General features: G+C 32.6%; 1 protein-coding gene across 3 annotated transcripts; it reads left to right on the top strand.

Annotated features, from left to right (window-relative positions):
• Window positions 1-51,866: 51,866 nt before the first annotated feature.
• On the top strand, window positions 51,867-140,510 carry LOC132713198 (calcitonin gene-related peptide type 1 receptor-like; the record flags this gene model as incomplete). Of its 3 annotated transcripts, none has more annotated exon segments than XM_060695682.1 (4): window positions 51,867-52,545; window positions 123,698-123,811; window positions 135,869-135,969; window positions 140,413-140,510. In XM_060695682.1, coding segments are annotated over 4 exon segments (545 nt in total), but the record flags the coding sequence as incomplete, so codon positions are not given.
• Window positions 140,511-144,179: the final 3,669 nt, after the last annotated feature.

Raw genomic sequence — 144,179 nt, 5'->3', positions numbered from 1 at the left:
AATGTGCCATAGATGCATCTGGAAAACCTAAATGATTGTGTTCTCAATTATTCTCAATGCAATACAAGCCCAGCTGAAATATTTTAACAGTTGGAGAAACATGGATAAAATCATAATTTTGTATTAGAAATTTGACACTTTCTTCTATTCTAAAAAAATATAGAGCAGCATAAATTATAAATCCTGTATAGATGTCTTGTTACGCAAAACAAATAGGCCATATTCCACCGTTGCCTCAAAATTCTTTATAAATTATTTTGTGACCTACAGGTCAGACCACCTAATGCTTTGTTATACGGTCAGTATGTCTTAAATCATCATCAACAAACTCCGGATTGTTCATTAAATGGCATCTTGTTTTATTACCAAAAACAACCCCTCTATTTAAACACATTAAAATAGAGAAAACCAGAATCCCTAATACGTTGTATAGAATCTCTATTGTTTTACCTATTGAAAATCGGATACAGTAGGGACAAACTCCAGTATACATTAAGAAAAAGCTACAGAAGAATGTACACAAAACTAAAACTTAAAAGTCTCAAATTAATTATACAATATAAGTAATTCTGATATGTAAATAATATGAGTTTTGTTACCGCGGTCTCACTACGTTCTTTAGAAATATGTGACTATTTAAGAAGATTGCGGCCTGTTTCATAATATTATTATAAATCACGTTGAAAAGAATTTAAGAGTATGTTTATATGCAAATAGTTTTACATAGTCATATCTAGATTTGTATAATTGTTGAAATTTCATTTAATGTCGAGTATTCTTTTTGAATGTTTATAACTATGATTTTAATGCATTTGAACATGTTATATATATCAGAAAGGCACTTAATAAATTTGGTGTAATGATAGATTTTGCTTTTGTTTCCGACCGCTTTTTACCAGTTATAAGAAAAATATGTGTTTGTAAAACTTTGGGAGCGATTTTTGTTCCACTCACACAAAAAAGTATGCAAATTGTAGTCACCTAGTAATAAGCTATAACTGATATACAGGTAAGCATTCAAATAAAATCTCAAAGACATTGGTAATCATATCAACTGTTACAGTTTCGTAATTTTCTCATCATCAATAAATATCAATAAATCATGTGGAATAACCCGCGACTGAACGTATCCAAAATTCATATAAGCTTTCTGTTTTAAATAAGTCATTATAAAAGTGCAGTCTTAAAACCATAGTTTCAATGTTATTGGAGATGAGGAAAAACAGCATTTCTCAAATTGTGCGGTAGCATGTAATACACATGAACACTAGTGTGTTCCAAGTTAAGATTAATTTCAGGACGTATTTGACTTTGGAATCAAGATGAACTATGACTTTGATATCTTTATTTTACAAACAATTTTACTGCTTTCTTTATTTGAATAAGCCAAATTTCACTTTCTTATAGACTTTGTAATTCTGATTTGCCTTTAAAGATGACCAGAAGGTGTCAATATTATGAAATAATGCACGGAGGGAAACATATTAAGGTCTTCCTCAGTAAAGCAGGAAAGTCGCCACAAAGCCTTTTAAAGTGTTGATGTGACGTAAAAATAAGCTATATTGTATAAAATTTAACAGAAATTTTGTTTTGTTGTTGTTTTTTGCACAAATCGGATTATTGTATATCTTAGTCACAGAAGTTTAAAATAGAACTGACAATGCGTAATGTTTTCAAATATTCCTAGAAATAAATAAAAAAGATCTTGAGCTTTTATATGTATGGCTTTTTCAGACGGGACTAAACCAACATTGTTAATCGCCTTCCGCGTAGCGGAAAGAGGATTATAGGAATGGACTCCGTCTGTCAGTCCGTCCGTCCGTAACATTTTCGTGTCCGCTCCATAACTTTTGAACCCCGAAATTTTTTTAAATTACTTGGCATAAATGATCACCATAATGAGACAATATGCAGAGCGCAATTATTGGGTTGCTACCTACAAGGTCAATGTCACACTTTAAGATCAAATGTTAAAAGTCTTCATTTAATAATAAAAAGTCTACATTTCGTGTCCGCTCCATAACTTTTTTAACGCTGTAAAGTTTTGAAATAACTTGGCACAACGGATCACCATTATGGCACGACGTGCAGTGCGCAATAATTGGGTTGCTACACAAAAGGTCAAGGTCACACTTTAAGGTCAAATGTTAAAAAGTCTATATTTGGTGTCCGCTCCAACATTTTAACCGCTGAAATTAAAAAAAAAATATCTTGGCAATTTTTTTAAAAAATTAACTTTGCACAATTGATAACCAGTACAATGTATAAGAACATGTGCAGAACGCAAACATTGGGTTGCTTCACCAAAGGTCAAGGTCAAATGTATAAAAACCTACATTTCGTGTCCCCTCCATAACTTTTAAACCTATGAAATTTTGTTTAAATAGCTTGGCACAATTGATCACCATTATGAGACGATGTGCAGATCGCAATAATTGAATTGCTACCCCAAAGGTCAGGGTCACACTTACAGTTCATATGTTAGAAAGTCTACATTTCGCGTCTGTCTCTACTTTTTAAACCTCTGAAATGTTTTAAAGATAAATTGGCAGAAATGATCAACATTATGACACCATTGGCAGAGCACAATAAGCAAGTTACAACCCTGAATGTCAGGGTCACACTCAGTGGTCCAATGTAAAAACATTTTTTTTCATGTCCGCTCTATAACTTATTGACAATTCAAAGGTTTTAAAAATACTTAGCACAAATGATCCCCACCACGACACAATCTACAGACCTCAACATCCATGTCGCTGCGACCAAGGTCAAGGTTATATGTTCTCCATAACTTTTTGACTTTATGGAAGATTTTAAATAACTTGGCGCAAATAATCGCCATCGTGAGACTATGTGCTTATGATATGCATGACACAACATCAAGGTCATGGTTGGTAAAAGGTCAAGAAGTACACATTCATGTTTCTTGCGAAGCCCCGGAGTAAACTTTCTTTACACAGTGTAAATATAGGAAAAACATGAAAATATTCTTCTCCATAACTGAAGGACCTAGTATAGAATACTATTAAATTTGCTTAAATCACGACCTTGTGGTCAAATTCATTTATGCCAGGGGTCACTTCAATTTACATATAGGAAAAGCTAAAAAACATAACTTCCCTATAGCTAATTATTTCTTGCATATCAGACTGGCGCTTTCGTTAGTTTTACCCATGCCGGAAATTTCCTTTCCTTTCCCAATGTTCAATTGATTTACAAAGTCTAACTTATATATAAAATTCTTTATAAAATCATTCCTTTAACCCCATTGTTTAGAGCATGTGAAACAACTTCTATACGACTTTTACCATGTTTCTTCAAATCATGAAAGGGTCGGGTCTGGGTTATATGCCAATTTCAACACTTCTTTGTTGATAGCTTGAAGGTTGGTTAAACTATCTGACTTTCATGGATAAATAACCAGAAGAGTAATGACCAATTTCTACTAAGCTACAGTACTAACTTTTTTGACAGACAAATGACCGTAAAACTCAATGTCCGAGATCAATTGTTGTCTGTGGAACAAGAGACGCATGGACTTCACATCCGACACTCCCCGTAAAGTGCTAAGTTTGCAGGCATCAAATAATGATCATGAGTCTGGATTAAAACAAGAGCCGGTTGAACCAGGTGATGCTCCCCGACTAGGTTTTGGACACACGACCGGCGACTATATGCTCCCCCATAATTTTTCGGGAAGCATAAAAATGGCCCTGCCTAGATGTCGCTTTTTATATAAAAAACTCTTTATGTCAGAAACCACAATGCAAGACCATTTGGTTCGAAGAAGTGTCTTGTGTTCCTCTTTGATTGTTTAAATCATGGCCCCACTGGTATAAGGTGACCTATAATTTAAGACCTCGTGACTTACTTTCTTGTTTTTGAAGCTAAAGAAATTTGGATAACAGACACAATATGACATGCCTGCTGACCTTAATCTGTTCTAGTGATCTCTTTGTATTTTGATTGTAAAATTTCAGATACAGTATTATACACTGAGATCAGTTGACCTACAATTTTATCTAATGCAAGTTAGAATTTCATAATACAAGCTACAACCAAAAAGTTTGAACTCACCAATAAATTCGATTGTCATTAAAATTTGATATTGGTTGACCTAGAATTTTTACCAGTGACCTATTTATTTCTCGTTTTAGCTGCAAAGTCTTAAATGTTTACCATATGTACAGTTTCAAACATTTGATAATGTTTATATACATTTCTACCTTAAGACTGCCTTTTACTAATATTATTATCACCATTAATTATCCTTTCCAAACATAACAACATTCACATTTGACATGACCTTTTTCTATGTATAGTAGTTTGAAAAAAGCAAATGCATAATGCAAATTCTTGAAATAAATTTATTCATCTAATTTCAAAATATCGGCTGTTGTCTGTGTTGATAATTTGCTAGAATTAAATGTGACTTCTTTTAATGTTACATTTTTTTTCAATTTGTTACCATGGCATTGTGCACAGATTATTTATCTATAAGTATGTGTCATTCTTTACAACATGCTTAAAATGCTAAAAACTGAAAGTGTCATACGTTTCAGGTGTATCTTTCATTTTAATTCTCCGTTGCCATGGCAACAGAACATGTTGAATATTGATAAACAAAATATCAGTCTAAGTTTCTTAATTATTTATAACTTTGGGTACATGCCAAAGTGCAATACATGTTGACTATTCATAGTTTTAATTATCATAACAAACCAGTTAACAAAATACTAAGACTTAGCTTTCGTTACCCCACCCACTTTAAGAATATCAGAATCCACATTCTTTTAGAATAAAGATAAAAAATAAGGGTGATATTAGTATGATCTTGTTCAAGTCTTTGTAGTATATGGTAAAAATATTCATTTACACCGCTTTAGCTTAGCTGGTAGGAAAAAATGTCAGCCCAATATCAATTTTTGATAATATTTTCATGCATTTTTTAGCAAATTTATCTATGAAATTCAGAGAATATGAAAAAATAATGGAAATGCCTCCATTTTCATATTGTTCCAATAAGATGTGAAGTTTTAACATCACCTGTACCAAAAAAAATACAAAAAAGAACTAATTTTATCATATAAATTGGGTATTAGCCATTTTTCAATAATTTGGCGGCCATCTTGGCGGCCATCTTGGATTTCTCAAAACGTACCATGATTTGACATGTCTACCCAAAATTTTTGTTAACTTCAAACATTTAGCTTTACATTGGTATATCATTTATCTATGGACCTTTTTTGCACACAAAAGGTCCTCAGGGACTGTACTAAGGAAAATATCAGTAAGATTTTAAAATGATTTTTGAAGAAAAAAAGACCATAAATGGCTACATTACTATGGTTTTTATCATGTATTTATCTTGTTGTAATATGCGTTAAACCGTTCTGTACTGTGTTGTCCGTATTTCTGTACTGTGTTGGTCCGCACTCATGCTGCCTGTTTGTTTGTCCGTACAAGTGTTCTGTGTTGTCAGTACTTTTGTAACTTGCTTGTCGTACTTCTGTGTTGTGTTGTCCGTACTCTGTGTTGTGTTGGTCCGTACTCTGTTATTTTGCGTTTGCCCTACTCTAATGTCTGTGTTGTCCAAAACTCTTGTGCTGGTGTTGTCCGTAATTTTTACTGTGTCTTATCCATACTCCTGTGCTAATGTCTGTCAGTAACGTTGTAGCTGTGTTATTCGAAACTCTTCCGCTGTGTTGTCCATACTCTGTGTCTGCGTTGTCCCGTACTCTGTGTGTTGTTTTTGTCCGTACCTCTGTTGCAGTGCTTGTCGCATTACTCTGTGCTGTGTTTGTCCGTACTCTGTTTACAGTGTGTCCGAAAACTGGTGCTGTGTTGTCCGTACTATGTACTGTGTGTTGTTACTACTCTGTATTGTGTGTCTGTACCTGTACTGTGTTTAATAACTCTGTGCTGTGTTGTTCGCATTATCTAGCTGCCCGAATTATGTGCTGTATTGCATTGTGCTGTCATCAGATGCATGCAACGTTTGGGTATTGAATTTTAGAAGAGCTTATTGTTTAAAACACGTTTAAAATCTTACATAATAAAACAGGGTCATGCGTGTTACATTAAATTCATCATTAATATTGTATAAAATAGTGTATAATAATTCATGAATATATAAAATATTTTTGTATCCTTGTACACTTATCTGAATATTTTGTACCTGGTAAATATATTGTAAAGTGAATATTGTATATATTTAATATGTAAATATCATGAATATTTTATATCTATGTAAAATTATCATGAATACATTATTAAAAAATATCATGAACGTTTTTAATGTACACAAGTCATAAATATATGTACGTAAAACTGTCACGAATACTTATGAAAAGTTATCATAAATATCTAGAAAACCTTATATTCATGTAAAGTTATAGTCATAAATATGAAGAATATCTTATATGAATTTAAAGTCATCATAGATATGTAGAATATCTTATATTTATGTAAATTATAAGAATATTTAATGGAATCTGACTTGAAATGGAAAAAATGATTTATCATTAGTGGGTGGGGTACCAGTCTGAATGATTATGTATTAATTATGCAGTGTTGCGAATTTTTGAAAGTAATGAACTTTTGTTAAAGTGTTTTAGATTAAATAATTTTGTGTATTAATGTCTTACTTTGTTAATGACGAATATTTGCGTAGAGTAACAAGGGTTTTTAATTTCACAGATTTTTCTTATAGAAAATTCATATGATTTTAATACATGACATTTTTAGCATTTTATACTTCGCATTTTTTGAGGACTTTTTTCCTGTAGCAGCACATATATACATGTAGTAGATAAAAAATATGCAAATATCTTTTCTGAAGGAATTTGTTTGAGGTTGGGTCTTATTTTTGGCTCAAATGCCTAGCCTACATCAAACACTCTGTAACAATCATAAAATGTCATCAACAGTTTAGCTATAGCCGGTGGCCCTAAGTAATGTACCTGAAAACTCCAGAATTCAATGCAGGTAAATTGGGATCACCTTTAGGGATGATAACTATAAAACTACATGGAATAGACATTGTGACTTAGCAAGACAGTGACATAAATAATTAACAAGTAAAAAATTGCTGGGAAATGCAGCAATGTGATTGTCACGGCGAAAAAAAGAAAAAATACCAAAAAAAAAAACAGTTATAAGTAAAATGTTAAGGTATTCCAAATAAACATCGAGTTTTAAATTTACAGGTTAAATTGTTAAAAAGGTTTTTGTATTTTCTGATCGTATGATCAGTAAATAAAATAGCTAACCCCCATAAGGGTTTCTAAGACGGTTCTAACTTCCTACGAAAAAGAAGTTTCTAAAAAAACGGGTTTAAAAAACCTAAAAGAAAGAAAAATTTTTTAATGTCCATAACAATTACGCAAAGGTTAGTTTTTTTTTCACATCAAATTTAAAAAATGTTCGGCTTTTTCCCGCTTATCCAAAACCAAAAAACTGACAATTTAAAAGAAAGAATGTTGGGGGAATTTTTCGTTTAAATTTAGGCCTGTAACATCTACTAGTCAAAAACTCTTTGAATTTACAGTGCAATTAAAAGTTCCTTTAAATGTTTAAAGGGAAATTTCTTTTTGTATAGAAAAGGCGATTCCCGCCACAAAGCCATTTCTGAGTTTAAAATTTTAAAAAAGCTCACAAAATTTCTGGGTTCTTACTTCAATTTTATTCACTTTTGTGAATTACTGAACTCCGTTTTCCTTTAATAAATATACGTACTTTTAAATTTTACACGAGAAAATTCCCGGGTTAAAAAAACACGTTTATGTGAAAAAAATACCCCCGAAATTAAAAAGGATTACAAACACGAAAGGAAAATTCTCTTTTTAGTTTTAAACAAAATGTTTTTCTTTTTTATTCAAGGTTATATGAAATTAACTTGGGGCCGGGGGGGTTGAAGAGGTAAGGGGTTTCTCGTTGAGGGTGTGGGGGCCCAAATGGTTAAAATTTTTTAGCGAGGAAATTTTTTTTTCAGGGGGAAAAAAATTCCTATGTAAATCTCAAACTGTTTTAGAAAAAAATCAAAACCCCTGTGCGGTAGATAAAATAATGTATAAAAAACAAAAACTTATACAGGAAAACTTTACAGATAGTAAAGGAAATGTTTTTAGATTGCAAAGATCAGAAAATACCTTTTAGAGCTGCAGCCCTTTTTTAAAGGGTATTGTAATGTAACTTGTTTAAAAAGAGCCATGCATTTTGGGGTTTAAGCAGAATAATTTTTTTCTTGTGTAGTGCATCCCTCTTGAGTGAGATTACCCAAATTTTTTCATGTTGTTTATCTCAAAGGTTTTTTAAAGGTTTATCTCGGGAACAAAAATTTAAGTATGAAAGTAAAAAAAGGGCAATCCCCTGAAAATAAGGGCAGGGTAGGTTGTCCCCGACTCGTCCTCAAATTTGAGATTTATCTTAGACTTATGAAATTTTCCCATGTTACTACCTCAAAACACTGTTTGAGATAAGCTCCGGAAAAAATTTTTGAAAAAAAACCCAATTATCAAGTTTTTGCAAGCAATCCATAAGCCCCTAGGGGTTTTGAACCCCAAAGCATTCTGGGGGAAATTTGGGCCCTTTTCACTAATGTTTAAGAAAATTTGGGTTGGGAAATTTTCCCTTTAAAAGTGATCACGGGAAAAAAGGGTTTTTATAAAACGGGACGGGACAGACGGACTAAAGGGAACACTCAAAATTTTAAAATATTTGAAACATCCCGGGGGTTTTTAACCAAAAAATTTAAATAAAAAAAAATTTTAAAAAAAAAAATTTCCCTTAAAGAGGAGATAACTTGGAATTAAAAAATGCAATTTCCCAAAAAATTTTCAAGCTTTTTTTTGACTAATCCCCCAAATATTGTTATTTTTTCCCCTTTTTTTAACCCCTATTTGGGGGGAAAAGGGAAACCAATATTTTTTTCAAAATAGGAAAAACAGAAAAGGACATGCAAAAATCTCAAGAGGGCCTTTCTACCCAATGTCAAGTTTCAAAAAACTTTTTTCCAGTACTTTTTGGTTATAAACGGGATTAAAAGTTTATGTGTAAAATTTGATATTTTCATATATGTGTTGCCAAAAGCAACCAAAATTTTAAACACAGGAAAAAAAGAAAAAGAGGGTGTATAATCTCCAAAAACTGCCATCTCACGTAATTACAATTTTTCATAAAAATATTTCAAATTACTTTTTGCTTTAAAACACTGGTTTCCAGTTTTTTGTGAAAAATTCCCATATTTTAAAGTCTATTTGTTTCCCATAGCAACCAGAATTTTCAATTAGGAAGAAAAAAAAAAGACGTGCATTCCCCCATACGGGGCCCCATCTTTTCCATATATTAATTTTTTCCAAAAAAATATTTTCCGGGTATTTTCTTCCCTTTATCATGGGTCCAGTTTATGTGAAAAATTTGCCATATTTTCAGCCTATTTGTTCCCAAATAGAAACCAAATATTCAACATAAAAAAAAAAGGAAAAAGACGGGGCTTTAATCTCCATACTGCCTTTTCTATCCATATTAAAATTTTTCATAAAAATATTTTCATTTATTTTTTAAAAGTTATCGCGGGTTTTTCCAGTTTTGGGGGCCCGGAAACGGGGACGGACGGACAGACAGACGGAAAACGGACGGACTGAGGGGACGGGGGGAAAACCCTAAAGTCCCCCCCGGTTTAAACCGGTGGGGGACAAATTTAACAAAGGGAAATAATAAAAAATAATAAAGGGAAATTCATTCTTGCGCAAAACATTCTTCCTAAATTTAAGGGATCAATCCAAAATGAATTTTTCATTTTGCCCATTCAAAGACCTTTTGAGTTTATGCTCTCTAAAGGTGAAAATTTAAGGGGTAGGGAAAAAAGGGTAAAAAAGGGGAAATTAAAATCAAAAATTTGAAGGATAAAAGTCATACTCTTTGCACTGAACACCTCCTGAGTGAATCTAGGGTCCCTTTTATGAAGTTTCAATGTTATATTTCAAATGGCTTTTGTATTTTAAAAGTTGAAAACCCCTCTAAAAATTTTTTGAAAAAAACCCTTCCGGGACAAAAATTTTAATGAAAAATAAAAGGGGGTTTAAATTAACTAAAAAAATTAAAGGGGTTAAGTTATCTTTGGAGGGCTATAATCAAAATTATAAGGGGTTTAAAAGTTATTTTTTTTGTCCCCAAAAACCATTCCCCCCTTAAAAAAGATTTACCCAAACCTATGAAGTTTTATTTTTTGAATTTAAACCAAGCTTTTTAAAAAAATGCTCCACTCAGGTAAAAAATTTGGGAAATGAAAAATAAAAAAAGGGCCCAATTAACTCAAAAATTGAAGGGTAAAAGTTATCACCCCCCTGAGAAAGATCTATCCCCCTTTATAAAAGGGTTCATTTTTAAAATTTTAAAAGGCCCTTTTGGGTGGGTTATTTTCCGGGGGAAAAAAATTAAGAAATGAAAAATAAAAAAAAGGGGCAAAACTGAAAAACAATGCACGGTAGGTTATCATTTTTTTGCGGGGGCGGGAAACCCTTTCCTAAATTGAGATCTACCCACCTATGAATTTTCAATTATTCCTTTACACTCCGGAAAAAAAGTTTTAAAAAATAAAAAAATGTAAATAACTCAAAAATTTTTAAAAGGTAGAGTTAACATTTTTGTGCACAACATTCCTCCTTAATAAAATATATCCACCAAAGGAAGTTTCATTTTGAATTTTAAAAAAGCTTTTTTAGAGATATGCCCCACTCAGTTTAAAAAAATTTTATGAAAAAAAAAAGGGCAATAAATAAAAAAATTATGAAGGGTAGTTTTTTATCCCCCTTTAAATGCATTTGAACACCTCCTGAGTTGGAAATTAAATCTATTTTTATGAATTTTCATTTTTGATATCTAAAAGGGCCTTTTGTGTTATACTCGGGGGAAAAAAATTTTTGGGAAAATGGAAATAACAAAGGGAATTTAACTAAAAAATTTTGCCGCTGGGGTTTATCACTCTTGTGGGGCGGGCATCCTCCTCAATGAGGACAACCCACCTATGAATTTTAAAGGTTTTACCTCAACCCCCCTTTTTAGATATCCCTCGTTTCAGGGGGGAAAAATTTATTTAAAAAAAAAATAAAAAGGGCAAAAACTCAAATAATACATGTATAAAGGGTAGAGTTATAACCCCCTGGTAAGATCTCCCTTTCAAAACCACTTTTTGAGAAGGGCTCCGGAAAAAAGTATGAAAAAAAATTTTCAAAACTAAAAAATTATAATCAGTACAGTTATCATTTTTTTGGGGCCCAAAAACATTCCTCCTCAAAAAGGGCCCAAATCCACCAAATTAAAGTTCATTTTGGGACATCTCAAAGTTTTTTTTTTAAAGTTAAATGCCCCACTCAGGTGGAAAAAAAAGAAAGGGAAAAAATTAAAAGGGGGCATTACTAAAAAAACTATAAAGGGGGTTTAGAGTTATCACTTTTTTGCACTGCACACCCCCGAGTGAAAATCGTATCTATTTTTTAAAAGGGGTTTTTTGGGAGTTATGCTTTTGGACAAAAATTGATTTTTGGGAAAAAAAAACAAAGGGCAATAATAAAAAATTTTTGTAGGGTAAAATCATCATTGTTTTGCACTGCACTTTTCCTAAATATGATTTATCCCCTAGGGGAAATTTCAATTTTAAAACCCCAAATTAAATTTTTAAGATATGGTTCCGGCCCAAAAAGAGGACGGGAAAGGGCGACTGGAAAAGGGAAGGGCAGGGGGACGGGCGGAGAAATAATTTTAATCCCCCAAAGCGCCTTTTCGGCGGGGATAATTAAAAAATTTTCCAGCTTATAGCTAAAAGGGAACTAGAATTTTTCTTTTCCCCAATAATAGACATGAATTCTGAATGAAGTTTTAGAAGACTTTTTTGTAAAAGATGAATTTTACGGGCCAAAAATTTAAATTTTTTGTACAACCTGGGATGGTAAAATGTTATGTGAAAAGCTATGGAACCCAAGGGGGCTCATTTTTTGGGAAAAAAGTTTTTTTTGCGCAAAAATGAAATTTTTCAAAAAAAAACAACCCAAAAAAGCATTTTATGCAAAACATCAAAAGGGCGACGCCCAAAAGAATTTTACCTAAATATTAACAAAAAATGTGTACTTTTTTTAGCTGTACCATTTTATTTTGACCCGGAGGCTTTGGGCCCGGGTTTAAAGGGAAAATTAAACCCAAAAAATAGGAAACCCCTTTTTCTTCCAAGATACAAAGACAATTTATAGTCAATTAAACCCAAACTTTAAAATTTATTTACCAAAATAAAGGTACCTGAAATCATCTTATATTTAAACCCCATTTCACGAAATATTTGAACCTTTTTCGGGAAAAAAATCTTATTAATATTTTTTCCCCAGGCTGGGTACTTGTTAAACCCGTGCATATTTAAAAAAGCTTAGTATTGGGTTTTGGGTTGCCCGGGCATGTTTGACATTTTTTTTAGACTAAAAGAGGACCCAAAAAAGAACATCAGGGGGCCCCCATAAGGGACTTTAGGCAGAAGTAGAAAGGGGTACCAGCCACATCCCAAACCCGCTGCTAAACAGAATAAAAAATTGAACCATGTAAAAATGTCATTAATAGATGCCCTTGGGGAAATTCCAATTTAAAAAGAAGGGAAAAAAACTTTTTTCGTGCCCGTAAAAAGTGTTTATCAACTGTTTAAAAGCTTTTTGTAGATTTAACCCGTATCATGCAATACTGCCCTTTTTCCATTTCAAATTTAAAAGCACTTTATTTTTAAAAGAATAAAACATTTGCCAGTTTGCAAACCCGAAATGAAAAATCCCGACCAAAGACTCGAAAACCCTGACTTTCAGAAGAACCAAATGAGCTAAACTGGCCCGGGTACACATTTTCTCTTAAATAAAAGAAACAGTTCTAAACCCCCAAACCCTATTTCTCAAATATAATTTTTTTGAATTTTGATGTTAACGGCATAGTGAAATTAAAATCATGGTTTTTATGCAGTCACAGGGGTTTTATTAAAAAACTTTTTAGCTTCCCCCATAATCAACCTGTGACCCACAGAATAATGTTACTGAGCCCATCTGGCCACTTACACATTTTCTTCCCCTAAAAAAGTGAACAGTTTTAAACCTGACAGATATTTAGATTTTTTAAAATTAACAGATAAAAAAAATTTTTAAATTTTTTAAATTATAAAGGAAAAAAAAACCAAAATTTCTCATATAGTTTTTAATTAAGATTAAAAAAATTTATATACCCTTGTAAAAATTATTTTAAATAAAAAGGGCTTTAAAACAGTTATTGGTTTGTGGGCCCTTATTTTAAAAGGGTTTAATTTAAAAGTGGAACATAACTGTGTTAAATTTTGTAAATATCTATTTTTTTTTTACTGATAAAAAAACCCAAAACCTTTTTTTTTATGATAAAAAAATTTTTTGAAGACTGAAATTTTTATTTTTGCCCTCATTTAGGGCACCCGGGGGAAAAAATGAAAATTATGCAACCCAAACCACTTCGTTTGGTTTGATTTTTATTTTTATGTTTTATCTGGCGGCTGGGTTTCTTTTTTTTACTTTGTTGGTTTTTTATTTTGGCCATTTAAATCACCCAAATAATTAAATTTTGGGGTACAAAAATTTTTCAAGGGCAAGTAACAATTATTTTATGAAAAATATGTTGTCAGGGGTTTATCAGGAGACCTGGAGGGTTGAAGACCGGTGTCCCCTTCCCTTACAAAAAGATAAGGGAGAAGCTGTCCATTTCAAACTATGAAAAGTTGGAAAAAAAAATAGAATTTTAACTTTTTCCGAATATGATTTGTTTTTTAGAAAAATTTATCAAAATTTTATTGCTGGATCCAAGATTCAGGACATTTTTTAAACAATGCCCTGTATTTCATGGATAATTTAAATGAAAGTCTTCCCCCCTTTAAAAAATAATGAATAACCCGTAAAATTTTTTTAAAATTTAGAAATATTATTTAAAACTCATCAAAATCAATAAAAAATTTATGATGTTGACCAAAACATTTATTTTAAAAATTCCAGTTTTTTTTAAAAAAAATATTTAAATCCCAACATAAAAATTTGGGGACTAATGGGAAAAGGAATTCAAAAAATTTGTAGAAAAAAAACATAATATATAAACTCTGTTTAGATTTCTATTATTAGCCAGCTAAAACTGGGTATAAAAAATCTTTTACCTGGGAAAACTGAAACATTTATTATCATTTTTAAATTTAAATGCAAATTTTATCCATTTATAAACTGTAAGTCTTTAAAAACAGAAAAACCCCATTATCCCCTATACTTATGGGTACACTTTTATGAACATTACATAAAAATTTTCAGGTTTTTCCAAATTTAAAAAAAATATAAACAGCCCAAATTTAAAATTGGTGTTTGGGGTGGAAAATTTATTTAACTTTGTGAAAGAAAACTAAAATGTACAGATATTGGTTTTGTATAAAAGTTAAAAAAAAAACTCAATAAAAATTATATTAAAAGATTAAAAATTGGGGTTTAGTTTCTTTTAAAATTAAAAGCATATCTCTTACCAAAATAACAAATACTGTCCCCCATTAGACTTTTTCTATAAAAAATAACTGTAATAATCAAGTGTTTTAAAAAAGACACCCATATGTATAGCCCAAAAATTCTAACCTTTTTATTTTTACCAAAGGTTATTTTATGAAACAATTTTAAAAAAAACCCCAAGAAATAATTTAATTTTTAACTATTGATTAGAAAATTCCTCTAGCAAAAATACCTATACTGTAGTATATGTGCTAAATGAACAAACTGAAAAATCGGGGTTTTAAAGGGATTTTAAAAGCCAGTAAAAAAAAAAATAAAATCAAAATTCCCCCTCATATGGCCCCCTATGCTTTTTTTTAAAAACCCTTTCAAATGGTAAATTTATGTTAAAATTTTGAAACAAAAATAGTAAGTAAAAACCCAACTTCAACCTAAGATAGACAGAAAAGAAACAGATATTTAGTAAAACATGAGTTACTTCCCCTTTTAAAAAAGAGAAAAACCCGAAAAACCCAAAAGAAACCCCAAAAATCCAAAAAATTTAAAAAATTTTTGCAAAGGGTTCAGTTTTAAATTAAAACCATGCAAAATTTATGGTAAAGGAATCATAAAAAAAAAATGGCCATGTTTTCAAGGGAGTTTTTTTTCAGAAAATCCGGGGGGAGGGTTTCCCAACCCTCCGGGGTTTCTGGGGCAACCTTGTTTTAAAAAAAACCTTTTGTGCAACAGGGTAACTAATATATTTAAAAATTTAATAGGATAAAACCCTTTATAACAGTCCAAATTTCCCATCCTTATAAAAGTACTAATTTGGAGGTTAAAATTTTTTTGTAGGGGAAAAATTTTTTAAAAAAATTTTAAAAGATAACGAAAAGGATACATGTAGGCCCCAAAAAGTGACCACAACGATATTCGAAAAACCGGGTTTTAGTATTCAAAATTTCAAAATGGGGTCGAAAAGGATTTTTCGAAAATTTTTGTAAATATATTACGCTGATATTTGGGGTGTTTTATAGAAATACTGTAATGTATATGATTTGAAAGGAAAAATTTTTTATGTAACTTTTTACGGAAATGGGCTTTACAATGATTGCGTAAAAAAAACCCAATAAAATGTCGGCTGTAGAAATCGAGAAAGGAAATTTGTGTCACCGTGACTTTTGCCCCCCTTGCTACCGGGAAAACGTACCCATACACATATCACGGGTGCGTTGGACGCCGTGAAATAAATCAGTAAGAATAGATTAATCGTTATACGGTTTACCGAGTGAAAATGCATGTCCGTTAAACACTGGGTATAATGATTACCTTAAGAATAATGTCCCCAATATTTTTGGAAAAAGTCAGACCAGGTAATCTTGTAATATGAGCCGGGTTTATTAAATGTATACCAGGCGGCATGCTTAGAAAAGTGTCCAGGACATTTGTTTGAAAGAGTTTTATCTTCCCAGCTTAGTAAACCCTTGTATCAAGAACACACCTTGTGTATTCTTATTTCTCATTTTGAGTTATACGGTTTGTTCTACTTGGGTATTTACTCACTACAAAAACCACAATAAACCTTTACTGGTTTGTCAGAAATCTTGCTAAATTTGTTTTAAAAATTTGAATTAATTATAAAAAAAATAAATAATATTGTTAAAAGTGATTTAAAAAATAAAACAACAACAACAACAATGGATCTTAGTGGCATTCACCACCAGTAATGAACTGGCAAAGCCTTCAAATTTTTAATTGAACAGTGGCAAAAATTTAAAAATTGAACCCGTGGAAATTATATTTTCTGGACCAATTAAATCTAAATCAGAGGAAAAGGGAAAAAGTTTCATACTTATTGCTATGGGATTTGGTGGAACGAAGGCAGAGAATGTACGAACATGGGACCTTAATCAGAAGGGACGCAAAAAGCTTAACACATATTATGTAAAAGTTAAAAGAATCACGTGCAACAAACTTAATCCAAAATTTTGGCAAGATATCAGTTTTCATGAACGAGATTTCCAAGGAAGTGACTGCAATTGACGCTAAGAAACAACAGCCACAGATTGCCACAATTCACGGACAAAAAAATAAAACATCCGAGACAGAATTGTATTTGGATGTAATAGTTCCCCAAAGTACGTGAAAAAAGAAAAAAAAAAAAAAAAAACTAAAAATGAAGGCGAAAAATAACATTAAAGACAAGGCAATAAATTGCACAAAAATTACGAATATTCCAAAAACAGATGGCAACCATGGGGGCAGCCGCGCAACAAACCAATTGACGCTGTTAAGACGCAAAGTGCATTATAGAAGGGAAAACAATCAGCAAACTGGACCCACTAAGAGGGAAGGGGATGGCAAGGGACATGGATCACAAAATGTTTGTGGGCGTTGTGGGCACGCGACCATGCCAGAGAACAAACTGTCCGGCAAAAGGGGCTTACATGCTATAAAGTGATAACAAACTGAATCACTTTTCAAACCGTTGCAAATCACAGAAAAACGCTATAAGTGTTCAATAAAATAGGTGGACAAATGTGACATTGGGAAGAAAACTTGGGGCAATGCAGTTGATGGATATCTTCTATTTAATACGGGTGCGTTTACTAGCTTACATTTCCCAGCTGTGTTAAAACCGGAAATTTGTCTTGGCCCCAAACAAATGCCCAAATCAATTTAAAATTTGACACTGGCATGCTGCAAACATTGCTGCCCAAAGCAACAATTTCAAAAACTGAATTTGAGGTACCCAACTTGGGGGCCCCTGATTGCCAATTTTAATCTCATTATACAATCGTGAAGCACTTTCATCCTGGAAACAGTCATGTTGACTTGTTATTTAGAAATCAGTCAATGATTGCAAAGTTTTTCTGTGTATTAGATAGAAACGCATCCCCTCTCTTAGGCTTGCAAACTTCATTAAACCTTGGCCTGATTAAGCTCACATTTTCTGTGGAACACCTCCCTCCTGGGACAAGAATAAAACATTTCTGACCAGAGAAATAGTCATAAAGAATTACAGCGACCTATTTTCTGGTGTTGGAACTATTGGATGGTTCAGTGCCGTTTGCATTTTAAAGGAAAATGCAGTACCGACTATTAACCCCGACCACATAGATATACCCGACGCCTTAAGAGCACGTGTAAAATCAGAGCTTGACAGAAATGATTAAAGACAAAATAATCACAAAAAAGTCAATGAGCCTACTGATTGGGGTTAATTTCCCTTGTCGTTGTAGAAAAGCCCAAAAACTGGGGCATTTACGAGATATGCCTTGACCCTAAAGCATTAAATGAAGGCAATTCGTAAGACCGGGCATTTTCCCATGCCTACTTTAGAAAATATTACAGCAAAACCTAAAACGGCGCATGCAATTTTCAGTTTATTCTCTTGATATTAACGCATTGCATATTGGAGTCTTTACAGGCTTGACAAACGTTCGTCAATGCTAACTACGTTTAACACGGCCGTTCGGAAGGTATAGATGGCTTGACTTCCGTTTGGTATATTGGCTTCGGTGACTTATTTATGCAAAAATAAGCGAAATTCTTCGATAGGACTATCGGGCGTTAATGCAATAGTCCGACCGATTTATTCTTGTATACGTCGCACAACAGGGCAAGAACACGATAAAAATCTAAAGCACTGTGCTTGAGCGCACACGAGAAAAAGGGTTGTCAAATTATACCCAGATAACATGCAAAAATTGGTGTACAAGAAGTACCATTTTTCCCGTCATGTAATTAAGGAAGCAAGGATGCGTCTTAAACCAGACCTGTCCCAAGGTCAAAGCTTAAGCGAAATAGGTCTTCCAAATACAAGGCCAAAGTTAGAAACATTTTAGGGTATGGTTAATTACCTTGCAAAATTTGCGCCAAATCTCGCGGATGCGACAGCTCCCCTCAGAGCCTCTTGAGAAAGATGTCGAATTCTGCTGGGAGAGCAACATGATAGAGCCTTTTAAAAGGTTAAACACATGATATCTGAAGCACCTGTGTTTAGGTTATTATGACCCGAAAGCACCACTTACATTAGAGTCTGACAGCTCGAAGGACGGAATAGGCACGAGTCTCATACAAAATGGCAGACGATTGCATATGCGTCGAAAAGTTTAAACCGAAACTGAAAAGGGTTATGCTCAAATAGAGAAAGAGTTATTAGCCATATTGTATGGTTGTACTCGTTTTCATCAGTACACATACGGCAGACATGTGACTGTACACTCAGATCACAAACAATCGCTGTTATAATCAAAAAAACCATTGTCAGCCGCACCCACCTAGACTGCAGAGAATGTTATTACAATTGCAAAAGTACAACATTAAAGTTATTTATGTTCCAGGCATACAACCATCCCGGTCAGTGATTGCTTATCTCGACAATGTATATCAGATTCGCAGTCAGAAGTAGTTCAAGGACTTGACACCACATGTGCACACTGTTTATGTAAACAACTCCACTTCACTGATCAAAGATTGCAAAATATCTCAGAAATAACAAGCAGTGATAAACAAATGGTCATTTTAAATCAAACAATCATTGAAGGTTTCCCAGAGGAGAGATCAATGTGCCCATCAGATATACTTGAGTTCTGGAACCATAGGGATTAACTAAGTTATGAAAATGGTCTTATATTTCGAGGTCAAAGAATTGTTATCCCAAAAATCACTCAGCTCTGAAATTATAGGTCAGATACACACGGGCATTTTGTGTAAACAAAACGGTTGAGCGTGGGAAAGAAAATTTCTTTTTGGCCCGGCATGATTAAACAAATCACAGAATTTGTTTTACAGTGTAGTACTTGTCTCTCGCATCGTAATTCAAATGCAAATGAACCGCTTATAAGTCATGAGTTTCCTGATAGACCGTGGCAGAAAATTGGCACAAATATTTTTACTTCATGATGGTAAGAATTACTTAATAACAATTTGACTATTATAGTCGATTCTTTGAAATTGACTATTTTTGCCAAGATACTCGATCAATACCGTAATACAAAAACTTCGTGCACATATGTCTCGATATGGAATTTGTAGATATTTGCATGAGTGATAACGGACCGCAATTTTCGTCAGCAGAATTTGCCGAGTTCGCGAAATCATGGGGATTTACTCACATTAAGTCATCACCATATCATAGTAGGTCAAATGGAATGGCTGAAAAGGGTGTGTCGATTGCTAAGAAAACTAAGGCAAAAGAATCTAGGCAAGACCCATATGTATGTATTTTAGAATACAGAAACACACCTTTAGAATGTGGTAACACCCCAAATCAGTTGTTAATGGGACGAAGGACAAAGTCTGTAGTTCCAATTTCTGAAAAAAGGCTTCAGCTCCAGACAGTTAGTCCATCAGTGGTTAAGTCAAAAATGCAGAAATCAAGTCAAAACAAAAATATTATTTTGATAAAAACTCAAAAAGTCTAAGTCCACTTCATGCAAAGGACTCAGTTCGTATTCAATTTGGTAAAAATGGGTACCAGGAAAGGTTACTTCAAAGAATGGAGAAAGGTCATACAATGTAAAGACACAAAATGGCACAATTTACTGCCGCAATAGGAAATCTCTAATCAAAACCAAAGAAAACATGCTAAAGCATCAAGTCGCCGGGATAGAAAATGACTGTATTATCATAAATATAAAAAAAATCAGTTTAATTAATGTTCAGGTATAAAGAAAAGAGGAGTAACTGTTATTCACAATAAAAACATCAAATATGAAGCAAACTTGCTTAGCAATATTGTTAAGGAACTGCTATGATTATTAAGCAAGTATTTCGTACGTTAGTTTACGTAACTTATTATGATTTATGCTAAAGATTTTATTGATAGTATAGATCTCGATATTAAATTAATTATTATGTGGTAAGTATAGGACGAAGTTGTGACCTAGTAGGCCAAATTCGAATCTTTGAAAATCCCTTTTGCAGTTTTCATAAAACTATTTTTGCGCTATCGAAAAAAATAAGCTATTTAGTTGAAATCAATATTCCTGTCGTTACATACGATATAGTTAACGTTTAATTGCCTTTCAGTTCGATAAAATATTAACAAAAAGATATTTTATTAGTTTTCATTATTATGTGTCGTACCGTTTTGGTAACCTGCGCGACGGAAATCGACGGAATATAACGAAGACGACGATTGCCACTATTTATTTCAATAAATGTGCCTCTTTAGCATAAATCTATTTTGTGATGTTCAACCTAAACTAAACTATTGAACATTGACAGAAAGGGCAAAATTTAACTCTTTACCAAGATAAAATGAAAAGGTTTTGAAAATTTATTTAATTCTTTAATGTACTAATCCTTTCTAATGATATAAAATATGAAACTGATTAATGAAAGATAAATTTGTAATTATTTATACATTTGCATCTAATTAGCCCCCCATACCGTTTTCCAACTAGTATGTCTTATCAGCAATCTGTTACTATTAATAGATTCTATACACTAACAATACAACGTGTAGTCACGTGATTCTTACAATAGAACAGGGAGAATCTGTTTATAATTAGATAAAATAATGAAATATAATAGGTGTCATAAGATATAAAACAACCAGATAACTTAAATGTGTCATTTAAATATCATTCATGATTTATCAATCATAAAATAGCAACGCTTGACACTTAGAAAAAAGTAAAAGTATCCCTAAATTCAATGACTGGTCCATAGGGATACGTTATTAATTCATTTTATGAAAATTGTAATGTTGCTTTTTAAGATGTCAATATTTGTATATTTCATTTCATTTAGCAACGTTAATTTATTTTTGAATTTTTAAGATTCTGAAAAATAATTGTGGTCCTTAATTGTTCAGTAATTGATTTGCTTTTATTTTCAGATTTTAAGGCCTTCTCCTACCATAGATATAATATTAAACTGTTACAGATATAGTCGCCGGTAGATTTTGATAAAAACTCAAAAAGTCTAAGTCCACTTCAAGCAAATGACTCAGTTCGTATTCAATTTGGTAAAAATGGGTACCAGGAAAGGTTACTTCAAAGAATGGAGAAAGGTCATACAATGTAAAGACACAAAATGGCACAATTTACTGCCGCAATAGGAAATTTCTAATCAAAACCAAAGAAAACATGCTAAAGCATCAAGTCGCCGGATAGAAAATGACTGTATTATCATAAATATAAAAAAATCAGTTTAATTAATGGTTCAGGTATAAAGAAAAGAGGAGTAACTGTTTATTCACAATAAAACATCAAATATGAAGCAAACTTGCTTAGCAATATTGTTAAGGAACTGCTATGATTATTAAGCAAGTATTTCGTACGTTAGTTTACGTAACTTATTATGATTTATGCTAAAGATTTTATTGATAGTATAGATCTCGATATTAAATTAATTATTATGTGGTAAGTATAGGACGAAGTTGTGACCTAGTAGGCCAAATTCGAATCTTTGAAAATCCCTTTTGCAGTTTTCATAAAACTATTTTTTGCGCTATCGAAAAAAATAAGCTATTTAGTTGAAATCAATATTCCTGTCGTTACATACGATATAGGTAACGTTTAATTGCCTTTCAGTTCGATAAAATATTAACAAAAAGATATTTTATTAGTTTTCATTATTATGTATAATGATTGCTTTTAATTATACTTATATATGACATAGCTAGAATAATTTCTAAAACAGATTCAATAATATTATCAATGTTTAAACTTTTAAAACATATTTTTAATATTGAATGTCTGTTTGTTATGATATACAATCAAATGCTTTTATTAAAAGAAGAGCGATGTAATATGAGACTGTTTATATAAATGTATACATGCGCATGCTTAGAAAGTAGTCCAACATATCTTGTTAAGAGTTTATCTTCAGTATTAAACTTGTAGTCATAGAACACACTTGTATATCTTATTTCTCATTTGAGTTATACGTTTGTCTACTTGTGATATACTCACATACAAAACCACATAACATTACAATCGTCAATCAAGAAGTTGAGAAATTACTTAAGAAAAGGCAGTTTTATAAGAAAGAAAATGAGCAACCCGCTATTGTAAGTCTGGAAAGTAGTTTTGGATTGTCGTTCAATCTTTATGTAGCTTTCCGATTCTGAAGATCAGTCCATTACTATGAATGTTTATCTAAGGGATTTGCTTTTTATTCGCATTTGATGTCCGTTCGTCTTATCATCATATAAAACACAGACACTTTTTAGCTCCATTATTTCCTGTGGAATAATACTACGTGTTGACATTTCAACTGCAGGATTCAATTTCACAAAGTTATGCATGTCTTGGTATAAACAATGGCGGTCGTTATGTTATAAATTAAAAGTATTTCTAGATAACCGTCTATACGGTGCCGAAACATGCAGAGGCCAACGTGCGTCAAATTTTATTCATACTTATTTGCAAATTTTGGATTTTTGGCAGATGATGATAAATGAGAGTGGAAGCCTTGTCAGGACATCAAATGGCTAGGCCTTTTTACAATACGATTTTTCCATAGCAACCAATGTTGCATTTCGCGCATGCGCATTCTGCGTAGGGCAAAAGCGCAAAAACGATAGACTACATTTAGCGTACTTAAAGGCTATAAAAGACGTGATTATAAGTTATGTCACCAAGAAAACAGAATTTTTGTTATGAATTAAAGCGGAAAGTACTTCAAACGTGAATTGATATTTATAACAGATATACAAACTTAGCGGGACTAATAATTCAATGACCAAAAGTCCTGTCCAAGGTATTACACAATGACTTTTTCATCAGTAATTTAAATTGAAACAGCAGGGTGTTAAAGATACAACATTATTCCCCATGTATTACATACTATTACACAATTGGTATTCCTTTTAAAGTGGATTGGCAAGGCGGTAAGTGTCAAACGGATTGACACGTGATCGAGTGCGCTTAATTGTTGTTTGCCAACTATAGAACCGGGACGTTTTAGTACCATGACATATTTAATCACATAAAAATATGAAATTATCGTAATTTAAGTTACTTTTTAAGTTTATACCATCAATGTTTATTAATTTTGTGAAGTGACAATTAAATAGTGTACGTGGCGTGCATTTTAATGTTTTACGAGAAACCGGATATATAGGGTGTTATTTCATAACCCATCTTAACCTATCAAGAGTTTGAAACATTATTTAAGTATATCTAAGTGTCTAAAAAAGTTTCTGCTTGGCATCACAGTCAAGTCGGATAAAGGATAATATTAGATAAGCTGAAAACTAAAAATACATTAATTATCATGTGTTCCGACTTATTTTCAGAAGAATAATAATACGACTTATTTTCAGAATAATAATACACCTCTATTTTAAATGTTACAACATTTCTTTAGTTTTTATAAGAACAATTTTAACAATCATTAAATTGACTTCTTTATTTGAAAAAATATATATATATCGACATTTTTTTTACAACAATTATCTCATTGTCATGTCCGTGATCGTAAGGGGCAATTCTTAAACAATCGTCTTTTCCATGCCTTTTTTGGCAATTTCGCCACAAAGCTATAAAAGTATCTTTCATGCTTGCGTAAAAAGCTATTTTATATGATTTCCTAATTTTTACCTTAAACTAATTGGAACTATCAATGAACTTCTATTACATTTCTATTGTTGGGCAACGCTTTTTTGCCCTACGCAGATTGCGCATGCGCGAGAAAATACTGCTTCCGGTCAATTTTTTCATAGCAACGGACCGCGTCGTAAAAAGGTCTATACCTGAAAGCAGTTTGGGTAATATTGCAGTTACTGACGAACGCGTTAGAAACACGCTTTCATTACATAAATATTTGATTTTTTCGCGTGACACGATTGCACAGTCATGTGGAAGGTCAGATTATTAGGCACATTTGTTAGGTTAAGGTGAAGGTCATGGTTTCCGTAGAGCGTGCTTAGACGAAATGGTTAGTTCTAAAGCTCTACATGAATTGATGTTTAGTAGTGAATATTGTAAGCGCAGGATTTGGTGGTAGAGAAAACGCTGAATTGCACCGATGTTGTAGGGTGTTTGTCTCAGACCGCAAATGCTCTGAGTATTGTATAGTCATTCAGATTGTCTTGAAGGACACAATTATAAGATTAAGATTGATAATAAAAAAAAAAGGTTGCACTCACTTGAAAAGTTGGTAGTTGAAAATCTTATTTGTAAGATTATCTTTACAAGGTGATGGACATATAGGTTAATTCTCAACTTGGCAAGATACATGTCTAACAAATGATGATCTTTTCAGAAGATGTACAGACAGTGACATGTACATTATGTAGTTCAGCGTATGTAAAAAAAGATTATATTTAAAGTGTTTGACAGGAAATGCTTCGTATTCTTTTCTAGATAAACACCAAGAATTTGAGAGACCACTTTATTAAGAGACCACTTTTTAGCAGTCCCTTGAGTGGTCTCTTAATATATGTACTGTTATTGATGTTTACGCCACATCGTTCTCTTTTGAATCTTCCAAAAAGCTGAACAGGTCAGAAAAAAAATGTATTAGTTATAAGTTATTTTATTTTCAATTCTTAGAGAAAAATAGCTTGATATTGATTAAAAAGGTATTCTGTAATTACTCAATAATTATTAAACTATTTTATGCGTAAATTTTATATTGACATAGATCTAGGCTATTTCTGCTAGAAAATAGCGTTGTCAATTAGTCCTCATGGCTGCTGTCGCGAATTTTATGTTATTTTTCGGTTTCATCGTTTCATAAAAGTTTTGCTATAGAATTTCTCTAGATATGTACTGTATAGACATCAACGGTATTCAGTAATATTTATTAAATTTTCAATTACATCTATTTATCGACTTTATAAGATGTGCTACATTTATTTATAATTAACATGAAATTATATTATATAACATACAATATACTAATTAGATAAACATACTCACAGTCTATTTAATCTAATTATGTTTTAATAATTTATTAAGCTACATATTTAAAATTCTGGAAAATGCCGAGGAGGCATCAACTCGCGACCAGTGGTCGTCGTAGCCATAGAACTATAGCTGGCTTGGTTGAATCTAAGAGGTCAAAAAGGACACACGTATATTGCATATTCTGACCTATTTTTTGTAACTTCCGTAGATTTTATGTGCCGTTTGCAATGTTTAAATTACTTTCTTTGTTCACTTTCTTTGTTGGCAATATTGAATTTTAAAACATTTAAAAAATTACATGAAAATTGAATCTGAATGTATGCTGCTTTAAAACAAAAATAAATTACGTTAATTCTAGCATGTATTTATTTAACATATAAGACAATCTCACAATAACAAAGAACATTTATGTAATACTGTAAGAAACTCATTTTGAAGACGGTTAATTTCGTCTTTTGACGCTAGAACAAAAATGTGACTAGGTTGAGAATAATGAAATAACAGCATGCAATTTGTTCGAATTCTACTTGCTACTGATAAGTTTCCAACAATTTGACTCGTTGGTATAACAAAAGTAACAAAGCATATGTGTTGAACCAATAAATTTAAAGTCTCTTATTTAACTATTAAGAAACATTGAAACTCTTCTAAACAGGAGAGTCTCTGTCTATAAAATACATACTTTTTGTATCAAACTATATGCATTCTTTACAAACATTCAACAAAATCATTGAACATTTGTTAACTTTCTATAAACGGCATTCTATTTGTAATGCTTCACAAAGTTTATCAATAAATGTGCATCCTTTACAGACATATAACGCATTTATAAATTGCTTCGGATATATGTGGACAACATTAAAATTAAATTTGTCTGGTAAATAATCCCCCTTCGCGAAAATAAAGTTTAATTGGAGGACAATTTCGAGCAAACACATATCTAGGGAATTTATATTTTGTCTCTAAGTAAATGAACAATCAAATAAACTAGGTCAGATTTAAAACAATGCTTGAAAACCTTTCGCTGTCTTTATGTCTGATTATATCAAATTGTATCAAATAAAGTATTTTACATTATCTTAGAGACCACATGCATTCATATTATGATCTTAAATTACACCCAGGTATATACTTTTCGAACAAGAAAAGAGGAAAGCCGTTATGAGGTCTATTGCACGTTCACAGGCTCTTGTCAGACAGCCATGCGCATGTAAAAGACGTGAAAATATAGACTATATGCAATAAGTGTGATAAAAAAGGAAGAAGAAAAATGAACACAAAACGTTAAACTGATTTTCATAATATTCCTCTTATGACAATCTGGAGACAATAGTTAAGTGAGGTTGGATTTTACATTTTAGATTCATTTAATCGTATCAGGTAAAGGTAGCTTTATATTGATAAGCCAAAGGGTCCACAAATAGGGAAACCCATTTATTCTAAAACCATACAAACATAATTAAATAAAAAAACATACACTTACAATAAATAGCTGGAACCTGAAACTGGTAGTCTCTACTGAAGAACTCAACCAGAGCAGGACCTGGGACATAGAAGCTCTAAAACGATCTTCATGCGATAACACGCGCCGAAGGCGGTGCCTGATGCATTCCCGAGCCACGACCCCCAATGGTGGTCGCGAGTCAGGATTACCCCCAAGTTCATGATGAGCCCTAAATACAGGTGGTCCCATCATCTTAATATTATACACTAAAGTCTACGTATTCAGATGCAGTTCATAAATTTTGTTGTTTAAATAGAAAAAAAAATCTATACGTATATATTATTGTTATAATGTTATTAGAAATTTATCTTTTCTAATTAATGGTTAAATCTTTTCAAAAAAAATTGCTTAATTTTAGAAACTTATTTTTATTTGAGTTCATTTTTGTGAACACAATTTTTACATATAATAAATGAATTAAACATATTTGATATTTTAGCTGGTTTCTTCTCACTTGAAACTTGTAAAATAGAGATTCCCAAAACGCCTTTTGTTTTTGCTTTTAAATTCTCGCCTTTTCCTTTAATTGTCTTGAATTACGAGACAAATAGTTTCCGCGTATATCTAAAGCAATTCAAATGAATGCATTTAATGTCTACACAGGAAGTAAAAGACAAATAAATTTTATTTAAATGTGAAACTACATATGCAATGATACCATTAGTCAAACAAATGCTGTTTTGAAGAAAAACAGGATTTATTAAGTTCCAGCCTCTAGTATGTAGAGGGTATTTTTATGTTTGGAGATTTGTTGAATAGAATCATATTACTCAAGCCTCTGACGAGCATGTTATTGTTGTTGTTGTTGTTTGTTTTGAAACACGCTTCTCGCTATTCCCGTATCAAACGAATAAGGCAGTCAAGTACATTTTTACACGATATAAATTTGCAAGCACGGATTGTACTCAAACACGAATGGCACAAATCAGCCACGATACAAAATAGACAAATATCGTTGTTTTTATCGCCGATTCTTGCATTTTTAATATAAATCGGTTTGTTGCGATGATTTCGACGTTTTAATGTCCATTCTGTTGGGTGAAAAGGCAAGATTTTAGAATTTAATTATTCAAGCGCCTTGTCCGGCATCAACTGGAATACGATATTTAGTGTAGTGATAGTCAAACTCTTTTGCACAGCATAAAAAAGGAATGCTAACATGCCTGACATATGACGTCAGATATGACGCCAAAAAACCACATGACATAATAATTACTTCTGTGCTTCATGTAGGTCAAGATGGCTTTATCAAGTATTTTTTATAAGCATGTTAGACTGGAAATTACGGTGGCACAAAGGTGACATGTGTGTGTTTTTATTTATCTCATGCTCACGAGATACTATGTCATGGCCACGAGTTACTAAATCGTGGCCATGAGATAGGTTAGTCGTGGCCACAAGATACTATGTCGTGGCCACGAGTTACTAAGTAGTGGCCACGAGATAGCTAAGTCGTGGTCACGAGATACTATGTCGTGACCACGAGTTACTAAGTCGTGGCCACGAGATAGCTAAGTCGTGGCCACGAGTTACTAAGTCATGGCCACAAGATAAATAATAATCAGATTACACCATTTATATGAATTTCCCTTATTTACACGTGTACTAGACATGTGCTATAGTACAAGTGCCCCTGCTTCAGCAGCCGGTAAAAGTGCCATTTATACAACTTATTGACTGGTCAATAATTATACATTTAGCGTCACTGTGACCCTGATTTTTGACCAAATGACCTCAAAATTATTAGATGTCATCTACTGATCAGGTGCAATGATCTTTCTGGGTTATATAAACCATGGCTTATCCCATCTAAATTATTCATCAGACAAGGATTTTACCTTATAGGCTACCTACTGTCAATTGGCAATGTCCCTTCCAAATAAAACAAACCAGGACTTATTCTTTCTCATGTTTTCGTATAACCAAGGTAAACAGGCCGTAGTACGTACAAACTGACCAATTCGATCACAAAATTGTCCAACCAAAGAGCTATAGTCAAAATTGATGTCTGATGGGCCTTAAAAGGTGACTTTCTAATATGATCCTAAAGACAAGTTCAAAGTGAATATCTTCAGTATTTTCAAAGATTGATGTTGCATGAAAAAGTAAGTTGTTAATTTAAAAAAAAAATCATAAGATATATAGTGTTTTCTGATTGGTTAAACATCTCGTGGCCACGACTTAGCTAACTCGTGGCCACGACATAGTATCTCGTGGCCACGACTTAGTTACTCGTGGCCACGACAAAGTATCTCGTGGCCACGACTTAGCTATCTCGTGGCCACGACTTAGTAAGTAGTGGCCACGACATAGTATCTCGTGGCCACGGATTAGCTATCTCGTGGCCACGACTTAGTAAGTCGTGGCCACGACTTAGCTATCTCGTGGTCACGACTAAGTATCTCGTGGCCACGTCATAGTATCTCAAGGCCACGACTTAGCTATCTCATGGCCACGACTTAGTAACTAAATAAATAAAAATACACACATGTCACCTTTATGCCACCGTAGGTTACAGAGGTATTTTTCTAAATTGAAACATTGAAACATTCTATTTGATTAAACGCCTATTTCAATAACAATTTTCAATGGGCAATGTCCCTTCCAAATAAAATTAACCAGGACTTATTCCTTCTCATATTTTCGTATAACCAAGGTAAACAGGCCGTAGTATGTACAAACTGACCAATTCGATCACAAAAAATGTCCCAACAAAAAGCTTTAGTCAAAATTGATGTCTGATGGGCCTTGGAAGGTGACTTTCTAATATGATCCCAAAGACAAGTTCAAAGTGAATATCTTCAGTATTTTCAAAGATTAATGTTGCATGTAAAAGTAAGTTGTTAAGTTAAAAAAATCATAAGATATATAGTGTATTCTGATTGGTTAATTATCTCATGGCCATGACTTAGCTATCTCGTGGCCACGACTTAGTAACTCGTGGCCAAGACATAGTATCTCGTGGCCACGACTTAGCTATCTCGTGGCCACAACTTAGTATCTCGTGGCCACGACTTAGCTATCTCGTGGCCACGACTAAGTATCTCGTGGCCACGTCATAGAATCTCAAGGCCACGACTTAGCTATCTCATGGCCACGACTTAGTAACTAAATAAATAAAAATACACACATGTCACCTTTGTGCCACCGTAGGAAACAGATGTATTTTTTCTAAATTGAAACATTGAAACATTTTATTTGATTAAACGCCTATTTCAATAACAATTTTCAATGGGCAATGTCCCTTCCAAATAAAATTAACCAGGACTTATTCCTTCTCATGTTTTCGTATAACCAAGGTAAACAGGCCGTAGTATGTACAAACTGACCAATTCTATCACAAATATTGTCCCAACAAAGAGCTATAGTCACAATTGATGTCTGGTGGGCCTTGGAAGGTGACTTTCTAATATGATCCTAAAGACAAGTTCAAAATGAATATCTTCGGTATTTTCAAAGATTTATGTTGCATGTAAAAGTAAGTTGTTAAGTTAAAAAAAAGATATATAGTGTATTCTGATTGGTTAATTATCTCGTGGCCATGACTTAGCTATCTCGTGGCCACGACTTAGTAACTCGTAGCTACGACATAGTATCTCGTGGCCACGACTTAGTTACTCGTAGTATAGTGATGTTGATCATTATTCCTGTAAAGTTGGTTGATTCTAACTCAAGCACTCAAGGAGCAGATAACAACATAATGAAACAGTTTTTACTAAGTCAAGGGCAATTACTCTACAAATACTGGATAAATCCACAAGCGAAACCCCAGGTGCAAAACTAAATATGCTAAGAAACCTTCCCGTAAGGTTTAATTACTCTATGTCAAATCCTTTTTGAGTTACATGCGACACAAGTTGAAAATTGTAAAATTTTACTAAGTCAAGGGCAATAACTCTATAAAAATACTAAATAAATTCAGACGAAAATACCCAGGTGCACAACTACACATGCTGATCAACATTCCTGTAAAGTTTCATGACTCTAGGTCAAATAGTTTTTGAGTTACGTGCGACACAAAAGAGAACGGACGGACGGACAAGGGTAAATCTAAATGCCCGCCACTAAAGTGGGGGCACAATAATTGTGGAATCCATTCAAACAATAAAAATAACATTTAGAAAGCTAACATACAAAGAATTCCTCCCTCAAAGAGCAAAACACACGCCAGTCTTCTATGCTTTGTGTCTACATTAGTCTTCACCGCAAGAGTATGCAAACTGGGCTGATCCAACCAATATAGACACACACACGCACGCACACACCCAAGTTTAAAATATGTAAAATATTTAGAAGCTGTACGAATCTGTACGAATACTTTTTTTATTATTTAAAGGAATTTAAAAAATATAAGTCATTAACACATTTGTACTTTATCAGATCACTTTTCTATCAGAAAAAAACAGAAGTACATGTATATGAATATCCAAACTAGAATAAAGAGAAATAGTCTCTGAAGTACCATGTTTTCAGTTTTCTTTTGAAAATGTCTACAGATATAAATCTAAATCTTGCATTATAGCATAATAAACTGTCGTTTCAAATGTGGATGCTATTACATTCAAAACATCAAAATGACTTTAATTTTAGCTTTAATAGCCGAAGTTCACTTTTGCTTAACGCTCTCGTCCATAAACCGATCAAACAATGACTGCAGTATTTTTAAGTATGCCCATTTTGGCTGGCAATGTTCACCTATGTCTTTAGTTTGTGAATAAATCAGTCAAGGCACGGCTAAATTGTTTTGACGTTCTAAGTTTTGGATTAATTTTATCAGAAAGGCCATTGCATTGTTTAGCCGCTGTACAGGGATATTGCATTCTTAATTTCACGAATATCTTGGTAGCATATTCGTAAGAAAAGCCAATACATGTACATACATTTTAGCATTTAATTTGCATTTACATATATTTTTTTCCTTATTACATCAAGATGGAAAACCACGTGATTTATTTTGATCTGTTATTAGCCGTCTCTATACTTTACCAAATAAAACCATGAAAACAATGAACTGTTATTATGGAACGCCATAGCTGCCTCATGGGGTTACATCTCATTTTATTTTTCCATAAAAGCGTCGGAAGTGTTGGCTTGCCAACGTTTTATGAGAACCTGTCTTAACGAACTATTGCTATTTGGACATAACAACGTTTAGGTTTATAATTATAAGACAGTCAAGGCTTTCCATATATTTGACCTAATAAGACTTCGTTAAGACAGGTTCTCATAAAACGTTGGCAAGCCAACACTTTTGACGCTTTTATGGAAAAATAGAACGAGATGTAACCCCATGAGGCAGCTATGGTGTTCCATATGTTATACCGTATTTTGTATTGGTTTTCTCAGCAAATCTAAATTATGACGTGTCTTTAAGAAAAAGCTTTCACGAGATATCAAGCTTAATGAAGTTTTAATACTTTGATTACTCCAAAAAGAAGGAAACTAACAGAAACTTCTTCCTGAATTATGTTTCCGTTCTGTAAAGTAATGTCTTTTATAAGTATGTCGGTTTCCGGTAACGGTGGCAATGAATTACAATTCTATGGCTGCACAATATTGCCTTATTTGATTATTTATGAACGATTAGAATTCATAATGATCAAAAGAATCTTTAACGGGAACTCAGCCATGTTGTTAATATTTTATTCAATTACTATCGAAATAAGAAAAAATACGATGAACACTTTTTTCATTACTGTGCGTATAATCAAAACTATTGCATTCCTTGGCGATCAACTTGTTTAAACATGCAATATTTGAACATAAGTCTTACATTGACGGATGCCATATATGGTGTAAATGTTGACGTAACAAGACTGACAAAAATGTGGTTTACCCATTGTAAATAATTTAGACAAAAAATGAAGTTTGAGCAGATCTGGTACGAAATAATTTGCGAATCAAGCGAAGCGTTGCTACTTCAACATTTTAAATATAAAAAACACAGGAGGAAAGATTATAAATTCTGATATCAGAATGTATACAGTTTATATAACAAAGATATTCCAGCAATTTAGTTTTTAGCTGTAAAGCAGCCGAGACTTACACAATTTTGAATATGACATATAATATTTACAGCGAAATGACACGATTGATTTTGCGAGTCCTAAATACAAATACAGGTTCATAAAACAGATATCTAAGTACATGTACATCAGCTTAACACTTTTTAGATCATTTTTTTATGCGTTTATTTTAGGTCGCCGGCAAGCCCATATGGGCGACCGTACACTCAAGTCGGGCCATCCTAGAGCGTCCCGCCGAGATTTTTCGTCGATTCTTTTCCAGCTTTATTGGTGGAGGAAGACTCCAGGTGCATTATTTCAGGCACGAGCGGGCACATGGGTAGAACTACCCCCATTCCGTAAGCCAGCTGGATGGCTTCCTCACATGAAAGATTTCGACCCGAGTGAGGATCGAACTTACAGTGGTGAGGTACCTGTGATCTCAAGTCAACGACTTTAACCACTCGGCCACGGAGGCCCCCTTAGATCAAAATAATTGTTGCAGCAGACTATATGAAGATCGAACTTACAGTGGTGAGGTACCTGTGATCTCAAGTCAACGACTTTAACCACTCGGCCACGGAGGCCCCCTTAATTCAAAATAATTGTTGCAGCAGATTATATAACGGACTATGACTACATATTGAATTTGAAAACAACAGACAATGTAGATGGTGTCCACCAAATAACACCCAAATAAATAGTACAAGATTAAATCATATACATCATACACATTATGCTGGAATATGTTGAAAGCGTTCATGTTTCAGTTTAATTACAAGTAAAGTAAGTAAGCCATCTGAATGATAAATTAAACGAATGAATATCATATATACGACTTAATAAACATCGTAATAATTGCTAAATTTACACTACACGGCTTTACGGCTTTTATTGAATCAAAACCGTGAGCAAATCATGTAATATTTCTAGATATAGAGCAATCATACAAGCAAAACATAGGAAATAACATTTATGTAAAAAAATACTTAAATACTCGATTTTTGATGATTAAAAATATTATAAAATAACATTTTTCAGCGCAGAAATACTTACATCAATGGCCTTAAAATACTGTGAAGTTTGTGATATAGTTTATCGATGATCAGGCAAAACAATCTAAACTCTAAACTCCATCTATATTTGAAATATGATTGTAATGTGAAAAAGTGTGAATACGATAACGTATGTGTCAAAGCATTCTCGTGCAAAACAGGCTGATTTATTTATAACAAAGGCTTACAAGTTACGAGTTTGGAACTAAAATTCGCTTGAACAAAATATTTTTGTGTATTGAAACTTGTTTGAAACATACAAATTAAAACATCTACACAGCATTGACAGAAACATCTTATTTTTCATTTATTTTATTTTTTGTTTGGTGACTTTCATAACTTAAAGATGTGAGTAAAGACCAGAATGGTCACCTGTCAAATCGCAAAATATGTACATGGCCAGTTTATATTTTCAACAACTTCTAGGTTGCTGAAACCTAAAACCGAATGTGTCATAAACATTGCTTCAAGGAATGGGCATGTTATTTTAATCAAAATAACCTACAAACCCACTTACCTGAAGTGTTGTAAATATTCATGACTCGGTAACCATTTTAGCTATAACTAAGTCTGCAACCTCTTCACGTCCTGTCCCTTGATTTTTACTCAGCTATTCGAAAAACAGTTGAAGTTATCTTACTCCTCTTGATCCTTTGTGAACTTGGAAAAGGTTTGGTTAAGGGTTAGCATGTAACACCAATTTTCAGAAAAAGTGAAGGCAATAATTTGAATCTTATATTCGGGATCATAATTGGAGCTCGCAAATTAAATGGCCCTTTGTGAAGTAAGCAAATTTTTTTGTAAAGTTTTGCAAACAAAATCATTTTTAAGAACAACTGTACTGGTACGTAAAATATCAACTTAAAAATAAATGAATATTTAAAAAAATAATAATAAAAAGACTCCAGGTATACCAAGGCCCATGAATTTTGGCATAGGAATTAACTGAATAAGGAACCTTTTTTGAACTTTGAAATTTTTTGGTGCAACATAAGTTTTCAAGACACGTCTTCGTGACCATATTTAGAGGTTATATTCCTCAACTTTTACCTTTCACATGTATATTTACTGATTTTTTGCCGTTTGCGACAGCATTCAAGCAACCCCAACAACACTTTGATTTATTTACATTTTTTTTCGAAGACAATGTTTTTTCTTATCTCCGTATATAAGTTATGGACTGAACTTATTGGTTCTTAATACAAGGTGCAAAAATTTCAACCATGAAACAATGAAAACATTGTACGGTTATACATGTATAACTGTACTGTTATATATCAATACAGTTTTTGAATTTTTAATCTTAATTGAAAGTGTACTAATAAAATGTGTAAGTAGAACAAAGAAAAAGTTCCAAACCATGCGATAACATAACATAGCATAACACATGAAGTTTGTTCGTCTAACCATACTGGGAGTCCTGCATAATTATTTGCAATCACAATTTTTGTAATACAGATGCATAATAATAAATTCATAAATAAATACATTAAACTATGACAGCAGAAACCAGGGATGACTTGATTTGGGGCATTTCAAAATGTTTCAAAATGAACTATTTTCAAAACATCAACCAGACAAAAAACAACAATAACAGCACCTTGTTATATTTTTAACCAGGTTTTCAACGAAAACGGGTTATTGTAATGCCGAAGTCGCTGTTACTAAAAATAGAAATTCAGTTTCCGCTCAATAACTTGAGTTTTCTTTGGCCTATTCACACCAAACTTGGTGTATGGATAGGTTATATTGAGAGACAGCTTGGGATTGCTACCAGGTCTCTGTGATATAGGTCAAGGTCACTGTTACTAAAAATAGAAATTATATTTCCGCTCAATAACTTGAGTTTGCTTTGGCTTATTCACACTAAACTTGGTGTATGGATAGCTTATATCAAGAGGCAGCTTGGGATTGCTACCCAGCTGTCTCTGATCAAGGTCAAGGTCACTGTTACTAAAGATGGAAATTCAGTTTCTGCTCAATAACTTGAGTTTGCTTTGGCCTATTGATACCAAACTTGATGAATGGGTAGCTTATATCAAGAGGCAGCTTGGGATTGCTGCCCAGGTGTCTGTGATCAAGGTTAATGTATTCAGTTTTCATGCTATAACTTGAGTTTGCTTTGACATTTTGACACCAAACTTGTTGAGTGGCAGCTTTGGATTGCCACTTAGATATCTGGGATCAAGTTCAAGGTCATTTACTTACAATAGAATTTTCAGCTTCTACTCAATAACTTCAGTGCACTTTGACCTATTGATTGCTGTCACATAAAAACTTGGTTGTTGAAAACCTGGTTTTCGTCGCATTGCGGCGCTTCTTGTTTTTATTGAAGTCTTATATAAAAGACAAAAATAAAAAGGACAATAAAAAGATTGTAAAGCCATTTATTAAAAAAAAATAAGAAACTGTTTTTGTTTTTGTTTTTTTTGTTGTTGTGTTTCATTGTCTTGTCTTGTTTTTCTTATGTCAACAAAATGCGCCGATGAAATCGATAAACATAAACATCATTCATTCTCAAGAGTTCTTACAATTAATTTACATCACTATTCAAGACACGAGCTGATATTAGCCTGCACGGAAAGAAAGATTTTCCTTTTGCAAATACCAGTACTTACATTCATTATGGCGAACGATTTGGCCTAGGTTTAAAACCCTAGGTTTAAAACCCTAGGTTTAAAACTGGGAGGATTGAATCATTTGTCGGAAATGTCGTGGCAAAGAATGGATTAAATAAGACCGGATCACTGTTTCCGACTTTTATATAATTTTTTTTAGATCTTATCTTGAAGTAAAATCCCCCCTCAAATTTTATTCCTTTCTTGTATTTTTATTGATCACATGCCGTTTCAATATAATCTTGTACACGTTTATTTTCCCTGTAAATTAATCTGTAAAGCGACGACAGGCAGAATTGAACTTAATGTTGCTTCAAAACTAATCACAGCTGAATTATTTATTATTTTCCTGGATGTTACCATATTTTCCTCTCTTTATGTGAAAAGAGTAAGTTTATTTTTGCTTCAGGTTTATTGGTTATTTATAATTGATTTCTTAAAAACATTAAACAAATATCTGGTTCTAGGTCGTTATACCTCAAACTAAATAGACTGAATACAACCAAACGTCTTGCGACCAGAGTACATCTTAATCAGGTAGTACATTTTTTTATCATAATGTACATTGTCATTTTATCAGTTCTTATTCCGATATTTCTTAATCTTAAATTGATAAATGACTGTCCATTTTGAACAAAATGATATTGGTGATATTTAGCCTGGTAATGGTAATAAATGAATATGTCACAGGGTGAGAAAAATGTGCAGCCTGACCGGGACTCTAACCCGGGACCCTCGGAATACCGTACCGCGGCTCTACCGACTGAGCTATCCGGCAGCTTACACATCTTGTCCCCTAAATAGTGAACAGTTCTGAACCGTGACATACTCCCCTGCTATATTGAAATTCGTCCCCGAATTTCAGTCCTCGAATTTCACAGAGTTACAGAGCAATGTAAATTAAACTCTGAGCTGTATCAGTCACGGCCCCACGTTGGGCGCCAAATGTCACAGGGTGAGATAAATGTGCAGCCTGACCGGGACTCGAACCAGGGACCTTCGAAATACCGTTCTGCGGCTCTACCGACTGAGCTGTCCGGCCGCTTACATATTTTCTCCCCTATTAAGTGAACAGTTCTGCACCGTGACAAATACGCATAAGAATTATTTTGCAATTAAAAAATCGATGACCAATAGAAAATGCTGTACCGAAATTCAAAACGTTCGTTTATTCAGATTGAGAATCTGTGCATTTTATTGATATATACTTTAGTTCAGAAATATTTTTAATGTGATAAAATGTGCTTTTCAAGAGGTAGTCTATTACAAAACCATTAATCACTTGTTATTAGCAGAAGGTATAACTTTATAAGCTGACCCATGTAAATAGCAATATGACTTAAATGAAATATCTATATTCGCATATAACATGATGTGATTTAATTTTGTAATTTAATTTAAGAAAAGGTGAATTGTGCAAAATTGTGCGTTATCCATTCGAAGAAACGCCGTTCCTGTTAAATGTTTAAAGTTTACTTCATTTTAGCTATAATTTGCTATAACGTTTATTTATGAATAGAGTGTTTTCATTATTGGATACAACAATCATATGGACAAGACCTTCATGTAGACAAAACTATTTATGACTCTCACTTATTAATGACCGTCAAATTGTTGAATTTTGAGTAACAAAAATATAAAATAAGTAGCTGCCGTATACAGCGCAATATTGTCAATACATTTGATGTAAATCTTTCGAAATTGTAATTTTTAGCTGGATTTTTCCGGAAAAAAAACGAGCTATTAACACCACCACCAGAAAATTATGTCAAATATTTCTACCATAAATTTGAAAGAAAATCATGCAAATTAAACGGATGTTCGCACGTGGTCTAGACGTGTTTGTTTTAAAGAAGGTTGTGTTGTTACTATTTTGAAGTTATTTATTTCTTGTAAATAAATTATGTGATTATCTAGAGAGAATCCTTTGTAGAGAATACAATATAGTGACATATTGTAAGTTATCATTGCAAAGTTAGTCACTCACCTCTATAATAAACTACTTTAGAAAATGTTTATTTGCGATCTGTGTTTCAGTTACTGAATGCAACATTATTTTTTTAAACTTATACATTAGTATATATAAAAAAGGAATAATGAAAAAGAAGAAGACAAAGAAATGTAATTATCAATAACTAACTTGATAAACCTGTTTTAATTTTTAATGTTTAGCAGTTTGGAAAATTTAATGGTATTTGCATTCTTGTAATAATATTGTTTTATAAAATGTTTTCTATACTCTTTAAAATAATGGCAGAACAGTAAATAATGGAATTCATCACTAATTTCATAAGGTTCACATAAATAACCTTTCCTTTCATTTATTGGTACACCAGGTCCTGTCCATCTATCTATTTCCACTGGTTATCTCTAAAAGCTTTAATAATTTTACAAATGTAATTTGGTGGTATGTAAAAGTATTTATTCGTGCCAAAATTGTCCTTAAATAATCTGAAATTAAGACTTCAAGTATATTTGCTTGCTAGATCATTCCATTCTTGCAAATACTGGTAATTTAATTTCTGATTGAAAGCAAGAGGAAACAAGTTTCTGATAATTTCTGTTTGTGTATTCTGTATAAATCCAAATCCATTTTGCATTATCAAGTTTTTGATATACATTAAGATTTTAGTTTTCTTTGTTCTTGTAGTCCATATAATATAACATATTATTGGATAGTTTATTGCTTGTAAGGTTAATACGTTTATTAATATCAATTTGCAATGGCTTCAACCCTAATTCTCCATATATCTTGTATGATATTAGATTGAGTATCATTTTGAGAAATTTCAGTTGTACTATTTCTATATCTTGATTATAGGCAAAGCCCCATTAATAATACGTTAAACAGAGGAATTTTGTATTCTATTTGAATCATTGGATAGTTAGTCGCGCATATTTCTTTATAAATACACATAAATAACAGATGTATTATGCTCAAATATATATATCTGTTTTAATATTAAATTACTAACAGTTTTAAGTCATGCCAAATCACGCTAATTAAAGCTTTTAAGTATGAAAATTGAAAGAGAATATCCCCATCGATTTCGCATTCACGACTTTCAATTAGCAAACCTTCGTACACCTTAGTGACCTTATCCGAGTATTTTTAAAATAAAATTTATATCAAAGTGACGTATTTCAGCACACATACATGCAATCAAAGGTTTGTATACAAATGTTCTTGAAATACTCTGAAGGTGTTTAAGTTAATTACTTAAATCCCTCATTGCATCGGTTATTTATCAAACAAATGCTTATTCATTTATATTACATCAAAGTGTTTATAAAGTTGCTATTAAGGTAGACAACACCTTATACATAAGCTCAATTTTAAAGAGTATTCAAATATGCTAGAATCGCGGTCAACTGCATTGAAACTGAGGGCCATAAGTTCAAACCCCCGAAGAGGCAATTTTCTTTCTTTCTTTCTTTTTTCTGTTTAACATTATTTATGTACCTCTCAGATCCCTTATGGAAGGAAAAAAATATTTGATCTTAATTATTTAATGTTTTTATTTGATAAATAATGTTAAATCAAATAGCAAATATGATGTCAGATATTTTCAAAGTTAACATATGTATTATGCTCAAATTTTATAGTTGAAAACACTGATAATTACTATTCAGTCTCTTTTAAAATGAAAAATAAACATCTTTTAAATACACACACAGAAAATTATGTTACGTTTTAAACTCTGTAAACGCCAGGTTATCACAGTATGAGTTGGTAGTGTCATTAAAAAAACTGGCAGTTTTTATAAGAATAGACCAAATTAATTTGACTAGTAATAGCGAATGAACCTTTCCAAACATAGTTTATACTTATTAAACATATTCAGTAAGATTTTCCTAGATTTTATTAAATTTCTGCAAAAAAAGTATTTTACCCAAAGATGGGCATAGTATACCTTTAATAAAATAACAAGAGCAAGTTACGAATTCCCCCGAAAAGGTTTCTTAAGCATGCAGGTATTGTGAAAAGAAAAGAGATTGCTTAATATTGCTCTAATATCTAATTGTCATATCGTGAACCCTCAATAAATAAATGTGACTTTGACCTTTGAAGAAGGGTCATTGTTCCTGGACGCGACAGAATGTTGTCATTAAATAGACATTTGTTCCAAATTATTTCAAAATCCCTCAATGCATGACAGTTACAGTCTTGTCATGATTGTTGTGTAACTGGGGACACGCGGACGGACAGACAGACAGACGGACATGAGCCCTAGCCAGGACACATCGTCTTAATATGGTAGACATTTGGGCCAAGTTATTTTAAAAACCTTCCATGCATGACAAAGTAACAGTCCGGACATGAATGTGTATCTTCAAACTCTTCTCGAGAGAATGAATACCTTCAAACTATAAGTGTGACCTTGACCTTGAAGTTGCACAGGTCTTAGTCGCGACACATCGTCTTGATATGGTAGACATTTATGCAAAGTTATTCTAAAATCCTGCTTTGCATGACAAAGTTACAATCCGGACACAAATGTTTGTACCTTTAAACTCTTATTGTGATAAAGTGAAGGTTCAAATTGTTAGTGTGACCTTGACCTTTGAAGTAGGGATGTGATAATTGGACGCGACACATCGTCTCTTTGTTGTAGACATTTATGCAAAGTTAAATCCTTCGATGCATGACAAAGTTACAGCCCGGACAAGATTCTATGTACCTGTTAATTCTAATAGTGATAATGTGAAACTTCAAAATGTAAGTGTGACATTGCCCTTTGAGTTATGGACGTAATTCTTGGACGCGACACAGCGACTTGATGTGGTTGACATTTATGTCTAGTTATTCTTAAATCATTCGATGCATGACAAAGTTACAGTCCGGACACGAATGTGTGTACCCATTTACTCTAATTATGATAATGTGAAACTTCAAAATGATAGCGTGACCTTGATCACGAGGTTCTTGGACGTGACACATCGTCTTGATGTGGTAGACATTTGTGCCAAGTAATTTCAAAATCCCTCAATGTATGACAAAATTACAGTCCGGACACGAATGAAGTGGGGACGCACAGACGGACAGACGGACAGACAGACAGACGGTGCGATTTTAATATGCCAGCCTTCGGGGACATAAAAATACACGGTAAAATAATTTTTATTTTGCATTATCGAACAAATTGAATATACTTCTTAAAAAAAAGGCAAAAAACCTCTCATTGTGGTTAATTTAGAGATATTTTAAATTAGGGCTTTTTACATAGGGGAATGGTCAAATAAATACTTAAAGTAGGTGGGGTAGGGTTGTATTTTTATACATATTGTGGGGCCCACAATGTCACCACAAGGACGGGAAGTGATGAATCTTTGATCAACTATCTTATACAGTCCGAATCCAGCCCTATCCGAAAATATGGCATATACTTATGCAAGCTGTCAGTCACAGAAATTTTATCTTAATTACTTGGTCCTTCATTAAAATACAGGTTTTATACAATAAATTACCGGTCACTGAAGATACAGTGGGTGTAATTGTATGATGTCAACACTTCTGTTTTAACTGTTTAATTTATATTCATTGCTCTTCGTATAAGATTTGCGGGTGTCTTGATTGAAATTGTCGGAGTTTACGACATTTCGATCATAAAATACCCCTCTCGGGAATCGGAAAAAACTTATCATGCAGGCTTAAAATATCGTTTATACTTTGTCTATCGTTAGTTTTACTATAAATATGGAGGAATATTTATTTTAGATACAGCGATAATATATAAAGTTTGCTCATACTAATTTGATTGGACTCGTTTAAGCTTAAATGCCCCAAATCATGGCATTTCTTCAAATTATAGTTTAAAGCTATTCTATGCTCAATGAAAGAATTGACAATGGATAATTTCCAACACTGAACACTTGTGAGCTACTCAGGGCCACATGGTCCTCTTGTTTATAATATTGCTACAAAGTCTCTTTCAATGTATATATCATGTAGATATTGACTTGACACAAAGCAGATGTGTCACGTTTAAAGTTTATTTACACGATTTGTGGTCACACTATTAATATATAGTGTCATTCAAAAACTAGCAGTTTTTTAAAGAAAGGACCAACTTTACCTTTCCTGTAATAGGGAACGCAGCTTCTCATACAAAGTTATTTTATTCTGTTGTTCAAATAAAACATACTAGTATTCAATAAAAATTTCATTGGTTTCAATAAATTTCTGGGATTAAAATATTTTACTCAAGGATGACCTTAGTACATCTTTAAATTTCAGATACTTAAGTTCTGTTTAACCATGCCTTCTCCTACACATTATAAGTTCTATATTGCCATGTATCCTACAGATTATTTAACGCTGTTTTAACGATCGAGTTATAGATTTTGTCAAACATTAGTGAAAACCACCTCTTTCAAATTCGTCCACTTTCCCGTTTACTCACGCGCATGAAAATAGCGAAAAGCACACAAGAAAACGAACTTATCTGGTATTATCAGTTATATACAAAGTTTATAATTTTCATGTATTTTACATATTTATGAAGAATTTATTTAACCGCTAACGATTGAATGGCTTGTTTATATAAAAAGGGCTCTCTTTCGGTTCTTTTTTCGGATTTAATGATTCTTTCGTTATTTCCAAAGGTGTTGCAAATCTGTTTATTCGGGTATACGTTGCCATTTATAAACTTTCAATTAAAACTTTGATTGGAACAAACTTCAATAACTGAAATGTTTTTCTTTGAGCTAAAACAACAATAAAGTTTACAACAATTTAAACTTACAGTACTTGTCGGATTGGATTTCATTGTGTTTACATGAGTGCTCATATGTAAAAATAAGCATATAGAATCTACATCTCATTCGTGTGACATTCACATATACAGCCAAAGTTTAATTGGTGCAATTACTTATACAAGTAAACCATGTGATGTAAAAACATTGCTAACCCATTTATCTTTGATTTTTAGATAAAAGTTTTTAGTTTCCGATCAAGCTACGAAGTAGGACTATCCTTAATATGTGATTTTTAATTTGTTATTTTAGGATATACAGACCCTTTGAAACAAGTGATCATCTGAAGAACACTTTGGATAAGTGATAACTATGAAAAAAGAAGCTATTGCAATTTAAAATCAGTCTTTACAAAATTGCAAATAAAAGTTATATAGTGTTAAAGATACAGCAGATACGACTTTGGAAAGTAAACGTATGAATTTTACTGTCAACGTGTGGAACTGACAACATTTACTAAAAATTAATATCAGCGTAGTCGAACATCAGTCTGTATTAACTTACACTTTATGAGACGGAAATTTAACTTCTACGGTTTCCTTTTCCCAAAAGATGATTGCTCCTGTTTCTTCATCACTACAGATAAGAAGTCGTTATATTTTATCGAATTATAAATATAAATATCAGCTTATACATTTCATCAACTAAAGTATACATAATTATGTGTTTATGTTCCTCATTTACAATGTACATAATATAACACATATTTATTGTGTAGCGCAGACATGTCTGTATGATCAATGGTATACATCGGCAAATGAGACAAATGATATGTCCCGTAGAAAAACATGAATAATCAAATGACTATTCATCTTGCTTAGAACCGTCACACACGTCCATAAGTCTGTATTATCTACAATCTGTCTTTACAGCCTTTGGCCATATAGGAGATAATTATAGCATGGATATTAGCAAGTTTCGACACAAAGCTTTTATCCTTAATATCATTACAATTTTTGGATTAAGAAGAAACAATATATCTGATATTTATATACAACCTTAATTCTTACTATCATAATTGTTGTCATTTACTTACTTGTATCATAGTTTGGGGACCTTTCTGTTGAAAATGTGAAATCGTATACATATACATGCACATTGCGTTAACTGGAATACAGGTATAAATTACCCGCACTCCAGAGCATGCCCATTGATTGGTTCATTTTGTCCGGGGTTTACATATTGTGACGACAGAGAAAGGGATAGCGAAGGAAATGTCATATTCAGATGCTCGTTCATTGGTTACATTTTGTGGAGTTTCATATTGCGGTATCAGGGAACGTGTTTTTATGTTTGACTATGATACAAAAACGAAAGAACATCAAAACACTCTGCAATCTGATTTAAACTCGGGGGCTATGCCCCATCGTACAAATCAGATAGCCTCGTGTTTCGATGCTCTTTCTATTACTTACAAATACATTGTCCTAAAATATTGTAAAAGTAAACAGAAAATTCTTTAAAATATTGACTCACCCAATGTTTCCATAGTTAATCACTTCGGATCAAAATGGGGTATTATTTTAATGCAATTTTGTCTCATCTTATTTTAATATGAAATGAAAGGACGCAGGAATACAATTTCATTTTTTATATATTTGTTAATGATTCAGGAGTTAGCAGGCATTTAAAAAAAAGGTCAAATATTTTTCTGAAAGTGAATTTGACCTTCTGGTAAGTCAAGTCCAATTAGTAACAACGGAAATATGTTCTGTAATAAGATACGTAGCCTTTATATGTGTGACATAATTTACTGAAACTGTCAGCTGCAAATGGTGTCTACATGTAGTGATCAAATGGAAACGATGTCTAACGAATGTAACTGAAAAAGTCATTCTTTCTCCCGTAATGTAAGCGGTGTCTAATGGTTACTTGTGGAAAAATGCTTTTACGTTAAAATAAGTTTAGGTGAATGGTCTTTTAGTTTGGAATTAATCCAACAAATGAATTAAATACATGTACATGCATCTTGAAATACACATTCATTAACAATCTTAATTACTATTCACAGGTAAAGCATTCTGTATTCTTTATCTTAATACGTCTATTATACCCGAAAACACAAACATGTCAAAATATCTTTAAAACAGAAGCGGTGACATGGTTCATCCCGGGTTCGAACTCTAATCCGGTTATTAGGTCACAACCATGCTTTAGCGTTTGTAAGATCAAAGTGCTATAAGTTGCCAGAAATTTGTTTAACAACCAAACTTAAATTACTGGTTCTAATAAAATAATTGTGAAATTCAGCAGACGATTCGAAAAGAAGACAAAATGAAACATGTAACTATTCCTTTCTCATAGTAATACACCTTAAGCTGGGTATTACACCCGATCGTGTGATTAGCAACCTAGGGATTATTTTCCTTGACATTACATTCTCAAGATATCTTATTCAATGGTTTATGATTTCCTGTCGATTGAGGGCAAATGCATCAAAAAGATAACATGTACGTCTTCCTTTTTCTTCCTTTTATGAACGAGTTAGTCCATGTTAACATAACATAACATATTGTCCATGCTAGTGAATATATATTAGAATTCTGGAAAAATGTTGGTTTTTTCATTTGATCATTGCATTAATATTTCACTTTCATTTTGAATAATACATAAAAATGAATAATACTGCATAGAACAGCAGAAAAACAAATGTGTTAAAACATGTTTAGACCCATCGTCGGATGCCCACGGCCGAACCATTACTATTTATCATGTTATGTAAAATGTTAATCAACCGTACGTATCCGACGATGGTATAGACCGTTTTACTATTTTTTTACTTTTTTACTATTTACATAGAATCGGAAGTAGCATTTCGTGCATGCACTTTCTGCATAGGGCAAGATAGTAATAACAAAAGATTATAATTTTTTTATCAGTTTTTAAGGTAGACCACCACTACTAGATGCTATAAAGAACTGTAAAAATGACAACATAGGACAGTTATATGTCTTAAAGGTACCTTGTCAGCAAAATTAAAACAAAATTTACCGTATGGTTTATGACTTATGGACATTTTTCTGAACTTAAACTTTGTTACGAGTATTAGAAGTGCTCTTGGTCATAAATGAGGAAACTCTAAATAATCTATAATATCGTCATAATGAAAAATGTTTTCCTATTGCTCATTGTTAAGAAACAAATGACAATATTCAGGTAACAAATTACACAAGCAAAATGACTGTTTCTAAACAAAATGTTTTTGGTATTGTCAGGGTCTAGTGGGGCCGGCACTAAGAAATAACTTTAAATATGGTTCGAAATCCTAGTCCATGCAAGGCGTCTTAAGCAATGAAGCTTAAGGAGCCAGACCCCAATACCCTAATAACCTAAATATGATAAATGAGAGACATGAGGGATGAAGTAAAAGCCATATCATGTTATGTTTCACCAATATGATTGAACAATATCTTTTAAAAAAATGTGTACATATAAATTCATAAATCATTTATATCTGTGTATGTAATATCTGACTTCTTATAAACATCAGCTTCATATACGTTGGTCAAGATCTAGGTCATCATTATACTGGATAAAATATATATAAGCAAATATTTAAGCATAACTCATCTAAACTGCGCAGACATGAGAGTGTGATGAGTAAAATACTCATATATCACTGCTCAATCATAAGCACAATGTCATACAAAGGAGAGACAGATGAGATATATAAACTCATATACCACTGCTCTTAAACTAAAAGCCATGCAGAGACATACACAGTGAGATAAGTGAGACACTTATATACCACTACAGAAACATTGATAGCAACTTTCAAGCAGTAACACAAGCATAAATCTCTTCGTGATTTCAGTTCCAAATATAACATTCTACGAGTAGACTTGTAAATTACAGGAAGGACTGACACATTGGCATAACTAATGAAAGATTTCCATTACAAAAACCCTATTATATATTTAGATGAAATTTATCTCTTCCATTACAGCTGATGAAGTTGTATCAAATCTTCAGCATGAACATCAACTGAACTGTCAAACTGTAAAAATATTAATTTTCTTAACTAAAATGGCTTCTTGTCCAAGTTGGTCCTTTCTGCATGTACATTCTTCTCTCTATCTCCATAAAAAATATAACACGTGCAAAATGTAAACAATAACAAACATCGCCCTGGATTCTGGTTGGTTGCATCACACAAAGAAAAAAGTCCCTAATTGACATTAAAACTGTAAGAAAATATCTTTAGCGGACGTCAGCATCTTCTTCAATAAACAAGAAACAACTTAACTGAAACATGGAACTTCCAAATGGAGAATCCAAATATCGAACGCCGTCCTTACTTTCAGTTTAGTCTGCTTCCGGTTAACCATCAAAATAAGTCTTGAATTTCTAAATACAAATAACGTGGTTTAACCTTACCCATTTTTAAGCGTGCAAGAGGTCGATCAAGGGCGCCCTCGAGCTTTTATATCATACGATGCTGGAATTGCAAGAAAGCTCTGCAGGAATCGTTGGAAACAGGAAGGTCGCTTTTCCGCCATTCCTCAATAAAATTATTAATGAGCCATATTTAAATTAAACTTGTCTGTTGCAAGACCAAGTCGCTGTATCTAAAATAAATCTTCCTACATGTTTATAGCAAAACTAACGATAGACAAAGTATAAATGATATTAAAAGCCTGAATGATAAGTTTTTTTCCGATTCCCGAGAGGAGTATTTTATGATCGAAATGTCGTCAACTCCGACAATTTCAACCAAGACACCCGTAAATCTTACGAAGAGCACACAGTTATAACAGAACTTCTAAGTGTTGTCAGCATACAATTACATCCATTGTGTCTCTTCAGTGACCGGTAATTGATTGTATTAATGAAGAACCAAGTAATTGATATAAGATTTCTGTGACTGACCGCTTGCATATTATGATAAACAATTCACTTATAAAGGATATGTAACTTGGACAAACCAAACTGAAAGTATTGAGCGTTGTAAAGCTATCGTGTCATATAATATGTTTCTATAATAATGTTTACATATCACTTTAAGATTCCACAAGTTATAGTTATAGCGACAGACTGTTATGTGGCATGTCATGGCCGGATGCGACATCGAAGGTTTTACTTAACAGAATTAAGCCGAGAATATTGTCTGTAAGGAAAATCAGAGATGCCACCCCAGGTCATGATATTTTTAAATAATAGTCCAGTTCGATATATTATAACTGTTTTTAGTATGATAAATAGAAATGAGAATTTAAAAAAACCCATAAAATTTCATTTAAATTATGATTGGATTTTCTTCATAAATTAAACTCCCCACTCGGAACCTCGGTTACTTTTTATGTAACGTGTCAATGACCGATATTGCAAACCCAACACCATATAAGCCAATCAGAAGTATGTTGAGTGTTCCTGATGGGTTGGATGACCAAAGACACAGTAAAATATTGCTGTAAATAATTTAGACGCGGTAGTATTACGCTAACCGCCGTTTCATCAGCTTTTAAATGGCAAAAAAGGAGATGTTAGCGCCGACGACTTCCTCTTTTCACGATACACGAAGTTTTATTCTTGACAGTTTTAAACCTTTCTTTTTTTGTACCTAGAAAACGACCCATTTTCCTGAAAAGAAACAAAAGAAAAGAAACGAATTACGAAAGTGCTTTATAATTTACAGTTCCCACTGAAATAATAGTTATAAAGCGAAAAATAAGTTTAGTGATCGTTTTGCGTACATGAACATTTTCATGAAACAATCTATGTGCATTATGAGTTATGAATGTCCGCTCAATGCAGTTAAGATTTGTTAAAGTTTCTTTAAAATAATTCAAAGAGTTACAGAGCAGGCATAAAATAAGTCAAATAGGCATTGACCAATAATTGCGACTATAGGTATGGAGTGAACCATGTAAATATCATGCAAAGACGTTCTTTGATGTGGACAATAAATATGCAAAATACCTTCGATCTTTTCCAAATAGTTTATCACTAACTTTCTTCCAGCGTCATAACACATTCAAACCCGCTTTGCATAACTCCTCTATTAAGCAGGCAGTGCAGTCGAGTGAATAGTTAGATAATCAATTAATGCATGACAGCATAAAAAGAGAATTATTGCAGTCAAGATGACGTCAATAAATCGAAATAAGCAAGGCCTTCCAGCATATCTACTTATTTACAAAACCTTTGGTATGCAGAATGTCTTTTATCTCTTTCTATATGGATACTATGTTATTCAAGCTCGTCTCGTGAAAATGTGTCTATTTCGGATAATAGTCTTTATTAAGAAATGATACACAAAAGAATAAATTATAGATTGCTTTATGAAAGTGATGCGTAATTATGTTGCTGATTTTTTTTACATGATGCACATATGGATCTCTTCAGCACATATGGAGCTCAAATGCAATTTTGAGCAGCGATTCCCTTCGTGGCTAAGTCTCCATAAATGTTTAAATCAGGATTTGTCTGAATGTAAGCATCGGTCTGTAGTGAGATTTTGTAAAATCTTTGTTTTTGAGTCCGTTAAGTGACATTTTCTTCATTCACATTGCATGTTTTGGACACACCCACGACGGAGAGAATATCTCGATGAAGACTGCATAGAAATCCAAAACAAAAATGAGTAATATTGAGGAGAGTCAGGGGGGTAGAATCACATTTCAATTTTACATTTACAATTTTAAAGGATGGAATTTTATATAAATGTTTAAAAAGATGAAAACTTAAAGTGCGATTGACCTTTTTTTACAGTCACATCTGGTGTCATGCTTCACATGTGGTGCAGCGGAAATTCACATATAATTTTTACCGATACTCATTTTTGAGATACATATGAGGTTCCACCCCTCGTGATTTAGCGTAGAAGTAATTTTCCTGCCGTAATTTGGTTTGATATCATAAATGACGTCATATGGCGTGTAAGCTGTGCATACATTGTACATCATGTAATAATAGAATTGATAGCCCTATCTTTTTGATAAGGGAATAGTGTACGGTGTTCTGTTTGGACAATGTGGCGCCGTTATATGTCGTTAACTATCGCACTTGCCGCTAAATGTCGCACCATTGCCGCTAAATGTCGCAACCGCCGCTAATTGTCGCAAAATCATTTGCCGTTAAATGTCGCAATGTTAACGTTAAATGTCACACGAATTTCCCTTACAGTTTAATGTTGCAACACTACTGTTAAATGTCGCAATATGTAATTTTACGTTGAACATAAGTTTTATTGTTACGTCATATTAATTAAATCTTAGACGAATTTTGTCTATTTGAAAGCGAGTGATTTAATTATATATGGAACTGCGCTACAATTAAGACGACGATAGTACTCATCTTGTAAATAAATGTAAAATGTTTTGCGTTCGTTTTTCAATTGATCCTAATTGATCTTACATATTGATAATTATACATTTGTCTACTATTTGTATGAAACTGTAACATTGGCATTGTTTTGTAAATAGTTTTGTACAATCATGTCTGTAAAATTGGCTTGCTTCCTGAGGTGGCAGTCTGATGGCTTAGTTGACTGAGTAGGCAAATTGTCTCGCAGTCGGAAGAGGAAGCTTAAATTACTGACGACCTGGGTCTAAGGAGTTTGCCTAACGTAAAGAAGCCTAACGTCGACAGCCTAGCATCCTAAGGAGGTCACCTAACATCTTAACAGCCTATTGATATCAGCTGTGCAGCCTATTAATAAAATACAGAAGCATCACTATGAAAGGTCATGCAAAATCATTATGCGTAATGTCGTACTGTCACTATCGTACTTTCGAAAAGTCACCATCGTACTGTCATGTTTCGCGCCCAAACGGAGCACCGTTAAGCAACATGTTTTTTTTTTTGATTTTTACACAATGGTGAGTAAGTTTATTTAACGGACGGGTAAAATTAACAGAGTTTTGAGTAACACATCGTGAAGGTTATTGTTCAAAACATTGTAATGAAATCAATTTATTTAGGTTACTGTAAACGAGTCCCTGTGACATCATGTGCTTTTACTGTTATTAAACGTCGATTCGTATTTCGTTTATTTCCCCTATATGCCATCTATTAAAGTATAAGTTGCATAATTAACTAACAAATGATTACAAAATATGTAGCAATGAAACGGTTAACAAAATCTGAAGATTTCTTGTTTACTAGCAAATCAAATTAGGTTACATTTATTGTTCCTTTGCAAACTCCTAGCACAGGAAGACATTTTGTCGATAGTGTATTTTTCTCTTAGTAACCAATTACAATTCTTCTAAATAGCATATATTCCACTACGTTTTCCCATACTAAACACTCTGGAGTGCCAGATATAACTAAAAGTGGATTTTAGAAATCTTCCTGGTGTATGTTTGATTTCTTTAAGAACGGTTTTATTCTTTTATTAGTGTTAGTTTAAGCTCAAAAAGGCATCATTGAAAATTAAAACAGTATTTCTTCTGAGTTATTAGTGAGAACAGTCTTGAAATTAAATGTGGACATTTTATGAGAAACATAGATAATGAATTATATGACAAATATATCATTTTATATCTATATATTTAGTCAATTATTTTTAAATTTTATTCAAAAGAAAAATAAATACATAGATATAAAATTCAATGACCAACGTAATATTTTATCTGTATGTAGTGGTTAAACACAAGGAATTTAATTGCAAACGGTAGCGAATATTATCTCAAATGTTTATTATGACTTTATCGTTTGAGTTTTATTATAGCTTTAACGTTATCAGTGCAATCTCGTTTATCAGGACGGCTATTAAAGAATTCAACACTCTCGTAGAAACGTGTCAACTATGTGTGCTTCTATTAGTAGTGATCTGAGTGCAATTTATGACATCATTTTATCTAAAGAAAGGAAGGAAATAACAGTTTGTTTTTTTCTTAAAAATATTATTGAGTAATTGTGTTGAAGGATTACTACTTAACAATTTATTTTATCTGGTTTACCATTTTTTTTCCTTTCAAAAAGTTAAATGATGTTATCTATAAAATCAAACTAATTACTTTAAAACTTGGATATTCTCAAAAGACGGATGACATAATGACTTTGACAGGAATTTCTCGAGAAGGGAACAAAACATTAAATTCTATTATATTGAGAGATAATATTTTAGAAAATACCGTCAATATAACTCCAAGTGGCATCGATCAAGTTTCCACCGCGGTACCGAGGAGGAGTTCGCTAAGATTCCCTCCTAGATTAATACAGTTATTAATTTCATTAAGGAGAGAATGTTTCAATAAAATGAGCGACCAACCTACGTTTGACAAAGGTAAAGTTATACATGCATTACATATTCTGATTAATTTATCTTAGAGAAATATCATAAATTTATCTAGCTGATGCAATAACTCTGTAATTCCCAATTAATTTTATTTTATAGATGTTTTTGGTTTAATTTTAATTACAATGTTTTTAGTTTATTTTGTGTCTTAAACAGAATAAATATTTTATCTTTGTACATTTATACCACAAGTAGCAGTATCGTAGATAAAATAGACCAGAAAATAATAAATATCAAATTTATGCTATTTATTTATATAACAACGCAATTGATAACACTGAAATTATCATGATTAGTTATTGTACAAATTCTATATTCGAAATAATCGTTCATATGTGGAAGCTATCCAGCTAGCTTGCGGGACGTCGGTGGTACTACTCGGGTGCCTCATCGAGCCTGAAACCGGAAACAATGAATGGACGGAAACCTCTGGAAAATCGCCAAATGACCTGTACTGTGTTAGTGCGACGTAACTCCCATCCCCCCAGGAAATAATTATGATAATTAAAAAAAAAACAAGATTGCATTTGTGAAAAATGCTATGCCACCGCATTAATACAACACTTAATAGTAATGTAGGAACATATTTTTTTGTTTCTATACAATTGAAGATTGTCATAATGCATAGATCACTGACATATATAATATTCTTATTATTAGATTAGTGGTTAAATCTATTTTATTCAAATAAAACTCAGAGTAGGAATCTATCAATGCAGTTTAGTCTAATGAATTTGGTGGTGAAGGTCATATTTCACATGGCCAAAAATGACTGTACATCAAAGGACAACATAGTAAGACACTTTGTCAAAATCTAGGCCAGCTGATATCAAAGTTCACTTTAAATCTTAATCTGTGCACATGGTTCTAATTTCATAGCTGCACATTAAAGGATAAAAAAGTAGCTCACATCCTCAAAATCTAAATCACCTGCTATTAAAGTTCCATTTTACAAAAAAAATGTGCACATAGTCCAAATTTCATGGCTGTACATCAAAAGACAAGAAAGTAGGTCACTGTCCCCTTGGGCAAGGCAAAATTTTGACCCAAGGGTTTAATTCAAACAATCTTGATACAGGTCCACCAAACATTTCATGTCAAATATCTAAGCTGTAGCTATCTTCAATTCAGAAAACATTTGTTTAAGTTTCTGTTTTTAATATCTGTACATAATGAAAATCAATGCCCCGAGCAGGGCCAATTTTGACAACACAAAATTGGAACAACTTTGGAAGAGGACATATGCATGATATTATAAAGCTAACATCAAAGCTCTCAGTCTTGCACCTTCAGACAATAAGTCTTAATTTTTTTACTATATGTACATAGTGAAAAATCAATGCCCCCCGGGGAAGGGGCCAGTTTTGAGCCAAGGGCTAAAATTTGAACAATTTTGGTAGAGGTACACTTCACAAAGTCTCATGCCAAATATCTAACCTCTAGTCTTTGTCGATTCAGAGAAGAAGAGTTTTCAAGTTTTTTTTACAATATACATATAAGGTAAACTATCGCCTCTTAGGCAGGGCAATTTTAAAACTAGAGACATAATTTAAACAGCTTCGGTAGAGGTAGATGATATTATAAACAAAATATCAAAGCTCTAAGCCTTGTACCTTCAGGCAAAAAGATTTTAAAATTTTAGTATATGTTCATTGTTAATGACTGAAAATCAATGACCCCTGGGGCGGGGCCAATTTTGACCCAAGGGCTATAATTTGAACAGTCATGCGAGAGGTTTACTACACAGTGTACCATGCAAAATATCTCACCTCTAGCCTTTGTGAATTAAGAAGAGATGATTTTTTTAAAGTTTTTACTATATACATAAAAGAAGACCTATGACCCTCGAAGCGGGGCGGGACTAATTTTGACACTAGAGACAAAATTTGAACAACTTTGGTAGAGTGCCTATAGATGATATCATATACCAAATATCAAAGCTCTTAGCCTTGTACCTTTGAACAGACAATAAGATTATTAAGATTTTTTTTTACTATTATGTAGATAGACAAAATCAATATTTTAAACCCCAGGGCTTTAATTTGTACAATCTTGGTAAAGGTTCATTACACAATGTTCCATGCAAAATATCTAACCTCTAGCCTTTGTCTATTTTGAGAAGATGATTTTTTTAAGTTTTTACTATATATATACTCAACATCACTAATTACGCGTCATCACTTATTTCACGGTAATGGCATATTTTCATGTGACCAGTGTTAAAATTGGTCAGAATTGACATATTATATCTATACACATATGCAACAAAGTGTCTGTACAAAATATTTTAAATCTCTAGATTTTTACGTAAAACAGAACAACATTTTACAAATTTCTGCAAAAAAGCAATAATAGTCCATTAAATTTGTGCATATGTCTGAAACAATCATCATTTACTTAATGTTCTTGATTCTTGAAGAAATAAATTTTTAGTTCCAAAGTAAGGGTAATTTAAATATTTATTTAATCAAGCAAAATAACATGTAGGAATTTTAACTTAAGCATGAAAAAACTTAAATGTAACACAATTACCGCGATTTCAATGATGACGCATTGTTTTCAAAATGGCCGACATATGGTCTATGTTTGGTCCATTAAAATTGACTTTGACTGAATATATTGCTGTTTCCTTGTGCCATACAGCAGGAAATACCTATATGTAATAGCTAATGACAATTTTTGTACCAGAAGTTTCATTTGTTGTTTTCTTTCTGGTTTCAAAGCGCTAAGTACTGTGAACTAAGAGGAGCACTGTATACATAAAAGGAAAAGGCTAATTTTGACACAAGAGGCAAAATTTAAACAATTTTGGTGGAGTACCTATAGATGATATCATATACCAAATATCAAAGCTCTAAGCCTTGTACCATCAGACAATAAGGTATTTTAGTTTTTACTATACATGTATTTACATATAGTGAAAATCAGTGACCCCCGAGACGGGGCCAAATTTGACCCCAGGGCTATAATTTGAACATTCTTGGTAGAGGCCTACCAGACAATGCCTTATGCAAAATATCTATACTCTAGGTCCTGTGGGTCTTTACAATAAGATGTTTTGAATTTATTCTTAGAATTCCTTTTGGAAATGAAATTCTTTGAACAACTTTGGAAGCCCTTTACCCAAGGATCTATCCTGCCAAGTTTGGTTGGAATTGGACTAGTGGTTTTTCACAAGAAGATTTTTTAAGTTCACTATATAATCTATATAACACACAGGTGAATCGCTATATGCCACCGCATCGCAACTGCGGTGGCATAAAAAATAATAAAGAAGATACATTGACCGTGTAGCCGCTATAAATGAGGGTTAGGTATTCTACATGAATTTAAATTATAATACTTGTAATGTTATGATATATAGAGGATATTTGTTTGTTTGTGTGTTAGATGAAATTTTATTTCATCGAGCTAGCTTTAAAAACAGTATTTTCACGAGTACCGTAGCCACGAGGGAGAATACTGTTTTTTGCAGTTCACGAGATCCCACAAAATTTTGACGACAGTACGATGGTGACAGTACGATATGTCACCAACGTTCTGTCTTGTTTTGTGCTTTTCGTTAACCTGTCATACTTGTGTTCGATCTATATTCTAGATAAAAACTATCCGTAACCAAGACTAAGATATAACTCAAATTGAACATTTTAATAGAGAAACAAAATTGAATAGACCATTAAACTGAAGACACCACCACGACACCCTGGCCCCATTTTTTCTCTCTATCAATAAAGGCATATTGAGAGAAAAGTAATATGAAAAAGGCAAAGCCTCAAAGCGAGCTCGATGTACCTTTTACGTGAAATAGTATGAAATAATCGCTTATTTTAATTTCAAATGCAGTAACGAGTGCGTGTGACGTCACACGTACTGTGTTTAATATGGTTCCGCCCCTGTCGTGAAATGAATAACGAGTTTTGAAAACGTTGATAAAACTTTGTTTATTTTATTTCACTCTATAATTTTTCAAGCGAAATAAAGATTATTTAAAGTGAAATAAATGTAAAACTTAATACGTTTGCGACATTAAAAAAGCGTACTTGATTTGTTTGTTTTGCACGTGCTGTTTGGCGCTACATTGTGACGTCACGTAAACAATACTTTAAACGTCTGTACAGCGTTAACGACTGAATAAAAGATATTGGTGTTCGGATTCATTTTCTTAGTTAGACCATTTTCTTTCATTCTAGATAGTTTTCACAACAAAATTCGACAAAAAATTGTTTTTATTTATCAGATTTCAAACAAAATGGCGCCTTCGATTTTCATTTTTTATACACAGCTTTCGCTATTCTGGTTCCCTGTCCAATTATGGTTCCCATAAACGTGCGCGGGTGACCAGTCTACACATCCGTTTTTAGTCAGAATTCCTCAGTTTTTATCGTTATCTTTAAATTCGAAAGGTTGCGATGTGTCCAATTTGGTACTTTGGACGAAAGTTTTCAAAACCATCACTTAGCAGGTACTCGCGTTACCGTAAAGCTCGCTTTGCGAGCAGGCCCTTCGGGCCAGCTCGTCGAGCTCGCTATTAGATAAATCTAAGTCCTTGTTTATTGGAACCTGGACCCCAGCTGAGCTTCACGTCATAAAATTATTTCAGTTCAATGTGTCGACATAATGACTTAGACTATACATACATGCAGGCACTGCCTACATGTTGGGCCGACCTTGTGTCGTCTATTTAAATGATTTTCTCCCCCTTAACAAATCTTGACCTTTTTTATAGTCTGCATAATATGTGTGCACTGTTCAACCACATTTATTAAATGTCCCTGATTCTAGAGAAAAATAATATGAAATTAGGCAAAGCCTATGAACGGGGAAGTCGTTAAAAATTCCTTTCATTCTTTCCGTTTTAAAGGTGTCATTCGGTATTACATGCACCGCTTCCGTTTTCACTCGGAACACTCGACGATTATTATATATCCGAAAAGTTGAGATTTGTTCCGTTATCGGAATACCCCGCCTATTATCATTGAGTTACATTGTAAATGGCGGCGCCCGACTAGTACTGACACTGAAAATTTCGTTGATAGGTATAGAATTCAATATATTTTTAAATTGTTTTTTATTTGATTTCCTTTTAAATATACACGTGTAGTCTATAGCCGGGCAAGCCAAAGCCCGGACCCGCTTCGCGGGCCCGGGCTTTGACTTCCCCGTATTATGTTTTACTAAAATAACTTATGTGTGACCGAAATTTGAACAAATAAAACTTAGAGTATTGCCAGGTTTCGTGTCACTTGTATAAAAAAGACTTGAGATACAAAGCCAATAACTCTAGCATAGTTTTTGACAGAATTATGGACCATTTTGAACCAGATTAATCATGCTTTATTCTTCTCATGTAATATAATCATTGAATACTAAAGGTATTCATTTGAAACTAAATACATGTCTTCGGGATCATCATTTGATGTCACTTTTTAAAACAAAATTTATCCAAAACCTCACGGGTTTTACTGATTTATGCCCTTTGTAAACTTGCTGAAGGTATTTACTTTGATCTTAATGCATGTTTTTGTGACCATAAATAGAGGTGACTATCCAAGCACCATTACTCTGACATTGAATTTGACTGATCATTAGCCATCTGTAAGCACGTAAAATTCTTGGTCAATGGGACTCCACTGAGGTCCAAAAGCCTAAAAACAATTTGAATTTCTTCCACAACAAAAATAATTATTGGGAAAGTGTGCATACAAGTTATTGAGCTAGACCTTCATCTCAAAAAATCATTTCCAGTCTTGTTATGCCATATTACCTCGGTGGAGTCCTTAAAGGTTTAGTATGTAACATCAATTTTAAGAACTGTATGCATTTATTTTAAACCAAATACAAATGTATATGTTTGCGGGATCAGAAATGGAGGTTACTCTGTGAACATAGATTTAACAGAGTAATAGCCTTTTTGAAGTTTGAAAAATATTGGTTAAAGCTTTGTAAGCAAACCAATCTTTAGAACGCTTAGTATATACTGGTGGTATTCATTTAAAACTGAAACATTTAACATCAGTTTTCGAAAGAAACCAGAAAATTTTCACATGAAACCTTATACATGTGTTGGGATCATAAATGGATGTCTCTATTTAAGCCCCATAAACTCGAGCATAAAAATTTAAATGCCCTCTGTAGATGATCTTTTTTGACAGCATTTATGCAATTCCATTTTCATATCCGTCGCATCCAGTAAGTTCAGTACTTTGATTTAACATTTCTAACACTATACTAATTGATGATCTATACCAATAACTTATGAACAAAAATTTTAATCCATTTCATCTTTCCGTTTTTTTCAGAGTAATTAATTTTATTGCCCAAAATGTCTTCAAAAATTAAAAGGGTTTAAACGGGCAAAAAATCGCTATAAATATTGATATTTAATCTAATTTTAAGGACATTACTTTATAATTTTTAGTTTAGTTTAGTTTAAACATATTTTATTGTATATATATATACATACAAACATAAATTTTCACAATTATACATAAAAACATTAATGTAAATATACAAAAGGGTTGGGCCAAAAGTTATAACAACATTATCGGGGGCCCTCCCCTGAAATACTGACTGCAATGTTATTTAAAAATAGATGTGAAAAAGACATAATTATGTAAAGTATGATTAATTAAGTTGAAATCTAAGAAAAAATAATCAGAAAAAAGAAATTGTAAATAAATATATTTTATGATATATGAAAAAAAGACAAAAAAAACAACAACAAAAAAACACGTCGCCTACCCCCTACAAAAGTTTTACTATGAATTTTGACAGCTGACAATAGTCTAACAATTTGTTTAGAACCATAAAAACAAAGTATAAAAGAAGATCAAATGTTGTTAAACTATATAAACCTTTTCGTTTCTTTAATAAACCGATGAACATGATGAAATAAAAGCATGTTTTGAGAATATGTAAAAGTATTTATACCAAAAAGTAACTTTTGCGTACTGAGAGGATGAAATTCTCTTGTATTTCTAAAAAGTTCTATCCTCTGATAATTAAATTTTTTGCATTGAAATAAAAAATGTTCAGCGTATTATAATTTTTCATATGCTTACGTTTTAAGTACCTAATTTGATCTAGTATGTTAGATTATAGATTTAATAGTTTTAGGTTTTTTTGACATCCGTATATAACCATTAGATACTGATTACATATGAATGTGATAAAATAACCCTTTTTGTTACATTCGTTAGACGGCGCTTCCACTCAATCACTATAGAAACATTTGCGAATGACATTTTCAAGAAAATTATGTCGCAAGAGTAAAGGTTTTGTAATAAACCATTATCTGTTTGTTTTTTTCGCATAAATTGATTCCTTGCCAGAAGGGCTAGTTTACTGTAAGATAAATATTTTACCTATTTCTAAAAATAAATAGATCTACAAAGAACACATATGTGTCATAAGTATTTCAAATATTGATAAAAACAATAGAAAAAATATCCTTTGGACATTCTTATAAAATGTTGCTTGATTACAATATGTTGATAAAAGTTCTATGTGATTATGCATCGAATCTATGCATCGATAATGTAGGCGCAGTTTATTTACAAGTAAAAAATGTTAGTGTTTTTTCATATCAAATTAAACCACACACACGTTGACAGTGCATTTAATTAATTGATCAATTAATTAATTAATTAGTTAATAGATTTTTGTTATACCTAAATATGAAATAAATTAACATATCCAAACTACTTAATGCAGACCACGGGTAATGCATTACCTCCACTTTGAAGAGTATTCAAATAGGCATAAATCGCTTGCAAACTACATTGAAAATGAGGGGTGTGGGTTCAAACCCCTGAAGAGGCAACTTTTTTTTCTTCTCTTTTTAACATTATTTATGTATCTCTCTGATCATTTATGGAAGAAAGAAAGGTTTGATTTAAATTATATAATTATTGTAGGTATTAATTTGCTAAATAATGCCAAACTTAATAGTACTTTTGATATCAGATATTTTCAAAGATTAATAAAATAAAAAACTACACGGTAAAAGTATTTTTATATGTCGCATGATCAACCAATATACCTTTAAGAAAATTTAGGCATACTTTGAAAACAGCCCTTCATTATGGTAAATTTTAGGAATATTTTGAATAAGGCATTTTAGAAAGGGAAAAGGTAAAATTAGTGTTTAAAGTTGGTGGGGTAGGGTAACATTTTTATACATGTTAAGAACATTTTGTTTAGAAACAAACATTTTGCATGTGTGATTTGTTACCTGAATGTTATTATTGGTTTCTTAACAATGGGGAATAGAAAAACATTGTTATAATGACGATATTACAGATTATCTAGAGTTTCCTCATTTCTGAAAATAAGCCCATCTAATGGCAAAGTCTTAGTTCAGAAATATATCCATAACTCATAAACCACACCGTAAATTTTATTTAGATTTTGCATACAGGTGACTTTGAAGACATATAACTGTCCTATGTTGTCAATTTTACAGTCCGTCATGGTTTCCATTACCCATGGTCTACCTTAATATTGTACATTTTACACACGGTCACAAATTTTAATAGGCTGCTAATGCCAATGCTTTTCAAAAGAGAATATATTTAAGTTTATAAAACAATCAGATATCAAGAGTGACCGTTATTATAATGATTATAATGAAGTTACAAACTATTAGGCTCAGAAACAAAGCAAACTTAGTGAAAATCGTTTTTGATATCTACAAAGTTAACAGCTCACGTAGATACTATCGTTACTGTAACGTAATAACCCAAAATATCATCATGCGAGGTTAGGAAAATATTGCACCAATTTAACTGTACTCTTTGTGAGGACTTCTTACAAGGGATATATCTTTGTTAGTTTTTCAACGTTCTCGTAAATGTAATGCCTATGGTGATAGCATTTGTGTGTCACCATGCTTCGTGACTTTAATGTATGTTTTATCAGTAATTACGTATCAAGTCAACAGTGTCTCGTCAAATTGGCAAATGCCAATTATAATTTAAGGGGAAAAGCTACATTTGTATTTGGTTATTGTCGGTATGTTTTTCATTTTATTGTTTCTATTATATTTAATTATATTGAAAAATGCCTGCATGTACAAGAGTATGTAAGAGATGTTGCTTTTCCCATTGTTCCTAAGTAGACTCAATCAAGGAGAGTCTTATGTTTCCTTTGCTCTTGATGGATATTAACAACACGAACGTTCCTTTAAAGATATTAAAATGCTCTTATTTCACTTCAAGGTAAACTGAACATTCTCAACATAATACTTAATTTGGTAGCAGGTGTTAATTGTATGAAAATATCTTATTCTAGAACAAATTGTCCATTATTTTGTGAATATCGCGTGTTTTTATATAAACGATCACATACAATCATCGAATATCAGAAGTACAATTTTATCTTTTTATTCCATTGTATTAGTATCATCTTCATCAGGTGTAACATTTGCTGTTATTCTGTTTCTTGTGTTTTATCAAACAATGTGGGTTAAAGTTATGAATTGACAATATCATTCATTTGATTATAGATGCATTGTTTTATATAAATAGGTAAATCATCACCTATTGCAATTCAATTTCTTAATGACATTTAACACTTAAGTATATAAGACGCTCGCCGATTCTTTTTTAAAGCCTCAGAAGGGCGTCATATTAACATCGTACCGGCCGTCTGTCTGTCTGTCCGTCTGTACATCAAGACGATGTGTCTCTAGTCTCTCTACCACAAAGGTCACACTTATATTTGAAGTTTCACATAATAGGTACGCACATTCGTGTTCGGACTGTTATTTGGCATCAATGTCTACCGCATCAAGATGATTTGTCACGGCTTAGGCTCATGTCCGTTTGTCCATCCATGCGTCCCCACTTACACAACTGTCGTTTCCAGACTGTAACTTTGTCATGTATCGAATGATTTTAAAGTAACTTGGCACAAATGTCCACCACATCACTACGTTGTATCACATTCAAGAACCACATCCCTTCTTCAAAGGTCAAGCTCACACTTATATTTTGAAGATTCATGCCATCACAATTAGAGATTTTAGGTACAAACATTTGTGTCCGGACTGTGACTTTGCCTTGCATTAAATGATTTTAAAATAACTTGGCATAAATGTCTACTACATCAAGACGACGTGTCGAGTCCAAATCTGATGTCCCTTCCTCCAAGGTCAAGGTCACACTTATGAATTAAAGGATAAACACATTCCTGTCAGGACTGTTACTTTGTTGTTCATGAAGGATTTTAAATAACTTGCACAAGTGTCTACCTAATCTTGACAATGTGTCGCGGCTACTATCACTACCTAAAAGTCCAAACTGTAGCTTTGTCATGCATGGAAGGATTTTAAAATTATTTGGCACAAAAGAAAAACATATCATGGTGATGAGTTTCATTTTAGACCAATGTCCGTTTGTCAAATGTCAATGTCACACTTTCGCATTCTCACAAATAGACTTTAAAGGAACACACATTTGTGTCTGAACTATATCTTTTTTTTCGCACGGATGGATTTTTAAATAACATAGCATATATGTCTACTACCCCCACAAGAAGACGACATGTTCAAGACCTATGCTCCTACCTCCAAGGTCAGTCTTACAATTAGAAGGTACTCATTTTCTCAAGAAGTGTTTGAAGATACACATTCGTATCCAGATTGTAACTTTGTCATGCATTGAAAAGTTTTAAAATAACTTGGCGTAAATGTCTACCACTTCCGGACGACGTGTTGTAAGACCAATGTTCCTACCTCCAAGGCCAAGGTCACTTTAATAGTTTGAAGGTACTTATGTTCATACGAGTTTGAAGGTACACATTAGTTTGCAAACTGTAACATTGCCATGCATTGAAGGATTTAAAATAACTTGGCATATATATGTCTACCACATCAAGATGATGTGTCGCATCCAAGCCCCATGCCCCACGGTGGTTAGTTTAATTAAAATAGCAACATTACACTAACACAATATTCAGCATTAACTTTCTTTCATTTCCTTTTCTTTTCATAATACCTTTTTGCAATGCTGAAGAAATCTTTTCGGGGCATTCGTCACTTTTTTTGCGTAACATATCTTGTTTTGTTTTGTTTTGTTTTTTTTGGCACATGATGCCTAAGAAACGAATATAGTTTTATTTTTATGAGTTTTATAGCATTTAAATAATGATTTTAAGCATGATAGATGCTTATGTAGCACTGCATGTAATAAAATAGCAAAAGGAAAATAATGTAGTATTTTTTACTTTCATACAAAATAATACATTAGCTTAAAAACAAAAATAGAAAATGATGGTACAGGTCCTTGGTCAAGTACTTTATCACCATGATTTAATTATGTGACATAAGTATATACATGTAATTCATATAGCTGATTTGGCTCTACCTTAAGAAAGCAATGGATGAGTCTTTTGTGACGCAAGATAATATTTCATAGATGATAGAAGCATCCCTATACAAGAACTGCAATACTTATCCAAAGTCAATTCTTAATCAAAATCAAATAATACGAAAACCAATTATTTCATTTATTAATTTTGGGGATATTGAAATATGATATTCTTTTTAGAGTACAAACATTTTTGAAGCATTCTTTTGATCAGCAATGAATCACATTGCTTCTAAGGTAAATAATTACATATATAAAGGTAAAGTGTATCAAGTGTAGCGTTGCTTAAATTTTTCATCCCAAGATCGTAAAGGATATACATGAATTCAAACCTTATTTTATGCTACAATACAAATGATCATTCTTCTTTTCCTGCCTCTAGATTGTCATGATTAATAAAGGCAACTTTCCGCAAGGAAAGAAAGCAACCTTATCAATTGTTTGCGTCACCTGCTATAGGGTAGCAGGGTAGCGGCGACATATAGGAATCACTTCTCCGTCGTCTGTAAGACCGTCCGTTTGTCCATCTGTCTGCTGTCACAAAACTTGTCCGGACTACTCCTCAAAAACTACCGATGTAATTTCATCCACACCTTATAAAAAAAAGCACAGAAGGCGCTGAATTTGTTTGGGTCTCAGAATGTAAGAAAGGTACAGGTTGTGAGATTATATGTATAGTGCCACCAATGCTTTCCAGCGTTTTAATTGTAGTAAATTGTCTATAAGACTAATTGCAACACTGATATTCAATCCAATATTTATTTTACTTAAACAATTTGAAAAAAATGAGTTGCCTTTACCGGGATTTGAACTCCAGACCTCTCGCTTCCTAAGCGAGCGCGGAAACCCTTCAGCCACGGTGAATTTATATGTGAACGGCCTGAAGAAAACCGTATTATTCTAAATTAGGGTTTGTAACGACTTTAACTGTTGTTTAATACAGATGTAAATAATCCTGGAGCTTACTATAAGCATGTATATTTATAAAGAATAAAAGGGCTGTAAGTTCTCTGTTATTTTCTAATCTTTGCAATGTAATTCGTACTGTATATCTGTATGTATTTTCCTGTTTAAGTTTATTTTTATGTATTATAATTCATTTTGCAAGGCACCAAGAGACGGAATTCTGCATAACTAGAGTTGCATCAAAATATCATTTATGTTCATTTTTTACGACAGCTACACTTTATCCTTGCATATCATGGCTACTTCCTTAACAAACACACTTAAAAAAGAATTTTTAAAAAAAGTTTCCTCTTTTGGGATTTGAACTCCAGACCTCTCGCTCACTAAACGAGCGCGTTACCCGCACCACGGAGAAGTTATACAATCAATGTCTGAATAACATCAAGTCATTCTAAATTTAGAACTTCCATTGCATTTCGGGTGTGTAATCCTTATCAATTTCGAGGTATTTTGTTCAGGATAAGCCTGTTGTTTAAAATTGAAGTAAATAATTTAGAGAAAATCTTCTCGCCCAAACAGTCCGACATGTAGAATCTATATATTCCACTACTCGGTTTAATCGACATCGCTAAAAATAGTATTTTCATTGATAAAATCATATTCATCCGCGTAATTTGTGATTGTGCATTTATTGACAATTATATAAGCCAACGCTATTTTTAAACTTTGAATGCGTTGTAATTTGTTGGATACTTGTAACAAAATAAAAATATTTCTTTCTTTTAAATCGCTAGTTTTAAGCTGTTTTGAGAACTACTTGGTAAACTTCTGTGTCAGAGATTGAACGTCCGCTTTGTATTTACTTATTTTCGATCAGATAATACAATAAAACAATATTAGAAATCTTCGACCATTCGGGAATTATTTTGCTTGAAAATTAATGTGCCTGTCTTTGACCATCTTTACGCAGTGATCTCCCCTGATTTTTTTGTCGTTAGTGTACATATAAAGGGAGGTAACCGCTTCAAAAAAAGTGGACTACTTTCGGCATTTGCAATTAATAGCATCAGACTCTGAAATTTCGCTACCATTATTTGTTTGGTCTGACGACCCAAACAAATAATGATAAGTACCAAGTCTAGTTGTGCTTATCGTCCCCATTTTCAAGTATCAGAGTTATTGCCCTTTTTATTTCTATAAAAGTATCCGGACTACTTTTGTCATACGAATAATGCAATTTGAATGCAACTTTGCAGGATTAATCGCTAGCTCAAGTACTTGGGCACATCATAAGGGTTTTTCGGTTGAATGAGATATGGCCCTTGTATAAAAAGGCCTCTAAGTATTTTAAAGATTGTGTCAACTGCTACATAGTAATCGAGAGTTATAACGACCACTTCTTTGCCGTCTGTCTGTCTGTCTATCTATCTAACCGTCACAAAATTTGTCCGGACTACTGCTGAATTTTCAAATCTTTACATGAGTGTTTAATACTAAAGCCCCATTTACACAGTCCCGGTTTGGCATCCCGGTTTGCACCGGTTTAGTCCGACGGGATCAACCGCGGTTAATCAGCGTAGGGTTGTAGCGATTCTTTAAAGTACCGGGACAAAACTTGGTGAACCAGGACAAACTGGGAGATCGCGACGGTTGTATTAAAATGTTTACATCGACACTCACCGAACCGTGTTCTATCGGCTTGGCACCTGGAATCGCCGAGGAACAACCGTATCTATACCTCATCCATACCGTGACAAACCGTAGTAAACTGGGATGCGTGTAAATCAATGTCAAAACACGGCAAAGCCCCGGTGATGACACGATGTCGCCACGGTAAAATTCAGGCAGAGCTACGGTAGAGCCAATGTAAATTACGGTTATTGGCGATAACGCTCCAGTGGGACCCGTTAATGTCCCGGATATTGCCGGCAAGTCCCGGTTATACAACGGTGATAGACGTTGTCGTCACGACCTCATGTCGATAACAGGCAATTTTTAGAACAGGTATATATACTATTGAAGTGTTACTTTGGATAATTTTGTTAAGTGAAGACGAAGAAGGGCGATTCTCTGCTTTTTCTTCTGAGGCGAGCTTTCTTTACTGTCCGGCTGGTTCGACCCTTCCCTGAGTCATTTCTAAAGTAACCTCAACCTCTGTAGACGTTGTAAACTTTGTTTCCCTTTCCTTTTGGTGGCATCTCTGTTGTCTTTTTACCAAATGACTGATGTCAACGTGGTCAAGCAGTTTTATGCTCATAAACATGAACCGGGAAGCATCGGCACATTACCGGGGCGTAAACGGGACAGTACCGGCATCACCTGTAGCTTAATCATGGCGAAATCGGCGATGGTCGGGATGGACCGTGATGAAACCGTGTCTAGTCGGGTCTCAACCGGGAATACACCGGGTTAGCATCGGCACTTACCGTTTATATTCGGTGCTACCTCGGGTACTACAACTGCTTAATTTGCTTTATTTAGGCGACATATGTGATCAATTAAAAGTGCTGTTGTATTGTTACATACAAGACACTTTTTTTTGTAACAAGAAAGTCATCTATCATGGTTACCTGCTGGTTTTTGTACAATTGTAATTGCAATAGTTTTTGATTGCTTTTCTGTAAAATAGTTTGGGTTTTAATGTTAGGTTATTTATTAAGAGATTAATGACAAGTTTTAAATCTTAACTTGTTATTATCATTGCATTGACTTAAACTGTAAAAGTTGAATTAGATTTCATTATTAAGATGTGGTATGATATACATATATATAATTATGTTTATAATATATACACACACACGCACGCACGCACGCACGTACACACACACACATAGATTTCTTAGAAGAACAAAATAACAGATGATAAGTATTTCATTTGATATCTTCATCAATAGGTCTTGAAAAAGGTAGATAAGAGAGCTATATTTATGTTATGCTAGTCTGTTCCATCTAATATTTACAGTATGCATAAAAGATCGATTGATAACTTTGATTGATTGATTGATTTACATTAAGTTTCTGATTTATTTATCATCTTAGGCCGGGTTTATGCTATGATTACCTACTGTTTATAGGTATCCTATATACTACTTCAAAGCTATTGATACGTGAACCTAATTACAGATGATTCATACATTATGATCGTGGCGGTTGTTACTGATAAATATATACTAGACCGGTTAATATAAATATTTGGGTTACAAGATTAAATTTTACAAATAATATTTTACTCACGTCTAAAGTATTTCAGTTATTATTGTTGCTGTTCTGGTGAACATAAAATTAATTCAACATACATGTAATTGCATACTTAATGTATGATAGCATAAGACCATAATATATCATTCGAAGATCTGAGCTTCAATTTTATTTTATTTTTGTGAATTGCTTAATGTTCTTATTGTTTTTGATGTTCTTGTTTCGAAACATTTTAATGACCGGAACATTGAGCCCCTCCACTACCCTACCTCTTTGATGATACAATGTATAGTATTTGCAGATTTTATCAAAACCTGAATTTTAAGTCCAATGTCGTAAATACAGTACATGTATATACATTCTTTAGTGTTCTTTTGATCATTTGATCATAACTTAGTTCCTTAGCTCCGTGAATGGAAAAAGGCATGTGTATCAAAAATTTGAAAGTTTAGCGTTGTTTAAACACTTTGTTACCTCAATGATGAATACGACAGTAATCTGTAAACAAGTTAAGCGGACATGGTGTTATCAATTGCAAACAAGATTATTGTATTGTCGCACTGGGACCATTATGTCAATATTAAAACCTTCAATCTTCATTTCATGCCGTTAGACTTAATACGGATTTGAACAACTGCATTCACAGAGATTTTTTAAAGCATTTTGTTAAATGTATACTTCCCAGATAAATTAATCCACACTTTAGAAAGTAAAGTACAATGATTAACTATTGTGCTGTAGATGATTTTTTTCTTGACAATACAAAAATATATACGGAATATTATGTTGTAGTAGCGGTCTGACGCTTGGTATTTTGCTACGAGCAGCGTCCGTAAATTGATACCTCGCGAGACCGAATATCGACCAAGATATCAATTTTCTAACGCTGCGATTAGAAAAATACATTGCCTCTGAAAGCTACTACAACATAATTTTCAATTTTCCTTTCAGTTTTCTGAACTTCTATTAATAATTTCACAAACAAAAATATAGCTGTCAAGAAATAATACTCATGATTGACGGACGAATACATCATTTTTGCAAAAGAAGCCAGCTGTTAGTTGCATCGATTTCCGTTTTCAAATACTGTATAACGCTTACCTAAGATCGGAACCATCTGAGAAAAATAGTCCGACAATTCAATATATAGAACTGCATTCGTCACAACTATAATACTCTAAGCGTATTCGGGCTTCAAAAAATTCGTGGAATTTAGGGAGAAAATTTATAGGTAGGGATATAATAAACACTTTACAGACAATGCTTAATCCAAAGGTGCTAGTGACATTGATTTTTCACCTAAAATGTGTTTAAACTTGTTATTTATGCAATAAAATATCAATATATTAATTTTTTTAAGAAATGTGTTTTACTGTTATATTATTATAGACAAGGTATGCAACATCCGAGTAGGAAAAGTATGGGTATGTCGGTTCTCGGTGTCAGATTTTTCCACCGGACGGTAATATCGTCGGGTTTTCTCATAAAATCAATGCAATATATATTTTTCTATCAAAACTGACTATGGACAGATCCTTATAGTGTCACGTTTAAGGGACACATATATGTGCTTAAAGTTATTCATATCATTAGGCATTTAAACGAAAATACCTATTGACTATATATTTGATTATTTAGTTCTTCTTCATCATCACATTTACTTAATTGCTTTAAAAGCATCGAAATCAGGATTGCCGTAAATGTCTGAAAAAATTTCTGCAAATGCATTGTGCTTTAATCTTTTGCTTTTACTTGCGAATCTAAATGTTATAAAAATTTGTTCAAACTTTGAGTTGAAAGTCTTACTTGCATAGTACATTTTCAGTCAGTTGCCTTCTAAATTGTCAATAAAATCCAATTTAAATAGACACGGATTCTTGTTTTAATTTTTTGCGCAAGCAATGGAATTTTCTATATGACTATGGCTTTGTATATAATTATATGTAGTAATAGATGTATCTCTTCAGCTGTTAATAAATATCTAAAAATATAAAATAATGAATAAAAATACTTCAAATGCAATTAATCATTAAGTATTTATCAAAATACCAACCATGTTTCGCATATAAAATTGACTAAAGTACACAATGATAACGCACATCGATAAAATGTTATAAAATCAATTTGCTGAAAGTGCTCTCTTGATACTTTTTTTTATTTCTCTGTAACAAGATTCTACATAATCCAATGTAGTAGTTCTTAAAAAAAGAAAAAAACTGAATGCAATATAATTATATTTTTTTATTCAACATCAAATAACATTTCAGAATGTGAAACAAATCTTAAAAATCTTTCTCAGGTTGGAACTTCATTAAATAATGAGAATGAATTAATAGCCCGTCATGTTTTCTCTAATATTGATGAACTTTTATATCACGATGTTATTTTGACAGCAACCTTAAATACTTAATTATAATAAGAATTAAAAAATTCGTGGGATACATTCTTAAAGTTTCTGTTAAAAGGTGTTGTTTTCTTAACTTTTTAGTGATACTCAATTGCTGCTTCTGATTTTATATAAAGTGCCCACTCGAATGATATCTGATAAAATAATTTGAAAGCCTCTTGACAACATGAAAACTGAACTTGAAAATTGCCATGTTAAGCGAAGAGGAAATTACCAAACATTTATCATTAAGTCATATTTAGCTTATCTTCAATATAATTAATTATTCTGATGTACAATAAACGTGATATTTTACTTACTTTTTTCATTTAGCTTTACACAATTTCAGGCGAAAAAGGGAAACGTAAGAAAACATGAGTATATACAGGAGAAAACAATAAACTGTAACTGAAAGCAAGAAGAACTTTTATTCAAAATACTGCTACATGTATAATTAAATACTCTTTACCCTTTTATAGCTTATAAAACTTTGACTTTCATTTAAGCATACTGTTTTAAATCACTTTTTTAAGACTAAATTAAATATAAAGCTTATAGCACTTAACTGTTGAGACAATTACCTTATTAAACTAACTGCTGGGTACGGGATATTTAATAAAAATCATGTTTATATAAGGTGTCGTTTGGTTGTCATGTTTCATTTAATTTCTTGAAAATTATCAGATATTTTTTAGCTCCACTTTTTCGAAGAAAAACTCAAGCTATTACTTCCGTCCAGAAACTTACTTCTTAATGAATTTCTTCATACCTGGACACAATAATCTTTGGACAAAACCTTCAAAGGATATCAAACTCAATTTGACTTTGACTCATGAATGGCTTTGAAACTTTATTGAGATCAAATTATTATAAGTTCACATTATGTTTGCTATAATTGGGTATAAAGATCATTAGGATATGACAATATCCAATGATATAAAGGGGATATTTAATTATATTTGAACTAAACCTTAATAATGCCTTGACACTAAAGGAAAAGAAGGGAATTTTTTGATACAAATGACCATCACTTTGTTATTCATTTATTGATTATAATATACTTGGACACAAAAAAAAATCACTTATCACAAAACATGTTTAATAATTCAAATATGACATTAACTTACATATTACCAATCGTCAAGGTCAAAGTTAGATTGTTATTATAACTTTATTTGTTTACGGATTTTATTCTATTTTGACAAAACAACCCTTATGAAAAAAATCAGTATGTTTCATAATTCAGTTATGACCATGACTTTTTTCACATTGGCCGTATTTGTTGCTTAAAGGGAGACATATGCAAAATTTTTATTTCTTAGTTTTGAATTTTTTATTCATTATTCTGTAAATTCCCTCAACATGAATATATAAGACAGTCAAAGGAACAAAACTTTTCTTCATATAAGGAATAAAATGGTGGTTTCCTAACTCACGGTGATAGGGCGATTACCACAACCTTTCCGCGCAACGTCAAAATACCATCCTTCTGACCGAGACACCGTATATTTCTTAACAAAATATTAATGGCGGGATAAACAAATTCCAGGTTATAGCTTACAAAATATCTTACTGCTCGACATTGCAAGATTATTCCAATTGTTTAAGTATTCCATCGAATTTTTGAGACAATTTATCGTTAATCTAGCATAATACAATTCACAAAAAAACACATACTTCGAAGAAATAGTGTTTACAAAAGATCGTGTGTACCTCAACATGACTCGTACCTGTCACAAAAACGTGTGTTATAACGACGATGTCTTTGTTCTATGACCTAACGAGCTCGTATATTTATAATGGTTAACCCTAAGTTCAAGTTCCATACAAAATTGTGTGTTTCTATCGTAAATTTCAGGGAATATATGTTGAAAAAAGGCCTACTGACCCGAATATTGGAGCACCGTACAACACTGAATTCAAACACCGCATTCTTTTTCCGTTAGACCGATAAATACTGGTCACCGTCTTCTTTTGAATTATGCAATCTTCATACAAATATGTTTCATTTGATGAAAGATTGTTTACTTGCTGTTACGTTATGTTGCTGTTATCATACGTTATGTTATGGAAAATTTCAGAAGGTCTGATCTGTGTTAATACTACCAGTTATAGATGGTATCTATATATAGATAAGGATGTCTTTTCCTTTTCGAACTTATTCAAACTGATAAACCCAACATGGAAAGATTGAAGTTCTTGGCAGACTATACCATCTAACAACATCGAGAAAAAAAAGGAATGAAATATTTTTTAATCGGAATTTCTTATTGCATACTAATTTGATAAAGTTGCAAAAGTCATAACATAAATTTTCATAGTGTAGTTTTTGCAGAAACCCGGGCAATATTTCCATAATCTCTTCAGTCATGGTCTCCAATGTGCTTTTATTAAACAATCTTTTGCGAAAGTTTGACTTCATATACTTTTTCTAATGTGGTGCGTTTAGCATATCGTCCTGAAATACAGGGAGGCGTTGATCCATTTGCGTACTGCTGATATCAGAAGACTTAATTGGGCGCTCTCCAGTTGCTGCAGTATCTTCTGGAAGTATATGCAGCTTTGCAAATTTCGCACGTTGCTTTGGCCTTTTCAGACATAGGTTTGAACGTCTTCTTTTTCTGAAAACAAACATTAATATCAAATATAAACGGTGCTAAAAAAACCAGAAAAATGCGGTGATTTTAAGGATGAAGAATGCGGTGCCCTAATCTTATGATTGAAAAAGTTGTGCAGTGCCTTAAAATACACACGTGGAAACATAAAAATCGTACCAAATATACAAAAAACGGGTTATTTATGTATTGTAACTTGTTCATACGACAACAATGTATATATTTATATTGTATTTTGGCCAGTTATATGAACTGAACGGACTAGAAATACGTTATATTTCGTAATAAAAGCAAGATCTTTTTCAGTATGCCCTAAATGTTTACACTATCCTGACTTAATTAATGAAGCATTTTGCATGTAGTTAGGATAAATAAGTTTCAAATTAAATGGCACATTCGATGAAAAAGAAAAAAATGATGATTTTACCTTGTTTTGAGCAAATTATCTGCTGTTTTCGTCTCGGTTACAGACTTGCTGTCCATTTTGTACCACAGAAATATACGGTGTATCGGACAGAAGTAAGATATTTTGACGTTGCGTGGAAAAGTTGTGGTAATCGCCCTATCACCGTGTAACTTGAACCGCGTGGGTCAGGTTAGAGCGCTAGCATTTAACAATAGTTGTCAAAGTGAATTCTGGAAACGTTATAGAACATGCCAAATGAATGACTTAGGCTTGTTTCATTAATGCAATATCTGTTATTGTAGCTTTATGGGTTTGTTCAAGTCACCTGACTTGTTTTATTACTACTTGGTGATACTATTGGCGTCTAAATTTTGTTCAACATATATAGAAAAATTTACGCTTCAATCCCAAAATAAATATAATTCAAACATAAATTCATGTATTCACGAGTAAAATAAACCCTCTTTTAGGGGCATATAATTTAATAAGTAGCATACCCAATTTCTCTTTCATGAATTTGCTTTATCAAATTCTTTTCTATTCAAATATTAGGAAAATTCTGTCTACTTCTTGAAATCTTCCTGTGTATAAATACGAAGGTGTGTTATCTTTCGTTTACAGAAAGAAAATGACGGTCTGTTCATTTGAACATGACTGTGAAAAATCATGTTTTGTGAACCTAATTATCCTGCCGATAAAGATTTTGCAAGCAATCTGGTTTACCTCTCTTATGTTTTAGTGCTAACACTTAGTATTGAATTCCAAAGAAAATTTCTTAGGAGACCTTTAAAGTTTGATTACGGTATCATCACTATAACCGAACTACTCAATTAATTGTAATGTCTGCAACTGTGATATTTTTCGTTCATTTGTTTAAAATACTTTTGTAGCTCTCTAAATCCAGTATTTCCGAAACAATTTACAAAGGCTTTTAATACACTATCTCATAAAACTTAGTATTATGAGTACCACCCACCTTATCTCCAGAACATACATACGTAAAAAAGGATCAACAAGGAATGGTAGCATTCAATGAACGCAACACCCACAAGACCAAGCAACACAGGGTCACAGCTAATTTATAAATGAAAAAATTAATTTCAGGCTTTCAAGTGGCAAATAAAAAGACAACAAAAGAACAATAGAAAGAAAGAAGAGATGAACGTAGAGTTAAAATAGACGAGAAAAGCAAAGATTTCAGTGCTATAAAGCATGAAAAGGGTTCTCTTCCTAACTTATTTATGCAATCAAATGCACCCAATCAATATTAATCCATTGCATTTATTGAAACCAGTCACTCTTGTGTCTAAACAAGAAACTCAGAAAAATGAACCTGAACTTTGAAGTTTTTTATCAAATCAAAATATTTACAAAACTATTAAACAACGAGTATGTCATGATAAAACTGTAATAAAACTAAGGCTATTTTAGGAATAAAACCCCCGGTTTTTATGCATTGCCCCTTTTCCAAGTTTGTATACTGTCTAGGAGTTGGAAGTATTTTAAAAAATAGTTTAGGCAATGGCTATTGTATTAGGCGAGATTAATTTCTTACTGAATTCTTAAAGTTACTTTTACTTACCTGTCCTTCACTTTTGTCTTGCAAGTATCATGATTTTGTTTGTTTCGTTTAATTTGAAAGGAAGGAAAGTTAGGATTTAAAGAACAACAACTGTATAATCAGTTTTAAGTTTATTTTACTAGTCACGGCAATAACCCTGCTGTGGTAGCTTGAGTGTGTCGGGGCTGCGTCCTGTGAACGTTGCCGTCACCTTGTTGATCTTTATTCCAGTTTTCCTTTTTTACTCTTATACCGCTCCCAATTTCTTTTCCACCGGGAAGCTTCAATATATTGAAAACATTAAAGCACAGATCAATTGACCCATCACTAGTCCGGAGGCCTTCCAATAATAAAGAACTAATTAAGATATCTGCTAAAGTATATAAACAATAATGATAATAATGATATTATTAGAGCCAGATTGTAACTCTTTTCTGACCTTCTTGATAATTTTTACTATGTGCTAGTTGCATGAAACAGGTATCAATTACCTATAGTTTTGAATGTCTAGATCAAAAACGTAGTAATCTTATCAACAAAGTTAACATCCAATGCGGATAAATATGCAAGTATGTGTGTAAAATGATAAAAATAAAATTTCAGATCTATTAAGCAAAGGACATCGATTTTTTCTTGTAGATTTTTTTCTCTGAAATTACATTGTATGTTTGCTTGTGATTTTGTGCTTACAATATTCAAGGTCTTGGTTGTTGTCTAAGAGGTAATACGGTGTTTTTTTGTTTGTGTTTTTTTTTTTGAAAGGGTGTCAGATAAACCAAATTAACCTTTGAAATAGGACCCATCACACTGTCTTGATAAAAAAATCTTAGCCTAGATATCACAAAGTTTATACATAATATTCATTAATTAAACGAAAGCACTCAATTTAACATAGAATATTTGTAAAGTTTGTGTATGTCAGTTTCCAACTCCGTTCGTTTAGCTAAATTCACCATTGTAACGGAGCAAAATAACATGATTACAACAATATAATGCATTAAATATATTGAAATTGCTTTTGAATGATTTTTCCCTAACACGCAGCTAACAAAAAATTATCGGTTCGTGAAATTTGACTCTTTTTTTGTGACATTCGACCATACCTAAGTGGAGCACCTTTAATACACGTGTCAAATTGTTATTGTGTTTACATAATAAAAGAGCGGCGTCTGTGGCCAAGTGGTTAAGGCCGTTCACTTTTAATAACTATTCCATCACCGCTTTGGGTCGAATCCCGCCGCTGAATTTTGATTATTTGATATGAGGAAGCTAGCTTACGGGACGTCTTTGGTTCTGCTCACGTCCCTTTTCCTGCCTGAAATAAAGTAAAGAGGGGCACAACCTGAGGTTTTCCCCTACAATAAATCTGGAAAGATTCCATATGACCTCTACTGTGTTGGTAGTTTGGTATGACGTAAAATCGTACAACTATCAGGAAAGGTTGTCTTTGAAATTGTACGCCAAGATTTGAAATACATAATGTTTGTTCTAGATGTATTTGAACTTATGTTTGATCGTTACTTTGAAGAGCAATATAATGTGGAAGTGAAAACACGTATACATGTAGTTTATTTTTATGGATTGTAGATCATGTTTAACGTCAATTTTAAACGGTAAACATGTAAACTGTAAAACATATGCTTTTTTGATTTCTGCTGATAAATTGATACATAATAAACGTTAATCCCCAGACTTCTATCGGGAGTCTGCCGCTTATGGTTTATCAAATGAGACAAAACTGAAAATATCTTTAAAGCTAATAGATTTTAATGCTGATAAAAACAGCTTTTGACTTGTTGATAAAATACTATCTTAGAGTAAATTTTTAATCTATTGTGTTCATGCAGTTAGAAAAAACGATGACTTTATCTTTCGTTTATCTTGTCAAAACATAATCATAGCTATGTGAGGGGTAAAAATACCAACTTCGGTCAGGAGAATAGTGTAATTTACGGTCCTTTCGAGTAGTCTATCATCTCTAGGGATTTACGTTGTGACAGCAAATTAATTTAGTTTATTCATCTTCATATCAAATTATTGAAGTTAAACACTGATTATTACGACTTTGTTTAATATCATTTTAAACAATAAAAAAATCATGTTTGGGTATAAGTTATTATAATAATACATGTTTTATAACATAAAATGACATTAAAGGTTACATTGCAACTGAGTATGCAGTAAGTGTTGGAAAAGGAACCAGAGACAATCTATTGACATTAAAGAGGGTGCTTTTCGTAAACGTTTGGCCAGAAGTGATCGTTGCAAATCCCAAAAGTATAGAACATGTTAGAGCTAAAACGACAAGTGGAGCAACATTCAAGTTTTAGTTCAGTAATTTACTTGTTACTCTCAGAAAGAATGATTTACTTGACAAACCACATAAAGCATACCCCCTCACATTTTTTCATGTTCAACTGGTCAACCTGCTGTGACTACTGGGACAAGTAAAAGTATAACTTTTTAGGTTGTGGTAGTGCTGGTGGAATTGCTATTCCACCGTGTTTTGTTTTTCCGGGTAAGCGTATGCTGCCAGAGCTACTTGAAGGTTCTTCACCAGGTGCAAGTGGCACTGTAAGTGATTCAAGTTGGTCTAACAGTGTAATATTTAGGACTTACCTTGAACAGCCTTTCATTAAGAACTTACCTGGTAGTACTGCAGAGCCTGTTTTCTTCTCTTTGATGGCCACAAGTCTCATGTCTCTGTAGACTTGGTAAAATGGGGAAAGAGTCATAATATTATAATAGTTGTTCTTCCAGCCCACACTTCACATACAGTCACTAGATGTAGCCTTTTTTGGCCCATTCCACAATGAGTGTCATAAATTAATGCGCATGAATTCTACCAATATAACAAGGTATTATGTATGTCAACCGGCATGTAGGGCTTGTACAAAATCATTTGTCAGTGAAAATCAGGGAAGATAATTGGAAAATGTAAAACATGACATTTTGGTGTGATCTGCTCCACTAATGTTTTAGGTCTATGGTCTCGAATCAGCTTCAGGTGCGAATTTATGTTGCTCAAAAAAGCAAAAATTAGGAATACCTTGAGTAGAATTGTCCAAGGGAAGAATTTTCAGCTCAGTCTATTCTAGACTCTATGAAGCGACATGAAATGAATCAGAAAGGTAAAAAAAATCAAGTAAATATTAAAAAAGTGACCAATATGCTCAGACTGATAATGAACCTCAGCCTGGACCCTCCCACATCACAGTAAATGCTAGTCTATCTTCAGACTCTGATACAGAAACAATTATTGACAGTGAAGTCTGCTGTGTTTATAGTAAATAAGAGCATGTTAGCCTGGCTCAAAAGAAATCTGTAACATTTGTTCAGTGGGCACAATGTAAGGGTATCAAAAACCAAGTCCAACTAAGCACTGGACACATCAGGGATTCTCTACCATTAAAAAAAGTGATGATAAAACATAAAAATTCTTCTGTCCTCACTGCTCTTCTAGACATGAAGAGTAATTGACTGATCTATGAAACATACAATAAAATTGATAGTTACTATTATTTAGTTAAATTTAACAACTGTTGTAATTTGTTTACAAACACACTAAACAACACTAAATTAGTGTACTTTGGCCTATCAAGGGAGACTACTCTACACAATCACAAAGTGAGGGGGGGGGGAATTTGAATTCAATTGTGTATGTTTTGAAAAATGCTGCTTGTTAATAATTGGACTAGATTGAAAAAGGGGCGTCCGTGACCGAGTGGTTAAGGTCGTTGACTTCAAACCACTTGTCCTCACAGCTGTACGTGGGTTCGAATCCCGACAGGGATATTGTTTCATGCGAAGACTCTATCCAGCTAGCTTACGGAACGTCGGTGGTTCTACTCAGGTGGCCGTTCGTGCCTGAAATAATGAACGGAAAGGCACCTGAGGTCTTCCTCCACCAGTAAAGCTTGAACGTCGCCAAATGACCTATACTGTGCGGTGTGACGTTAAACTCTAATCAAACAAACATACAATCAGATTGAAGAAAATACATTATTTTAACAGGTTAGTGCATAAGTTTGATTATATATCTGTCATTTAATTATTTATTTCTCTTTATGCGCTTAAGGTCACGAACTTCCGATGGGCTAGGATATATTTTGACGTGACGTTCTTTACATACTATAAACATAGCGTTTAGACGCGCTAAATATTAGGGTCACTACATGCGCGCATATGAAAAATGGTTCTTTTTCATTTCAGAAGATCTTCTTTTTTTTGGTATGTGATAAATAGAATATTAAATTCGTGTAAGTTCATTACTAAATTTATTGAACTTGTTGAATAAAATAATATCATGCTAGCCAGAGGCTCGCATAATATAATTTTATTCAACTCGTTCAAAACTTACACTAATTCAATATTCTCTAAAAATGATATTACACTACCGTATTAACACTTTGACGTGACGTCATTTGCGTTATGCCAATGTTAACAATACATTATAGCCGCTCAAATGACAAATGGCTCTTTTGAAAATAATCTTTATTCAACTCTTAAACCTATACTCATTCAATATCCTCCATTTACATACGTTTGAGAAATGGTTCAGATGAGAAATAGTACTAGTTGGAGGTCATGACACTTCATCAACATGGATCATTAGTGGTCTTACGTGAAGATATCAAACCCAATCAATGATAATTGACAACTTGTGAAATACCCAGTTAACTTTTGTCAATATAAAATCAATCAATCGTCCTTTGTTTTATCCAAATCGACACTTTGATCCCAAACAACTTATTTTATTATATTTGTTATTCCTTCAACAACGAAATGAAAGATTAAAAAGAAGTGTTTGTAAAACAACTTGTTAACAGTCAAATTTTTATGGTTATAGAGGTATATTTGACTGGCCAAAAGAGGTACAGTCAAGTTCACTGTAAAAATGAAAAATGGTTTCATATTAAAATACAATACAGAAATCAGACTATAATTATTAAACAATATCAACATATTTATTGCATGTAATTTGCTTACTGTATAGAAAGAAAGTACATTTTTAATTAATGTATATGAGTATATAAATAACACATGGGTTTGTGGGTAACAGTAAAAATATCATCCCGAGGAAAATTCTGTTACCCGAGGCGTTATTTTAATACCCCGAACAAAAATACCGTGATTATCTGAAATTGTCAACTAAATCTAACTGTAACAAAAATAAACCAAGAATTACAATAACTACATGTAAACTGTCCTTAAAATACCTTTAAAGTTTTGAGTGTACTTTACTGCAGTAGGCCTACTTGAGAAGTTTTCTTTTCTTTTATTCTTTAAGCAAGTGATGATATCTACAAATCATAAACATACAGTAAGCAAGGTTTTATTTAGAAAACAAAACACTAACCCATTTACACGGTTATGATCTGTGAAATCTGATCCATTTATCAATTACTATTAAGAAACGAATTGCTGGTTGATGGTATAATTAAGTCAACAGTAATTTAATAAAAAATTATCGTCAAATATTTATAAGCTTGTATATGAAGATTTTGTAAGAAATGGTAAAGAGTACAAATGGTTGATAAATGTTGAGAGTATTTTTGACGAACAGGTATGTGTTATATTTGGTTTAATCAGAAGTTTACTGATTCTAAATGCTTATTGTTAAAAACCCTTAATATATCAATGTGTAACCAATATGTACAATCAAAGCACAGAAGGCGCTGAATTTGTTTGGGATTATAAACCAATTTGTTTTTGTATAATGCCACCAATGCTTTCCAGCGTTTTAATTGTAGTAAAATGGCTATAAGACAATATAATTGCAACACTGATATTCAATTCAATTTATATTTCACTTAAACAATTTGAAAAAAAAATGAGTTGCCTTAACTGGGATTTCAACTCCAGACCTCTCGCTTCGGAAGCAAGCGCGCAAACCCCTCGGCCACGGTGAAATTATATCTTTACGTCCTGAAGAAAACCATATTATTCTAAATTAGGGTTTGTAACTCTTATTATTTCGACGCTAACTGTTGTTTAACACAGGTTTAAATAATTATGGAGCTTACTATAAGCATGTGAATCTATAAAGAGTAAAACAATATTAGAAATCTTCGAACATTCGGGGCCTATTTTGCTTGAAATTTTATGCGCCTGTCATTTGACCATCTTTACGCAGTGATCTCCCCTGAATTTTTTCGGCGTTAGTGTACATATAAAGGGAAGTAAACGCTTCAAAAAAGCGGACTACTTTCGGCAATTGCAATTAACAGCATCAGGGTCTGAAATTTCGGTGAAAACACTTTTTTGTTTGTCAGTGGGAGGATATTGTTCGAACCCTACACAACGCATGTGTTATCATGATACTTGGTATCTAATAAAACAAAATGCACAAAAGTGCATGATGTGTGTTAAATTATATTCCAAAATTATTCTAAAAGTAGAAGGGACATTAACAACAAAATTGATATGTTCTAAGTCAGTTTAGTCTTAGAAATCTTTCTCGGCAGTGAAGTAAGAAAACCGATATTGGTGTTTCTCTTCTATCTTGTCAAGTACACACATATAAAGGAGGATTGAGAGTGGAATAAAACTACCATTTCTGGCTGAGGTTTGTCTGTCTTTAATGTGGCTTTGAATATGTACAGTTTAATCACAGTATTCAATGAATTTACACAAAATATGGCGTTGTTTATATAAATGTTGATAGAAGTGTGAATTACTCAGCTACATTTGTTTTATGTTTATCTTATATTTATAAATATTAGAACATTTTCCGATAGAGGAGCTTTTACTTTTAGATGAAGAATTAGAAATTCTAGAATATAATACAGTTGAATTGTGTTTAAAAGAAAGGGAATGCAATATTATAAAAACAAAAATGTGGACATAGCTTTATGATTATAAAATACGACGTTCACTGTTTTATCATTAGAAAGCATTACAAAATAATTTGAAACTTAACTAATAACAGTCAGTGCTGTGATAAATACAAGTCTTGTTATATTCACAGTTTGCCGATAATTTGAAAGCTATAATTTTTTAAATTATATTAGTTTTATCTGTGCTGGCATGTTGATTTAGTAACTTAATGTCCTCACATACGATGTTTACCTAAACTACAGATATATATTGTCGAGTTAAGTTTAATACTTCATCAGACTGATTTTACATGACTTGATAGTTTGTGTGTAATACTGTTCAAAGTTTAGAAACAATTTAAATATTGACATATTAACACATTTTCTTAAAATTTAGTCTTACATTTGATTTGCAGATATATTGTGTCTAATAACATTGCTGAACATATATATTTTAATTATTTAATCTATTTTGATTTACAAACACGAATCCGGGTGTGTTTTAAACAATGTAAACAATGTATACAGTAATTATATGATTTAAACATACGCTTCAACTAAGCATTTACCGAAATGAAAACGTAAACAAAAGCTTTGCAAATGAAAATTCTGTTCCGAAAAGAAAAAGATTGCTAGACACTGCAGTTTGTTGGACATCTGTGAATCACATATCTGGATAAAGACAGAAAACAACGTCGAATGATGCATTATAAATCGATGGAGACACATTAACAATAAACTTGACAAACTTCAGCTTTATGAATACACATCTGGACACTGCCAATATAAGTGAACTGAAAAAGATGCTCCCGGATATTAATAAAACAAAAGCGACAGATTGGGAATTTCAATTTGATAACATCGAAGTTGGAAACGAAACTCAGAGGAGAGTTCAGTCAAAATATCCTCCAAGATTAAAACAATTACTTCAAGGTCTCAAAAAGGACTGCTTTGATAAAGTAAACACAGAATCTGCATATAACATAGGTAAGCTTTTGAATACTACTCCAAAAAATGTTACCAAAGACAGTCAGATCCTACAAGCATTACATTTAATATAACATGAATTTGGAAATTGTGAAGAGATACTATTGATAGTAAATGTTAACATATGGAAAATATAGATTGCATTTGTCAACATGATCTTAAATATGGCGTCAATATTGGTGTCAAAATTGATGTAAGTTATATGAAGATTTAACAGTTTGTTTGTCGTGAATAAACAAAATGCGTACGTATTTTGATTCTGTAAGTGAATGGTACAAATGTAACTTTGATCTAATCGACTTTAAAACAAACATTCGATTCTTTAACGTAAGAAACAAGTTAGATTTTTTTAGAATTCAATGTTTAAATGCTGTCTTTTCTTTAAGATATTATATTATAAGATAAAATCTACTGACAAGTACTGTTCAAAACATACCGGAAGATATATTTTCTCCGCATTAGCAATCTGCGTAGACTACTCAAAATTGTAATAGTCGTTCAAAAACAATGGTGCAAAAGTTGTCGGAACAAAGTATCATTTAACACTGACAGGATTTCAAGATTTGATTGAAAAAATATTTTTGTCACAAAAAGTGTGGAATATGCAAAAAAAATATTTCTAAAATAACTCTGATTCGTGAGAATTGTTGTCTCTGTAATGCATTGATAACTTTACTGTTTACACGTGTTTTGATTCATATATCTTCTCATCTTACAATCAAATTATCGATCTGTCAAACACTATTACCTTATCAAAGGAGATCGAATTATTTCGAATAATTACAATACAATAAAAGTTTATCCAGCATTAAACATTTGACAATGTTTTAGCATACAAAGTAAACATATACAACGCGAACATTGTTTAAAGAAGAGTACATGATTGTCAATAATGATCAATACTTAATTGATGGTTTCTAGTTACGCAACTGAAATATCAGAATTTATTAAAACGCCATTATGATATCAGATACACTTAATGAAATTAATAAGCATGCAAATGTTTAGAAATAGTGTCCGTTTTTTAAGCAACAGTCTGCTCTAATGTGAATATTGAAGTCAATCTTAAAGGAATTGCCAACAAATATTTGTTTTAAAACAAATATTCCTTAATAAACAGTAAAAAATCTTTGCAGGAACGGTTTTGATTTTATTTGTGAAATTGGCGGCCTAACGTTGGCTAAACTTTTAAAGTTTCAGATATTTTGCAAAAACAACTGTTTGTTTGATTTGACGGCGCACCAACACAATTTAGGCCATATATGGCGCCGAAACAGGAAAGATCATTTTGGCTAACCTTGGGGTACTACATACTTAAAACAACACCAGGAGTCACCTTTAATAATTTTTTAATTGATTTTTTGTCCGTATATGTGTTTTACATGACCAGATATATCTAACATAACTTCATTAAAAGTTTTTTCAAAATTTTATACATAAACTTTACAACTTAAAATGTTTAGACTTCTGTGCAACTTAGCCGCAAACTTCACGCCGCTAGGCCGCCAACTTCACACATCTCAATAACAAAATGACTCATAGAATCTACTGTTTTAAATGAGTACTGACAATTTTTAAATTTGCCGTTGAAAACTTATCAGATTAAGTTGATTTATCGAACAAAATGTCTAAAGATTGAGATAATGGAAATTGTGAACGTCGCTTTATATTGTTCGTTTATGTTCTCAATTTTTAACAATCTTAAATTTCAAACTGGTCAGATAAAACAAATGTGGCAGTAAACAAAGCGTTTTTTTTTTAAAAAATCAAATTAATTTAAATTTTTAGTTCAAATATTGTGACAACGTGAGCAAACTATTTCATCATGCTGAATTATAGCATTGAACATAAAATAGTTGAAAATATCTGAAAAATGTCTTGTTGTTTGAACAGCAACTTCAGCTTTAAATTAAAAAGATATTAAATGTTTACTCAATCAAACATGTGACATACGCTCGTATCAGATGTTACTAAATCAAACATCAAACCTACTTAACAATGTCATCTGCTTAGAGTAAGGTTTAGATATTTGTTCTTCTAATAGTTCTGTTACTGTTCACTTAAGTATTTGATCCACATTTTGAAAGTTATTGTTATCATTAAGGATGATACCATACTCTATATAATACATGTATTCATATTCTACATGATAAACCATATTCTACGTGATATATTTTGTACCATATTACATATGGTACACCATACTCTACATGATGCATCATATTCTACATGATATATATGGTACTATATTCTACACAATAGACATAATTATTTTATATGATATACCATATTCTACATGATACACCATATTCTACATGATATACTTTATTCTACATAATAAACCATATTCTACCTGATACTCCCGGTACCATATTCTACATGACACACCATATTCTATATGATATACTTTATTCTACATAATAAACCACATTCTACGTGATACTCCCGGTACCATATTCTACACGATATATCACATTTCACAAGGTACACGATATATCTGGTATATATATACAAGGTAGTCTAGTACTGGTGTAACTCTCCAGGAACGATGGTTAGGAAACTACCCGCCTATATGACTGAAATACTGTTGGGAAAAGGCGTAAAATAAAACAAACAAACAAAATATATATATATATATATATATATATATATATATATATATATATATATATATATATATATATATATATATATATATATATTATATGTTCTACATGATATACCATGTTCTACATGATACACTATATTCTACAAAATATACCATATTCTATGCATAATATACTTTATACTACATAATTAACCATATTCTACATGATATACCCTGTATTATATTCTATATGATCAAGATGAACCATATTCTACACGATAGCGTTTTTTAAAAATATGTTATTCGCATAACGACTAGATCAGTGCAATATGAAAAAATATAGATATTTCTAACATGTTTTGTCAAAACAGAACTAGTGCGGAATTCAGTGACGAATAAATTTTGTATAATATATAGAAATTCAAGTTATTAAATAGTTCACAAGAATCATTTGATTGTTTCACAATGTATTTGATTTTGTCTTCATGATAATTAAATATGCTAAAAGCAAAATTGCATCAGACAGAAGGCATCTTTTAACGGAATTTGTTTACCTTTTAGATCGAGATAATGACAATGCTAATGTATACAAGTATTGATTCGTTTAGTGAAATGTTTCATAAAACGTTTTCATATTTAGAATCAATATAACTGAATTGTATTATTCGAACTTAAAGCAATAATCAATAAGAACTATCGCTGAATGCGATTCATACCCCCATCAATGTCCTTGACAGAACATTTTCTAAGTCTAAAATGGGCATAACTTGTGTCATAATTCAATGGAATTGTATAATTTTTGTCATCTAAGCTTGCTTGTAACCATTCGTATAAATTTTAAGTTTCAAGTAAATATCTGTTCTGGTTTAAGAAATAATATAGTAAATAAATTTAAAGACATAAATATGGACTTAACTTTGTCAAAATAAATACAAAGTTCTCCCCCCCCCCCCTACTTTTTTTAGTTATGAAACTTGACCAGCATATATTACTTGCGACACTTCGTATAAGTCAAATGATTATCTGTTCTAGTTTTAGAAATATTCAAGTACATGTTAAAATTTAAGAACATTTTCTAAGTCAATTTTTGAACTTCAAGTGTGACCTTGACCTTAAGCCGACAAAAGGGTGACATGGGTTCTGCACATCCCCTTGTTGAGGTGAACATTTGAGCCAAGATTGAAGAAAATATTTCAATTAGTGTACGACTTACTGAGCGGACATGACATACTGTCTAAATTTGATTGTTTGATATTTGACCTTCAATTGTGACATTGACCTTGAGATGACACATGGGCAACATGGGTTCTGCACATCCCCTTGTTGAGGTGAACATTTGAGCCAAGATTGAAGAAAATATTTCAATTAGTGTAGGACTTACAGAGCGGACATGCCTTACTGTCTAATATTTGATTGTTTGATATTTGACCTTCAATTGTGACCTTGACTTTGAGCTGACACATGGGCAACATGAGTTCTGCACATCCCCCCTGTTGACCTGTTGAGGTGAACATTTGAGCCAAGTTTTAAGAAAATCTTTCAATTAGTGTAGGACTTACAGAGCGGACACGACATACTGTCTAATATTGGATTGTTTGATATTTGGCCTTTAATTGTGACCTTTACCTTGAGCTGACACATTGGCAACATAGGTTCTGCACTATGGAGGCTATTTGTTGCCAAAAATCCAGCCTTTGAAACTTGACAATGCATATTTCGGGTTCTACTAAACAGATTAGTAAAAATCTAAGTGTCGATACTGCACTTGTATTAAGCATTTTGATTATCTCGATTTCATAAATTGGAAGCTGTAAACATGAAACTTAGATAAATTGCAAACTGTATTTATAAATGTATCTATAACTTCAAATTTGCGACATGTAGAAATGTAAACGATAGAACGTACACAATACGTTTAATGCTGTGCATCATGACGTTGAGAATGTAACTGCGTCAACTTGACACACTCAGGTTTACATTTGTAAACGATTTTGCAACTTCCATATATGGCATTATCACGGAAATAGACGAAAATTAAAAGGCGGAGCCAATTTTCGCGAAAGCAGAATATAAAGAGAGGTAACTCTTGCTGAAACAAAAATATCTCACAAACATCAACTGCATTTCTGTTGCTATTGAACAACCTCTGATTTTGTTAAAACGTATTCTAGGTCAGGATATTCAAGTAATGCAAAATTGGTATAAGATATAATGTAACAATGTAACAACGTGTATACTGATAATGAGCAAAATAATATGCAAAAACTAAAGTTGGTTGATTAACATAAGGGAATGTTTTCCATATACAATGCACAATTACAATGAACGATAGGGTGTGTGTGCCTTCAAACGTAGTTACACAATAATACTCAAGCGCATATATTTTTACATTCAGCAATAGTACTATCTAGAATGCGATACATGGAAGTCACTTTGGCAACACGAATAAAGAGAACTAAACAGTAAACATGTGCCTTCTTTCTTTAAAGGGTTGTAATTTTTTTTATTTTTACCAAGTGTATAACCACGAAACAATTCAGTTTACTATCGATAATTCCGTTGTATAACCAAACACATATGAATCTGTCCCATTTTTATGTTGAAATAAATATTCAGTGTATCCTAGCATCTCTATTTACCTTCATTTGGAGGTATTTTGAGTCATATGATGTATTATTAAATATAAGTAAGTGGACGTTTTATGCATTGTGCTGAATCAATAGCAACACTAAAATCTGTGTATACATGCTGTCAATACATGTTACCTAGACTTCCTGTCTATCTGATCAAAAGCGGAGAACTATTTTTATGTACATGAAATACTACACAGATTATTTATTAAGTTTTGTAAGTGATGGCTTTGTAAGAGATAAGATAAACAAGGTATACATAAATTGATAATCAACATACATACCTTTGGACTCATTTAAAAATTGTTTTTGAAAAACAAAATGGGGAAAATAGGAAAATATATTTATACAGTATGGTAGAAATAAAAAGGGTACATACAACTTTGGTTATAATTTTACTATTGTTTAAAGTTATTTCTTGTCAAGTCATACGCTAGAATTAATGTTACTAATGTAATAGTAAATGCTTCTACTAGGAATGACAAAAGCCATAATTTGGTCTGTATTAGTAATTAGTCGTATCAAAATCTCTATCAGATGTTGACTTGAAAATTTGAAAGTGGTAAGGTTAACAGCAGCTTAACTGTAAATGTTACTCATTCCTATGCAAATGAGAATACCCTCAGTAAAATTCATTTGTCGATGAATATAGTCTTATCAACAGTTTTTACTTCCTTGAAAAAATATTTAACCTTAGGCAGTAAGTAGCCTGGTGAGTATTATTATTATTTTTTTAGTTTCTTTTTCTCGGAAATGTGGTATCTACAACGTTTTAAAACTTATATGCCTATAATCCTTTAAAGTACGCTGATGTTGATTGTATAAAGGCATAGAATGGAAATCATGCAAGTGAATTATGTTTGGTGAATAACTAAACACCTAAAACGTGTGGTAAACGGAAACTACACCGCTTCTTGTCGCCAACGGTAAATACCGAAAATGAGCGGATAAATACGTTTATTTACGATGATGAAGTTGGCGGGGAAAATAGGCGGAGCTTATTTTATATCCTATTGAAAAAAGGTGTAAAGCTGGATTATGCTGATCCGAATCATGATGGTTCGACAATGTAAAGCTAAGAATGTAACTTTTGTTTTGTCGGCGTATACACGAACAATGAGTATTCGAACACTTGGTATTGCTACTATCAGCAAAACAGTTAATATTTTTTCGTAAAACAAAATGTATTTTGTTGAAATGCATGTTTACAATGTTGAATCGGCAAACCCAATCCAAGAATGCAACATTTTAGTTTACATACAAAGAAAAACAGTTGTAGTTTGTCCGTTAACAAACTGACTGTTCAACTCAGATCAACAAGGCTGTATTTTTGGCAACGAATAGCCTCCATACTGCACACCCTCTTGTTGAGGTGAACATTTGAGCCAAGTTTGTCGTACGCGACAAAGCAAATCCATTATAGCCCCCCCCCCCACATAATCAAAATAAAACTAACATTTATATTTTGACCGATTTCTTTTAAAAATTCCTGAAGTAGTAAAAAAATATTGTTAAAAACCTTCTTTTTTTGTTGACGTATGTAAATACTTCATTAAACTACTCGAAACCTTAAACAAACACTTATATATTTCTATTACAGGGAAACATTACTCAGTTAGGATTTTTTAATTAAACGCAAATAAAAATAGTCCTTGACCAAAATAATTGACTTTTAAATTAATATTTGCTGAACCGAAATGATTTGTTTTAAAGTGTATTTCTCATTTTGGGCACGGATTTTAATAGCATAAATCCATGGTTTGTATTACCTTTTATCATGATATGTTCCTTGATTAAGGATCATATTGGACTCGTGAAATTCACTACATAAGTGATTAACACGGCTTAACACTGTCCTAGTTTTTGTTGTTGCTGTTGTTGTTTTTTCAACACTTTCTAAGTTTCAATATAACACTGTCTAAGGATTTTAAGTAATAGTTATAGTACATGAAACGAGTTAGTTACGAGGATATAACACTGGCTGGGGCGACAACAAGGGGTGTTTCTGCTAAAAGAATGTTGAGGCCGCAAGGCCAAGACAATTTTTTTTTTTCAGAAACATCCCCAGATGTCGGCCCAGTCAGTGTTATATCCTCGTAACTAACGAGTTTCATAATTATACTATAACTGTTTTATCGCAATGGCATAAAGTTTTCTTTTATGTAATAGAAATAAATAAATAAATAAATAAATAAATAAATAAATAAATAAATAAATAAATAAATCGTTAGCTACATTACAGTCATTCATGATAAGGCAGTTTTTTCAAGTTGTTTCGCTGCCGCAAAAAAAGAGAGATATATATCCAATGTTAGAGGCGAATTCTAAACTGTTACCAATATTGATTCAAGATTAATTAAAGGGCTTTTTTAAGTGGAAATAATTTATTCAGCGGATGTACCTTTTCGATTAAATGAGAGTAAATTTCATTTCATTAATTATCTTTGTTTATATTTTTTATTTATATTTATATATTTATTTTATTTTATTGAATCCATTTTTTTGCTACTGGGTTCGTTTCCACTGCCCTATTGGAGCCTCTGTGAAAAAAACTGCATTGATATATAACAGGTGCGAAAAAAACTCAACTGTTTTACATTTGTCGAGTTTTTTCCTATATTTATCGCATGGCTGTGAGCTTTTCCTTTGTTCTTTCCAACCCATTATACTCAGTACACTTCAATGAGCATTTCAAAACTGTATTGATATATAACAGTACAGTTTTTTCATTGATTCATATAGGAAAAAAGCTGTACTGTTATATATCGGTCTAGTTTTTTTCGCACCTTGTATATATCAATACAGTTTTTTCATAGAGGCTCCAATGGGGCAGTGGTAACGACCATTCCCAGTAGCAAAAAAACCCATAAGATGATAAAAAATGAAATCAATAAAATGAAATGAAATAAATATATAAATACAATGAAAAATATAAACAAAGATAATTAATGAAATGAAAAAAGCCCTTTAATCTTAAATCAATCTTGGTAACAGTATACAATCCGCCTCTTATAGAATAGAATATTATATTGGATGTCTTTTGTATATATTTTTTTGCGGCAGCGAAAACAACTTGAAAAACTGCCTTATGATAAATAACTGTAATGTAGCTAACGATTAATTTATTTATTTGTTTCTATACAAAAAAGAAAACATTATGCCATTGCGATAAAACAGTTATGGTATATGAAACTCGTTAGTTACGGGGGTATAACACTGGCTGGGGCGACATCTCGGGATGTTTCTGCAAAAAAAATGTCTCGGCCTAACGGCCTCGCCATTTTTTTAGCAGAAACACCCCTTGATGTCGCCCCAGCCAGTGTTATACCCTCGTAACTAACTCGTTTCATATACTATAACTATTACGAAGCAATGAAAAAACTGTACTGTTATAATTATATCAATACAGTTTTCAAATGCTCATTGCAGTGTACTGAGTAGGTTAGTAAGAACAAAGGAAAAGTTCCAAACCATGCGATAATTTGGTATTGTTCACACGCTCACTGATTAACAAAACAAAGAGAAAACGAATTAAGTCATATAACAGTAAGGTTAGTGCAGTTACTTCGAACTTCAAAAAATAAATGCATTACTAGAGTAAATTTCTTATCTGATTTTAATACAGGGTGTTTTTAAAAAACATGCAACAATGAAACCAAAATATTTGTCGTACACAAATATTCTGTTGTTTGAAACTTTTTCTAACATAATGCATTTATCTTCCATTCAGCGGGTTTATTCATATTGTTTCCTGGTACAATAATTAAGATCACGTAATATTATTAAATCCTGCTTATCGATCCAAGTGAAATTCAGCAAGACTCGTAATTACAGCAAAATATCGTGAAACAAACAAACCGATGTCTAATGTTTTCATTTTGCCTGCAACAACAATGTAACCCATTCAAATTGAAATTTTAAAAAGTTTCCATACAAATTTGTTATATAACGACTTTGCTATTTATTTACTGATCTGATTCAATGGATAACATACATGTATACATGTATATATATATACACGTTGTATATATATTTATTTCATGCTTTCCAGTGTTTTATTGTAAGATGATTATATTTTGATAAACCACTAGTGAAATTTATAAAATTAAGAAATAACATCGGCCTGAGAGGTGTATATCGGCTATTTAACACCGGTTTGGAGTTTTGATGCGTAGGAATTGACCACGAAGGCCGTAGGCCTGAGTGGTTAATTTTGTCGCATCAAAACGACAAAACCGGTGTTAAATAGCCGATATACACCTCTCAGGCCGATGTTATTTCGATTCTAACACGATAAAATAAGGAAAATCACTAAACTTATTTTACAAGCGGAAATAACTTCCGGTGCCGATTTTCGTATAACGCTGTTCGATTTTCGCACCCTACTGTTGCGAAGATATAGAAATTATCAACAAAAAAAAAGAAATAATAAGGAAATAAACGTTATTTTATCAAGTTTTCAACAATAAAACTTACGTCGTTTCGTGTTTACATCAGTGCCCCATTTATCATTCTTGTATGTATGAAATAACTTCAGCTTGTTTATGAATGAGTTGTTTACTTAGGATGACGTCATTTACGCTGCTTACGGATTGGCGCCGTTTTGTCAAAGTATTTATCTATCTATCTCTGGATACTGCCAACCCCTCTTACGAGTGTTAAAGGCAGGTATACATTGTATACATTTTTAGAAACAGCTTTAAGTTACAAGGGAATCCGGGAACCAGTCTCTAGCTTTATTAACTGATATGGATCTAATATGTGGCGTTAGTGTATGTGAGATATTATTTCGGTATTGTATGAAAAGAAAACATTATAAGAAGTGAAAATATAAATAAAAATGCTTTTATTGTTGCTTTAAAATGCTTTGTTAACTATACAATCGAGGGTGAAAACATAACAGCGCAGATACAAGTAGTCCCTAACCGGTGTTTATTGTCAGTTTAACACCAGTTTTTTTCCTTCTTTGTCTATAGTGGCAAAATCACGTGAGTGTTAGAATATAATTTTCACTGTAGCCGAACTATATCTGAATGCGGATGAAAAGAAAATCTTAACTAAATGGAATAACAAGCAGATAAATGCCGTCATGCGTAAATTTTGCTTCTTTAGGAAAAGAAAGTCGATGTCACCATACATCATGTTAAAAATGTAACAAAGTAAGAGAAATTTAACAGAACTATATTTCAAAATTGATCATGTGACGTCATGATGTGATGACGTCAAAAAGTAGAGTGCGCGACGTTACGCGGCAAAATCAGTAAAAAATACTTAAAATCACTTAAAAAGCATGAAATAAAAAGAAAATTTATTTGTTTTACATATAAGATTGAACTATATTTCATTCGTGAACACCAGCTATTATGTTTTCACTCGTGAAAATATTGCATCTGGTGTTCACTCAGTGAAATTATATTTCAATCTTACATGCAAAACATGTAAATATCCTCTATATAAATCGCATTCATGGTATAATCATAGAAAAAAACTATGTTAAAATTCAGCCAAAATAGGAACGAAGTATGAGAGTATCTTCCGCTAAAGCGGTTTAACATAACGACGTAATACAGCCATGTTTCAAAACTCTAGAAGTTACATATTAGAGGCATGATTTATATATAGGCAACAAACAAATACAGAAGAACTTAGAATGTTGCAAGTCAATAATCACTTACATAAATGTCCAGGCGTTAAATTTAGCATTTTCCCTCTTTACAAAATATTAAGCGATAGTGACAATTTTAGAGAAGAAAAAGAAAGGCATATGACCACAGTTAAATGCTAAGCGTCGTAAATGTTGTTCAGTCTTGAGTCTATGCTTAATGAGGGTCCATCCGCCCGTAAGGGCACAAAATGCAGCTTTCGCTGTCGAGTACGACCCCAGACATGTCAGCAGCCATGCCCTTAAAGGCACAAAGTGGTGATAATTTATCTCCTTGCAATTTCCACGGCGTTTTAGCCAAATATATGAATTTGAGCCAAAAGTAGGTAACTGTACGGCGGTCAATAAGAATCTAAATGTACAGTAACTAGTGACAATATGAAAGGGTAACCCTTACAAGGCCCTGCCGTTCAAGCCGTCTATCCGTGCTAGGGGCTCACGAACTTATGCATCAAATCTTCTGCCGATGCCCTGTGCCTTCATTTATATATAAACACATCATATCTATTTCCATCTTTTCATTTTTAATTAAATAAGAAACACTTGCGTTTTTATTCAGTCATACTGTCGTTTATTATATACTTATAAATGAAATATTGAGAAATATTGATGAAATAAAATGCGTATTTTCATTTTCCGTATTTTCACTGTAAAAATTTATTTTTCACTGCAGTGAAACATATTTTCCGTATTTTCACTGGTGTCTTGCCGGACTACTTTCTTTTAAATTCTGCCAGTACACAAAATTTATGGGAAAGTCTTTCAAATTTTATTGCAAAAAAAAGAGAAAAATGTATATAATAAACAGAAAATTCAAGTTTTTTCTATAAAAACATGATTTATTTTCATCTTGTGGCATGAAAATTACCATATTTCACTCGTGGCTACCGCCACTCATGAAATATTTATTTTCATACCACTCGATGAAAATAAAAATCATGTATTTATAGAAAAAACTTGAATATCCTCTATTTATTAACCAATATTTATTCAGTAAAAATTGTATTACCACAAAATGTTTGTCCATATAATAATCAACATGTGTACTTTATTACCTCCCTTTCATAAATGTTATCTTGTTATCTACTATCTAGACCAATTAAGTTAACAGCCTTTTTGAGAACAGCATTCAACTGATAAGAAGTCAAAGGAGACCCATCAAAATAGCAAAAAAGGGATTCCTATTTTCTCTATTTTGTCGCAACATCAGCGTTGTTTGTGCCGTGTGGAGGCTGTAAAAAGTCGCCCCGTACATTCAATAAGAGCTGTTATATTTCAGATCCTTTAAGATCGTACAGCACGATATTATTGATGTGCTTGTGGTATTTTTAGTTTTAACTTTTCGGTATTTTCTAGATGGGTAGTTACAATATTTCTACTTGAATAATATTGACTCATCATTAGGATATGTTGTCTGCTTTTTAATTTTGTCTTTTGACGTCTTATCTGGGATATGCCTCTGATCCCCTTTCAAAATTCAACTTTGTTTAGTTGCGCCCATTGTTTTCTCGTTTAGGGCACAAGCTTTCTATTAATTGGGGACCATATGCCGCTTTTCATGGAATGGCGCGGAAGTGTCACATTGAAGGTTCCATGATAACCGCCGTATGAAAACATATGCAGATGTTTCCAAATTCATTTTTTTTACCATTTCATGTTGAAAAGTTGAATTCTGCTTAAGCCGGTGCTAGAGGGCTTGGACGATAGTTTGCACTTTACAGTACCGTCCATGAACAGGTTCAATCAAACCGAGCCTGCAAGATTTTTCATTTTGTCTGTTTGGGCTTTCTTTAGGGACTCTCATTTTCTCTATTTTATCAATAAATATGCGGTCAATATGTATTAATTGTTCCTGCATTCTCCATAACAACATATGTGTGTTTACCCGCTAAATAGTCACGTGACTGACTTGTCGATACAGTGTATAATTTTTACTGATTTTAGTTGGTGGTTTGAAAGGATATTGGGATGTGTTACAGTCACGAGAAAAGGACAAAAGCACATACAAGAATAAACAAAACAATATTGTTCTCTTTTGCCCAGTCAAAAACGAAATGTGTTTTTTTGAACCTTTGCCCATCATATAAAATAAGAATGGGACGTTTCTCAGTGGCATATTTTACAAAGTGAATCTGGAAGTACTTTTAATAGGTAAACTTCTCAAACCAGATTCTGGAACTGTGCCCTGAGCACCTAATGAATTAACCTCTATTAGCTCATCCCCAATTCTTGCTCCTGAAAAAAGTTTTTGAATTTTGAAAAAAAAAAAAAAAACAATATAAAAGAACAACAACTTATGACATGTATGCTCATAGATAGAACTGATCACACCTGTAAAACTGATTATGACCTATAAGAGGAAATCAGCACAAGCGCATTAGAGTATAAACAATGTGAATTTAAGAGGAGTGAAATTGTATGTGCCAAACTGTATGACAAATGTTTAAATGGTAATTATCAATCACTTGTGATTTATGTTTGTCAGTTGTTCAAAATGTTTTGGATTGTCTATATTTTTTCCATAAGGGTTTTATAAAGAAAAATACCCCGCCATTAAAGGCACTTTGTATGAAGAGTCCTCTTTCTCGACTAGAATTTTACCAATGTCAAGTCGCCATAATAAGGCGGGATACTGTTACACAAACACACTTCGTTCCAAACTCTTAATTATCAAATGTTCGATTTCATGAATTAGTGACACCTTGTATTTTATCATTAGTGCGGATGTTGGTATCAGACATGTTTTGATTCAGATTTCTAAGACAGATAAGATCATTCTATTAACTTACAATTATTTCTGTAGAAGCTTACTACTTCAATGCAAACGAAAATAATTAATCGACATTTGTTTCGGTTAAATGTCTTTCATTTTTACTTATTGCATATCATCATGGAATCTTAAATGTGTTGTTACAATAAGATCAGCGCCATATGGATAAAATGAAATATTGTATTTTATCCCATTCAAGTTGAAATTTTAAAATACAATATATATACAAAAAATAGTAACAATGTACATTGTAAGACATCATCTTTACGTTAGACTGAAATATTTGGTTTATGATCCAGAGCGTAGGATGTCTATAAGATTATTCAGACAATGTCAGAAATTCAGAATATGTCATAAGCTTTGCGGTAGAATGTTTTGGTTTTAAATTCACTGCCAACCATATCAATTGTGCTTCAATGTTACTATCAATTTTAGAGATTTTCATGTGTTATTATCGTAGGGATGTTTTCCACGAACGTTGTCTATCTTTAGCGAAAGAAACGTATTTGTTATATTACAGACAGGATGTCTATTGTTTACACTGGTGCTAGAAAACATGTCATACATCCCTTATGTAAGACAAGTCGCGTGCTCTAAATGACGCAATTCCCACGCGCCTTTTATGAAAACGGGTAACGTTTGAGAAGCGCATGTCTCCTTTTGCTTGTGGACTGTCCCAGTTCCTTCATTTCTAATCATCGAGGTGTGAAGATGCCAGCCCGTGGCAAAAGAAGAGCCAAAAAAGTAAACCAGCTGATACTCCCTATAATGTATATGTTCCAGTGAGACACCGTTCAATATACTACCTGTAGATAGTGTTAACTCCCTGTTCCCATCTCCTCCTCCTCATCATCATCATCATGAACGCTCATGTAATTTATCTTCATCTGCAGTGTCAGAACCTGTCTCTACATCTTCTCGCATGAAAAAGAAAAAAAAGAATTGCAAAGAAAACGCCCTGGAAGAGGTGGACAAGATGCTAGATTTTCTTCATTACAACCCCGTGCAGCAGAATTGAAAGATGACAGATCACAGGCGGAAAGACAAAAACGATAAGATATGGAAATATCTGGCTCAACTGATGAACAAGACAACTGACACCCCCAGACACTACATGAAACATTCAACTTTTTCGTGCCTAGATAGAAAGAAAAGCGGCGATGGTGCTAACCAGCTGAGGCAAAAAAGATATGTGTTTAGAAAAAGTTAAGTATGGTAGGTACCAGAATTTTTGATGTTGTTTTTTTACCCCTAGCTAGAGAAATTATATTATAACAACTCTGGCGAATGTAAAAATGTCTTCTATACTTAGTGTGACTTTCAATGAAGAAACAAAACAAAATGAGGACCGTAGAAATAATCAGGGTTATTTTCAAAATATGAGTCCTGAGCCTCCCAAGCCATAAAAAGTAGGGGTCCCAAAAACGTTAAATATGTTATTCCTTTCCTGCATTTATGTAGTTGATGTATATAATGAATAAGAAAAATGGTAATACGTTCCAAATTGAAAACATTGGTTCGTAAACAAGTGATTGAAAATATTTGAAATATAATTTCTAAAATTCTGTATCATTAAAACTATTTATACTGGTTTCTTCCTGATTAACTCCACACACAGTACAATATCACCATACACTATTAAATGACCGAGTGAACCGTGTACCGAAATTGTGCTGCTCTTTAAAGTTTTGAAACGGCATGACTAAATAACATAACGGAAAATTTTTTGGCGCAAATGGCACAAATTTTACTCAAGATTTTTCATCCAATATTGTGATTGGAGGAGGCATGCAGCTTTATATATTGTTTATTCCAATCAAATGTTATAAACATTTTTATGTAAATCTGGGACTTAAAATTGTTTGATTAGTAAACATATATGCCAGTTTTGGAAAATGTGTAGGAAATTTTTCCATATACCTACCAAAACGTTAACCGAAAATGTGCTTATTGAATTTTATTAGAAACTTTATTTTCATACTACTTTTAATATATATACATGTGTATATCATTTGTTTTAAATTTAGTTTGATGACATAACATAAAGTGTTCCCTTTTAGAAAAAGTACCCCTAATGCGCCGAGAAAAAAATGTCAATTTCTCCGGCATATAATCATTCAAAGCATTTTTTATAAAATAAGTGTTAAACAAACTTTCATTATGATACAATATTCAATATATAAAATAAAATTATATTTTGTTAAATAATATTGTAATTTATAAACATTTATGCAAAAATATCCCAAAATATTTTCGAATTAAACAAACTTTGAAACATTGTACTAATATAATACTTAAGAATAAATGTGTTACATATAATTGAGTGAAAATTAGTTAAAAATATTACACGACACTATATGTATATGAAAAGTATTCGGATTACGTAGGGAGGTGTTGGGGGTGCTGGGTAAGGCACACTTTTTGTCACGGGTATTTTAAACCGAGAAATAAAATCCACCGTCAAAAAAAAACAACAAAAAACAAAACAAAGCACATTACATTTATTTAGATTGAATCTTGCACGTTATTTCTGTAATTATATGAGCGCATTCTAGTGTACTTCATTTAATGCATTTGCAGTGAAAAGGAACAAGGCTAGAAAATATGTTTGAGCGACATTCATTAGTCAGTTTTTTATGAACAATTTTCAGCTGTTTTGTACAGCGTAAGCATGTTTTCTTATTGATAGGAAAGTGATAAACCTTCCTTTGAAAGATTTTATCACCGTTGACAATTTGCCTCAAGGAAACAAATTTAATATCATTTGTGTTATCACTCCAACTACGGATAAAATTGATACGTTTTTTGTTATAAAACTTCATAGAAAAAATCCTTACTCATTTTATTTATTTCAGTGCAAGAAAGTGTTCAATGTTGATTAATATGAACCTATCTTAAAACAGTTCTGGCTATAAAGATAAAGACACTGATAGTACAAAAATAAATTACTAATTTGATCGAATGTATTCACTCAAGTATAGCAAAAACTGTTCATCTTACAAAAATATTTATGATAGCTTAAAATTAAGTTAAGAAATGTTATTTTCTTGTAGTTTGTATTGATATATGTTCTTAATTTTTGAGAATAACAGCTAATAACGTTTACTGCGTATTATTCTTATGAACCGGTGTGCTTTCATATCACAAACCTAGATTTAAATACATCTGGCATGTTGATGGTTCTAGTATACAAAGTTTAATATAATGCCAATCTATAAAATGCGAGAACCAGACAAATTCAAAGGGAGAATGAGAGAAACTAACTGTATTAATACACGTTTTAAAACCAGAATTGAATTCAAAATAACTTTGATATATATATGACAATAATATTAAACTTTATTATTATGTCCCTTTAAAACGTTATAAGAGTAACTGTTCTGACATCGTTAAAAGGCGACGTTATAACATTATCTTGGAGATCTTGGTGAAACCGATTAATATTTCTCTACTTCAAATATTATTACAGTTTTGTTAATAAACAATTGCAATGTAAACTGGAAGAGGCATTGCTTAATTCTTTTTCCCGCTATTTTAATCCGTATTGTTTTAAACTTTACATGTTGGATATATATATATTAATAGCATTAATGACTAAATTCATGACCATGCATTTAAAATGACAAAACTGTATCGTTACTTGAACATGTTTTCAGCAAAATCTTCATCAAGTTCCAAGCTCATTAAAATAAGCCATACACTTCAAGAAAATGTAAAATCATTGATAACTTAGCCATTAACAAGCGTATTAAATTCTATCTGACAGCCGGAGTGATCGTAATATGTGAGCAGCTTTGGTTTTATTATTTATGACTTTCCATTTGTAGCAATCAAATATATAAACAAGGATTAAATAAGTTTGTTTATGTGTCTTAAATTTTCTGTTTCAGCAAGGCACTGACCTTTTTAGTATATGATGGCCTACTGTGTGAGTTATTTGTCTTAAATTTAAAATTTGATCAAAAAATAACACAGAGTTATTAATATAATAAAATATGCAAATGTCTTTACATTCTGGACAATGAAGACATACATATAAAGTCAATAACTGTTGGTTTCAAAGCAAACAGTTTATCATATATAATATTAAAAGTTATGATGAAACAAACAATTTCAATGTAAAATTTTAAGAGACAAGAGCCGCGGCCGACATTTTTATTTTCTCCAAAAGCAAACAAATGATAAATATTTTCATAACCTCTGATCCCCTTGAAAAATTCCATTTTCTTTAGTTCCGCCCATTGTTTTCTGATTTAGGGCACACGCGTTCTTTTACTTGGGGACAATAGGCTGTTTTTCATGTTATGGCCCGGAAGTGTCACATTGAAGAAACCATGATAACCGCAATCATCTGCGGATGTTTCTAAATTCAAAATTTCACCATTGCCATGATTTAATGCTGAATTCTGCTTAAGCCGGTGCTAGGGGGCGTGGACGTTAACTTGCATTTTGGCATTACCGTCCATGAACAGGCTCAATTAAACCGAGCCTGCAACATTTTCAATTTTGTTTTGTTGGGCTTTCTTTAGAGATTTTTTGTTACTCTCTATTTTACATAAATCTTTAAAAAGAAAATTATGAAAAAGAAAAAAAAAACATTTTAAAAAATCCAAAGCATGTCACTAGGTCAAAATCAGCTGATAACAAAGTTCAATGTGCCATCTGAAATCGTGCATATAACTTTGCATCAAATGACAATAAGGTTGGTCACTAGGTCAAACTCTACGTCAGCCGATATCAAAGTTCAATTTCAGATCTAAAACTGCACATGGTTCTTATTTCATAGCTGTGAACTAAAAATTAAGAAAGTAGGTAACTAGGTCAAAATCTAGATCAGCTGATACCAATGTTACATTTTAAATCTAAACCGTGCATTTGGTCCAAAGTTTAAAGCTGTAATTCAAAGAACAAGAAAGTAGTTCACCAGGTCATAATCTAGACGGGCTGATATCAAATCAAGTTCAATTTTTCATCTAAAATTGTGCATGGGGCTGTACATAAAAAAAAACAAGAAAAAGGGTCACTAGGTCAAAATAAAGGTTAGCTGATATTAAAGTTCAATTTTAATCTAAAACCGTACACGTGGTCCAAATTTCATCGCTGTACATCAAAGGACAGGAATTAGGTAACAAGGTCAAAATCTAGGTCAGCTGATATGAAAGCTCAATTTTACATCATAAAATGTGCACATGGTTAAAATTTCATATTTGAATAAGAGAATTTCATTTATTTGACCTTGACGGTCAATGGCATTTAAAAGTAATTTGACCTTGACTGTCAATGTCACTTAGAGGTCTCTGTCACATATGAATCATTCAATATGTCTGTAAGTACAAATCAATTCCTAATATAAAAAACAAAATTATGGCAATTTAACCAAAGTTAAAAAAGATGTCATTTATGTCTATGCTAGAAGATTGTTATGTTCAAGTTTGAAGATAATCTATTCAAGAATAACAAAGTTATAGAGTCTAGCCACATATAGAAAAATACCAAAAATCAGCAAAAATTAAGCAAAATTTAGACATTTAACCTTAAATGTCAAGTTCATTTCTGAATGAAGGTCAAGTAGTCTGGTCTACTCCCAAGGGTTGTTGTGACCAAGTATGAAGACTCAACACCAACAACTTAAAAAAAGTTATGATCAAATTTAAAGTTTGCGGACGGCATCGTCGCTATGACTGTAACAATACCCTTTTTCCTTTCCCTTTTTTTAAAAGTTGATCCACTACTTGGTTTAAGGTCCCGTCACTTTAATTTATACAAGCTGGTTATAAAATGGTTAGATAAAATAAATCTGACACGTTTGAACAAAACAGTACAAACACACTTGGTTATGTAAATATTAAATCATAAACAACAAGCACTGATTGTTCTGAACGGATTCTGATTATGAGAAAATATCTACGTGTGAACCATTACAAACTATCTAGTTTATCTGAAGTTCTCTTTATAAAGAGGTTATATGAAGGTGCTTAAAGTGGAAACATGATATAGATTTATGAATTGAAATAAGATATCTATTTAGCTGATAAATTGAACCATTGCGATTTATACTTGAAACATACGTGAGATTATTTTATGCTTAACAATTTCACTAAAATCGCGCTCTTTTCAGTATATTTTTATGTCTTGCCATGTAATGAAATTAAGTGTACACATTCGATAAATAAAGTTTTACTGTTCATATCATCTAAAACATCGGTACACATGACCGGTAAGATTAGCGAATTTGTAACGAAATTTGATAACCCTATAATTACATTGATAGTGTCATTATATCAATGTTATTGTTTCCTTCACTGATTTCAAATAATACATGTGAAAATGTAGTGTATTGACTGTATACCATACGAAATGAAACAATAATTTACCAGTATGAGCGAATAACTTATACCTGTACTATCCATGCGTTGGTAGAATAAGAGAAATACGTGCATGGCACAAAATTGTAACTTATTGAAAACAAGATAATGCGTCAAATATTTTATTGTGTGATATGTACATGACAGAGAAGTTCAGTTTGCATTAGTTAAGTAAATGAATTGAATATATAATAAATAAAATTACACAAATCGTGAATTGTATCTAACGATATATCATCCTTAAAGTATTATATTATGATTCAGTAAGACTGTATAAGTTACTGATAAAGCATGATTTAATGTGGACTATGTTTGCTTAAATGTCAGTTAAAATGTGAAAAACTTTGTGATAGGATCTTCGTACATATAAAGGATAACATAATAAAAAGAAAAGGATAACAAAATACGAGGAAAGGATAACAATTACAAGTGAGGGATAACAAATGCAAGTGAAAGATAACAAAATACAAGTCAAGGATAACACAATACAATTAAATAATAATTATTTTTGTATGTACCCTGATGAAGGCTGTTCAGACGAAACGTTGGTATATTAAATGGAATTTGACTACTTATTTTTTACTATTTATTAGTCAAGTATAATAAATACAAGTAAAAGATAATAAAATACAATTAAGGGATATAACAAATTCAAGTTAGGAATAATTAAGTACCAGTCAGTGATATCCAAATACAATTCAAGGATAACAAATACAAGTAAGGGTAACAAAATAGAAAAAAGGATAACAAATACAAGTAAAAGATAACAAAATACAAGTAAAGAATTTCAATGAATCAAACACTTGGATATCAAAGTAATGATGTGTTAACCAGTACTGTGAGGGAAATACAAAATTTCTCTGGAATTATTTTATCCGAAGCTGTTTTAAATGAGACAAAACGAGAAATTAAATCAAATTTCCCTCCAAGATTATTACAGCTTTTAGCTGAACTGCGAAAACACTGTCAAGATAAAATGAAATCAGATGATATATATACTTCAGGTGAGATTTTTATGCTGTTCCTTTATACAAACAGTATGTAATAAGTTTCAAAGTGGAAAATATTAGATATAGAAAAAAATCAAACACTTATGTAATAACAATAAGAAAAAAATCCATAGCACAACCTTAAAAGGAAACGTAGGAAATAACCATGGTTTAATTTTAAACTGAATGATCAACGATCAAGCCTTTTTAGGTTTTTGGGATTCCCCCCCCCCCCCCGAACATCTCCAAATTCTCAAATGTCTAAGTTCTGAGTTCATATTTCAATTCACAACTATAACTTTATTAATTCAAGATTTCAAATTTCAAGTTTTATTTCTTTAACTGTTATAATTTAACTTTTTTATTTAAATTGTGTAGGATAGGTTAATTATTGGTGCCGCCATATTAATGTATCGTTTCAAGTCTATCTTTGCATTTCAAGTAACTTTTAAACTTGGTAAAATGAATTTAAGTAAAGCTCGATTTTGGAAATGAGACATGAGAGCATATAAAAGTCAAATTTTGTGAAGTACGAACTATGGTAACTTGTGTTAAATTATCGAAATTTTCTCTGAAGCATAGTATCATTATTAAATTTAAATTTAGACACGAATAATTAGTGTTATATTCTTCAGTTATTTGAATGCACATAAGAGTTGAACATGTCTTTGTGAAATCATATTTGATTCTTAAAAATGTCAAATATTTATGTTGCAATATTTGCGTACATTCAGTAGCAGGAGCAATACCTGTCCTCAATAGTAACTACAAGATAATCCCGATATTTATTCTTTGAAATGTAAGCCCATCTGTAAACACCGATTATATGCATGGTTAATTAAAATAGTCATTTACACGGGAGTATACATATGGGGTTCCACCCCCGTATTATATGAACATATACATTTTCGTTGCGATGGGATGTAGTGAATGTTACACTATAGACGAATCTATAAAAGATTATACTTTTGCACTTTAAACAGTCTTCATTTTGGGTATGTAACTAATAGAATATTCATTTATTCTATTAAATATTCTATTATTACATACCCAAAATGAAGACTGTTTAAAGTGCAAAAGTATAACTTTTCATTGACATTAACTATTTTTGTAACGATTGATAAGTATGTGCAATTAACTTAATAAAGGGCATTGAATGAGTGTATAGATTCAATACTGAATTTATTGACTATACATCTAATCATTCAATGCCCTTTTTAAGTTAATGGCAAATAATTATCAATCGTTACAAAAATAGTAATGAGAGGTTTAACTTTATTTTGGACAGAAAGGTGGAGTTATCGACGTTGACTTAGTCACAACTAAGGTATGTCTCCTTACGTAAATAATAAATTACACAAATGTTTTTGTTTCGTGACATGTTAAATTTTCAGGGAAATACATCCTAGATATGACCTTGATTGTTACTATACTTGATAAGCTTGTCAAACTTTATGATAGATCGTTACTGTGACGTTAAGTAACTTCGATAGACCAACCTATGTTTATTTGTGTAAGATACTCGTATGCTATCGTATAAGGTAATACATTTGAACATTAAAGACAAGATAGCAAGTGATACAGTAAGGGTAAAAACGGTGGACCGTTTGGACAATCGTAATATTTTATTTAGTCTGTACGCACGGTGCACGATGGTACGATTGTGAAAACGCTATAACAAGATGATGAAAACGCGGTGGTACGATGGTGAAATCGCGATGACTCGATAGCACAATGGTGAAAACGCGAAACATCGCGTTTTCACCGTTGTACCATCGCACTTTCACAAGTACGTAGTACTTGTAGTCTATTAGTCGTATTACTTGTAGTCTATGAGTCGTAGTACTTGTAGTCTATTAATCGTAGTACTTGTTGTCTATTTGTCGTAGTTCTTGTAGTCTATGAGTCGTAGTACTTGTAGTCTATTAGTCGAAGTACCTGTAGTATATTAGTCGTAGTACTTGTAGTATATTAGTTGTAGAACTTGTTGTCTATTTGTCGTAGTTCTTGTAGTCTATGAGTCGTAGTATTTGTAGTTTATTAGTTGAAGTACTTGTAGTATATTAGTCGTAGTACTTGTAGTTTATTAGTTAAAGTACTTGTAGTATATTAGTCGTAGTACTTGTAGTCTATTAGTCGTAGTACTTGTAGTCTATTAGTCGTAGTACTTGTAGTCTATTAGTCGTAGTACTTGTACTTTATTAGTCGTAGTACTTGTAGTTTATTAGTCGTAGTTCTTGTAGTCTATTTGTTGTAGTTCTTGTAGTCTATTAGTCGTAGTACTTGTACTAGTAGTGTATTAGTTGTAGTTCTCGTAGTGTATTAGTCGTAGTACTCGAAGTGTATTAGTCGTAGTTCTTGTAGTCTATTAGTTGTAGTACTTGTAGTCTATTAGTCGTAGTTCTTGTAGTCTATTTGTCGTAGTTCTTGTAGTCTATTAAACGTAGTACATGAAGTGTATTAGTTGTAGTTCTTGTAATGTATTAGTTGTAGTTCTTGTAGTATATAAGTCGTAGTACTCGAAGTGTATTAGTCGTAGTTCTTGTAGTCTATTAGTCGTAGTTCTTGTAGTCTATTAGTTGTAGTTCTTGTAGTATATTAGTCGTAGTACTTGTAGTCTATTTGTCGTAGTTCTTGTACTCTATTAGTTGTAGTTCTTGTAGTATTTTAGTCGTAGTACTCGAAGTGTATTAGTCGTAGTTCTTGTAGTTTATTAGTCGTAATACTCGAAGTGTATTAGTCGTAGTACTTGTAGTATATTAGTCGTAGTACTTGTAGTATATTAGTCGTAGTGCTTGTAGTGTATTAGTCGCAGTACTTTTAGTGTATTAGTCATAGTACTTGTAGTATATTAGTCGAAGTTCTTGTAGTCTATTAGTCGTAGTACTTTTAGTGTATTAGTCATAGTACTTGTAGTCTATTAGTCGTGGTACTTGTAGTCTAATAGTCGTAGTACTTGTAGTCTATTAGTCGTAGTACTTGTAGTCTATTAGTCATAGTACTTGTAGTGTATTAGTTGTAGTTCTGGTAGTGTATTAGTTGTAGTTATTGTAGTGTATTAGTCGTAGTACTCGAAGTGTATTAGTCGTAGATCTTGTAGTCTATTAGTCGTAGTTCTTGTAGTCTATTTGTCGTAGTTCTTGTAGTCTATTAGTCGTTGTACTTTTAGTGTATTTGTCGTAGTACTTGTAGTGTATTACTCGTAGTACTTGTAGTCTATTAGCCGTAGTTCTTGTAGTGTATTAGTCGTAGTACTTGTAGGCTATTAGTCGTAGTACTTGTAGTCTATTAGTCGTAGTTTTTGTAGTCTATTTGTCGTAGTTCTTGTAGTCTATTAGTCGTAGTACTTGTAGTGTATTAGTCGTAGTACTTGTAGTATATTAGTCATAGAACTTGTAGTCTATTAGTAGTAGTATTTGTATTTTATTAGTCGTAGTACTTGTAGTCTATTAGTCGTAGTATTTTGTAGTGTATTAGTTGTAGTTCTGGTAGTGTATTAGTTGTAGTTCTTGTAGTGTATTATTCGTAGTACTCGAAGTGTATTAGTCGTAGATCTTGTAGTCTATTAGTCGTAGTTCTTGTAGTCTATTAGTTGTAGTTCTTGTAGTATATTAGTCGTAGTCCTCAAAGTGTATAAGGTGTAGTTCTTGTAGTTTATTAGTCTTAATTCTCGAAGTGTATTAGTCGTAGTACTTATAGTTTATAAGTTTTAGTACTTGTAGTATATTAGTCGTAGTACTTGTAGTATATTAGTCGTAGTACTTGTACTATATAAGTTGCAGTACTTTTAGTGTATTAGTCTTAGTACTTGTAGTGTTTTAGTCGAAGTTCTTGTAGTCTATTAGTCGTAGTACTTGTAGTGTATTAGTCGTAGTACTTGTAGTCTATTAGTCGTAGTACTTGTAGTCTATTAGTCGTAGTACTTGTAGTCTATTAGTCGTAGTACTTGTAGTCTATTAGTCGTAGTACTTGTAGTCTATTAGTCGTAGTACTTGTAGTCTATTAGTCGTAGTACTTGTAGTCTATTAGTCGTAGTACTTGTTGTCTATTAGTCGTAGTACTTATAGTCTATTAGTCGTAGTACTTGTAGTCTATTAGTCGTAGTACTTGTAGTCTATTAGTCGTAGTTCTTGTAGTCTATTAATCGTTGTACTTGTAGTCTATTAGTCGTCGAACTTGTAGTTTGTTAGTCGTAGTACTTGTAGTGTATTTGTCGTAGTACTTGTAGTCTGTTAGTCGTAGTACTGTAGTCTATTAGTCGTAGTTCTTGTAGTCTATTAATCGTAGTACTTGTAGTCTATTAGTCGTAGTACTTATAGTCTATTAGTCGTAGTACTTGTAGTCTATTAGTCGTAGTACTTGTAGTCTATTAGTCTTAGTACTCGAAGTGTATTAGTCGTAGTACTTGTAGTATATTGTGCCGCTTGTATATAATACAGCTTATCATTAATAAATAATCGGAAAAAATCTCTATGAGCCAGTTTTAAATACAAATGTATCATAATAATTTTGCAATATATTAGGACATTTGGATTAGCAACATTCATTTTTTAATTAAAATTGTGTGTAGATTTGTATTATATTCTATTGCGAATCTAAAGATATAAAAGTCATTGCTGGCCACATGATTCAGGAACGTTATAATATATAATATCAATCACTGGTTCTTTCTAAAAAAATATATGGCATAATGAAAAAAACAACTCTTTCTCGTACATACATTTCAAATCGCAATCTGCTACTGTCCTAAGGCTTGAAAAAATAAACATTAAAAAAACAACATTGACAATCTTATATTCATGTTTACCACCTAAATGCTCGAATCTTTTTTAATGACAGAAAATCACACAGAAAACTAGAAAATGACCATTATATCTTACATCCAGTAATTTCAGTTTGCTTTTAGATGTTTTATAACTTTTTAATATTCCATAAGACCATGTAGCCCATGAGGATATACAATGCATTACATACAATATGTATGTTGGCAAGATAGCATAATGTACAACGATTGAAACAGCCTAGAAGGTTTACAAATAATTACAAGTTGAAATATCCTGATAATAACAATAATGCATCTGTAAATAAACATCCCCATGTAGATATACACAAAACAATGTAATTTATTGTAGATTTGTGTCTTGCTAGTTAGTATATGACATCAGATAATCTTTCCGAAATCTTTCTCTCTCTCTCTCTCTCTCCCTCTCTCTCTCTCTCTCTCTCTCTCTCTCTCTCTCTCTCTCTCTCTCTCTCTCTCTCTCTCTCTCTATATATTTATATATAATATAAACAAGAGATACAAGTCGTGGCCTCGCGTTACCAGCACGGGTTCGTAAAATGCATTCACGAGTGTAAACTGTATAAAATATCCTGTATTCCATAAAAGTTATTGTAGAAGTTAATATATGAACGAGTCATTACCCAAGTTCTACTACACACACTTCATTTAAAGGAAATAACTAACTTTTCAATATTTACATTGGCTGTCAAGTTGTCCATTTTGCAGGTGTGTTTATGTTCCCGCTATTCGTCGCGGCTATACGCCGTTATTATCCGGATAATTATCATTCATTAGCCAATGAAAGTGACAGTCACTAACAGAATTTGGGTTAACGCGTGGAACATACGGGCAGCCGAGGATACAAACAAAAATTGTTACAATAATTTGTACCAGAAGTTAAAGATTGCATCATTGATGGATTACACGATTACACTTTCTTATATGAGCATACGTTTGCATTAGATGTTGTTTTACACGTGTAATTTTACAAACGGAAATTTTACGAACGTGTGTAAAAATCAATGGTTATTTTTAATAATATCGTGTCCATGTAACAAAGTGAGTCATTTTTCTTTTAAATTATCGATTCTTTCATCAATGTTCAACAATCAAAAGAAAAAAAAACTGTCGTATACTGCGTTCTGTTTACTTTTTCATGAATTGATGGGACAATTTTGGGATCGAATTGGTCAATTTGTCTGTACTACGGCCTGTTAACCATGTTCATACGATAAAATGAGAAGGCATAAGTCCTGGTTTATTTTATTTGGAAGGGACATTGCCCATGGACAGTAAATAGCCTATAAGGTATAGTCCTTGTCTGATGAATAATTTAGAAGGAATAGGCCATGGTTTATATAACCCAGAAAGATCATTGCACCTGATCAGTAGAAAACATCTGATAATTTCGAGGTCATTGGGTCAAAAATCAGGGTTACAGTGACGCTAAATGTAAAATTATTCGCCAGTCAATAAATTGTACAAGTAAAATGGTTTCCTGCGGTGAACATTTTTTTTTTTATTTCTCTTTATTGTACAATGCAAACAATAGAAGTCATGAAATAATACAATAATACAATACCATGAAATTTGATGTAATAACAATGTTATGAAAAGATACACACAAATTCATACATTTGCAAAGTACTATATGTATTTTCTTATTATATTTTTTTTTTTAAAAAGGCAAAGTTTACTCTGCACAAACGTTCAATTATTAAAGAGTTAAGTTACAACAACAATAAGTGTCACAATTTTTTTTTTTACAACTAATAATGTTAGGTACTTTCATTTTCATTAATTAAGTTTATGTATTCTTTCCATACATCCTGCATTGTTTCAAACCTAAGCATTTTTTTGGCATTAATTATTTCTGTTTTAACCAAAAATAGTAATTGATTTTTAAAAGCCTCTAAGCATGGCAATACGGACTTCATTCTACATTTGTAAATATAATGTTTTAATAATAATAATATATTATTCTCTGGAACTGTGAATCGGGAACAGCCGAAAATGACAGATTGTTCTGAAAAATGAAAAGAAGAATTTGGAATTTTGTTTGTAAACCAACCCTGCACGTCCCTTATAAACCTGTTGACTATGTCACATTCCCAAAATAAATGTTTTATGGTTTCTGGATTGACATTACAAAATGTACAGTTGTCGTTGTCCCTAACATTAATCTTTTTCAGTAATACATTAGTACCTAAAATACGATGCGTTATTCTATATTGAAGCCATAAAAGTTTTGGATCCCTAGTCACTTTAAAGGGTAGAGAGTAGATACTTTTCCAGTTAAGATAAATATTAGAAAAATCATTTTGCCATTTTATTTCTGATTTTGTCTGACGATTATTATTGACCAGCACGTCGTATATTGCGCGACATCCTTTGCGACTTTTGTTAAGTATTTGGATGGCAATTGGCAATATCGGGTTTTTTACTTTGATATCATTTTGATTTACATGAAAATCCGTCAAAGTTTTTTCTGAAGGAACGTATTATACCTTCATATTCAAGAAAGTTTGATCTAACATCAAATAATCTTTGAAATTCTTGAAAACTATAAAAACAACCCATTTTCATTAACAAAATCGTTGACAAACAAAACACCTTTTCTTAAGTAGTGTTTAAATTCAAACGATTTTCCTGCAATTTTGAAATTAGGATTTAACCATACCGGATTGGACAAGAAATCTGCCCAATTACCTGCACGAATCTTACATTGAAATAGATAAAATGAATTCAAAACATCCTTCCAAAACAAATTGTTTACTCTACTTTTATGTTGTAACAAATAGTCACTACCATATTTGGTCGACTGGTAAAGAGCTGGACACAATTCTTGTACAAGAAAAGCATATTTAGTGTTTGAAGATAAAAGTCTTCTTATCCAAGTGATTTTCAAAGCACTGATGAAATGTATTAAGTCGACCGCTCTAAGCCCACCATTACAAGTATCTTGAGTAAGTTTTATTCTACTTATCTTATCCGGTCCATCATTCCAAATAAATTTGAAAAATACATTTTGTAGGTCTTTAATTACATCAGATTTAGGGTTTGGTAAAGTTAAAAACAGGTTAGTTAATTTAGACAAAGCAAGCGTCTTAATCACTGTGATCTTTCCTATAGGAGAAAGTAATCTTCTGGACCATACTTTTAAAAGAGTCTTAACTTCATTTATCTTGGAAGGATAGTTAAGATCACTTATAGATGTAATATTTGTTGATAAAGTTACTCCCAATAATTTAAATGGACCTTTGTCCCATTTAACACCGATTTCCGGACATATCTCTAAATCGCTATTTCTCATTGCACCTATCCATAACGCCCTAGTTTTGTCAACATTTATTTTTAAACCAGAGATATCTGCATAAAATTTTAAAACTTTCATAGTATGAACGAGGGATTTTTCAGAACCGTCTAATATCAAAGAGGTGTCATCTGCGTATTGTGACATCAAATACTCTATACCCTTAATTTTGATACCTTTGATATTACTATTTTTTTTATAAGTAAAGCAAGAATCTCCGCGCACAGGACAAAAATATACGGTGACAGGGGGTCCCCTTGTCTGCAACCTCGAAATAAGGGGAACCAGTCGGAGAGGTGGCCATTAACAACAACAGATGATTGTATATTTGTATAAAATAGTTTTACCCATGAAACAATAGAGTCACCAAAGTTAAAAAATTTCAGAACCGAAATCATAAAGTCCCAAGACACGGAATCAAATGCCGCAGCGAAGTCGACTAGTAATATCATTCCGGGAATATTATTTTGTTCAGTATAAAACATTAAGTCATAAATTAAACGAATATTATCTCCTATAAATCTCCCCGGGATAAATCCGCTTTGGTCTTCACTTATCAATTTGTCTAATACAGATTTAATTCTATTGGCAATACACGCGGATGCAATTTTATATGTAATATTAAGTAGGGAAATCGGACGCCAATTTTTTAAGAAACGTTTATCTTTGTCACCTTTCGGTATACATGTGATAACACCTAATTTATCGGATTGCGAGAGTTCTCCTGTGGTATATGAGTAATTAATTGAACGCAAAACAAAATCTCCTATATCAATCCAAAAGAATTTAAAAAACGCCGAAGTAAAACCATTTATCCCAGGCGAAGTATCATTTGCCATTCGTTTTAAACTTGCCAAAGCCTCTTCTCGAGAAATGAAACCCTCTAAACTATTTTTTGTCGTCTCGGAAAGTTTTGTTACATTTATATCAAGAAACAGGTTATCTAAATTAACTGTGTTAGTAATCTTTGCAGAGTATAAGGACTTATAATGGCTCATGGTTTCCATTAAAATAGCTTTTTGATTATTTATAATTTCACCCGTCTTGTTAAAAAGGGTTGCCATATTTTTTGAAACGAAATGCCTATTTTCTAGGTTACAAAAGTATCTCTCCCTCTAATACCCATTTTGCTCGCGATCTTATTAAGGAGCCCTCTAACCTTTTTTTCCTTATATCTTGCAGTTCTTGTTGCTTATTTAACAAGGCATTTTCATTTTCTGTATTAGTGCATTGTTGTAAAATTTCAATGTCTTTAATAAGTGTTTTCTCATTGATATTGTCCTGTCGTTTTTTATAAGTGGCATAAGAGATTGTGTGACCGCGAATTTGCATTAACAATGTCTCTAAAAATAACTTATCATCAATAGATAGCGAAATATTTTGATTAGTAACAGGGTCGTTTACTGATTGATTTTGATCATCCGAGGCATACTGTTGAATAATACGCTGTACTAATTGTTTAATTTGTTTAACATACTCGCTATCTTTCAATAGGGAATTATTAAATTTCCAATAGGATTTACCTGCCTTAAATTCACCCAGTTTTAATGTTAATATAACAATTGAATGGTCCGAGCGATAACCCGGCAAAATACAAGTGTCCGCAATATCTAAAAATAAGTCGCTCGAGATCAAAAACATGTCTAAACGCGCTTTTTTTACTGGATTACGTTTCAACCATGTATATTGTCTAGACTCTAGATTCTGTTCACGCCAACAGTCTATTAAATTGTGTTCCAAAATAAGACTTAATACTGTGTCTCTCGCCTTCGGATTATTTATGTTAACATAATTTAAACAGTCAATATCTGGGTTAAGTACTAAGTTGAAATCACCCGCAATTATACATTTATTATTCAGACGACGGAGTATCTCATTTAAACTGTTATAAAAATCCGGATCGTCTCTATTTGGGCCATAAACACATATTAAAGACATATCTATACTTGCTATAGCGCAATGTACAACTAAAAGATTCCCCGCGTTGTCTTTTTCAACGGAGTGTAATTTAAACTCAAAGTTGTTGTTGATTAAAATGGCAACACCTCTCGACTGACTACTATAGTTGCTAAAGTAAGCTTCATAACCCCATTGACTTTTAATAATTTTAGATTCTTTGTCTGTAAAGTGTGTGTCCTGCAAAAAAAAAAATATTAAATTTCTTATCACGAATATAATCAAATACAACTTTTCTTTTCCGACTGTCCCCGATCCCCTGTACATTTAAACTAGCTATTGTTATACCATATGACATTCTAAGTCAGAATCAGATAACCTTTGTATTGCCATGAATAATCGTCATTGGTTTGAAAGAAGTAAATTACCATATAATACAAGTACCAAATGTAAATCAACTATATTCAATTTTTGAAGACACGTACATATTGAACCAAAAAAAGTGAAAAAGTGAAGTGCGGTGAACATTTTAATGATATAAAGATATTTCATTTAACTATTTTAAACATTATTATTTTTTTTATATTTTTTTTTTTGGGGGGGGGGGGATAAATAAACGTTTGTATCAAGAATATAGTTGACAATTGAATAAAAGATCAATATAGAAGAAGCTAGGTCTTTGGAAACTGGTGACCATTGAAGACCGGAGAAGGTCGAACATAAAACAATTATTTCTTTTTAATAAAATGATTAAATAGGCCTACCATTTTATGAATAATTCCGAGCAAAAAAATAAATAAAGTAAACACACAAGTTTACGCAGAAAATATCTCTATTTATTCTGGCAGATGCCACTACGAATATTTGTAACTTTGTAGATTTTCAGTATAAACAATTTATTGTTTGTAAAATTTGAGATAGATATTAAAGAAACATTGATAATTTTCAAACACATCATTCAAGTTTTTCCACCTTAAACGGTAAAATAATTATAGAAAATTAGAAAAATCACGTAATAGTTTTTGTTCTTAATTAGGGGTAATTCGGACTAATTCCCTACAGGTAAATCCGTAACGTACCGGCAAACGGTATTTAGCTAGGATTTCAAAAAGGTCAATTAACCAATCATGTACGGTTTACATATCACATGCTCCTCCATGTACCGAAAACAGGTCACGTGCTCCTCCATGCCTCAAAAGTTAAACGCGTACCAATACCCTTCGGTCTCCAGACCGCAGGGAAAAATGGCACTTTTACAGGCAGTGAAATAGGGGAATCCTTGGACTATAGCACATGTCTAGTTCATTAGGGAAATTCATATAAATGGTGTAATCTGATTGGTTATAGTAACTCGTGGCCACGACAAAGTATCTCGTGGCCACGAGTTAGCTATCGCGACTTAGTAACTCGTGGCCACGACATAGTATCTCGTGGCCACGAGATAAATAAAAACACACACGTGTCACCTTTGTGCCACCGTAATTATATATATATATATATATATATATAGGGAAAAAATGACAGAATCCCTTGTGGATGTGCTAAAGATACTAAATTAAAAAGACAAATATCGAGTTTCATTTAAAATATCATATTTGTCGTATCTAAAATATTTTGAATTTTGAGTACGGCATTTATTGTTAATTCCGAGTAAAATGTAACACGAGACCCATGTAAAATTTCACATCGTACAGTATGAAATATGTATGTCTATTTCATAAAGTACACTTGCTCTTAATTTTAAAGCTATAAGAAAAACACATGCAATACAAGTAAATCAACCAAACACATAGTCCCAACCCATAACATGTACTTGGAAAAACAAACGAATATCTACTATAATTATAAAAAATTGAATTTGATTTAGTTACTAGCTTTTTTTTTGCCCTGGCATAAGAGTAATGCGTAAAATATTCACTAGCAAGAATTAATCTGAAACATTTGTATCTTATTGTCTTGGTATGGAAGTAATGCATGCGTAAGTGAAGTTTTTCATGTTATATTGGTAATTGAACGATCAGTATTAACGCAAACTAACATTCGTAGTGGCCTGTAGAGAATCCCCATTTTACGTCATATCCGGTAAGGGGAGTAGTCTAACTCTTCCTCGACGCTAATCGGTTAAATGAAAGTGTCTATATCTTATTATATTATTTTAATTATTATTATTATTATTATTATTATTATTATTATTATTATTATTATTATTATTAGTAGTAGTAGTAGTAGTAGTAGTAGTAGTAGTAGTAGTAGTATTGCATATTTTATGTTTAAAGTGACTACAGTTCATTCAACGACAGCAGCCATCTTGAAATTCACTGAGAATTGTTTGTGTCATTTTGCACGTGCACTCATTCACTAATTATTGAGAGGTTAATACTTGGTTGCTGCTCGCCATTATGCGATTATGGCCCGAATATGTACATAATGGCCTGAGGGCCGGAGGTCCGAAGGACATTATGAACTCGAGGGCCATTATATTGTCAATGTTTACAAACAAATATCTGTCATTTCTGTAACCCTCCGATTACCTTTGAAAACATGATAAAACAAAATAAATATAATACAATCTTGTTTTTATTGTTGTTTATATTGATAAATACTCTCTGTATATTTTTTTTGAGAATAACATTAAGTGCCAGTTTTTATGAACTTTTGTTCCTTCAAGAACAATTTCCCAGAGTGATGTCTAGCTTCCGATCTTTTTTTTCAACCGTCAAACTGAAATCAATTTTTGAATGTTCTGAGGGTCATGCTTTGTCTTAGGTAGAATTATTGTATATTTCTTTTTGAGCTTATATTTATTTCCAATGCTGATTGCGATTGATTATGTCATTCAAAAAAATTTTTGTGTGCAACTGACTGCATTCATTCACCGTCAGCAGCCATCTTGAAAGCCACTGAGAGTTGATTACGTCATTTTACACGTATACTCATTCACTCGCCCATTTTGGAAAAATAATGCCGTGTAACAAGGCGGCCGAAATTGCATAATGACCTAAATCTTGTCAAAATAGCCCTGGAAAACCCTAGATTTTGTTACTATATATAGTAACATGGGTATTAAAGAAAATTAATACCGAGTAAAGCAAGGTGTCCGAAATGGCATAATGACTTTAATTATGCCACATACCCTAAATTTTGAACAATTTCTAGTAACAAAGGTATAAAAATAGGATTAATGACAGATTTAGCAGGATTCAACACCTTATTTCTATTGCGTGACTAATACAGAAAGGGCAATTTTTGCATATTCTGGCCTATTTGTGGTTACTTCTGACCTATTTGTTGTAATTTTTATAGATTACTAGTGCCGTTTGAAAAAAATATGTAAAGAGTTCCTATGTTCACTTGACTATATTACATTTTAAACAAAATTTCAATCTATTTGTGAACATCACGCATCTAGAAGCATGCTGCTTGAATGTGAAATCATTTTGAACACTTTCTTGACAGTAAAATAACAATTGGCAAGCTTCAACTCTTTATCGACACATAACAAACAAAACGCTTCTGTGTTATCGAATGTCAATTTAATATCAATATATACCCAAGAATGGTGGTGTTTACTTGTCTCTAAGAAAATATTTATCTTACTGCAATTATATTCGGCCTGCACAAATACAATACTGATTGATTGTTAAAACATACGATGTCTGCATGCTGCATTAGGAGAAATGAACAAAAGCCTAGTTGATTAAAATATACTCAGTTGCAAAAGAAAGTGTGCACTTGGGTACGTAAAAGAACAAACTAGTGGCAAATTTTGGTAATTTGCAGAAATATATTAACCATTCTTTGATTTTTACTGGAATATGGTAATCAAAAGTTTGTTTACGAAAATAGTGGAAAGGTGAAAAGCAAAATTGTGATTTTTAACGCTTTTTTTGTCTCGTTACGTGACCATTAATCAGTATCTCGTCTATTTGTCAACGAAAGTGATGTTCTTGAAGTTGGCAGCCTGGCAGCCTAGCAGCCTGAAGTTGGCAGCCTAACAGCCTGGCAGATTAACAGCCTACTGTAAAGAAAACTAAGAATATTACAAACATAACAACGGTCGAAAAGACATTAGTAGCACTTCCTTATATCATTCCACGCCTTTTTTCAATATCGTGATCCATATATTTGAAGATGTTAAACTTAATCTTAATATAATTTTTTTCATTCTGACGCTTCGAATTTGTGAAGTTAGCAACAGCCCAAAGAAAACTAAGAATTGTACAAAAATGAAACGGTCGGAAATGCATCAGTGGTACTTAATTAGAGCCGACCAGTGGTCATTGTTGAGCGCAAGAAAGATTTTCGTGTTGCTTCACGAACGTTCAGCGCTCGCGCTAGAAACTTGCATTGCTAGATGCAGCTGTTAACATTTTTATAAAGCTCTGTCGATATATATACTGCAGCACAGATTATATAGTGGATGAAGCCTGCATTAGTGAAGACTCGCACCGTGTCTCCCAGCGTCCACATCCGCGTATAAAAGTTTCCTTTTGTTTTTTTCTCATTTACGCACCAAAAGTCTCATTCATATGAAATGCTGAAATACCATGTGTTCAAATAACATAGGAAGTTATCTTAGTCTTAGCACATTTTCTCAGGTTAAAATGGAGAATAAGCGACATCATGTGAGTTACTTATGATATGCTATTTTGTATGGGTATGTTTATCATGAAGTTGACGATTTTCAAGGCATATTTACTTTAGGTCTATAAATGTGTTGAAACGTGAAGAGATATACAATGCATATGTTTAAACGAACATATAAATGAACATAAAGATTATCTGAACTTAGGAACAATAGCCATTTGCTCCATGGTTGCCGCATCCGTGATCTTGTACACGATAAAGCCAAATAATGAAGCGGCGTGTATGTCTGTCCGATTGTTTTGCTGATAATTTCACTACATACTCGTATACTTTTGTACATTCTATAATTCAGACATTTACTGGATTCTGACATTTCACTTTGCCAATTGAATGAACAATTTTGAATTTTTAACAATTTTCTTAAACAATGGAAGAGTAGCTACATTATTTATCAAAATATTTGATAAACCCTGTGAATCTAGTAATTTACAAACACTATTCATCCATGGGAATTTCAACACATGAGTGTGACATATCATACAAGAAATGGCTTATTGATTCTTGTTCGCTACATAAAATCTTATTCCAAAAGCACAAAACTCTTTTTATATGAATAGATAAAGGTAATATCACTAAATCTCCATAAAGCATACAATTTGTACTTTGTTTCTAATTTAATATGAGTTTATAAAATTTAATTGAAAACTATCTGTGATATTCACATTTTCAATTCCCCAAACTTTGCTACCATATAACAATATAGGTGCTACCATGCTATCAAATAAATGAATTTGCATACTGATAGGTAGATCCAATTTTCTAGCCTTAACTATAATTGAAAACATAGCCTTTCTTGCCTGTTCTAATAAATGATTCTTCGTTTTAGCAAATTTACCATTATAAGAGAATTTAACACCCAGGTATGAAAAATTATCAACAATATTTAGCAAATTACCTTCAAAACTAAAGGCTGGGATATTACATAAACCTCTTTTACTTTTACAAAAAGAAAACAATTTTAGTCTTATTAGGATTAGCTTGTAATTGCCATAGTTGACAATAATTTGATATTGCATCTAGTGCGTTGTCCAGACTGACATTTGTAAGCGTCTATTAACCACAAGAAACTGTCGTTTAAAAATGAGCGTCTTCTTACCATGATCTTTTTTGGCGGAAAAAAGTGGTTTAAAGGCAAAGTTTTCTCCTGGTGATGAGACAGACCTCTCTAATTCTTAACCTTTTTATAATGATCATAGTTCAGGAATAGTAAATTTTGTTATTTGGCATCTTTCAATCCAATCTCTGAAAAAACAAAATGTGATTCATTCTTTATTTACATTAGATTTGTGTTATAATGACAAATACTGAATTTATGTTGATGAATTAGATTATTATATTTTAAGGATGATGATGATATGGTGAGATGACATTACTGTTGTTATGCAAAACTGTAATGTTTGCTATATGATAGTTACTGGGCAGCACGGTTAGAGAGATTTAACAACACAGTTGTTCGGTTTCTAAATCTTTTTACTAATGGTATTACAGAGAGGTGATGCCAGGTGAATTTAGGCGGGGCTTATCAGCTAGCTAACCAATAGCATGGAGCTAAATATAGATATATCTGTGCAAAGAGGGAGTCAATATATTACAAAAGCCTTACACTGATGATTCTATAAACAAGAGAGCTACAAAACATAGCTATGGTGGCTGATTTGGTACGCTTTTGTGCGTCGCGTTGGCGCTAGTGACAACACGACGAAGCGCCAAACGGCGCGTTGTCGTGCGGCGTGTTGTCACGATGTCACATTGTCGCTCTCTTCAAATTGTAGGATAAGTGCTTTGTCGTGTTGTGGCTAGCGACAGGACGAGAAGACGAAAGTCCGACAACGCGCCGTTTGTCGCTAGCGCCAACTAGAATCAGCCACCATACATTTTAACGTGTACGTCAATAAAGAAATATACGTTTGTAGTATAGTCTTCCTTTTATGACTAAATGAATAAACATGATCATTTCGTAATAGCTAGTGATAGACTAATAGTTGACATGGGAATAGTATGGCCTAGGGCGAAACTAAGGGTCTTTCTCGAGACATAAGGCCGAGACTATTTTCTTTACAGAAAACCCAATATACAGACCCAGACCATGATATGTTCCACAAATCAATCGAGTTCAAAATATTATGACTGTTTTATTGCATGATAATTTGAAATAAGAATTGATTCGACATAAAATTTTAAAATATATTGGTTCCATTAATGAATTAGATCCCCAGTCGGAACCTCGGTTACTTATTATGTTACCTGTAAATAACCGAATTCTTATTTTTTTTCTTAATGTAAACCCCAAAACACGGGAGCCAATCAAAATATAGACCATAGACTAAAAAAATTCATTGCTGTAAAGAATTATGGCGCTAACCGTCGGTTGATTTACATGGTATAAAATTGGTTTTAAAATTTGTATAAATGAAAACGATTATATAGTGTTATATTGATAAAAAGTTACGAGACTTGCTACACATGAAAAATTTATACAGACTGTGCCTCATAGCACAATATTACATTCACACTGGCCATAGCTTTCGCAGAAGCGATGGGTCAATCGCAGCGGCGGTTGAGTATTCGTCCCTGAAGCGGTGGATAAAAAATGACCGTTTACTATGGAAAGCCTTGACTGTCATATCATTATAAACCTAAACGTTGTTATGTCCAAATAGCAATATATTGGGTCAACTTTTCCTGATACAATGTGCACTCATGAATATATTATGTGGATCCATCTTGATATATAATCAACTGAACAATATATGATGTCAGACCAAACAAATAATGGTAGCGAAATTTCAGACCCTTATGCTGTAAATTGTAAATGCCGAAAGTAGTCCGCTTTTTTGAAGCGGTTACATCCCTTTACATGTACACTAACGCCGAAAACTTCAGGGGAGATCACTGCGTAAAGATGGTCAAATGACATGCGCATTAATTTTAAAGCTTTGTTTGTTTGTTTCATTTTACGCCTTTTCCCAACAGTATTTCAGTCATATAGGCGGGTAGTTTCCTAACCATCGTTTCTGGAGAGTTACCCCAGTACTAGACTACACTCCTCTAAACTACCAAAGTATCTCCCGGGGATCGAACCAACGCCAGAGAGGTAACTGGATTAGAAGTCATCGACTCTAACCCCTCGACCACGGAGGCGGTTTCAAGCAAAATAGTTCCCGAATGGTCGAAGATTTCCAATATTGTTTTATTCTTTATAGATATACATGCTTATAGTAAGCTCCATGATTATTTACATCTGTATTAAACAACAGTAAGCGTCGAAATTATAATGGTTACAAACCCTAATCTAGAACAATATGGTTTTCTTCAGGCCGTTAATATATAACTTCACCGTAGCCGAGTGGTTTGCGCGCTCGCTTTGTAAGCGAGAGGTCTGGAGTTGAAATCCCAGTTAAGGCAACTCATTTTTTTTTTTCAAATTGTTTAAAAGTCAAATAAAAATTGAATTGAATATCAGTGTTGCAATTATATAGTCTTATAGCCATTTTACTACAATTAAAACGCTGGAAAGCATTGGTGGCATTATACAAAAACAAATTGGTCTATAATCTCACAACCTTCACCTTTCTGACATTCTGAGACCCAAACAAATTCAGCGCCTTCTGTGCTTTGATTTTAATATATTATGTGGAACCGTCAAAAGTACTATATATTATGTCAATCTGTCCTTATATGATGTCAATCTGTCATTATATGATGTGAAGTTATGAATAAATTTTGTGGAACCATCTTTATATAGAGTCAACAATATATGATGTCGATGTTTACTTATAGTATGTCAATCTATCAATGTACAATGTGCATTTTTCAGTATATTATATGAAACCATCAATATATAGAGTCAAAATACCAGTATATAATGAGGTATCGTCCTTACATAGAGTCAACTTAGCAATATATGATGCACATGTCTCATTATATGATGCCAGTCTTTCATTATACGATGTGCACTAATGAATAGAACCATCTTTATATAGAGTCATAATAACAGTATGATGTCAATCGGTCTTTATATGATGTCAGTCTTTCATTTATTTTTATATGATGTGCAATTACAAATATATTATGTGGAACTGGAGTCCAAACATCACTATGTTATGTGGAATCGTCTTTATATAGAGTCAACTTAATAATATATGATGTAAATGTGTCCAACATGATCTCAATCTTTTATTATACGATGTGCATTTATGAATATATAATACAGAACAATTCATATATGAGTCAAAACAACACTTTATTATGTAGAAACATCTTTATATAGTCAACTTAAGTCGTCAGCAGTTTAGAACCGTCCAGGACTTTTAAACTGCTACGTAGGTGATAAAAACGCCTAACTAGGAGTATATAACTCCTACGTAGGAGATTAAAAAGCCGAATTTAAACTGTGTAAGTCCTACGTATGACTTTATAAGTCTTTTAGACTGTATAACTCCTACATAGGAAATAAAAAAGCCTAATGAGGAGTTTATATCTCCTACGTAGGACTTAATAACTTCTACATAGGACTTTATAACTTATACGTTGGATTATGTATCAAAGTGCTGAAAGCAGAGAGTGCGATGGATATGTATGCTAGAGCATATATTGGATAGCATATTATGTAGGAAAATAAATTATATGTGTAAAATTGTTTTTGTGGCAAAGCGTTGTAGTAAATATCCTTATTCTGTAGCCAGGGATGGTTTTGAGCGAAATAAGCGAATCTCTAAAATATGATTAGTTATTGAGCAGTAAAATTAGTTCCGAAATTTAAACTTTTAATTTAAACTTAAGATGCCATTCACTACATATTTGATTCTGTATATATTATGTACGTTTAGTAATATTGATTATACAAAGGAATTGTAAGGGTTAACTTGATTCAAACTATGATATAATTCATATTTAGCTTGCATGCACAATGCTTCACAAATCGCAACTTTCCGGGGCTGTAGCGTGACACCCCCCCCCCCCCCGCCTCCTTCAAGGATGTTATCATCCGAAACGGCCAAAAAATGGATAAATTGCTGTCATCAAAAAATTAACATAAATGATTTTTTTATTCAACTCTAGTTATGCAAAATTCCGTATGTATTAAACTCTGGTGCTCTGATGAATTATAGTACTTATACAGGAATATACATACAAATATACAGTACGATTTTATATTTCTATCTTACAAGTTACATGCAAAACAAATATAGCATCTACATATTTGTTTTTTATTAAGCTTGCTGTGATAGTTTTACTTTTTATACTTTCAGAAGGTCCATATTGTGAAAGAAATGTTGACCTATGGGGAGGATGTTGGCCAGACACTTCAGCAGGATCGACTTCGGTAATAAATTGTCCTCCTATCCCAGCATTTGACACAAACAGTATGTTTACTTTATAATTTTAATAATTTATTTCATAAAATTTGATGTACAACAATTTGTTTATTTACTTCCGTGGTGCTCGTCCGGAAACAGAATTGCAGAATTCTGCTTTGCATCAGCTCAATTTCTGCGTTATTTGCACATTCTTGCGTATCAGACTGCCGTTGTCATTAGTTTTACCCATGCCGGAAATTTCATCTTGCATGGGGGATGCCAGATGAGTTGCTTGCTGTTCAAGTGCACGCTTAGGATGACATAATTTTACCGTTATGAATTAAGTTGTAATTACAAGCCTCGTTATCGCCCAATGGACGGGTACCCTCGGGACGTATATTCTGATCCGAACCGCAACATATTTATGCTTTAATTGATATACTCGGTGTTGTCTTGCCAATGTATTGCCGAGTGTGGCGCCGTTTTATGTCGCAACACCGCTAAATGTCGCACTTGCCGTTAAATGTCGCACCATTGCTGCTTAATGTCGCAACCGCCGCTATATGTCGCAAAAAATCGTTTGCCGTTAAATGTCGTAATGGTAACGCTAAATGTCGCACGGTTTTCACTCCTGTTAAATGTCGCAACGCAACCGTTAATTGTTGCAAGATATAAATTCATGTTAAACTAGTAGCTGATGTTGTTGCATTTAATTTGTCGTTATGTTAGTTATCTGTTACTTATCATTAGTAAACCAAAATGAATGAGCTCATATTTAAAAAGTTTAGGTCCATCTATCTGCCAGGATAGGCTTTGTTGTGACTTCAAAAATGATTGGCTGAAATAGGAGTTTCCAAATCTATAACCATAATTTATGCCTCATTGACTTTTGCACACATACGTGTTTTCATTTAAGAGCCTCCGTGCAGAGGTATTTAGCTAAGATATAACCTTACGGGCCCAACTGGACTATAAAAGCCAGCAGATGGCGCTAGGGCAGGTTTCTTATTGATTTTATGCATGCTTCACTTCAGGGACCATTTTTCAAAGATTTAAGATTAATTACCAAATACATTTAAACAACACTTGGCATGTATTTAGGCATAGATATTCTTGATATAGATTGACCAAATGTTTTCAAAATAAAACTTTGTAAAGTGTGTTTCTGGAAAAAAATACTGGCTGTCAAATTTGAAATTTGAATTTCCCTTGGAGGAGCCAACTGATCATTACAGGTCATGAACCTTCAGTAGTAAACAGACGCACGTGGCAGTGTTTGTTTCAGTGAGAGAGATTTGTAGCAGACGATATATTTCAGGGAGGGAGATTTTCAGCATACGACACATTCGAATGCTGAATACATGATAAGAAAAAACAATAACTTTTATTGATCTTACTTTATCAAAAAGTCTTTATATCCAACAAATTTACAATAATCCATTAATCTATGATTTTGTTTTAATTTCAAAGTACTGTTTTAACTTGTATTTAAATGGTTTAAACTTCATGAAAACAGCAAAAGTAACTTCCAGGTATATTTCATTTACACTATATTTTGTTGTAAATATCTTGCAGTCAAAATTACATTTCACAAATGTTTATACTTTGTATAAAATGTTTATATATTAATAGTTTAAAAATATTTTTAATTCCTGTCAAGATCATTTTTAACAGTTTTTTCTTAAAAGAAATGTCCCATGTACGGCACATCCTTTGGAGTTGTCTGACTTGATGCAGGACACAGTCGAGCATAACTTCCCTTACAGTCAGTTCAACATGTGCTGCAAGCATAAGTCTCTCCTTTCTTTCTAAATATACACTATTGCTCCAAAGTCACCTTCTGTCGAGCATAGTCTAGTATTTTCTATAAAGTTTTTTTTTCTTATTAAGTTATTTCCTGGTCTTGCTAAGCGACCATCTCCTAACCAGGCCTGAGGACTTGCAGTCACACAGGGGGAACTAAGACAGTGGTGACAAACATCTGTATTACCGGTAGCCACTTCAGATGATCCATCTTGTTGATATGTTGACAAGTTTGCATTCTCTTCAGGTATTTCTTTTTCGCAAACATCTGAGTTTACTGACTTAGTCTCAGTTGATGCTCTGCTCAAATTTTGATACTGGGTACTTGTTGCTTCAGTATCGACATCACTTGATATTTCAATATCCCACCCATGAAAACTGAATATTCCACAAGTAATTTATTTCTGTTCTTCTGTCATATAAATCACATATCTCTTTTTCTTATTATCCTGTGCCATTTTTTAGAATTCAAATTTGTATGAAATATATAAAATCAGATTATAACAGCTTAAAGATTTGCAATATTTACCTCCAAAACAAGCATCATATGTGAATTTTAATTCTACATGGCAGGCCATACAATGAACAATTATACCTCAGTGTGACAGTATCTTAATTAGGTGTTGGCAGATTAAAATGTTTCCCAGCAGAGTTTACAGTTAAAACAATGTGAAGCTGATCTCATTTTCATTTGTGTGAAGATTCATTTGTAAAGTCAGGTATACAATAGAGTGATAAACATGGATGATATTACAATGATGAGTCAGAAAAAACTGAATTGTTTAACAAAATTGACAAAATAAAATTGTTTCTTGATGGAGGACAGTTTAATAAAATATCGACATTTGAGCTACTCCACAGGCTTTGTTATTTTTTTTACTTCTCTGAACTTACCCGTTGAAGATAATGTGACAAATGAAAGTTTAGACTTTGAGCCAGAATATCAATACTGCACCTTGGAAGATGCAAAAACGGAAGACATTTTTATAGGATGTTTATCATCAGTTCAAAAACTTATAACACAAGTACAAGCCCATGATATAAAATGTAAGGAAAGATTAAGATTTGATAAATCAAATAACAAAAAAAATGCATGGGGTAATGACTGCCAATATCAAATGTAAGGAGTTCCATGCCTTGAGCTGGACGTCCTCTCCACACATGGGAAACGGAAAGTTTTTAGCAAGTTACAAATTTTGTCATGGTTATTTTTCTAGCGGCATTCTACCTAACCAATTTCAAAAACTGTGTGAAGCTTCAGATATTGCAGATTTTTTGGAAAAATATATTTCTGAAATGATGGAGACTTACGAAGAGAATGAAGTCTTAGAATCTAAAAACAATGTTCTTCAAGATAAAATTGCCATGACCGCTGCACTTTTGCCTGATGATGAAATACTGACAGGAATAAATATTGTTACTGATACCCGCCATTGTTGGCGCAAGAATGCAAAGTTCACTGATATTGTCTGTCTTGGTAAAGCAACAAACAAGTGCATTCAAGTTGAGACAGTCACCAAGTCTGATGTTCTACGAAAAAACATACTTAACTTTGTTGACCACTACAAGGGCAGTCACGACAATTTTCTACCAACTTCTCGATGCAAAACAGACCCAAATTATGAATTTTCCAAATACACAATCAAAGATGAAAAAGCTGTTTCTATTCTTACAAATTTTTTAAAATCAATGCCAGTATACAAAGATGCAGAAAAATATAGATACTGTATGGATACTCACTACGTAGAATCGTTTAATAATGCATTATTACAGTATGGAGACCAAAGAATATGTTTTGGATTAGATCCCTACAAAATCAGGATTAACTTGGCTGTCCTTGACTGGAATGAAAATGTGAATCGCCCTCAAACATCAGAAAGACAGATTCCAAATAAAAGAGATCCTTCAAGAACATACAGCATTTCAGTGAAGAAAAGAAAAACAACTGACTTCAAAAAAAATATCTGGACAAGATGGCTTGATAATGTCTTTTAATTAATCTGATTAATCTGTGAGTTATATAAACATCCATTAAACCTCTCCTGTGTAAAATCAGCTATTTTTGTTTACATTCTCTCTGCAGGTTAACACTGCATGCTATTTTTAGCTCATGGTTTATAACAGACAGTTTTACATCACTGATTAGTCACACCCACAAATACTCGCTTCCGCGGCAGCGAATGTTGCCCCTTTAAGATAGATATACATACTAGGCAGAATATTCTAGAAGTTTTATATTGTGTGTTCGCAATTCCCTATAACTTTAAAGGTTTTATGATATTGTCACTTTCAAATTTCGAATTATGGTCTAAAATATTTCATTGATGCAAAAAATTGTTTCGTACTTTTGCTTTTTTCTTTTATATTGTTCCAGTCATACACGTACGGTATGTTTTAGATAGTGGAAAATGTATATGAAAGTGTGCGGAGTCAAAATTCATATTAATATTTAGGGACTACTTTCAGATGTGTTTTTCTGTGACAGTCAATAGCTTCAGTTGTTCATTTCATTATAAAAAAAATAAAATAATTTTGTTGTTTGTTTTTATTCAATACATTGTAAGAATATGATGCCGTATGAGATTTGCAAGTTTTGTTTCCGGTTACGAAATGACTTGCCGATTTCACTAATGAATAATTGAAATATTGCATAAATTGATATCCAGCGAGAGTTTTTGTTTTTACTCGATTGTTCTGGCTCGTGAAAATATATTGACTTTTATCATATTTTGTGGAAATATATTTTATATTTCACTGAAACGAATATCCTCTTAATAGTATTTGCCAACAAGGGCATCTTTATGTCAGTCTCATTGACACGTATGAGATTGTTCAATTTTAAATGTCTTAAATGATTCTTATCAAGACGTTTTGGTCTAGGTGCTATTTTTAAAAAAAAATACTTTGTAGCATACAGCGATTGATTCTATTAGGAAGTTATGTAATACGTATACACTGTATTACAGGTTATGTTTTATACATTGATACATGTATATGTTTTGCCAATATTTGACTTGACTATATTCATTTGTAAACTTTTCTATTTTCAAAATTTAATCAATTAATTATTTCATTTACTATGGGCTAGATATTATGTAATTTATACAATAATAAGGTAAAAAATAGAATTGAGTATTTTAATACTCAACAGAATTGTGTTGAATGGAATCATTTGATATACATAACATATTTCTGATTTAATATCTTTAAATAACAGAAAACATAAGGACCTTGAAAAGAATATTATTATATTATTAGAATATTATTGACATATCAGAAAATATAATCGAATCAGTGCATTGCCCTACCGGATGCCTAGTTTTACTCTCTTTTTTTTGCTACAAATGTCACTCTTATTAGTAATATACATATAATAGACTTAATGTATTATTTATTTCAATAATACACGCCGCTGTGATGTTTATAAAACTGTCTGAAATTTCAACAGGTCATAAAATGTAATCACTGTTAATGGCTTTTAACACTTATAATCCCTCTTTGATTCTAGCACTTTTAAGTAATGAATATTTTACGTTGTTGATTCCAGTACTTTTAAGTCTTGAATATTGAGTACCGCTAATCGAAGCTAGGGTATGACTGATGTTGCACTTTTTCATAATCCCTCATGTGCAGACTCAATCAAACCGAGTCTGCAATTTCATTGTAATTATGTTGTGACTTTAGCATCTGAGATACACCTCTATGGATTACCTTTCTGCAAGGTGTGCATTAATTTCAACGGCTTCAAACTATCAGAAACGGAATACAGGATTTAACTGCACTAGATACCTTTTTGGGTGGATCATCGTTAATTTCTCTCTTTCTTAAGGCCAGTTTGAAAACAAATCCTATGTCATCAGGATTCATTTTATGAAAGAATTATACTTTTTCATCATTAGTTTTTAAAGAAAATATGTTAGAATCGAACACGTAAAGTGCGAACGTTTGATAAAAATGTTGCCTTTTCACCAAAAGTACCAAGTGACTTGCTTCATATACACTTTGATTTACAAATACGATTTGGTCTTGTTTTGATGCAATCAATATGTCTGCGAGGATTTCACTCATGAGCAAAAGAAGAGTGGTCATTATTTTTTTGCTACGACAGTTCCTCATATATTTTCAGTAAAACAAAAGCTTAGTTATTACATGTAAAATGAACCAATCACATATCTCCTCCCCGCCCAATGCCTAAATTATGCGTATGACTTCTCAAGCATTAATAGTGATCGCAAAGTCGGTGGAACTTTCAAAATAAGGCGGTTTCATAAACCAACGACTTATTCACAGTCGCATGTACCTAATGTACATTAAACTAACAACAAATTCAGTAAGCATCAAATGTATGTGACTAATGTAAGTCAAATTTGTTGCAATAAAATAGAAGACAATTGTTCGACTTAAAATAAATAGAATAATATTGTTTCCATGTTAATGTTTAGAAATAACGAAAGCACGATGGTGAGAGGTCGAAAGTACGATGTTGAAAACACGAACTTATTTCGAGTTTTCACCGTCGTACTTTGTTATTTCGACTTGTCACCATTGTAATTTTATCATCCTTGTATTGTTGTTTCGCATGATAGGTCGTCGACATTTGGTTAACATATGTTATTTCAAAATCCCTTTATGAATGGCTGACGGACGGTCCCTTTTCTTCATAGAAAAGGCGGGATACAAAAACGTATACAAATGTGTTGAATTATCAAGGGGCTTTTTGGATAAATTTTGGTCGTCAATTTATTAAACCGAATAAGATGACTTCATTTCAACCAGTTTATTTAAATACTTCAGCAAATCATGTCCTACATGATAGTTTGTTCCCAGATTACAGACATAATGGTAATATTTTAAAAAATACCACCTGCTACTTGTTTAACAATTAAAGTTTAAAATAATTAAACTTTTGCGACATTTAATGGTTGTGTTGCGACATTTAATGGTAAGGGAAAATCGTGCGACATTTAACGTTACCATTGCGACATTTAACGGCAGACTATTTTGCGACATTAAGCGGCGGTTGCGACATTTAGCGGTAATGGTGCGACATTTAGCGGTAAGTGCGACATTTAGCGGTAAGTGCGACATATAACGGCGCCACAAAGCGTGCAACCATAGTGACAAATTGAATGAAACATATGCCTATTGCCGCAAAGATGGAAGAATAATATCTTAGGATTCTTTCAAAACATTGAAGTGATGGAGTTCGTGGAAGTTTGATAAAGGTCGTAAATTTCAAACCACTTCCCCCTCACCGCCTTGGGTTTGAATATTGCCGACTTCCATTGAAATAATACGAAGAATGGCGTCTCATGCATTTCTACAACAGTAAATATGGAAATGACCTAAGCGTTGGCGTGACATCAACAAAAACAAGGACACCAAAAACAATAATGAAAAATATGAACAACAAAACAACAACGAAATGACAACAAACATTTCCCAATTCATCGAACAACAATATTTTGGAGGGTATCTTGTGTAATTTTTGAAGGGAATCTTGGGTAATTTTAACTGTAACTAAAATTTTAAAAAATCTACCTGCTGTCTTTGGATGCATATTCATGAACAACGTACCAATGAACTGATCCAACGGATAGTTTTAAAAAATATTCAATTTTATCTCGAAAAAGTATTTTTTTTTCATATGCGGAGAGTCCGATATTCATAAGAAAAGCGTCTACTCTATTAAGACCCTTTATCCATTTGTTTACCTTTAGAAACCATGTTCGTTGAAGAAATTTGAACATAAATACTAGTAGCTTTATTTTTTTTTCATTTTAGATGATTTGGATAGGGCAGTGCAGACATTGTTCTTGCTTCAAAAATTTTAATAGACGCCTTTTATATAGTAAAGCAAGGTCAAATGATTCTTTTTCTTGGATAATTTTTAAATGCCTTATCAACCATTTTTATGCTCAAATTTACGACTTTATTGTTGATCCTTTGCTTATCAAAAATTTATCCATCGTTTAATAGGGATATATTTAATAAATGTCTAAGGTGTGTGAGGTCAGTGTGTGAGTAGTGTCCTCTGTGTGTCAGGTCAGTGTGTGAGTGTGTGAGTAGTGTTTTCTGTGTGTCAGGTCAGTGTGTAAGTAGTGTCCTCCCCTGTGTGTCAGGTCAGTGTGTTAGTAGTGTCCTCCTTGTGTCATGTCAGTGTGTGAGAAGTGTCCTCTGTGTGTCAGGTCAGTGTGTTTGTAGTGTCCTCTGTGTTTTAGGTCAGTGTGTGTGTAAGTAGTGTTCTCTGTGTGTCAGGTCAGTGAATTAGTAATGTCCTCCCCCGTGTGTCAGGTCAGTACGTGTGTGTGAGTAGTGTCCTCTGTGTGTCAGGTCAGTACGTGTGTGAGAAGTGTCCTTTGTGTGTCAGGTCAGTGTGTTAGTAGTGTCCACTGTGTGTCAGGTCAGTGTGTTAGTAGTGTTATTTGTGTGTCAGGTCAGTGTGTTAGTAGTGTTCTCTGTGTGTCAGGTCAGTGTGTTAGTTGTGTCCTCTGTGTGTCAGATCAGTGTGTTAGTAGTGTTCTCTGTGTGTCAGATCAGTGTGTGAGTAGTGTCCTATGTGTGTCAGGTAAGTGTGTGAGTAGTGTTCTCTGTGTTTGAGATATGTCTTTGATTAGTGTCCTCTGTGTGTCAGGTCAGTATGTAAGAAGTGTCCTCTGTGTGTCAGATCAGTGTGTGAGTAGTGTCCTCTGTGTGCCAGGTCAGTGTGTGAGTAGTGTCCTCTGTGTTTGAAATATGTCTTTGATTAGTATCCTCTGTGTGTCAGGTCAGTGTGTAAGAAGTGTCCTCTGTGTGTCAGATCAGTGTGTGAGTAGTGTCCTCTGTGTTTTAGACATGTCTTTGATTAGTGTCCTCTGTGTGTCAGATCAGTGTGTGAGAAGTGTCCTCTGTGTGTCAGATCAGTGTGTGAGTAGTGTTCTTTGTGTTTGAAATATGTCTGTGATTAGTGTCCTCTGTGTGTAAGGTCAGGTTTGTGTGTGAGTAGTGTGCTGTGTGAGTCAGGTAAATGTGTGGGCAGTGTCCTTTGTGAGTCAGGTCAGTGTGTGTGTGAAAAGTGCCCTCTGTGTGTCAGGTCAGTGTGTTAGTAGTGTCCTCTGTGTGTCAGGTCAGTGTGTTAGTAGTGTTCTCTGTGTGTCAGGTCAGTGTGTTAGTAGTGTTCTCTGTGTGTCAGGTCAGTGTGTTAGTAGTGTCCTCTGTTCGTCAGGGCCTTTGTGAGTCAGGTTAGTGTGTGGGTAGTGTGCTGTTTGAGTCAGGTTAGTGTGTGGGTAGTGTGCTGTGTAAGCCAGGTCAATTATATATAATTATTTTATTTTATTGTCCATTTGTCATCGGCTCTTGTTTAAAATCTGGTAATTTTGAGTAAAATCTCCAAATTATTTACTAATTTGCACATATTCATTTACGACCTTCACCCTTGCCAAACATAATTACCTAATTATAATACCAAGTTGCAACCATAAAGCCGCGGCTAACAGATGTATGCCCGATTTTTTAAATGCCTTGCAGTTCTTGTGATAACTCTGAAGATGTCCTAGAGTTCACGCAAAGTACTGTTAATAATTTCATCAGTTTTGTGTTTTGTCAGAGCAACTTTTGGCAATTCTTTATCAGAGTTAGTGAGTCTTGACTACAGTAAATATAAGATAGATTAGATTTGGCTTTGATGTACAATACAAAAGAGCCGGAAACAGTGCGGCAACTAGAGGAGGGATTATTTGTATATCTTTAAAGCAGATAAAATGTTTGATGAAATTCCACCAATCCTTTGTATAAGTAGAAAAGTAATAAATTAAATTATAATATTTTCGCCCGTTCATTTACCGTCTCGTTTTGTTAGCCATAAATATGCACAATTATGAGTGATTCGTTATTTTCATAATTCTACAACCCATGATATGAACGGCGACAATTGGTGTATATCAAATAAAACATTTTACTGAAATCTTCTTTCCAGATAGAATACTTTCAGTGACAGAATATTCAACGTATAATTGTTTTGGTAATACTGCCGTTTTTATGCCCCCATAAAGTGGGGGGCATTACACTTGTCCGTACGTCTGTCCGTACGTATGCCCGTACGTCCCGAAATCTTGTGAACACAACTCCTCTTAAACCGGATGGCAGATTTTGCTTAAACTCCCAGGGATGAACAACCTTAATGTGTAGATGGCTGTGTAGATCGTAATTTTCGCTGCGACCTAATTTAACAGAATTATGGCCCTTTGTTGATTTTTTCACTATATACTATGTAGAAATTTTGTGAACGCAACTCCTCTTAAACCTGATGGCAGATTTTGCTTAAACTTCCAGGGATGAACATTCTTAATATGTAGATGGTAGTAAAGGAAGGAATATTTGCTGCGACCAAATTTAACAGAATTATGGCCCTTTGTTATTTTTTTCACTATATACCATATATATGTTGTCGGTCGGGGCATCCGTGTCCTTTGGACACAGTTCTTGTTTCTTTCAACATTATTTTAGATATTTACTTATATGCAGTTAACCTAAAATGTGTACCAGCACTAGCCTGTTCCCGCAAGTAAGACTCGCGCACACGACCTCACGATCTGTTCAAGGCCTTACGTACTTTCTAACTAAGCTTCACTGAAATATATATTTTAAGGATCGTAAAAATCTTTCGATGAATTGCTTACAAGTATTTATTCATAGAAGCAATTTGAAAACATTTTTTTTTATTATATTAAACAAGAGCTGTCACGCAAAGGTGACGATTGTCTCTTAAAAGGTATTGCAGAAAGGTATTTTGAAAAGAAAAAAAAGAATAAAAGAAACTACATTGTACTTGCTCAGTATTGTTCTTGTTACTTAAAGCCTTGACCGTGGAGGTAGAGACATTTACCTTTAACATCTAAGTGTGACCTTGAAATGTTAGGTAGTAACATTGGCCTGAATTGAGACACATTGTCTGGACGTGTAGACATTTTACGCTAAGTCATTTTAAAATCCTTCAATGCATGGCAAAGTTACAGCCCAGACACAAAGGCACATCACTTAAACAACATTCGTGTCCGGACTCCAACTTTGTCATGCATTGAAGGATTTTTAAATAACTTGACACAAAAACCTCGTCGGAACAAAGTGTCACATCTAAAGCCAATGTCCCTAACTAAAAGGTCAAGGTCATACTGAGAGGTTGAAGGTACTTACACAACATTCGTATCCGGACTTTAACTTTGTCAGACATTAAAGGATTTTAAAATCACTTGGCGCTAATGTCTACACCATCATGATGTGCCGCATCACCCATATCCCTACTGTAAAGGTCAAGGTCACACAGTTTGAAGGATCGCATTCTCACAATTAGAGTTGAAAGATACTCACATTTAATGTCGGACTGTTACAATGACATAGACAGATTTTAAAATCACCTAGCACATATGTCTACCACATAAAGACGACGTGTTGCATCTAAGGCTCATGTCCCTACCTCCAATTTCAAGGTCACACTTTAAGGTACTCATTATTACAATAAGAGTTTGAAGGTACACCTTCGGGGACGGGCTGTTACTTTGGCATTCATTGAAAGATTTTAAAATAACTTGGCACGAATGTCTACCACATCAAGACGACGCATAGCGTCTAAGATTTATGCCACTTCCTATAATGTCAAAGTAACACTTAGAGGTTGAAAGTACATATTTGTGTCCGGACTGTAAATTTGTCATGCATTGAAGGATTTTAAAATAGCTTGTCATAAAAGTGTACCACATCAAGACCAGAGCTGCATTACTGGTACTGGTACTGTAGTACAAACTGCAGCAATTTTGCAAGTACTGGTACTGATACTGAATTACTCTTACAAAATGTTGCTCCTGCCATTACTGTCTTAAAAAGGCAGTACTTTGGTTTTGATAAAAATGGCATCATTTTTTTCACATAAAGTACAGCTGTAAATTCGTACTATAAATAAATAAATAATTCTTAGTTTCTAAGTTTATAAACAAGTTTGTTCACCTCTGCATATAAATACATGTATATATAAACAATTAAAACAAGCAAATCGATGTGCATTTATTACAATCATTTCATAAAGTAGACTGAAATTTTGATTTATTCCAAATGTTTTCTTTCTGCATAATAAAATGAATCTTTGATCAAATGGGAACTTGTCAATGGAATGATGCTGTTAGAAGCTTTGACAATTTTGAACAATGAAAAAAAAGTGTTGGTGAAATGTTTCTGCCTTCAATTTCAACGAACAATCAATATCTTTCTGACGCTTAATACATACACTATTTTTAAAATATTCCTGTTCAATATTCAATTCTTATATGTCTTTTTATGTTTCTAATACAGAACATGCATACAGACAGTGTTCAGAAAATGGCACGTGGTTTAACAATGGGTCTGCCGGAATAAGAAGTGTATATGGCGAGTGTCTTTTAAAAGATGATGACGTAAGTACGCGTTGCTTGTGACAATGTCTAATGCTTCAATTACAAATGGAAAGGTAAAATGGCAATACGCATACATGTTTAAAGAAGGATTTAAAAATATTTGTTATGCTGAAAATATGGCACTGCTTAGTTATATTATTGCAACAATACAACTTTGGTACGATAGCCTAACTGTTCAAAATAGCAGATAAAGGTTTTTGAATATTTACTTATATTTTCATTGTTTAAATCCTATACTCAACACAATACATAGCGTAAAATGGACAGTGTGCGGGTATTAATTAGTCAACATGCACCCCAGTATTCGCACTGCCCGTACAGAGTGATATGAAAAAGTTTAAAAAGGGAATTGAATTCATTTAGTTTGAGATTCTAAAAATAATTTACCACACACATTTTCTAGTTCATTACCTACTGGTCACTTTCGTGTTTAAATTGAGTATTTTACAGTTTTTAATTGACAATGTGATCCACGGCAAAAAGCGATCTAGCGAAGCCTTTTAATATGGTGGCTAATTTGGTACGCTTTTGTGCGTCGCGTTTGCGCTAGCGACAACATGACAATGCGCCAAACGGCGCGTTGTCGCGCTGTCGTCTTGTCTTCCTGTCTCTAGCGCGGAACGCCAAACGGCGCATTGTCGTGCGGCGTGTTGTCGCGATGTCACATTGTCCACAACGTACAATCAAATGGGCAGACAGCAGTTCAAACGTCGACAGCTGTACCAGTATATATGTCGGCGCACGAAACACATTAAAGACGGTAAGTATTCATCTATTTTGAACATATCTCAACTGTGTTCGAGTAAATCAATGTTATGGATTCATAGTCAACATCCAAAGGAGCATACTAACAAATTTCTGGCCCTGTGCAAGCTTTACTTCACGTGAATTTTGACTGAAAATAACCACACTATCCGATGAGATGCGGCATTTTTATTTTTAAGTCACAAAAACTTATATTTTCTCATGATAATAAATCCTTTTATCATACGATTCGTAAACGTCAACATTTCGTCATTAAATATTCCAAACCATACCTTCAAAAATGCTTTTCTGTTAAAGTTATAGGGTATTTAAGTTTGAGTGTCATCAAAATTTTAGTAACGTCATCAGCCGTTCGCCTCTTTTTAATGATAACATCGACAGCCATTCATCGGCAAGAATGAATAACGCTGAAAGCCGTTCAAGGAAACAATTTTCAGAGCTTTTGTGCTACAGTAACTAGGAAATAGTTAAACTTTTTGTTCATTTAAAATATTACTTTATTTATGATACTTTCTAGACGCACAAAAACGTACCAAATCAGCACAATAATATGTTGCTTTGTTGAAATATTAAGAAACCGAACTGTCACTATTATATCTTTTTTGAAAGGGAAAAACATACTTTCTATAGTAAGTGTTTGAAATTATTTTTTGTCCAATAGGATTGCAGTATTTCAAATGAATGGTAACACATTTACTTTGGTAAATCGGCAAATGATAATCAGTCTAGTAGGTCGACTGTTAAAATAATCCAAAACACTAAGCATTGGTACTTATTTACAAAATTAAATTGTAAACACGTACTAATTACAACAAGTATGAAAATAACAGTTACTTATGTGAAAGTTTAGAATTTCGAAAAAGACGTGCTTTTATTAAATGTTGAAATTGTAAAAAGGGAGAAAATAATTTAGAAACATCGCTATCATTCAGTATATCTTATAAAGCTTATCAAAAAAAAAAAAAAAATGAAAATGATCTATCTATTATCTATTCAAGTTATGGTATTATGCTCAAAATTTATTTATGTTATATGAAAAAATCATATGAATAAATTATGAATAATGTAGTATATAACTGTCACAATAAAAAATATGCGTTAGTCAATTAAATACTGTAAGCTAAGTCAAAACTGTTGAAATAATAACTTTTTTTGATACCGAAGTTCCGACATTCTTTTATTCAACTCTGAAGAGCACCAGATATTCATAACAAATAATAGACAGTTGTACAAAATAAGAGAATTAACAATTTTCTAAGTTGTCACTAGTTTTCACGACTGTCAGGATTTGGAGCCAAAATAAAAAGTGAAGACAGCCTGGCATGGCTACTTATAAAGACTCTGAAATTGCTAGGACTGTAAAAATTGACCAATCATAATATCCCAGTTGTCCTGGCAGACTGGCAGGAAAGACAGGAATTTCTTAAAATGGCAGCCATCTTGACAGGAATAATTTTGAAAAATGTAAATTTACATGGTAAACAAATAACAAAATATGTAATGAACACTTAAATTACATGCTTCACTCAATGTACTAAAAATCTGGACCAAAAATAATAATGGTTCAAGCTTAGGAAAGTGAACTGTTGATATAAAAAGACTCTAGTGCCAGAAATTTGAATTTTCCCTCCTGACAAACTTAGACGTCATACTGGTCATCAGATTATTATGAAATACAGTAATGCCAGCTAAATATTTGGAAATTAACTTAAGTCTTAGGTAAATAAAGATAACATTCTTTGTTCATACATGTAAAATGGTAAGTATTTGTATATGTTTATAGAAATATAAGTTTTGAATTAAGGTAGACAACTTTTTTCGGTCATTTAAATGCCAGGATAAACAAAGTAAGTAAATTAATCATTTCTTAAAGTGTAAACCTCCTTATAGTGTCCTATATAGTCCTACAATCTCAAAATGTCCTATAATATGGTATTAATACCTTCATTTAACAGAAACTTATTATAAATACTTGAAATCAACAAAAACAGTCGGGAATCCTGACAGGTAAGTGTAAAGTATTTTCTTGAATATTTTTGTATCTCATTTGAAAATAAATGTCCTAGCTCAGGTTTCTTTATACTCAAAACCTAGAATTTGTTTAAAACTGATACTTAAGCTAACAAATTCTAAGTAAATTATTTGAATATGTCACTGTCTCTTACAATACTTTATCACTGACATAAAAAATGTATTTGTAAGATTTAAATAAGTTAATAACATTTCTAGATACAGTAAATGACTACTAAAATAGAACAGTCTATTTATGCCGATATGTATTGAAAAAGAATTTGATGAGTTTGTTATAAGTTTCAAGTATATATACTTGAAAAACGATTTTATAATTTGTAAGCCCTTCGGGCAAAATGTTTCTAACTTATGTATCCAATATGTCTCTTTCAAAAGTCTCCCCATATTATCATGAACTTTATCAATCGGCATGAAGGAAAAGTCATCAAGTGAATGATCTACGGAATCGAAATGAATTGCAACATTAGAAGAAAAATTGGGATGACATGTACTTCTTATATCAAATTTATGGCTGTTCATTTGATTACTGTTAATGGGTCAAGCCGGCATACTGTATTTTACATTTTTTACAAGTAATTAAATAAATCACGTCAACAGAAGTACAATTTCCATCAAAATGCATTTTGAATGTTTCTCCAGTATTTGTACTTGTGAATTTACTATTTTCTTCAATATTTTAACAGTGAGTACATCTTTTTCTATTACACTTATTAGTTTTACCGTTCATATTCCGTTCAATAAGAGTTGAATGGGCGAGGGAATCTTGAAGATTTTTGGGACGGGTTTATGATTGGTTTATGATTATGTAAATTTTTTACACTGTCATTTTCTGACAACATTAAAAGATCCCAGTATTTATTTATTATAATAAATAAATGGGGCTGAGACGGATTATATAGGATAACAAATGGTATGATATTTTGCTGCTCTGTGATATTTTCGTTATTTTCAGAAGCTTCTTCTTGGGTTGAATTATTTTTTTGCAAAAGCAGATTTTAGCTTGCAATCAGGATAATTTCTGTTCTTGAAAAAGGATTCTAAATTTATAAGAGATTCATGAAATATATCATAGTCTGAAATGATACGTCTGTAACGTTTATCTTGGCTGTATGGTATACCCTCTTTACATTTATTAGGGTGGAATGAGTTATACTCCAGATATTGATGGACATCTTTAGATTTTATATGAATTTCCGTTAATAATGTACAATTTACATTTTTAAAAATCTTAACATCAAGAAATGGCACATTTTGTTTCGATATATTATATGTAAATTTAATTGTAGGATGACATGTATTTAATTTGATTATGAAATCATGTAAGGCACTTATAGAATGATCCCATATCATAAATATATCATCTTGGCTCCGCTTTCTAGAAGCTAATAAAGCGAAACATGTTTTGATATTTAAATTTGTATTGGTTTTTGATCTAATTGACCTAAATACGTACTAATAAACTTTAACCTTTAACCGATAACTTTTAGTAATTTCTAGTTACCATAGGAATATGCGTGTATTTATCAAGCCTTGCAATAAATAAACGTTATTTACTAGTTTACATCAATTTTGGAAGAGATTACGTTTATATAAGTACACGTACCGGGATACAAACTAATTTAGAAAAACGCTTGTTTTCAATTTCAGATTGCTGACGATACTAAATATATTTACATTTTTATTGGCGGATTTTCCTTATCGCTAGTCATGCTGATAATATCGTTAGGAATATTCTTCAGATTTAAGTAAGTATTTTTTCTCTTTCTCGGTAATTTTCAAATGCTTAATAGATATACCTTTTGAATGTAATATATAACGAGACTATTTGGAAAGGACAAATACTTTTATGATGCACTTTACTTATCTGTCTAACGTATCTAAATTTGTTCAGGTTTCCTCTTCTTCTCATATTGTTATAGTTATATTGATGGCCATCCCGTTGTCGTACGCAATCTCTTACCTTGATCATAACTTTTAAGGTTCTTGGTGTGTGGCCACAACCTTTTGGACAAAATCTTTATGTAGACCAGTTCATTCATAAATGACCTTGACCTACAAGGTCAAATGTCAAAATTTTGATTGATTTTTGCTGAGTTTTGCTATTAGAGGGTATAACTTTGTTATTTCTGAATGGATTGTCTTCAAACTTAAACAAACATTTTTAGGAAAGACCTTTAAGACAAACCTTGACCTTCACTCATAAATGACATTGAGTGTCAAATCATTGATTTTTTTCCGGCTGTGGCAGGCTAAAACTTTGTTAATAATGAAACAATTGACTTCATATTAAGATGCAACATTTTTAGGATAAGACATTCATGTATATCAACCACAAATTGACTTTGGCTAATTTATGACATTGACCTTGAAGGTTAATTTGAATTTTCACTGATTTTTGCTAAATTGATTGACTGTAACTTGGTAATTAATCAATAGATTATCTTTATACTAGGACAAAACAACTTTTTGGACAAGACCTTCTAAAAGTTACCATGACCTTGAGTTTTAAATGATCTTGACCGTCAAAGTCAGATTATTGATTTTTGGTTAAACTGATATACTTTTGTACGAAATTACGCTGGGACAAAACAAGACTTGCTGCCAAACTAACATATTGACTAATCTAAATGTGGCCTTGACCTTCAAGATCAGATGATAGAATTTTGATTTTGGTTTCATAATTTTATCATTTAAACCGTGTAATCATTTGTTTGCTTTTAGGAAACAGTAGAAACAGTCGAACGGTACCACGCCCGGCTGTGGCTCTTGTTTAAATTTGCGTTATAAACTGTAATTGGCGAATGGTTGAAAACTGTACTTATTTTCTTTCAAATTCTTTTACTTTTCAACAGAGATTTGACATAAAGTATTTCATAATTCATTATATACGGCCTCCGTGGTCGAGGGGTTAGAGTCGGTGACTTCTTATTCAGTTACCTCTCTGGCGTGGGTTTGATCCCCGGAATTGCTTTGGTAGTTTAGCGCTGAGGAAGGTAGTCTAGTACTGGTGTAACTCTCCAGGAACGATGGTTAGGAAACTACCCGCCTATATGACTGAAATACTGTTGGGAAAAGGCGTAAAATGAAACAAACAAACAAACAATATACGGATATTTTAAGTTGCTATAATTAAAAGTTACGACATCATGTTATATTTAAAATGGTTGGGGCGACTTGCTTTCATTGATATACACAACATGCACATGCATTATTCTTTAATCTTAGGTATTTTTATGATTTCTATAACATACAAACAAATGTTTTACCGATTACTGTGTTCCACTTTTATTTTGATAATTTGATATGATAAAATAACAGAAGATAATGGAAACAAAATAAGTTATGCGCGTTTTCATCGACTGAAATACGATATCCACCATCTAATTGCCTCTAGCTCGCGAAATAAATAAGGATGCTTCTGCTTGATATTTTCGTCTAAATTAAATCTAATTTAATTGAGATTCTTTATTGCAGGCCTCTCTAATAAACATCTATCTATGTCTCTTACAACTTATATCATCTTGTGAAGAATTTTTGTGAAGTGTTAATTCCAAGGTTCATCTCGTTCAGAATCGAAAGTTTCAACGCATTGTCCTCTTGCATGAATTTATAACAATATGAACACCATCGTTTTTCTTCATTTGTCTAGATTGGGTCCCGGTAAATTAGCTGTCCGCTATACTCATGCAAGGATCTTATGAAAGTTACCACTGTTTCACCTGACATTTGGTTTCTCTTATGGAATTAAGCTCGTTCGTGAATCATATTGTTCTTTGGATTAAAATGTTCGTCGAATTTATTTATAGTTTCATATTTCTTCGCGTTACTTTCTGACATTTTTTTTCAGAAAGATTTTAACAAATTGTCAGCTTCCTTTCCCATGGTATACTCCAGTGTAGCGAGTTGTATTTCTTCATATTCTTTATGAAGTTTTGAAGCTGTTCTGTATTCCAATAACTCCATTTATTTGGAGTTGAAAAGTCAAAGTTTTTAGGAGCTTGCCATTTCTCTATAATATCTTCTAAATTTCAATGCTTAAGTTCCTTATAATTTTATTTATTTGAAGTCCAGCTTGTAATTATACAATTTAATGTAAATCCAATCAACAGTGTTTAATTAATTTACAATTGAATGTAAGTACATTTTTTGTTTACAATTTAATGTTTTACTTCTTTAACTCCTGACCCCATGTACTATTGTACTTGTGCTCCATTGACTTACTTCTGACACCATGTGCCATTATCTGAATGACCGATGGTCAGTTATCACCGTAACACCAATAAATTTTCATAAGTTTTATTCTAGCTACGAAAGCATAATTATGTTGACATCATTACATTACATTGACAAGCATTCTATCAAACTCCTCTCAGACAGACAAGTCTACACTGAGTTTAACACACGTGACTAGAGACCATATCATAATACACAACACATAGTATGTGCGTCAGTCCGTCTATCACTGCGTCCTTCCGGATTTGTCCGGTCTATATCTTCCTAATAAAATAATTAGATATAAATGTTCACCATGATAGGGTGGTGTGTCGCACACAAAACCCAGGTCCGCCGCCCAAAGGCCAAGGCCCTACACATTTCTAAAGCATGGAGGGATTTTAATATAAATCGGGACAAATATAGTGAGTTGCGTTGTCTCACGCAAAATGAAGGTTAAGGTCACAAAAGGACAAAGATGGAATAAAAATATGAAAATATTTTTGTTGGCCCTGTATCTCGCTTACGCTTTGAAGTATTATGCTTTATCAGAAGATTTTAAAATTGCTGAGCCCGCTTGTGGTGGGGTCCACTTAATGTATGTTCGTCCGTCAGTCCGTATGTCCATCCAGATTTGTCCAGTCTATATTTTGCTCATTCTGTACACGTGTCACATATTCGGTTTGAATTTGTCACACGTGTTACATATTCGGTCTAATAAGATAAGATCAGATAAGAAATTGGTTTATTAAAGTCACATTGTACATTTCAAGTTATTTTCAACAATTTAGAGGTACCTAGCTCAGTGGGCCTATAAGTGACTTTAACGTTAATTCAAAATATATTAGACATTGGTAAATTGATACATATGTATAACGAGTAATGTTAACAACAAAATAGAGGATTTACGTATACAGTTCAATCAGTATGTTATGAGTGGCAGCTGAAAACATTATAATGATTTACCAATACATTAAAAAATGTCTCAAGAATAAAGAATATCTCTTCTGCGGAGGTATGCTTGTAGAATAAACTTTGAACATTTTCTAGCGTGGTCATTAATAATGACGTTAAGTTTTTGCTCATCAGATAGTACGTTATAGGTATCATGTGTGATTATGTTAGTTAAAAGAGTTTGTTTGATGTCATCATATTGCAATATAATATAAAATTCCTCTCATCTTCAACAACATTGGTTTGAC

Source organism: Ruditapes philippinarum, unplaced genomic scaffold, assembly GCF_026571515.1.
Source record: "Ruditapes philippinarum isolate M1 unplaced genomic scaffold, ASM2657151v2 ctg1050_1_1_1_1, whole genome shotgun sequence".
NCBI classification, from domain to species: domain Eukaryota; kingdom Metazoa; phylum Mollusca; class Bivalvia; order Venerida; family Veneridae; genus Ruditapes; species Ruditapes philippinarum.
The sequence above is the reverse complement of the archived record's forward strand: the minus strand, read 5'-3'. Positions and strand labels throughout refer to the sequence as shown.